The sequence below is a fragment of the Ranitomeya variabilis genome, chromosome 1, assembly GCF_051348905.1.
Source record: "Ranitomeya variabilis isolate aRanVar5 chromosome 1, aRanVar5.hap1, whole genome shotgun sequence".
Classification (NCBI taxonomy): Eukaryota; Metazoa; Chordata; class Amphibia; order Anura; family Dendrobatidae; genus Ranitomeya; species Ranitomeya variabilis.
Genome location: NC_135232.1, coordinates 523,044,853 through 523,156,127, shown reverse-complemented (window position 1 = coordinate 523,156,127; position 111,275 = coordinate 523,044,853). Strand labels below are relative to the sequence as shown.

Sequence of the window (111,275 nt, the reverse complement as noted above, 5' to 3'; positions counted from 1 at the left end):
TAGTCACCATTATAAAAGACTCCTGTCCACAGACTCAATTAGTCAGACTAACCTCTACAACATGGGCAAGACCAAAGAGCTTTATAAGGATGTCAGGGACAAGATCATAGACCTGCACAAAGCTGGAATGGGCTACAAAACCATAAGTAAGACGCTGGGTGAGAAGGAGACAACTGTTGGTGCAATAGTAAGAAAATGGAATACAAAATGACTGTCAATCGACATCGATCTGTGGTACCATGCAAAATCTCACCTTGTGGGGGATCCTTTATCAGGAGGAAGGTGAGAGATGAGCCTAAAACTAAAAGAGGGGGGGGGGGAATTGTTAATGGTCTCAAGGCAGCTGGGACCACATTACGCAGTAAAGGTTTAAAATCCTGCAGTGCCTGCAAGGTCCCCCAGCTCAAGAAGGCACATGTGCAGGCCTGTCTGAAGTTTGCCAATGAACGCCTGGATGATTCTGTGAGTGATTGGGAGAAGGTGCTGTGGTCAGATGAGACAAAAATTGAGGTCTTTGGCATTAACTCAACTCACCATGTTTGGAGGAAGAGAAATGCTGCCTATGACCCAAAGAACACTGTCCCCACTGTCAAGCATGGAGGTGGAAACATTGTGTTTTGGGGGTGTTTCTCTGCTAAGGGCACAGGACTACTTCACCATATCAATGGGAGAATGGATGGAGCCATGTTCTGTAACATCCTGAGTGACAACCTCCCTCCCTCCCTCTGCCAGGACATTAAAAATGGGTTGTGGCTGGGTCTTCCAGCAAGACAATGACCCAAAACATATAGCCAAGGCAACAAAGGAGTGGCTCAAAAAGCTCATTAAAGGTAATGGAGTGGCCTAGCCAGTCTCCAGAACTTAATCCCATAGAAAACTTAGAGGGAGTTGAAGTTCCAAGTTGCCAAGTGACAGCCTCAAAATCTGAATGATTTAGAGCTGATCTGCAAAGAGGAGTGGACCAAAATTCCTCCAAGACATGAGCAAACCTCATCATCAACTACAAAAAACATCTGACTGCTGTGTTTGCCAACAAGGGTTTGGGCAAACTTACAAAATCAGCAAGGGATAAAATACTTATTTCCCCCCCACTGTATGTCTGGCCTGTTGGGAAGGGTCGCAAGATGGAAACCTTATCTCAAAAATACACCATCCAAGCCCAGTTAAATTTTACAAGTCTGTCAAACGCTTGAGGGAAAATGTATTATGGCCTGGTGAGTTCAAGGTTGCAAGTTCTGGCAATAATACCAAAAAGTATGTTTGGCTCAAAACCAACACCATTCAGACTGACTCTTCAATCAGTCTAAGAATGCATAGAAACGTTTGAAATGTATTTGCTTTTTTTTTTATTCTCCTCTGTACCCCTCATTCCCAATTGCAGTTATGCTTAGGTGCCATACAGAATTGCCTGTTATACATATTTTTCATTATGAAATAAATGAGGAAGAAATTTTAGTTCTATGCATCTCTATTTGAAGCTGGATGTTTTTTTGCAAAATAACACCATCCCAACAGAGAAGCATAGTAGAAGCATTATGCTTTATGGTTTTTTTTTCGGCAGCTGGAACGGAGGCTTTAGTCAAAGTGAAAGGAATCGTGAACAGTTCCAAATATCAGTCAACTTTGCAACAAAACTTTCAGGTCTCTGCTAAGATGCGGAAGAAAAATTTCAGCTTTATGACAATGGACCCTAAGCATACCACTAAACCCACAAGAGAATGGCTTTGCCAGAATAAGATAAAGCCTTTGGAATGGCCCAGACCTGAATCCATTTGAATATTTGCAGGTGACGTGAAGATGACTGTACACAGGAAATGCCCCTCATAATCTTACAGATCTGGAGAGCTACTACAAGGAAGAGTATGCAAAGGTTGCCAATTCTAGATGTGACATGCTGATAGACTCACACCTAAAAAAGACTGAATACCGTCATAAATTCAAAGGGTGTGTTAGCTTAAGGGTATGCATGTTTATGCAACCAAATTATTTTAGTTTTGTCATTTTCCCTTTTCCCCCCTCAAAATTATTTCAGATTGCTTCTCTATGGATTGGTACATATTATAGGGGACATTAAACGTGGAAAAAGCTCTGAAATTATTCGTCATGTTATGATTTTATTTAGATAACGAAAACATGGCATTTACTATCCACTTCACTATAAAATAAAGTTTCATCTTTGGTTACATACCATACATACCGGTGCTTCTTACAAAATTAGAATATCATCAAAAAGTTAATTTATTTCAGCTCTTCAATACAAAAAGTTAAATTCTTTATATAGGCATTACAAACAGAGTGATCTATTTCAAGTGTTTATTTGGCCTACTGAAGTATATGTTCAGTAAATGCATAATACTTAAGGTACCTTCACACGAAACGACTTTGTAACGATATCGCTAGCGATCCGTGACGTTGCAGCGTCCTCGCTAGCGATATCGTTTAGTTTGACACGCAGCAGCGATCAGGATCCTGCTGTGATGTCGCTGAATAAAGTCCAGAACTTTATTTGGTCGTCCGATCGCTGTGTATCGTTGTGTTTGAAAGCAAAAGCAACGATACCAGCGATATTTTACACTGGTAACCAGGGTAAACATCGGGTTACCAAGCGCAGGGCCGCGCTTAGTAACCCGATGTTTACCCTGGTTACCAGCGTAAAAGTAAAAAAAACAAACAGTACATACTCACTTGCGCGTCCCCCAGCGTCTGCTTCCTGACACTTACTGAGCACCGGCCCTAAAGTGAAAGTGAAAGCACAGCGGTGACGTCACCGCTCTGCTGTTAGGGCCGGAGCTCAGTCAGTGTCAGGAAGCAGACGCTGGGGGACGCGCAGGTGAGCATGTACTGTTTGTTTTTTTTACTTTTACGCTGGTAACCAGGGTAAACATCGGGTTACTAAGCGCGGCCCTGCGCTTAGCAACCCGATGTTTACCCTGGTTACCCGGGGACCTCGGCATCGTTGGTTGCTGGAGAGTGGTCTGTGTGACAGCTCCCCAGCGATCAAACAGCGACGCTGCAGCGATCGGCATCGTTGTCGCTATCGCTGCAGCGTCGCTTCGTGTGAAGGTACCTTTAGTCGGGGCTCCTTTTGTATCAATTACTGCACCAATGCTGCGTGGCCTGGAGGCGATCAGTCTGTGGCACTGCAGAGTTGTTATGGAAGCCCAGGTTGCTTTGATAGCAGCCTTCAGCTCGTCTGCATTGTTGGGTCTGGTGTCTCATCTTCCTCTTGACAATAACCCATAAATTCTCTATGGGGTTAAGGTCAGAAGCGTTTGCTGGCCAATCAAGCACAGTGATAATGCTGTTTTTAAACCAGGTATTGGTACTTTTGGCAGTGTGGACAGGTGCCAAGTCCTGCTGGAGAAGTAAATTTCCATCTCCAGAAAGGTTGTCAGCAGAGAGAAGCATGAAGTGCTCTAATATGTCCTGGTAGACGTCTGCGCTGACTTTGGTCTTGATAAAACACAGTGGCCCTACACCAGCAGATGACATGGCTCCCCAAACTATCACAGATTGTGGAAACTTCACAGTAGACCTCCAGCAGCTTGGATTGAGGCCTCTCCACTCTTCCTCCAGACTCTGGGACCCTGGTTTCCAAATAAAATGAAAAATTTGCTTTCATCTGAAAACAACACCTTGGGCCACTGAGCAACAGTCCAGTTCTTTTTCTCCTTGGCACAGGTAAGATGTTTCTGGCGTTGTCTATTGGCCCTGATTGGCTTGACAAGGAATGCTACACTTGTAGCCCATATCCTGGATACGCCTGTGTGTGGTGGCTCTTGAAGTAACGACTCCTATTCTTACCAATCCTTTCAAGGCTGCGGTTATCCCGGTTGTTTGTACACTTTTTTTCTACCACACTTTTTCCTTCCACTCAACTTTTCATTAATGTGCTTGGATACAACACTGTGAACAGCCAGCTTATTTAGCAATGACCTTTTGTGGCTTACCCTTCTTGTGGAGTGTGTCAATGACTGCCTTCTGGATATCTGTCAAGTCCGCAGTCTTCCCCATGATTGTGGAGCCTACTGAAACAGACTAAGGGACCTTTTTGAAAGCTTAGAAAGCCTTTGCAGGTGTTTTTGTTAATTATTTTAATTTACCGAGATAATTACTTTGGGTTTTCATTGGCTGTAAGCCATAATCATCAACATTAACAGGAATAAACACTTGAATAGATTACTCTGTTTGTAATGACTATATTATATGTGAGTTTCACTTTTTGATTGAACAACTGAAATAAATTAACTTTTTTTTAATTCTAATTTTGTGAGAAGCACCTGTAGTTCTAGAATATCTAAGACACAGGTGATATATATGATTTCTGTTTACTTATTTTTCTCTTAATGTATGATAGTTTACAGCTGCTCTAAAGAGGCACATGTTTTGGAGGATCAGGCGGGACCATCTATTATATGTAGGTCTATAGGAATAAAGCGGAAAAAGAGGTTCACCGTGACAGTGCAACATGGCAGTGAGCTTTATACAGTCTGATTTGAATGCTAAACTAACAACTTCATGTTCAGTTTTTCATGGTTTTTTTTAGCCACAGCAATAGATCAATGTATAAGTTTTGGACGTGCGGTCCATGTATTTCTCCAGCTATGGTATACAGGGGAAAAATTGTGGCTGCTCAAAGATGATACAAACGTGGATAATACTCAACTAAAAAAAATACGTACTCATTCATTGACAGCAACGGCGAGAAACTAAAATCCAGAGTTCATTGAAAAGTTGCATAATTCTGATTATACAGGGATTACGTTTATTTACAGAAAAACAGTCAAACGAAGTCTTAGTAGCTTTTTATTCCAGAAAAAGTCTTCCACTGAGAGAATCTGTGCTTGTGTGTACTTAACAGGTAGACTACTGGCAGAATTGTAGTGTTCCTTTTTTATTGGAGCATGTAGTGCACAGCACATTTTTATCTGAAAGGTCTTCATATCTGCATACCATTTCCTCTAGGAAACACACAATTTCTAAGGCTTAGGCTCTATCGGAAAATCCAGAGGTGAAGTTAGAAAAGAATGTAGAAGTGGCTGAGAAAGTCCCTGTTGTGTAACAACGACAAACAAAATAGCTTCGCCAATGGAGTTCAAAAGCAGCGATCCTGGCCAACTACAGAAGTGGGGCTATTTAAAAAAGGAATAGTGGGGCTGTCTGAGTAAATGAGGCAGACATGTTAAATGTTGTAAAAGAACACAATATTAGTGATAAAGGGAAGATACCATCAGAAATCAGGTTTTTGTATTAGATGTATTTTTAAATCTTGACAAGGTTTTCTCTTTCATATTGCCATCTTTGGTACCAAAATAAATATAAATAACCCAGCAATTTTCACACTGGCCACTGGAGTTATTGAAGAATCATTGCAAGGCAGGATTGCAATGACAGGTAACCCCTCTATACACAGCCGATATCACAGGATCCACCAATCACAATAGGTGATGCTGCACCTGCCCCTGCCACCCTCCCTTCACAATAACTTGTGCACAGGGCCATTAGAAACTTCAATACAAAAGATCGGCTCGGGGTCTGTTTATGGTGGCCATGTTTCATCAAACAATAGGAAGTTAGAATTAAAAAAAACCAAAAAACAACTTAGTGGCCAATGTTAAAATTGCAACATTTCCCTTTTTATCTTAAAATACAGGTCTTGATATCTTAAAAAAAACAGTTCAAAATACAAAATACATGCAACACAAAAACCTGATTTTAACAATATGTAATTTTCTGACGATAGCTTCACTTTAAAGTGAATCTGTCACCAGATTTTAAAATACAGGCCGCATAGATTATTAACTAGGTCTCCTAGTCCTAATGAGGCTGGGGAGCTTACTTAGAAATGGCAGAATAATCTTTTTTTTTCTTTTATTTACTTATCAGACATTAAAATGATGTATTTTACGAGTCCAGCTTTAACTGAACTCATAAAACAGTCATAGTATTGGGATCTTACAGCAAAGCAGACTTTAAAAGTAAGTAAACCAGCCTCATAAGGTCTAAGAGCTCTGTAATAATGCATGCAGTTTGTCCTCTGAAAGCTGGTCACGGAAACACTTGAAAAAGAAATTGATTGTAGGTAGGAACTACTTTTTTTAGGGTTTTTTTTGACAGTTGTCAAAGCAGAATTCAATCTCAAGTTGAAAACACAAGATGCAACTTAGTAATCACAGTACTTTAGTTTTCTATATATATATATATGTAAATACACACATACATATCTCACTATTTACCCTGCTAATTACTAAATGCTGACATTCATCTCCAAACCAAACTATTTTAACTAACAAGAAGGTTGCTTGGGAAAAGGAAAAAATATTTTTTTAATTCTGTATATAGGGAGGCTGGTCTATCAGACCAATATAAGAGCTCTTCATCCAACAGCCCCCTCGGGCTGCACTATGGCACTAGAAAAATGTTGGAAACCAAAGTTAAAAAAAAAAACCCCAAAAAACTAAAGAAAACAGAATATACAAAAAAAAAAAAAGTTGCCATGTTTGCCACAATGCTAAGGGTTTGTCTTCTGTACCTAGGCCTAGATGGAGAACTTCTGGCAGCTCCTCCTCTTATATTTGGCAAGTGATTTTCTGATATCTTCTCACTGAGCCAGTCCCCAATAAAACATATCCAACACATAACAGATGAACTATTCCTTTATATTTTTCTTGGCCACGAGCTTCTAACAGTCAGATCCACCTCAGTAATCACGTTGTAGTGGCACATTTGGAAAAGACATTACAAAGTTTCCCGTCATTTGGTCCGTTCTTCATCTGCTGTTGTGGCTAAAGTTTCCTCTACAATCATGGAGCAATCTTTGATGTTGGTTGCCCTTATGAATTCCTTGGGTCATACGCTATTATCATCATCAAGGAGTGGTTCCTTGCCCTCAGGGAGATGGGCAGGAGGTAGAAGTGCATGGCTCTGAGCACCATTGCTGTGCTTTTTATGAGCCCCAGAGCGCAGTGTAAGGCTGGTGTGTTCCGGGATGAAGAGTGCCACAAGCAAGGACAACAGTACAGAGCAAGCGCCAAAAAGAAAAGGCGGACCTGGAATTATACTTCTCTGTGGTGGAGAGAAAAAGAAAACAATGTTAAATTATTTAATATACATCTCACCATACAGACTCACCCCATCATAGAGTATAACTGTGTCTCAAAAAAGTTTGCTTAATAAAAATAATTATATATATATATATGTATATATATGTGTATATATATGTATATGTATATATATATATATATATATATATATATATATATATATATATATATATATATATATATACATACATACACACACACACACACACACACACACACACACACACATATATAGATTCCAGATTCAAAGAAGCTTTATTGGCAGGACCAAATGCACATCAGTTTTGCCAAAGCAAGTGTATAAAGGCAATAGGGATAGGGACTGTGGGGATGTTGGGTAGGAGCTGTAGGGAAGGTGGATGGGGGCAGATCCAGGGTGGGGCTATAGTCCATGGCATAGGGGAGGTGGATGGGGGCAGATCCAGGGTGGGGGCTATAGTCCATGGCATAGGGAAGGTGGATGGGGGCAGATCCAGGGTGGGGGCTATAGTCCATGGCATAGGGAAGGTGGATGGGGGCAGATCCAGGGTGGGGGCTATAGTCCATGGCATAGGGAAGGTGGATGGGGGCAGATCCAGGGTGGGGGCTATAGTCCATGGCATAGGGAAGGTGGATGGGGGCAGATCCAGGGTGGGGGCTATAGTCCATGGCATCATGGCTGTCTTTCTCGCAGTCTATGACATTCGCTCACATACCGCGCTGCTATCTCCACTGCTCTCTCTTCTTCTCCCAGCAGGATGTGTGTCTTCTCTTCCTCCTTCATGGTGATGAAGTCCGGGAAGAGATGTGAGAGTCTCCTGAAGTGAGTGTCCCTCACTGCTGAGTGTGTGTGTGTGTATATATGTGTATATATGTGTATATATATATATATATATATATATATATATATATATATATATATATATATATATATATATATATACACACATACACACACACACATATATACACATACATACATACATACATACATACATACAGTGGGGCAAAAAAGTATTTAGTCAGTCAGCAATAGTGCAAGTTCCACCACTTAAAAAGATGAGAGGCGTCTGTAATTTACATCATAGGTAGACCTCAACTATGGGAGACAAACTGAGAAATAAAAATCCAGAAAATCACATTGTCTGTTTTTTTATCATTTTATTTGCATATTCTGGTGGAAAATAAGTATTTGGTCAGAAACAAAATTTCATCTCAATACTTTGTAATATATCCTTTGTTGGCAATGACAGAGGTCAAACGTTTTCTGTAAGTCTTCACAAGGTTGCCACACACTGTTGTTGGTATGTTGGCCCATTCCTCCATGCAGATCTCCTCTAGAGCAGTGATGTTTTTGGCTTTTCGCTTGGCAACACGGACTTTCAACTCCCTCCAAAGGTTTTCTATAGGGTTGAGATCTGGAGACTGGCTAGGCCACTCCAGGACCTTGAAATGCTTCTTACGAAGCCACTCCTTCGTTGCCCTGGCGGTGTGCTTTGGATCGTTGTCATGTTGAAAGACCCAGCCACGTTTCATCTTCAATGCCCTTGCTGATGGAAGGAGGTTTGCACTCAAAATCTCACGATACATGGCCCCATTCATTCTTTCATGTACCCAGATCAGTCGTCCTGGCCCCTTTGCAGAGAAACAGCCCCAAAGCATGATGTTTCCACCACCATGCTTTACAGTAGGTATGGTGTTGGATGGATGCAACTCAGTATTCTTTTTCCTCCAAACACGACAAGTTGTGTTTCTACCAAACAGTTCCAGTTTGGTTTCATCAGACCATAGGACATTCTCCCAAAACTCCTCTGGATCATCCAAATGCTCTCTAGCAAACTTCAGACGGGCCCGGACATGTACTGGCTTAAGCAGTGGGACACGTCTGGCACTGCAGGATCTGAGTCCATGGTGGCGTAGTGTGTTACTTATGGTAGGCCTTGTTACATTGGTCCCAGCTCTCTGCAGTTCATTCACTAGGTCCCCCCGCGTGGTTCTGGGATTTTTGCTCACCGTTCTTGTGATCATTCTGACCCCACGGGGTGGGATTTTGCGTGGAGCCCCAGATCGAGGGAGATTATCAGTGGTCTTGAATGTCTTCCATTTTCTAATTATTGCTCCCACTGTTGATTTCTTCACTCCAAGCTGGTTGGCTATTGCAGATTCAGTCTTCCCAGCCTGGTGCAGGGCTACAATTTTGTTTCTGGTGTCCTTTGACAGCTCTTTGGTCTTCACCATAGTGGAGTTTGGAGTCAGACTGTTTGAGGGTGTGCACAGGTGTCTTTTTATACTGATAACAAGTTTAAACAGGTGCCATTACTACAGGTAATGAGTGGAGGAAAGAGGAGACTCTTAAAGAATAAGTTACAGGTCTGTGAGAGCCAGAAATCTTGATTGTTTGTTTCTGACCAAATACTTATTTTCCACCATAATATGCAAATAAAATGATAAAAAAAACAGACAATGATTTTCTGGTTTTTTTTTTCTCAGTTTGTCTCCCATAGTTGAGGTCTACCTATGATGTAAATTACAGAGGCCCTCATCTTTTTAAGTGGTGGAACTTGCACTATTGCTGACTGACTAAACACTTTTTTGTATATGTATATATATATATATATATATATATATATATATATATATATATATATATATATATATATATACACATATACATATATATATATATATATACACATATATATATATACACACACATTATATATATATATATATATATATATATATATATATATATATATATATATATATATATATATATATATATATATATATATATATATATATATATATATATATATATAATTTTTCTCAAACACCATTACGAAGCTGCCCTCAATTGGTCTGTATTAGAAGTAAAATACCAGAAAACTTCTTAATATTCTAAACGACCAACAAATTCAATAGAAAGATGTAAATAAAGGCCCATTGGCTGAATCTAGGCTAAAACCCCCCCCCCCCCCCCCCCCTCACAACAAATACCGGATTATTAGACGCACTTTTTTTCCCCAAAAGTTTTTGGGAAAATGGGGGTGTGTCTTATAATGCGGATATAAATTATCGGCGTGCAGCTGCGGATGGCACCATGGAGGAACTTGCGGGGGGCTGTGGCCTTTCACAAAATGTCGGCAGAGCCCCCCACAGCACCGCCACTGGGGACACGGCGCAGCACCGCCACCAGGACACCCGCAGCGGCGTGCCGCACTTTGGAACACCCACTCATCCCAGTCTGCGGCATAGCTCAACTCTTGCCTCCTCTACCAGCGACCCCCTCCTCACCGCAGCCACCACCCCCGGTAAGCAATAAGACGCATGGATTATAATAAGCACCATTTTATAAAAAATAATTTTTTTCCTATTTTATTAATGAAAATTTGTAATACAACTGCTACAAGAAATCATATACGAACAAGAAATCACCTTTATAAACTAAATGATACCTCCTCAGAAAAAAGGTGACAAACAAGACATATAGAACCAATGTGGTAAAAATATGTAAATATTTATTAAATAATGTCTTAAAAATTCACATTAAAAAAGGGGAAAGACAAAAACATCAGAACAATATAAGGAAACCCCATAGTGTGATCATTGGAGAGGGCTATAGGACATAATTATAAAAGGATACATAAATAAATCCTCTAATACATAACCAACATCTATTTTACAAACATGTATTCAATATAAGTTAGAGTGTTGCAAAGAGAAAAAAAGAGGAACGAAATAACATAAGTACCCTAAAACATAGACTAGTCCATACCCAATGAAATCCTGTTAGCTCCAACGCACGTTTCGCCTGGACGTGGCTTTTTCAAGACTCCTTGAAAAAGCCACGTCCAGGCGAAACGTGCGTTGGAGCTAACAGGATTTCATTGGGTATGGACTAGTCTATGTTTTAGGGTACTTATGTTATTTCGTTCCTCTTTTTTTCTCTTTGCCACACTCTAACTTATATTGAATACATGTTTGTAAAATAGATGTTGGTTATGTATTAGAGGATTTATTTATGTATCCTTTTATAATTATGTCCTATAGCCCTCTCCAATGATCACACTATGGGGTTTCCTTATATTGTTCTGATGTTTTTGTCTTTCCCCTTTTTTAATGTGAATTTTTAAGACATTATTTAATAAATATTTACATATTTTTACCACATTGGTTCTATATGTCTTTTTTGTCACCTTTTTTCTGAGGAGGTATCAATGAAAATTTGTGGTGCATTTTATAATCCGGAGCACCTTATAATCCGAAAAATACGGTATATGGGCATGTGACTTTTTGACATGTAAATCCATAGACCCATTTATATTTTCTATCTGTTGCTGCAATCATGAGTATTTAGAGTACTCATTTAACCCCTTCTCTCCCAAGCTTGTTTTCCCCTTCATGACCAAGCCAAATTTTACAATTCCGACAAGTGTCATGTGGTAATATCTGTGGATGGCTTCAATGGATTCCACTGATTCTGGCATTGTTTTCTTGTGACTTATTGTACTTCATGACAGTGGTAAAATTTGTTCAATATGACTTGCTTTTATTTGTGAAAAAAAGAAAAAGAAAAAAAAAGGAAATTTGGCAAAAAAATTTGAAAATCTTGCAATTTTCAAACCAGAAAGTTATGTCAATAAATAAAATTTACCACATGTATACTTTACATCAGCACATTTTTTGAAACAATATATATATCTTTTTTTTTTTTTTTTTTTGGGGAAGTTAACAGGGTTAAGCTTAGAACAGCAATTTCTGATTTTTCTAACAAAATTTACAAAACCATTTTTTTTTTAGGGACCACCTCACATTTGAAGTGACTGAGGGGCCTATGTGACAAAAAAATACCCAAAATTGAAACCATTTTAAAAATTGCACCCCTCAAGGTGCTCAAAACCACATTCAAAAAGTGTATTAACCCTTCAGGTGCTTTGCAGGAATTAATAGAAATTAATTCCTGCGAAGCACCTGAAGGGTTAATACACTTTTGTGGAAGGAAAAAAATGAACATTTAACCCCTTTGAGACGAAGCCTGTTTGCACCTTCCTGACTGGGCCATTTTTACAATTCTGACCACTGTCACTTTATGCGGCAATAACTCTGGAACGCTGCAACGGATCCCGGTGATTCTGAGAAGGTTTCCGCGTGACATATTGTACTTTATGATAGCGTTAAACTTTCTTTGATATGTCCTGCGTTTCTTTGTGAAAAAAAACGGAAATTTGGCGAAAATTTTGCAATGTTCAAACTTTTAATTTTTATGACCTTAAATCAGAGTCATATCGCACAAAATACTTAATAAATAACATTTCCCACATGTCTACTTTACATCAGCACAATTTTGGAAACAATTTTTTTTGTTAGGAAGTTATAAGGGTTAAAAGTTGACCAGCGATTTCTCATTTTTACAACAAAATTTACAAAACCATTTTTTTTGGGACCACCTCACATTTGAAGTGACTTTGGGGGGGTCAATATAGCGGAAAATACCCAAGAGTGACAACATTCTAAAAACTGCACCCCTGAAGGTGCTCAAAACAACATTCAAGTTTATTAACCCTTCAGCTGCTTCACAGGAATTTTTGAAATGTGGAAGGAAAAAAATAAATATTTACATTTCTTTCACAAAAATTTTCCTTTAGGCTATGTGCACACGTTGCAGATTTCCTGCAGAACTGCAGCGGATTTTTCTGGGCAGAAAAGGTGCAGTTCCGCACCGTGATTTACAGTACAATGTAAATCAATGGTAAAAAAAAAAAAGCTGTGCAGATGGTGCAGAAAAATCAGTGCGGAATTGCTGCAGATTTAAAAGAAGTGCATGTCACTTCTTTTGTGCAGTTCTGCAGCGTTTCTGCACCCCTCCATGATAAAAATCCGCAGTGGTAAAATCTGCACAAAATCTGCAACAAAAACTGCAGAAAATCTGAACCTGCGGATTCTGTCAGGAGATGCAGATTTAGTGCAGAAAAGTCTGCACATAGCCTTTTTTAACTTTCGCAAGGGTGAAATGGACCATACATTTTGTTGTGCAATTTCTCCTGAGTACGCCGATACCTCATATGTTGGGTAAAACCACTGTTTGGGCACAAGGCAGGGCTCGGAAGGGAAGGAGCGTCATTTGACTTTTTGAATGCAAAATTTGATTAAATAATTAGCGGACGCCATGTTGCGTTTGGAGAGCCCCTGATGTGCCTAAACAGTGGAAACCCCCCACAAGTGACCCCATTTTAGAAAACAGACCCCTTGTGGAACTTCTCTAAATGTGTAATGAGCACCTTGAACCCACAGGTGCTTCACAAAAGTTTATAGCGTAGAGCCGTGGAAATAAAAAAAAAAAATCTAATTTTTCCCACAAAATTTTTTTTAGCTAAGAATTTTGTATTTTCACAAGGGCAAAAGGAGAAAATGGACCCCGAAGTTAGTTGTGCAATTCCTCCTGCGTTCATCGATACCCCTTGTGAAGCACAGTGCAAAGCTCAGAAGTGAAGTAGCGCCATATCACAGTGCAGATGCACTCCCATAATTAACCCCATTTTGGAAATTATAACCCTTTGCGAATTTATCTACAGATGTAGTGACGATTTTGACTCCATTATGTTTTCCAGAAACAAGCAGCAGTGGATGTTGCTGAGTGAACATTGCAAACTGCCATTGTAGTGACCAGTGATGAGCGAATATACTCGTTACTCGAGATTTCCCGAGCACGCTTGGGTGTCCTCCGAGTATTTATTACTGCTCGGAGATTTAGTTTTCGTCACCGCAGCTGAATGAATTACATCTATTAGCCAGCATAAGTACATGTGGGGATTCCCAAGCAACCAGGCAACCCCCACATGTACTTATGCTGGCTAACAGATGTAAATCAACTGCGGCAAGAAAAACTAAATCTCCGAGTACTAAAAAATTCTCAGAGGACACCCGAGCATGCTCGGGAAATCTCAAGTAACGAGTATATTCGCTCATCACTAGTAGTGACTAGTACATTATGCCCAGCTCATGGTTCTGGAGACACGCACCCGTAAATTAGGCAGGCTCTCATCACTACAGAAATGCCAAACATATGGGAGCTAAATGTGGTTTAGACACACTGGGGCTCAGAAGGGAGGGAGGCATTTGGATTTGGGAGCGGAGAATTTGATGAATTTCTTTTGGCAGATGAGGAGCCTTTTCGTTTTTATAGAGCCTTTGTGCTACCAGTAACATGGAAGCCCCCTATATTTCCATTAACAGATGACAGATCTGAGTGGGGACTTGCTTTTTTTGTGGATAGAGTGGAAGCTTTTATTGGGAATATTTTACATAATGTTTGGGATCACAGTTATACGGCACTCTACGCTGAGCACTTTGCGATTTCCATCTGAATCTCCGAGTGACGTTACTCAGATGAAACCCCCGATGGATACATTCACTATAGTGAGGCAGCAGAATTACTCTGGACTCCGTCTGGTCTCTGTTGCGTGGTGTCCTTTTTTTCAGAAGTGCACAAAACTGGCCGACGGCACTTTTTATGCAATTGTAAAAAGATGGACACCGCCGGATCACTGGTCGTATGGCGTCCACAGTGCCTCCATCTGCCTCATTATGGGGAATATTCTGCCAGAGGTTCTATCTGAATAACGTATTTCAGAGATTTACACAGAAACCACGATGTAAGCGCTCAGCGCAGAGCGCAGAATAAATGTGCACCGAGCTTTACTGCGATCTTTGGGAAGCAGAGTGAAAAAAATCCACAGCATGTGAAGAATTGGTTTTAGTTATTTTTTTTATGCTGTTCCTTGTGTGGTACAAGTGATTAGGCAACTTTATTCTTCGAGGCGGTGCGATTACAGCGATACCAGATTTATAGCGGGTTTTTATGTTTGGCTGCTGTCACACACTAAAAGATGCTTTTTATTGTGAAAACTAGTTTTTGCATCACCATATTTTTAGAGCTATAATTTTTTTCATATTTCGGCCAAGAGAGTCATGCGAGGGCTTGTTTTTTGCGGGACAAGCTGATGGTTTTATTGGTACCAATTTTATGCACATGACTTTTTTGATCGCTTTCTATTCCGATTTTTGGGAGACAGAATGAACAAGAACCAGCAATTCAGGAATTGCTTTTTTTTAATACCGTTCCGCATATGGTAAAATTGATAAGGCAGTTTTAGTCTTCGGGTCAGTATGAATAGAGTGATACCTCATTTATATCATTTTTTATGTTTTGGTGCTTTTACACAAAAACATTTTAAAGGAAAAAACTTATTTTTGCATCGCTTTATTCCGAGAGCTATAACTTTTTTCTTTTTCTGCACGCGTGGGGACCCCTCTATTCTTGATAACTCACTTATTAGTGGCAGCAGGAGTCGGCTGGTGGGTGCAGTAATCCCATCAGCTGACACCAGTGACTAGAGGTAAACTTTTTACCTCCAATCACAGCTGCATGCTCAAGCTTGTCTTTAGACAGCGTGGGAACAGTGGCTCTCTGACCAGCGGGGATGATTTCACCGCCGATCAGAAGCGGTGTTTGCCGCTCTGTCATGCACATGACAGCGTGGCAAACACTGGATTTTCGGAGCCCCATTTAAGTGAATGTGGTTCGGGTACTGTTCTGGTACCCAAACTTTTTGTAACTGTTCGGCCGAACCCAAACATACAGTGGCGGAAAACCACAGTTTGGACACTTGGCAGGGCTCAGAAAGGAAGGAATGATGTTTGTGAACGCAGACTTTGATGGAATGGTGTGGGGGTGTCATGTCGTGTTTGGAGAGCCTCTTGATATGCCTAAATAGTGGAAACCCCCACAAGTGACCCCATTTTGGAAACTAGACCCCTCAAAGAATTTATCTAGATGTATGGGGAGCACCTTGCTTCACAGAAGTTTATAACGTTGAGCTGTGAAAATTTAAAAAAATTTTTTTTTCCTAGAAATGTTTTAGCCCCCAATTTTTTCATTTTCACAAGGATAGCAGATCCTTGAAAGAGAAATTGGACCCCAAAAATCATTGTGTAATTTCTGCTGAGTACATGGATACTCCATATTTGGGGGAAAACTACTTTTGAGGCACAGTAGAAAGCTCAGAAATGGAAGAAGCACCATATTGGAGTTCAGATTTTGCTGGAATGGTTTGAGGGGGCCATGTCACACTGGCAGAGCTCCCAAGATGCCAGAACAGCATAAATTTCCCATGAGTGATGTCATTTCACAAACTACACCCCCTCAGTGAATTTATCTAGGAGTGCAGTGATCATACGGACACCACATGTGCCTCACAGAATTTTATACCACTGGGCAGTGAAGAAAGAAGAATTACTTTTTTACCACTAAAATGTTGTTTCAGCCTCAAATTTTTAATTTTTCTAAGGGCTAGTAGAAAAAAATGCACCTCGGTTGGTTACAAACATTTCTCCCGAGTGCGGCAATACCCTAAATGTAAATAGGGAAATAATTCTCTGGTACAGTGCAAAGCTCACAAAAGAAGGAGCGCCAGATTATAGTGCATATTTTACTATTATGGCGAGGAGCCATTTTGATTATCCAGAGCCTTTTGTACTAACTGTAACGTGGAAGCCCCCTATATTTTCGTTGACTAATGATGGACCTGAGTGGGGGCTTATTTCGTGGATTGATTTGAAGCTCTTATTGGGAACATTTTACATAACTTATGGGATCACATTTATCCTGCGCTCTTCGCGGAGAAATTACTTGGGGTTTTCCATCTGAATGTCCTAGTGATGAGATTCAGATGAAATCCCTAAGGGTATGTGCCCACGCTGCGGATTTTGCTGCGGATCTGCAGCGGATTGGCCACTGCGGGTCCGCAGCAGTTTTCCAGGGGTTTATAGTACCATGTAAACCTATGAAAAACAAAATCTGCAATGCACATGCTGCAGAAAAAAACGTGCGGAAACACTGCATTGTTTATTCCGCAGAATGTCAAATTCTTTGTGCGGATTCCGCAGCGGTTTACACCTGCTCCTCAATAGGAATCCGCAGGTGTAAACCCGCAGGTGGAGTCCGCACAAAAACTGCGAAAAAAACCGTGGTAAATCCGCGGTAATTCCGCAGTAAGGATTTCTTGCGGATTTACCAAAATCATTCTGGAAAATCAGCACACCTTTCCGCAACGTGTGCACATACCCTAAAAGATCCATTCATTATAATGAGGCAGCAGAGTTACTCTGTACTATGTCTGGCCTCTGTTCAGCGGTGTCCTTTTCAGACATGCACAAAACTGTGGCCGACTGTGCTTTATGCAATCCTAAAAAGACGGACACTGTTGGATCATAGACAGACTGCAGCCATAGTGCCTCTATCTGCCTCATTATAGAGAATCTTCTGCCGGGGGTTCCATCTAAAGCAAGTATTTCAGAGATTTTTATTTTAATTAATCTTTCAATGAATGCCAAATAACAGTTTACAGCAGAATAATTATTTTACATGTATTACAAGTATTCATTTAATAACATTCAAATAACCAAACAGTTTACCCTTCCCAACTCAGAACTAACATGCACCCTCTCCCTCAGTCTGCATTGAAATAAAACCATACCCACATGGGTATTACTCTTAGACCATTAGTCAAATACATTATCCTACTACCCAGACAGGGTTACCGGATCGGTAAATTAAATAACATCTCTAGCCAGCACCTCAGAGCTGCACACCTAATCCAGCCTCCCCATACTTTACCAAATTTGCCAACCACCCCCTCTTGATATAAACTTTTTTTTTCCCCATTAAGATAGCAGTGTTGAGAGCTTGGACCTCTTCTACACAGGGACATCTGGTTGCCAGCCAGTGTGTGGCTATACATTTTCTAGTCTGGTAGCGTATTTTAGCAATAGATAACTGTATCTGGGAAGTCCTCCCACTTTCTCCATTAAACGGGGGAACAACATGCCCCCCCGGACAGACTACAGGTATGAGGGGAAAATTATAAAAACTAATAGTTTAGCATTGGCAGGGACCCCAAGTAAAAGAGCCACCTTGACAGAATGCAGCATCAGTGCTGCACAAGGTGGCTCTTTTAGTTAAAAACGCCTGGGGGGGGGGGGGGTGACAGGTTCCTTTTAAGCCTAACACACAGGTTTTTGCACTAAGCGTGGTTTGAATATTAGACACCTCTGCTATTACTCTACCAACCCCCTCCTCCCACCACCAAAGCCCCACCAGTCTTGGGCATATCCAAAACATGTGCATCGGGTCCGCATTTTCTTCCCTGCAATGCAGAGAACAGTCATCCATCTTTAGGCTTATTCTATACAATACCTATAAATTCTACGAAATAGAAACAGTTGAGACCTTCTTTGTGTCGTGTTTATTGAAAGCAACCATGGAGATTCCAGCACCTCTTCCCATTCCTCTGTAGAAATGTTACCCACATCCTACTCCCACTTACTGCGAACCCAAGTCATTAGGTCACCCAAAATCTTTACCAACAATGAGTTGTAAACCAGACAGATTATTCCCTTTGTTGACTTTGCCTGTACTACGAAGTCTAACAGCCCATTCCTACAATCTACGCAACTCCTCTAGATTAAAGTTATTACAGACACTAGATTACTTTGAGCAGTCTGTCATCCCAGTCTTTTACATGTCCACCAAGTTTTATGGACCAGTGGTAGGACTTGTACTACGTACAAATTTGTGCGATTCCAGTATCTCCAGTAAATTCTGCACCACCTAAGTAATTTAATACTATTGATCCTGCTTCCTGGGCCTCCTCCAGTGCCCAGCCTCAGAAACTGGGAAGGTCATGAGCTCATCAAGTAGAGGTGTGTTGGCGTAACTGTGAGCTAATAAAACCCAGCTTTTGGGTTTGTGTCATTTATCCATTCTGGAAGGTACAGCTTGCTGTGGTTCGGTCAGTTTCCCTAAGAAGAACCTCTCTCCGCTCGGGGCCATTTCCGGGACACAGGTTAAGTAATTTTCTTTCGCTATCCCTTTTTATTCTATGCAATTTTATATATCGTATTGTCTTGTTTCCACTTTGTATCATCTTGTATATATGTATATATATATTTTTTTAAACTGCCTACATTTCTGAATTACATATAAAATTTAATAGCTCGGTTCCTCTTGCTCTGTAAAGAGCACACCTGAAGCCGTAAGCTACCTGTAGTTGGTGTCCAATCGGCCTGATTAACCCCTTTCCCACCTTGAACGTATCCATATGTCCCTGTGACCTGGACCTTTTGACCTGGGACGTATGAATACGTCCCGGTGATTTTGAGCACACACAAGCTGACACCCAGCACTCAGTGCCAGGAGCGGTCCCACATCGCTCCTGGCACTTGAACCCCCTAAATGCTGCAATCAAACTCAATCGCAGTATCTCAGGAGCAGGCAGACGGAAGACAGCCGCACTGTTCTTGGATCAGAGACCCCGCGACGTTATAGATTGTTGCCATGGTGACTCGATGTCGTCATGATGACATCCATGTCACCAGAGCTAGCAAAGTTGCTTGATCATGCTCAGAGCATGGTCAGAAACTCTCTCTATCAGTACAGAGCTGAAAGTTTGCATAGCATAGGGATGCTGCTGCATCCTACCCATAAATAAATATTTTTATGAAAAAAAAATATAAACAATAAGAGTACATTTGCTATTGCCTGGTCCGGAACGACCTGACCTATGAAACTGTCCCACTATTTAACCCCTTAAGTAAACACCATAAAAAAATATATAAAAAAGGCAAAAAACAATGCTTTATCATCATACCGATGAACAAAGAGTGGAATAACACACGATCAAAAAGACATCATCTTGTCCCACAAAAGACCAGCCATCATTCAGCTCCATCAGAAGAAAAATAGTTATAGCTCTCAGAATAAAGCGATGCAAAAATAATTTTTAATAATAGTTTTTATTGTGTAAAAGCGCCAAAACATAAAAAAAATGTGGTATCACTGTAATCGTACTGACCTGAAGAATAAATCTGCCTTATCAATTTTACCACACGCGGAACGACAAACATTTTGTGCACTTCTGAAACGAAGAACAACGTTGACCAGAGTAACTCTGCTACCTCATTATAGTCAATGGATCCTTCAGGGTTTTCATCTGAATCACGTCACTTGGAGATTTAGATGGAAACAGAAGTTTCTCAGCGTAGGGCTCCGGATAAATGTAATCCCAAACTTACGGGTGCATGTCTCCAGAAGCACAGGCTGGGCATAATGTACTGGTCACTACAATGGCATTTTGCAATTTTCACTTGGCAACAGTCATTGCTGTTTGTTTCTGGAAAACACCCATGGAGTCAAAATAGTCACTACACCTGTAGGTAAATTCCCAAAAGGGTATACCGTATATCAGAGGTGTCAAACTGCATTCCTCGAGGGCCGCAAACAGGTCATGTTTTCAGGATTTCCTTGTATTGCACAAGTGATAATTTAATCACCTGCACAGAATGATTCCAGCACCTTGTGCAATGAGAAGGAAATCCTGAAAACATGACCTGTTTGCGGCCCTCGAGGAATGCAGTTTGACACCTCTGCCGTATATACTCGAGTATAAGCCGAGATTTTCAGCCCACTTTTTTGGGCTGAAAGTCCCCCTCTCGGCTTATACTCGAGTCATACCCAGAGGTCGGCAGGGGAGGGGGAGCGGGGGCTGTCTAAAAATACTCACCTAGTCCAGGCGCGGTCCCTGCAGGTCCCTGGCTTCCCCGGCAGCAGCAGCTTCAGCTTCTTCCTGTACTGAGCGGTCACATGGTACCGCTCATTACAGTAAATTAATATGCATTACTGTATTGAGCGGTAACAGTGACCGCTCAGTACAGTTAGAAGCGCGGGCGTCGGGGAAGCAGGGACTGCACAGCGCCAGGACCAGGTGAGTATACGGGGAGGGGAGTGCAGCGCGATAGTCACCTTTCCTCGTTCCGGGCGCCGATCTGTCTTCAGCAGTGACGCTCAGGTCAGAGGGCGCGGTGACGTAGTTAGTGTGCGCCCTCTGCTGAACGTCGGTGCTGAACATGGAGTGGCGCCGGAACGAGGTGCGGGTGACTATTGAAAGTGCCGGGGGCCTGACCGACGGAGAGGTGAGTATGTGATTTTTTTTTTTTATCGCAGCAAATGGGGCAAATATCTGTATGGGGCATCTATGGGGCCATAATGTTTGTGCAGCACTATATGGGGCCATAATGTTTGTGCAGCACTATATGGGGCCATAACGTTTGTGCAGCACTATATGGGGGCCATAATGTTTGTGCAGCACTATATGGGGCAAGTGTCTGTATGGGGCCATAATTAACGTTTGTAGGGCACTACAGTATATGGGACAAGTGTCTGTATGGAGCATCTTATAGGGCCATAATCAAGGTTTGTGCAGCACTATATGGGGCAAATATCTTTATAGAGCATCTTATGGGGCCATAATCAGCATTTGTGCAGCATTATATTGGGCAAATGTGTCTCTGGAGCATCTTATGGGGCCTTTATTAACCTTTATGCAGGATTATATGGGGCATACTTTAATATGGAACATCTTATGGGGCCCATCATAAACTGCATGGAGCATTATATGGGGCTCCTGATTCAATATGGATATTCAAAAACACTTAACCTACTGATGTCTCAATTAATTTTACTTTTATTGGTATCCATTTTAACTTTTTTTTTTTTTTCCCAATAAATTTTATTGAGAGTTTTAAACTTTAACCGGAAGGGGAAGGCAAGGAGGGGGAGGATGGGAAGGGAAGGGATACGAAAAAGGGCAGAAAGCTCCCTAAAAATCGGGAGGATAGCGATAAATAACAAACAGACAAACATGTTTATAAAAGAGAAACAAACAAACAATTGGCAGTAAATCATCTAGATAAACAGTGAGGCAATGAATGTTGATATGACTCTGAACATTAAGGCTACGTTCACATTAGAATTGTGTGACGCAGCGTCGGGCGCCGCTGCGGCGACGCATGCGTCATGCGCCCCTATATTTAATATGGGGGCGCATGGACATGCGTTGCACTTGCGTTTTGTGACGCATGCGTCACTGCGGCACATGCATCAGGGCGCAGAGGACGCAGCAAGTTGCATTTTTTGTGCGTCCAAAATCAAGCAAAAAAAGGACGCATGCGTCACAAAACAATGCGTTTTGCATGCGTTGTGCGTTGCGTCGCCGACGCAACACACAACAACGCAAATGTGAACGTAGCCTAAGGAAAGAGTTCGTTCCAGCGAGCCCATTTCGCTTCATACCTCTGTAAGTTGTTGTTGATAATTGCAAATTTAGCTTCATAAGCTCTATGGAGTGATAAAGAATCGACTGTCTTGCAAAGAAGGCACATCCGCTGATTTCCATTTGGAGGCAATCAAGTTTTTAGTAACGAGGAAGAGATGGATAATGACCGGTCTAAGGGTAATTTGTACTCTGGTAATTTCGAGTGAAAGGAGAGCCAAATGAGGTGAGAGGTCAAAGTCTTTTCCAGTGATTTTAGATACTAATTCTTCTATTTTACTCCATAAGGGGGTAACCTTGGGACAGTCCCAAAACACATGGAGCAGATTCCCTCTTTGACCGCAATTCCTCCAGCAATTTGGGGATTGTTGGGCGCCAAAGTGAGATAACCTGGCCGGGGGTAAATACCATCTGGACAGGATTTTATAAAAAGACTCCTTCAGGGACATAGATAATGTTGCTCCATATGTGTGGGATAGAGCCTCTTCCCACTCTTCAGTCGGAAAACTAGAGTGTAAGTCTGCTTCCCATCTGGCCATATATGAGGTTTTGACTATGTCAGTGTCGTTATTGATGTGGTCATATATGTATTTATGGCTCCAAAAGATGGTATGCCCGATGTTAGAAAGAAAGTTGATTGCCGCCTCAGAGAAATACGTTTTTTTCTCTAAAAATGTTTGAATAATGTCTTTGATGATTTGCTGTTCCGTGAAAGATTGTGAGGGGATATTAAATCTGGATTTCAATAAGGAGAAGGAGAGAAATTTTTCCCAGTCATGAATGTCTCTGATGAATCTTACTCCCAAGTCGGCCCATAAGGAGCTAATGTTTTGTTTATGTAGGGATGCAAATGAATTTGAGAGAGATTGCCCAAAGAACTAAATCTTTTGATACCCCTTTTCGGTTTTAAGAGTTTATGACAAGCTGAGCAAGTTGCAGAGAAAATGGGGTTTGTCAAGGAGAAATATTTTTTTGTGTTTGTTAGTTTGTCAAGGAAAATTTCCCTTGGGGACTTGTTAAAGTTAAATGATGTCTCCAGATCCACCCATATAGGCACCTCACCCTCCGACCACCAGTGAATAGATTGCTTGATAAGGTTAGCGTAATAGTATGCCGTAACGTTTGGGATACCGAGGCCTCCTCTATCCTTGTCTTTGTATAAAATATGAGTAGGAACCCTTGCCGCCTTATCTCTCCATATAAAACGATTGCGTTGCAAAGAGTGGAGTTGAGTTGGAAGAATTGTGATGGGAAGAGATCTCAGGATGAAGGCTATCCTGGGAAGGATGAAAGTTTTGACTATAAGGACTCTACCCCACCAGGACAGCTCTTTCCCACTATAATTGTTAAATTCCAGTGTTATTTTTTCTGAGATTGTTTCCAAGTTAACAGGTACCAAGGATTCCAAATTCCTAGTGACTATAATCCCCGAGTAAGTGAAACTTTTTTACGCCCATTCCCATGATGAGAACTTTTTTACTTCATTGATTTGAGAATTATTTAAATAGAAAGGCATAATTTGGGACTTTTTTTCATTGACTTTAAAATAGGAAATTTTAGAGAAAAGGTCAAGGATCTTGTTTAACCTTGAGATGGACCTTGCCGGGTTTGATAAGGAAAGGATGACGTCATCAGCAAAAAGTACTATTTTACAGGTGAAATTTGAAAATTCAAATACCTGAGATTTCTTTGTCTTCTCTAATCTTTTGGGCCAAAGGCTCCATGGCCAGTCCAAATAGCAGGGGAGAGAGGGGGCACCCCTGCCTAGTGCCATTTGAAATATTGAATGAGGAGAATAGATGGTTATTGGCATAGATTCTTGCGGATGGGCTGGAGTACAGGGCCGATATTTTCAACAGACACCGCAAATCAAAACCGAATTTTGTTAAGACTAGTTTGAGATAATCCCAATTAAGGCGATTAAACGCCTTCTCCGCGTCAAGAGACACAAAAACTGAGGGAACCCTCCCAGAATTGATCTTTTTTATTATATTAATTAGTTTCCTCGTCCCATCAGCGGCCTGTCTGGATTTAACAAACCCTATTTGATCACGATTAATCAATCCCGGGAGAATGTCGCCAAGCCTGTTGGCCAAGATCTTTGAGTATATTTTAACGTCGGTGTTTATCAAAGATATGGGCCTGTAGTTTGCCATATGACCAAGGTCCCCCTTTGATTTGGGAATTAGCACCATCGTGGCCTCCAGCATTTCTTTAGGGAAGGCACCTTCCCCCGAAGCTACGTTAAAGACACGAGAAAGGTGAGTCGCTAATAATTCACCGAAAGTTTTGAAATAGTCATTGGTAAAGCAGTCAGGGCCTGGGGCTTTTTGTGGTTTTAAGTTTTTGATTGTGTTTAGGACCTCCTCTTGTGAAAAGGGGGCAGATAGAAGGGCTAGGTCATTTTGGTCAAGGTTGGGAAGTTTGAGGGAAGCAAAGAAGGATTCCGAAATTTTATTATCTGGAATGGCCGATGCGTCATTTTGAGCAATATTGTATAGTTTAGAGTAAAATTTACTAAATTCGTCAACTATTTTCTGAGGATGGGATAAAAAGTTGTTTCTCAAAGATAAAATCCTGTCAATTATATTGTAAACTCTCTTTCTTTTAAGTCTGCTCATCATAAAATTTACAGGTTTATTTAAATATGCATAATTTTTGAATCTTGAGGACTTAATAGCAAAATCATAATGGGATAATATTTCGGCTTTTAGTTGTTGCCTCAGGGCCATGAGTTCCGATTGTATGATGCGAGATGGAAGAGAATTTTGTTGTTGTGCTTCTTTGATTTTTATTGACTTTTGAAGGTCTTTAATCTTGGCCTCGTTTAATTTTTTTTCCCTAGAGGATATTTGGATCAACACCCCCCCTAAGGACTGCCTTATGGGCGTTCCATAATATGAAAGGGTTGATGGAATCTGAATTATTTTCTTTAAAGAAGTTTTTGATGGTGGATTTGATAGTATTTTGGTGGAATTGGTTCCTGGACCCTGTACCTGAAAGAAGCTCGCTAACAACTGGAGATTGATCCGAGACTGTCCTGGGGATGATGGAGACCGATCTAAAATTTAGAGATAGAAAAAACATCAGTCAACACCAAATCTATTCTAGAGGCCGACTGATGGATGTCGGAGAAGTGGGTATATTCGACCGAAGTCGAGTTAAGGCATCTATACACATCGAATAATTCATTAGCAGATAACCAATTGTTCAGGGTTGGGGCTTTGTGTCTGCTTTTAGCTGATTGTCCCGGATGGGCATTTGGACTAATGTTAACATCGCCCAGGATAAGCAGGACCCCTTTTTTTAACCAACGAGATTTTTTTGATCAATCTGCTCATGATCTTTATTAGGTGCATAGACATTAACAATAGTGAATTCTTGATTATTTATTTTACATAAGAGGATGTGATAATGGCCCCCTGGGTCTATTGATTCTTTCAAAAACTCAAAGAAGACCCCGCTACCGATCATAGTTAACACTCCTGCTTTTTTCTTCGAGCTTGAAGACTCAAAGATATGTGAGAATTTGTTGACGGCAAAACTGGGATGGTCGTCTTTTTTAAATTTGGTCTCTTGGAGACAAACCACTTCCAATTTAAGTTTTATCAGTTTTTTAATGGTGAACCTTTTTTGGGGGCTATTCAACCCCCTAACATTATAGGTCACGCAATTGATACTCACAGTCAGTTTTCAAACAACAACAACAAGGTACGACCGAAAAGGCTCCTGGACCCTACTAGTAATATGACTGCGTAGAATGTGGTAAGGGATGAATAGATAGGAGATAGTCTTACTTCCGTTTAGTTTATAATTGAAGTACTGCCAATATGGCTAAATAACAAAACAGATGAACAAATAAAATTCGGTATAACAATATAACAAAACAGTAAACAGTAAATACTACCAAAAGTCAAGTTCTTTGGTAGAGGTCTTCCAGGAAGACTCTTTTCCTTTCGACGGGGGAAAGTTCGTGAAAGAGCTCCATCTTGGCATCCTCCAGTAAGGATGATGGAAAATCCTGAAAGGCTAGGAAATGAATGTAAATTCAACTACACAATGTTAAAGATAATAAAGCATTATTAAAGCTGTAAAAGAGCAATTAACAATGGGACCGTTGGGAAGATTTTGAACATCAAGTTTTCTTCTGGTTGGTCGAGGAAGTGGGATGACCGAAACCAGGAGAGTCTTGCAAGGAGGTAATGAAGTTTAGGCCTTCCTTTTTTGTAAAGATGGGGACGGTTTTGCCTCTATAGAGGACAAGTAGTTTAAGGGGGAACCCCCATTTGTACGGGATTTCCCGATCTCTAAGAGCAGAAGTGACTGGTTTAAAGGTTTTTCTCCCTTCAATTGTTTCTTTTGACAAATCTGCAAACAGTTTCAAGTTTGAGAATGGTTCGGGGAATTTTTTATTTTCTTTCATATAATTCAAGATCAACTCTTTCACGTGAAAGAAATGGACACGGAGGATAGTATCTCTTGGGACCTCCTGGGGAATGCTGGATGGTTTAGGGAGCCTATGAATTCTATCAATTGTGAGGTCTAAACCACTGAGGGATGGAACCGCTTTCTTGAATAATGCTTTTGCATACTCCATTAACTTATTATTGGTGACGCTTTCAGGAATACCTCTGATTTTAAGATTATTCCTTCTATTACGATCCTCAATGTCAGCCATTTTGAGTTTCAGCTTTTGAAGTTCAAGACTAATGTCATGGTTGTCCTCAGATACACTTTTAGTGGTTTTCTCAATCCTATCCAGCCTGACCTCGTGTTGCTCCATTTTTCTGTTTATTTGTCAATGGCGTTTTGAAACAACGTGGTATGTTTTTCAAAATTGGAGTCAATGTTTTTTTTTATATCATCTTTTAAATTGGATGTCAGGCTGAGTAGGAGGGATTCCATGGTTTTTTGTATTTGCCCTAGTGATTCCGCTGGTAATTGGTTAGCGGAGGAGGGAGAGGAATCCTCAATCCTAACCCTGGATTTAGTCGGGCCCAAGTTTGGAGATGCGTCGTCATACTCCGCATCTGACGTGTCTGGAGAAGTAAAATATTTGCCACCCCCTTGGCCTGGGCCTTTTCTTTTGACTGATATAGAAAGATCCATATCCTCAGATGGAATAACTAATTTTGGGAGATCTTCATACTACAAACTTTTTCTTGGAGGGTTAGATGATACAGTTTTGGGGGGTTTTTCTTTTCCCTCCCTGTCCCGTGGGGATCTAAATCCCAATGGGCTTAATTTATTAACCTCATCTCTCTCTGGTTTATATTTAGTAAGATTGCTTTTATTAACTCTTTGAGGTAATGATGATGTTAGAGAGTTTGTTTTTTTACTTGGACCACTCATTTTCAAGACAATCAAAAGCAGTCAAGTATTTATGCAGACAAATCAAAATTAACTTCTAAATGTAAAAGGCTATGGGTAGTATAAGAATAATTCCCCCAGGTGGCCCAAACCTCAAATATGGAACTGGACTATAGAGACAGATAGTATTCTCTGAAATGACAGACACCCAAATAGAACAACTGGTCCCCAATCTTCAAATGGAGACTGGTTTTGAGAGTTAACAATAACAGCAAAACAAATGTTAGCCACTTAAAAACAAAAGAAAATAATGCGTGTACTGTTCCTTTAAGAGGAGAACCAACAGCAGACTTAAAGGGAACCTATCACCCCGTTTTTTAAAAATTAGATAAAAATAGTGTGAAATAGGGGCAGAGCTGGGCTTTACATTAGTGCTTTTTCGGTGCCTTTACACCCCCGTTAGGCTGCCGAAATACCTTTGTGAAGTGGCCGTTTTGTCCTGTCACTCAAGCCGAGATGCGAACTCTGCTTCACGAAAATGGCCGCCGCGATAGCCTTCTGCGCACGCGCGGATGCCCGCGGCCATTTTCCTGAAGCGGCGGCCAGCAGAGCGCCGCTTCTGCGCACGTGCGGCCAAAGCAAGATGGCCGCGCCCACCGACCACCAATGAAATAACGGACATCGCTGCTATTTTCACTCCCCTGTGCAGGATTCGGGACCTTGGACATGCGCACACCACTACGCCACCAACGTAATGATGAGCCTGATCTGGGGGAGAAACGGCGCTGTGACCACGCCCATCCGACCTGACCAACTTGAGTGACAGGACAAAACGGCCACTTCACAAAGGTATTTCGGCAGCCTAACGGGGGTGTAAAGGCACCAAAAAGGCACTAATGTAAAGCCCAGCTCTGCCCCTATTTCACACTATTTTTATCTAATCTTTAAAAAACGGGGTGATAGGTTCCCTTTAAGCAGTGTGTGGACTATGGGGTAAACAGACCCTATAGGGTGGTTATTTAGTATCAGAAGAATTTACACAACCAGGGGTCTTGCTTTTTATTCCAAAACCCCCCTCAAAGAAATAGGGCTGATATGACCTTCTGATTGTAATTAGTGGGTCAGAGAATAGGGGGAAATGCAGCTTATAGATTATATATAAACAACTTATGTGCGATTAATAAAGCAGCCCCCAACAGAAAAAACAGTAAGCAAAGGACACTTATTAATTTAAGAATTATCCGGAATAGCCCAGAAATCTGAGGAGCATCCGGTGCTCGAACCTATAGGGCACTTCAGAGCGACTGCCGAGGGAAGGAATCTCTTCACGTGCTTGTTAGTGAGCGCGATGCTGCAGCTGTGCGCGAAGGAGTTCCGGCGCGCGCATTGATCTATAAAAGCCGCTCGTCTGCAGCTTGCTGCCGCTTAGTCTCTCCGGTGAGTCTTCTGTTCGGTGGAGTTCCCGATGAGAGGTGCCGTTGGATTCGCGCTGGTGAGAGCTTCTTGACTCACATTTGGAAACGGTAAGGGCTGAATTAGCGTCCGGAATTGCCAAGGTGCAGCGGTGACAGCCGGCGGATGTGGAGCTTGAGCACGGCGGATTTCAGGCACGGTAACGTTTTGTGGTATGTCCGGTGAATAAGGGTATGATAATTCCTGGATCCAGTCGGTGTGGGGTACTTGTTTTCTTTTTAGGAACGCCCGAAAGCAGGGTCCAAGTCCTAAGTAAAGCAGCGCCAATGGAGACAAAGTAGTCCCTGGGCACAATAATTAACAGGCTCTGTATGTTCCTCCGATGCACCCGGGGAACCGCAGGCTTTTTAGAAGCAGGAATTTCACTGCTCACCGTGGATAACTTGATCTTTGACACGAATCCCAATCGCAGATTCGGTAGCTTAATATCTGTTAAGGCTGGTGTGTATATCCGACCAAAGCCAGAGTTCCTGCGGTGGCCTGTGAAAGTCTCAGAGAAGGCTCCAGTGGGATCAGTTTCCCTGTGGGAATATTGTCCAAAAAATGAACGGAAAAACAAAATAATGGGCTCAATAGGTGCCTAATAGGGTGCCCAACAGGATTTAGGCAAAATCCAGTGCAAAATATTTGATATGAGTAAGATTAGTGTTGGATTAGAGGATATTCCTCAGGAGCTCTTAGGATCTGCGTCCTACATGTGCCAGATCCAGGCCACGCCCCATCTATTTTTACTTTTGACATTTACCGGTAGCTGCTGCATTTCCCACCCTAGGCTTATACTCGAGTCATTACGTTTTCCCAGTTTTTTGTGGCAAAATTAGGGGGGTCGGCTTATACTCGAGTATATACGGTAATTTCCAAAATGGGGTCACTTGAGGGGGATTCGACTTTTCTAGCACTTAGGGGTTCTGTATATAGAGTCCTCAAACTATTCTAGTAAACTCTGTGCTCCAGGAGGCAAATAGCTCTCCGTCCCTCCCTCGTCTCTCCGTATGGCTAAGTAGTACTGTACAGTCACATATGGGGCATGGCCACATTCAGTAGAAACTCTGGCACAAATTTTGGTGCCATGTTTACCCACTTCTTGGGTGAAAATGTAAAATCTGGGGCCAAAACTAAATTTTGGTGGTAAAAATGTAATTATTTTTTCTTCTCTGCCCAATAGTATAAATTTCTGTGACACATCTGTGGAGTCAATATGATCACTGCACCCCTAGATGAATTCGTTGAGAGGTGTAGTTTCTAAAATGGGATCACTTATGGGGGATTCTGCTGTTCTGGCACCTCATGGGATCTCCCAGTGGGTCATGGCACCTGCAAACCATAACGGTATAACCTGGCGCTCCTTGACTTCAGAGCTTTGCACTGTGCCTGAAAAATATTTCCTGATTACATGTAGGGTATTGGCGCACTCAGGAAAAAATGGACCTCAGTTTGTTGGAAAGAAATTTCTATTAGCCCTTAGAAAAATTAAAAAAATTGGGGCTAAAATAACATTTTAGTGGTAAAAATGTAACTTATTCTTTCTTCACCGCTCAGTGGTATAAAACTCTGAGGCACATGTGGTGTCAATGTCATCACTGTACCCCTAGATTAATTCATTGGGGAGTGTGGTTTGTAAAATGAGTTCACATATATATGGGGTTTCTGTTGTTCTGGCACCTTAGTGGCTCTGCCAGTGTGACATGGCACCCTCAAACCATTCCAGCAAAATCTGAACTCCCAATATGGCGCCACTTCCCTTCTCAGCTTTGCACTCTGCCTCAAAAGTAATATTCCCCTGCATATTGGGGTATCAGCGTACTCAGGAGAAATCGCACAACAAATTATATGGTGCAATTTCTCCTGTTACCGAAGTGGAAAGATACTGAGGGCACTACAAATTGAAAAATCACTGACAATACACTTTATAAAGCACAAACAACTTGGAGAAAAAGAAGTGTGCAAAACATGGCAAGAACCATCAATATATACAAAATGAAATAAATGTATTAAGGTACAAATATACAAGAACGACAAAAAACACACAAACAAATTAAAAAGACCAGAGGCTAGAATCTGTAACAGCTGCAGAATGTTGTAAGGACGCATCCAGACTCCTCCACTGTGTGTACCGGAGGGGTGTTATAAATAGAGTACAATCAGGCTGTCCTGGGAAAATAAATGTGCAAGCTGTATAGCAGACAATATAATGCAAGATCACAAAATTCAAAAATTCAAGTATGAACAGGTACAAAATAGTCCATATTGAATAAACTCCAAAGTATTATAGGGGAACAGAGAGAAATCTTGTGGTATCCCAGAATAAAAGATATACCAAATACCATAAGGAGACAAGGAGGTCCCAGGAGAGCAAGGACCTGTTGGTAGGTGAGTCATATGAAGGCCACCCAGTGAAAGCATAATGTATGGAGGAAAGAGTCCCACGCGTATTGCCACAAAGCCTGGCTTCCTCAGGGGAAGTGTCCCCCTGAGGGGGTCTAAAATGGGGTCACCTCTGGGGGGCTTCCAACGTTTAGGCACATCAGGGGCTCTCCAAACGGGACATGGTGTCCGCTAAGATTTCCAGGAAATTTTACATTCAGAAAGTCAAATGATGCTCCTTCCCTTCCAAGCCCTGTCATGCTCCCAAACAGTAGTTTTCTCCCACATATGGGGTATCGGCATGCTCAGGAGAAATTGTACTACCAATTATATAGTGCAATTTCTCCTGTTACCCTTATAAAAATGTAAAATTTTAGGACAAAAAACATTTTTGTGGTGAAAATATGATTTTTTTTTTTTCAACGCCAAAATATTATGAACTTCCGTGAAGCACCTTAGGGTTCAATGTGCTCACCACACATCTAGAGATCTAGAGCAGTTCCCTGAGGGGTCTAGTTTCCAAAATGATGTAACTTGTGGGGGATTTTCACTGTTTAGGCACATCAGGGGTTCTTTAAACGCAATATGGCGTCCACTAATAGTTCCAGAAAATTTTGCATTCAAAAAGTCAAATGGCGCTCCTTCACTTTCCGAGCCCTGCCATGCACCCAAACAGTGGTTTTCCCCCACATACACTGTGTGCAGAATTATAAGGCAAGTTGTATTTTGATCACATGATACTTCTTATATCTGTTGTCCTACTCCAAGCTGTTCAGGTTTGACAGTCAACTACCAATTAAGTAAATCAGGTGATGTGCATCTCTGTAATGAGGAGGGGTGTTGTCTAATGACATCAACACCCTATATAATGTGTGCTTAATTATTAGGCAACTTCCTTTCCTTTGGCAAAATGTTTCAGAAGAGAGATTTGACGGGCTCTGAAAAGTCCAAAATTGTGATATGTCTTGCAGAGGGATGCAGCAGTCTTGAAATTGCCAAACGTTTAAAGTGTGATCACCAAACAATCAAGCGTTTCATGGCAATAGCCAACAGGGTCGCAAGAAGCGTGTTGGGCAAAAAAGGTGCAAAATAACTGCCCATGAATTGAGGAAAATCAAGAGTGAAGCTGCAAAGATGCCATTTGCCTCCAGTTTTGCCATATCTTAGAGCTGCAACGTTACTGGAGTAACAAAAAGCACAGGGTGTGCAATACTCAGGGGCTGTCAGGGAGAGACTAGGTGAGTGAGAGCTAATAACCCGGGCCCCTGCAGTTTCCCTCAGACTAGGGAAATCCTGACTGACCCTCTACCTGGAATTTACACTGAAGGTGTGCATGTCCAGGCCTCGAACCTCACCCTGTCTCCTGAGCTCAGCCCTAGGCTGAAACCTCAGCCCTAGGCTGAAACCTCAGCCCTAGGCTGAAACCTCAGCCCTAGGCTGAAACCTCCGCCCACCACCCAGTGAAGATGTTATTCCCCAATACCCACAGTTAGCACAGACAAGGATAAAGGAAAATATACACCACGCCGCAGTCACTCAGGAATACACTATAAATGTGCAGGGCAAAATAAATACAAATATAGGAAGGAGTAAATAAGACAGGAAAATACACCACCAACGAATCTCCAACCACCAGCTCTCCTCACCAGACCGAGATAACGCACAAGACAGAAGCTATAATCGGCGACGCCCAAAGATCAGGAGAACTATTTAAAGGCAGTGGGCATGGCCCAGCTTCCAATCCAAGGATTAGGTAAATTAACCCCAGAACAGCTAGATAAAATCTAGCAGACGCCAATGAGCAAATAGTGGTCAAAAGCGGAATTACCGCTGTCTGTCGGACGACCTGGTCTGAACAGCGTCCGACATGACAGTACCCCGCCTTCTACGAGAGACCCCAGGGCCCTCACGGCTAATAGGACCCGGCTTGTCCGGATGACGGCGGTGAAACAACCTGACCAGCCGGTCAGCATGAACGTCCGAGGCTGGTACCCAGGACCTCTCTTCAGGCCCATAACCACGCCAGTGTACTAAGTACTGTAAAGTGCGACGCACTACACGAGAGTCAACCACCTTGGAGACTTCAAACTCCAAATTACCATCCACCAAGACTGGAGGTGGCATAGGCGCCGCGTCCACAGAACCCACCACCTTCTTTAGAAGAGACCTGTGGAACACGTTCTGTATCTTATACACCGTAGGGAGCTCCAATCGGTACGCTACTGGGTTAATGACGGCGGTGACCCTAAATGGACCAATAAACCGTGGACCCAATTTAAGGGATGGTATTTTGAGTCTTGTGTTTTTTGTGGATAACCACACCCAGTCATCCACACTCAGGTCCGGACCTGGCACACGCCTACTGTCAGCCACACGTTTGTACCTAGCACCCACACTCAACAGGCGCTGTTTAACTCTCCTCCAGACTGATGACAATTGTGTTCCTAACTGGTCCTCCTCCGGAACGCCGGAAGAGCCCCTCTGACTCAAGGTACAAAATTGAGGATGTAGCCCGTAAACACAAAAAAACGGAGACTCCCCAGACGACTCCTGGCAGTGATTATTGATGGCAAACTCAGCCAAAGGAAGAAAGGTAGACCACTCCTCCTGGTTATCAGAGACAAAGCAGCGTAAGTACTGTTCCAAATTTTGGTTCATACGCTCAGTCTGACCATTTGACCGAGGATGAAACGCCGAAGAATGAGATAACTTGATTCCCAGCCGTGAGCAAAACGCTCTCCAAAATTTTGCCACAAACTGAGACCCCCTATCAGACACAATGTCAGACGGAACCCCATGAAGTCTGACCACCTCCTGCACAAATACTTGGGCCAGAGTCTTAGCGTTAGGCAACGCAGGCAAAGACACAAAGTGCGACATTTTAGAAAACCGATCAACAATCACCAAGATCACCGTGTTTCCAGCTGATGAGGGCAAATCAGTGATGAAATCCATGGAGATTTCCGTCCATGGCTTACTAGGTACCTAAAGAGGAAGTAGTGTGCCAACAGGACGGGAGCGAGGCGTCTTAGCCCTAGCGCACGTGGTACAAGCTGACACGTATGAGACCATGTCCTGTCGGATCTTGGGCCACCAAAACCGACGTGACACCAACTCCAAGGTACCTCTAATCCCTGGGTGACCAGCCAGGACAGCATCATGATGCTCCGCCAAAACCTTTAAGCGGAGATGAAGCGGTACAAAAGATTTGTTGACGGGAAGCTCAGATGGTACATCCTCCTGAGCCTCGGCAATCTCAGCCTCAACCTCGGTAGTGAGAGCCGAAACCATAACACCCTTTTGGAGGATGGGTACTGGATCTTCCCGAGGTTCTCCCCCCGGAAAACACCTGGACAGAGCATCTGCCTTAAGTGTTTTTAGACCCCAGTCTGTAAGTGACCACAAAATTGAACCGCGTGAAAAACAATGCCCAGCGAGCCTGCCTGGGGGACAGACGCTTGGCAGACTCCAAATACAGCAGATTCTTATGATCGGTAATAACCGTTACCTGATGTACCGACCCCTCCAATAAGTGTCGCCATTCCTCAAAGGCCAACTTAATTGCCAACAACTCCCTGTTGCCTATATCGTAGTTACGTTCGTCGGACGACAGTTTCTTGGAGAAACAGGCGCACGGACGTAAACCACTCAAAGATGAGCCTTGAGATAGTACCGCCCCCACACCCGCCCCCACACCTACCTCAGACGCATCGACTTCCACAACAAAGGGTTTAGATACGTCTGGCTGCACAAGAATAGGGGCTGAAACAAAACTGTTCTTAAGAAATTCAAATGCGCGCACAGCAGCCTCAGGCCAAACGGAGAAATTGGTACCCTTTTTAGTCATGTCAGTTACGGTTTAGCAATGATGGAAAAATCCTTGATAAATTTCCTATAGTAGTTACAAAACCCAAGGAACCGCTGAAGTGCTTTCAGGTTATCAGGACGTTCCCAACGCAGCACCGCCTGCACCTTAGCGGCGTCCATTTTAAAACCAGAAGCAGACACAATCTAACCCAAGAAAAGCAACTCTTGAACAGAAAATACACATTTTTCAAGTTTAGCATACAGCTTATTCTCTCTGAGAAGCTGTAACACCTGCCTGACATGATCTAAATGAGTATCACGGTCGCAAGAATATATGAGAATGTCATCTAAGTACACGATAACGAATTTCCCCAAAACATGCGAGAACACATCATTGATGAAATGTTGGAACACTGCAGGTGCGTTAGTCAACCCAAACGGCATCACCAAATTTACAAAATGACCCTCAGGGGTATTAAAAGCCATCTTCCACTCATCACCTTGACGGACTCTTATGAGGTTGTACGCCCCCCTGAGGTCAAGCTTGGTAAACCACTTAGCACCTGCCACCTGGTTGAACAAATCTGGTATCAGAGGCATAGGGTATGGATCACGAACCGTAATCTGGTTCAACTCCCTGAAATCCAAACACGGGCATAATCCGCCATCTTTCTTCTTCACGAAGAAGAACCCTGCTGCCACCGGCGAGGATGACGGCCTGATGTGCCCTTTGCTCAAGCTTTCAGCAATGTAATCTTTTAACGCTTGTCTCTCCGGACCGGAGATGTTCAACATCCTTGCTTTAGGCAATTTGGCCCCTGGATTAAACCTGATAGAACAGTCATAAGGACGATGTGACGGCAACTCTGAATAACCCTTCTCAGAGAACACATCCACAAAATCCTGAAGTGACTCCGGAACGCTTGAAGTCACTGCAGCCACACATGTGGCCAGGCAATTCTCCTGGCAGAACTCGCTCCACCGAATTATGTCCTGAGTTTTCCAGTCAATTACCGGGTTGTGCATAGACAACCAAGGAAAACCCAAAACCACCTGAGCAGTAAGATTCCTGAGCACCTTACATGTAACCCGCTCGGAATGTAGAACTCCAATGTGGAGTTTAACCTCAGCCACAAATTCAGTAATCTCCCCCTGAGAGAGAGGAGCAGCATTGATGGTGACCACGCGGATAGGATGAGACAGTTTTTCAATCCTAAAACCTGCTGTGCGCGCAAACTCCTCATCAATGAGATTTGTGGCTGAACCACTATCCACAAAAACAGTAATTGGCAGCTCACTGCCAGCAACAAAAACCTTAGCAGGGAGCATGCACTGAGAAACCACCATGGAGGATATACATAAGCTCAGACTGGTCTCCTCCACACACTCTGAGCTTAGAAGTTTTCCGCCATTGCGTTTTTCTTAGGCAGCAGAGGACAGATGTTAATAAAATGACCCGTTTTACCACAGTAAAAACAGGCTCCCTGCTTCCTGAGCTCAGGGACTGGACGCTTCACATGTGACACCCCTGCGATTTGCATAGGCTCCGTGGGCTCACCTGCAGCAACCTCACGTGAACCTAAACCCTCTCCCATAGGCGGTGTCACATGCTCCCCCTGACGCAAATGGCGATCAATGCGGACAACCAGACTCATGGCGGAATCTAGAGAAGCAGGAGTCTCGTACATCAGAAGGGCTTTTTTAACCCTTCCAGAAATCCCATGTATAAACTGACTCCGCAATGCTGGATCATTCCATTGTGTATCGATCGCCCAGCGACGAAATTCAGAACAGTAATCCTCTGCAACTCGCTCCCCCTGGCGAATAGAGCGTATCTTAGATTCTGCTAGAGCCATTTTGTCAGGTTCATCGTAGATTTTCCCAAGACAGGAAAAAAAACTCTCCACAGAGTCAACTGCAGCAGAATCAGATGGCAAAGAAAACGCCCATGCTTGGGGATCCCCACTCAACAATGACAACACCAGGCCCACACGCTGATCCTCATTACCTGAAGATATCGGGCGCATACGGAAATATAGTTTGCAAGCTTTACGAAAAGAAACAAAATTACTGCGTTCCCCAGCAAATTTTTCAGGCAAAGGAAATTTAGGCTCAGCAACTCTACCTGTCGCTCCAGCTTGCACATTAGACACTGCTAGTCCCTGTTGTTGTACTGCCCCCCTTAACTCCGTGACCTGTAGGGACAGCGCCTCCAACTGGCGGGTTATGGAAGTCATGGGATCCATGACAAAACACAAAAAAAAAAAGAAACCCCCCCTTTTTTTTTTTTGTTGGGCCGATTATAATGTCAGGGAGAGACTAGGTGAGTGAGAGCTAATAACCCGGGCCCCTGCAGTTTCCCTCAGACTAGGGAAATCCTGACTGACCCTCTACCTGGAGTTTACACTGAAGGTGTGCATGTCCAGGCCTCGAACCTCACCCTGTCTCCTGAGCTCAGCCCTAGGCTGAAACCTCCGCCCACCACCCAGTGAAGATGTTATTCCCCAATACCAACAGTTAGCACAGACAAGGATAAAGGAAAATATACACCACGCCGCAGTCACTCAGGAATACACTATAAATGTGCAGGGCAACATTAATACAAATATAGGAAGGAGTAAATAAGACAAAGGAAAATACACCACCAGCAACGAATCTCCAACCACCAGCTCTCCTCACCAGACCGAGATAACAACGCACAAGACAGAAGCTATAATCGGCGACACCCAAAGATCAGGAGAACTATTTAAAGGCAGTGGGCATGGCCCAGCTTCCAATCCAAGGATTAGGTAAATTAACCCCAGAACAGCTAGATAAAATCTAGCAGACGCCAATGAGCAAATAGTGGTCAAAAGCGGAATTACCGCTGTCTGTCGGACGACCTGGTCTGAACAGCGTCCGACATGACAGGGACATGGCCATGGTAAGGAAAGCTGAAAAACGACCACCTTCGAACAAGAAACATAAGATAAAACGTCAAGACTGGGCCAAGAAATATTTTAAGACTGACTTTTCAAAGGTTTTAAGGACTGATGAAATGATAGTGACTCTTGATGGGCTGAAGGCTGGATCAGTAAAAGGAAGAGAGCTCCACTCCGACTCAGATGCCAGCAAGGTGGACGTGGGGTACTGGTATGGGCTGGTATTATCAAAGATGAACTTGTGGGACCTTTTCGGGTTGAGGATGGAGTGAAGCTCAACTCCCAGACCTACTGCCAGTTTCTGGAAGACAACTTCATCAAGCTGTGGTACAGGAAGAGTCGGTATCGTTCAAGAAAATCATGATTTTCATGCAGAACAATGCTCCATCACATGCCTCCAACTACTCCACAGCGTGGCTGGCCAGTAAAGGTCTCAAAGAAGAAAAAATAATGACATGTGCCCCTTGTTCACCTGATCTGAACCCCATAGAGAACCTGTGGTCCCTCATAAAATTTGAGATCTACAGGGAGGGAAAACAGTACACCTCTCGGAACAGTGTCTGTGAGGCTGTGGTGGCTGGTGCACGCAATGTTGATTGTGAACAGATCAAGCAACTGACAGAATCTATGGATGGAAGGATGTTGAGTGTCATCATAAGGCCGGGGTCACACTAGACCGTAATACGGACGAGTGCTATGCGATAAAAAAATCGCATAGCACTCGGCCCAATGTTAATCTATGGTGCAGCTCCCATCATCCGATTTTTTCTCCACCGTATTCAGGATCCGAGTGAAATCTCAGCATGCTGCGATTGTCAGCGTATCTCGGCCGAGACTCGCCAATGCAAGTCTATGGGTGCGAGAAAAAATCGGATTACACACGGACCATGCGTGTGCATTGCGAGAAATACGCAGCGGTGTTAGAGAAAAGCCGGCAATTCAATTGCCGGCTTTTCATTTCTCCTTCCCAAACCCGACAGGATATGAGACATGGTTTACATACAGTAAACCATCTCATATCCCCTTTTTTTTTGCATATTCCAAACTACTAATGTTAGTAGTGTGTATGTGCAAAATGTGGGCGCTGTAGCGTGTAAAATAAAGGGTTAAATGGCGGAAAAAATTGGCGTGGGCTCCGGCGCAATTTTCTCCGCCAGAGTGGTAAAGCCAGTGACTGAGGGCAGATATTAATAGCCTAGAGAGGGTCCATGGTTATTGGCCCCCCCTGGCTACAAAGATCTGCCCCCAGCCACCCCAGAAAAGGCACATCTGGAAGATGCTCCTATTCTGGCACTTGGCCACTCTCTTCCCACTCCCGTGTAGCGGTGGGATATGGGGTAATGAAGGGTTAATGTCACCTTGCTATTGTAAGGTGACATTAAGCCAGATTAATAATGGAGAGGCGTCAATTATGACACCTATCCATTATTAATCCAATTGTATGAAAGGGTTAAAAAACACACACACACACACACACATTATTAAAAATTATTTTAATGAAATAAACACACAGGTTGTTTTAGTATTTTATTGCTTTCTCAATCCACCTGAAGACCCTCGCTTGGCAAAATAATAAACCAACAATATACATACCTTCTGATGACCTGTCAGGTCCCACAAAGTAAATCCATCTGAAGGGGTTAAATCATTTTACAGGCAGGAGCTACGCTAAAGCACTCGCTCGTGCCTGTAAACCCCGGGTACTGAAAGGAAAGCAGAGTGATCTGTACTTACATTGAGTCGCGGTGAGGCGCCCTCTGCTGGATGTCCTCATGAACTGGAGCCTTGGAAAAGTTCCCACGCTCGAGTTCATATGAGTTCATCCACCAGAGGGCGCCTCACCGCAACTCAATGTAAGTCAACTTACTGGTCAACTTTTAACCTTTATAACTTCCTAAGAAAAAAAAAATGTTTTTTCAATAACTAAGCAGATGTAAAGTAGACATGTGGGAAATGTTATTTATTAATTATTTTCTGGGACACAACTCTCTGATTTAAGGGCATAAGAATTCAAAGTTTGTAAATTGCAAAATGCTCCAAATTTTTGCAAAATTTCAAATTATTTCACAAATAATCACAAGTCATATTGAAGAAATGTTACCACTAACATGAAGTACAATATGGTAGCAGCTAGTAGTTCTTTTTATTATTGTGGAGCTCATAGTGACCGTATGGGAGAGATATATATACCTCTGAAGTGAGGTCAGCAAGGAGATCATATTGTCTAATCAAAGCAGACACCTCAGCACCACAAAAAAGAAAATGGGACTATACGTCTTGGTGCAGTGTTATTTATTTTGATCCGAAAAGGAGTCAAACCAGATTCTACTATTTGTCTGGACCACGAGTATTTCCTCGAGCACACTATGTTTAAAATGACAGTGCTGCTGGTCTTTCTCCTTCACCCTAGATCACAGTGACTGTTCTAGCATGTCTCTCACATGGGGAGTCTTGTTCTAAGCTATTTTGGCGGTGTATTCTTTTTTCCTTTTTTTTTTCCACTATACGATGCTGCGGGCTTATGATTGGTCATTGTCATAGAGGGAAAAAATTATCTCTGGTAACGCTCAGTTGGGCTTATCATACATTATAACCTAAACATAAGCTAATATCTTCAAAAAAGCAAATACAAACTACTTTTTACACCGTTCTGCAGCTACTATTCCATGATGTGGCCAGCTTACCATAACTGGTGAAAGGTCCTCTCTGAAGGGAATATGTCAGTAAGATAAACCTCCCAAACCTCATATCTGGGCAGACAGGTCTTTGACATTTAAAACCATTGAGGCTATGTGCCCACGATCAGGATATAGAAGCGTTTTGGACGCAGCATATGCTCGCTGCATCCAAAACCCTGTGTTTTAATCATGCAGGTAAATCCGCATGTATTCATTGAACCATGTGGATTTACATGTAATGAATGGCTATGGGTGAGACCGGAGAATAGAAGCACAGTGGGCATGGGTTTTATTGAAATCCCATCCACTGTGCTAGTAACCTAGAACGCAGCGTTTTGGATGCAGCTCAGGTGGGCTGTGTCCAAAACGCTGTCATTTCAGAATCGTGGGCACATAACCGATACCTTTATTTCTTCTATCTGTTGCTGCATTCCTAAGTAAAAAATATATATTTATAATACTCAATCCATGCGTTAGAAGCAGAGGTGTATATACCATACACTCACAGAGAGTTCCCCAATAGCCAGCCTAGTAATAGAAGCATCCGTAGCCTCGTCCACCACTCGTCAGTCAATTGTGTAATGGCCCTGTTGATTAAAGGTAGCAGAGCTGCGTTTCCATGACAGATTAGTGGCAGCTTTGGGATCTGTGTGATCTCTCTGATGTCATCTGATGGATCTGCATGAACCCCAGGTTACTTTTAAATAGCTAAATAGTTTTTAACAGGTGAAAGGTCGTCTTTTACCAATCTTCATTGAACCTTATTATGTGGGATCAAATTGTAGGAAATTGGTCAATGGAGTCACAATGTTCATCTTTCTGACAAATAGGCTTTGTAGGTAAGGAGCTCACCTCATCAGAAGGGTTTGCCATATTGGGCTTCAGGATCTTGTCAGAACGCTCCTCATCAGTAATTTCATTCAACTCCACGTGGAACAAGTAAAAGACAAAACCATATAAGGCAGGTCCCAGGCCATTACACAAGCCACGAATTCCAGTTACCATTCCTTGTACAACACCTACAACAGAGGCACAATACGGATTTGGCTCAAGTGTATGTAAGAATACCTACCCTTCAGAACTTGTGCTTTGCTAACGGTATTACAATATCATATACCGTATTTTTTGCACTATAAGACGCTCTTTTTCCCAAAAAAAAATGTGAGGAAAATGGGGGGTGCGTCTTATAGTTGGAATGCAGGCTTACCGGCAGTGGTGTGGCGGTGGCAGAGGTGTGGGGATGATGAGGCGCAGTGAGCAGTATGGCGTGAGCGGGGTCCCTTCCACATGTGAGGTGACGCAGTGGCCTGGTATCCAAGGTAAGTAGCAGAGCCGGGTGAATCATGGCTTTATCGGTGGTGGCAGCCATCTTCCTGAGGCCGCGTGTGCGCAGATGAAGTGCTCTGCTTCCCGGGGCTTCAGGAAAAAGGCCGCGGGAGGCTGCGCGTGCGCAGATGGAGATCTAAATCTGCGAACTCGGCATCAGGAAAAATGGTCGCCGCGATCTCCATCAGCCCACGCGCGGCCTCAGGAAGATGGCTGCCGCCACCGATAAAGCCATGATTCACCCAGCTCTGCTGCTTACCTTGGATACCAGGCTGCTGCGTCACCTCACCTTTGGAAGGGACCCTGCTCACGCCATACCGCTCACTGCGCCTCATCATCCCCGCACCTCTGCCTCCGCCACAGCACTTCTGCAACCCCCCCCATGGACACAAGGCCGTGGCGTCGCCCACCTAAACAGGAAGGGACCCTGCTCAGGTGCACGCCATATAGCCCACCGCACCTCTGCCGACACCATGCCTCCTGTGACCCTGCTCTGCCACCGCCAGCCCTCAGGTAAGAAACTGTAAATTCAGACAATAAGACAGACCCCCATCTTATAAAAAAAAAATCTTTTTTTCTGCAATTTTCACCCCAAATTTGGGGTGCGCCTTATGGTCTGGTGCGTCTTATAGTCCAAAAAATATGGGTAATTGGTTAAATAAATAAGCTCTAGCTGCATTTCTCACCTTGCTGGTCAGGATCCGCATTGCGAGACACCACTGCACTGATTGCAGGAAAGGTAATACTTGACATCGCAGCTACTGCACCAGCCGCCCACATCATCCTAGCAGAGAGAGCAAAACTTAAGTCACAGACAACCACTGGGGACCCCAGCGGAATAACACTGTGATCTGACAATTGTCAAGGGACTTTTCAGTAAGTAGGAACAAAAGCAGAAAAATCATAATCTACTGATCACGGGAAGGGAGGAAATAGGGGAATATATGTGCATATGCGTTACTGGATTTCACAATACAAACTACCTACATTACTAAATAAATCTCTCAGACCTCATAAGGATTATATATATATATATATATATATATATATATATATATATACATATACACACACACACACACACACACTTTGAAAATCCATGTAAGAATCGCTGTATAATACTTTATGAAAAGTTTAGTTCATTTTCTGTTCACCTAGACTGACTGACAGCTCATCAGTGTCCCTCCTCCCTGCCGAGATCTCACGCTCAGTATATGTTACAGCTTTCTGTCAGGTGAGAGGAGACTGGAGACACTTTGACTCATGAGCCCTCTTAGGGTACCGTCACACATTGAAATTTTCATCGCTGCGACGGCACGATTCGTGACGTCGCAGCGTCGTATAATCATCGCTCCAGCGTCGTAGACTGCGGTCACACGTTGCAATCACGGCGCTGGAGCGATGCCGAAGTCCCTGGGTAACCAGGGTAAACATCGGGTAACTAAGCGCAGGGCCGCGCTTAGTAACCCGATGTTTACCCTGGTTACCAGCGTAAACGTAAAAAAACAAACAGTACATACTCACCCGTCGGTGTCCTTCAGGTCCCTTGCCGTCTGCTTCCTGCTCTGAGTGCAGCCGTACAGTGAGAGCAGAGCGCAGCTCACTTTCCGGCCGGCACTCAGAGCAGGAAGCAGACGGCAAGGGACCTGAAGGACACCGATGGGTGAGTATGTACTGTTTGTTTTTTTACGTTTACGCTGGTAACCAGGGTAAACATCGGGTTACTAAGCGCGGCCCTGCGCTTAGTTACCCGATGTTTACCCTGGTTACAAGCGAAGACATCGCTGGATCGCTGTCACACACAACGATCCAGCGATGTCAGCGGGTGATCAAGCGACGAAAGAAAGTTCCAAACGATCTGCTACGACGTACGATTCTCAGCAGGGTGTCTGATCGCAGTAGCGTGTCAGACACAGCGATATCGTAATGATATCGCTAGAACGTCACGAATCGTAACGTCGTAGCGATGGAAATTTCAATGTGTGACGGTACCCTTTCTCATTAGTTGAGAGATAAAATGCTTATCTTAAAATCCAAATAGCCTCTTTAGAGAGGAAGAGGACTTGAACTCTATATAGCGCCACCTATGGGAAGCAGCGATCCTACAATTCACTATAAACCCTTTAATGAGACTTGCAATATGACTCAAGATAAAAGCCAAATCAGAATCTCAATTTGCAGACACGGTGTTTCGGGCTATTGGCCCTCATCAGTGCAAAGTATGAGAACATCTTAATATCAGGACTAAACAGTCACGAACATGTATTTTCAAATACAACAGTCTTATCAGGTCTAAAGGATCTAATAATATATGTATTTTGTTTTGTGAAATCTGGTGACAGATCCTTTCAGCACATCACATTACAAATACCTATTCCATGTATGCTTGCTCTGCATGCTTTCTCAGCAAAGTGTATGGCCAGTGTGATTGGATAAAGTGTCTGCACAGAACCAGGTAGTGAAGAAAGTAGGAATAAAATGCAGAGTAGGAAAGCGGTAAATCCATAGAGCACAGGAGGGTTGGGTTTCAAGTAAGTTTTAATTTAATGTGCATCTTCGTTTATACAAAAAAAATATATAATAGGACAAGATTGTGCATTGTAATTGCTTCTATGTTAATTACTGTTAATATCAATTTTGCTCTGAATAGTAAATTGGACCAACCATGGTCCGTGTTGTCTTCTAGGTTTCAGTCTCTAAATTGGGAACAAGTGCTATAAAGTTATACTCTACAGCACTAGATTCCTCTCTGGAGACTAGAAAATAGCAAGAATTACGGCCACTCCGTGCTTGTACTAAGCCAAATAAGCTATACACAGAAGGACCACAATTATGATCTGATTAATATTTGATTAGATCAAAACTCTCTCTCTTACCACTGCTGAGAACCAAAGCCATACCAGGCCAGCTGCAGTATCTGGAAGCCAAGACCCAGCAGTATAGTGTTCTTATTGCCAATTGATCTCATAAGCACTCCTAAAACTACAGTCTGCAGAAAAAACAACAAAGGTACCGTAAGTAACGTTAGATGGCACATGACAAAAATACTTGTACATTCTAAAAGCGATTGGAAATAATGACAAAAAAAATAAAACATGAATATCAATGTCACTCACCTGAGCCAAGATTGACAAAATTCCAACAACACCAATAAAAGTAGCCACAGTTTCTGATGTGAATCCGATCACCTATACAGTTGAGAAGAATTACTGTTCTGTTCCTGACATGCGACTACTAAAACAATGAAATCCTATGACACACATGCAGAAAAGATCACTAAACATATAGTAGATACCATAAGCGTTATATATGGTCATGCATCAAAATCAAACATAACAGCCTACAAACATACATCACTAATACTATTGAAAACAAATAGTAACCCTTATTTAATTACAAAAACAGGATCTAGGGAATGAGGAGGAAATATATCCACACTACATTTAAAAACAAATACATCAATAGTGAGAGGTATAATGCTTATCCATGAATATTCAGTATATCCTGTATACAAATCTGTCCAGTTATGGATAAAGTGCATATATCCGGAAAAAAACAAAACTAAAATGCTGCCATAGAATCAGCTGGAAATATTTTTTGGAGCACTATGCACTTTATTTAGAAGACATATATGTGTCCTAAAAAAAATATTTACCTACACGCCAGATATTTTACACTGGGGTTAGTCCACCACACAAATCGCATATTAGTGCGGTCAAACTTGTGCCATTTCAGGCATCAATGTACATTTTGTTGCAGTGTCGTAGGCAAGTTATTGACACCAGTTTGCCGGAAAAAAAAAATAGTTACCTACAGGCCAGATATTTTACACTTGGGGGGGTTTGTCCACCACACGGATCACATATTAGTGCGGTCAGTGAATATATAAGTATTGGAGCAGCACATTAGGGTAAATAATGTACTGTGATCATATCATTAACAGCAACAAGTATATGCAGCAGTATACATGAGACACTGTATGAAACAGAATACAGACCTCACACCAGGAGCACGTTCCCGATGCATATTACGCCTGTGGCTTTAACAAGGGAAGTCACCATTAAAGCCACAGACGAAACGTGCATCGGGAACGTGCTCCTGGTGTGAGGTCTGTATTCTGTTTCTTACAGTGTCTCATGTATACTGCTGCATATACTTGTTGCTGTTAATGATATGATCACAGTACATTATTTACCCTAATGTGCTGCTCCAATACTTATGTATTCACGGTTTACCTTTCAGTGATGTTTATTAGGACACATATAGGATCCAGAAATATCTTAATTTTTTTCTTCAGGATACATATGCACTTTATCCATAACTAGACAGATTTGTGTACATGATATACTGAATATTCATGGCTAAGTATTATACCTCTCACTATTGATGTATTAGTTTTTAAATTTAGTGTGGATATATTTCCTCCTCATTCCCTATATTATGTTTTTATATATACTTAAATAAGGATTAATATTTATATTTTCAGTGGTCTTGGTAAATTTTCTCTTTGTAGGCTGTTATTTTACAGACAGAAAAGATGAAATGTACACAACCCACGCCTGAAAATGCATTGTTACAGGAGTTATAATTTTTCTAGGACCAAAATAAAATGCCATTTTATCAGGTATTACTCTTACCTGCCGGAGGTAAAGAAAAAAACTCGAGTACTGTCCAGCTTCGGGCAGGTAAGATAAAAAAACAGTTATACAGATAAGGAGGACGGTAGAATCCTGGCCAACTTTCCGTAAGGACTGTAAAATAGGGGGACAAAAACAAAACAAAACAATTATACACAATGCTTATAATGCATAATATAATTTTACAAATTAAGGGATTGCAATATCACCATCTAGATTATTGGTCATCCCTAATTACCTGCTCTATTTACACATCTACAGAATATTAGACCACTTGTGAGCTACTCAAAAAAAATAAAAAATATGTTCCTGTGCTGACATCTTATAAATTAAATGTGCCCCTGCTGTGTCGTGTGTAATGGCTGTGTCTGACCGTACAGGAACATGGTCTGATCATACCACATATCTTATACATGTGCCCCTGCTGTGTCCTGTGTAATGGCTGTGTCTGACCGTACAGGAACATGGTCTGATCATACCACATATCTTATACTTGTGCCCCTGCTGTGTCCTGTGTAATGGCTGTGTCTGACCGTACAGGAACATGGTCTGATCATACCACATATCTTATACATGTGCCCCTGATGTGTCCTGTGTAATGGCTGAGTCTGACCGTGCGGGAACATGGTCTGATCATACCACATATCTTATACATGTGCCCCTGCTGTGTCCTGTGTAATGGCTGTGTCTGACCGTACAGGAACATGGTCTGATCATACCACATATCTTATACATGTGCCCCTGCTGTGTGCTGTGTAATGGCTGTGTCTGACCGTGCAGGAACATGATCTGATCATACCACATATCTAATACATGTGCCCCTGCTGTGTCCTGTGTAATGGCTGTGTCTGACCGTACAGGAACATGGTCTGATCATACCACATATCTTATACATGTGCCCCTGCTGTGTCCTGTGTAATGGCTGTGTCTGACCGTACAGGAACATGGTCTGATCATACCACATATCTTATACATGTGCCCCTGCTGTGTGCTGTGTAATGGCTGTGTCTGACCGTGCAGGAACATGGTCTGATCATACCACATATCTTATACATGTGCCCCTGCTATGTGCTGTGTAATGGCTGTGTCTGACCGTGCAGGAACATGGTCTGATCATACCACATATCTTATACATGTGCCCCTGCTGTGTACTGTGTAATGGCTGTGTCTGACCGTGCAGGAACATGGTCTGATCATACCACATATCTTATACATGTGCCCCTGCTGTGTACTGTGTAATGGCTGTGTCTGACCATGTAGGAACATGGTCTGATCATACCACATATCTTATACATGTGCCCCTGCAGTGTGCTGTGTAATGGCTGTGTCTGCAGGAACATGGTCTAATCATACCACATATCTTATACATGTGCCCCTGCTGTGTCCTGTGTAATGGCTCTGTCTGACCGTGCAGGAACATGGTCTGATCATACCACATATCTTATATATGTGCCCCTGCTGTGTGCTGTGTAATGGCTGTGTCTGACCATGCAGGAACATGGTCTGGTCATACCAAATATCTTATACATGTGCCCCTGCTGTGTCCTGTGTAATGGCTGTGTCTGCAGGAACATGGTCTGATCATACCACATATCTTATACATGTGCCCCTGCTGTGTCCTGTGTAATGGCTCTGTCTGACCATGCAGGAACATGGTCTGTTCATACCACATATCTTATACATGTGCCCCTGCTGTGTCCTGTGTAATGGCTGTGTCTGCAGGAACATGGTCTGATCATACCACATATCTTATACATGTGCCCCTGCTGTGTCCTGTGTAATGGCTGTGTCTGCAGGAACGTGGTCTGATCATACCACATATCTTATACATGTGCCCCTGCTGTGTCCTGTGTAATGGCTGTGTCTGCAGGAACATGGTCTGATCATACCACATATCTTATACATGTGCCCCTGCTATGTGCTGTGTAATGGCTGTGTCTGACCGTGCAGGAACATGGTCTGATCATACCACATATCTTATACATGTGCCCCTGCTGTGTCCTGTGTAATGGCTGTGTCTGCAGGAACATGGTCTGATCATACCACATATCTTATACATGTGCCCCTGCTGTGTCCTGTGTAATGGCTCTGTCTGACCGTGCAGGAACATGGTCTGATCATACCACATATCTTATACATGTGCCCCTGCTGTGTACTGTGTAATGGCTGTGTCTGACCGTGCAGGAACATGGTCTGATCATACCACATATCTTATACATGTGCCCCTGCTGTGTAATGGCTGTGTCTGACCGTACAGGAACATGATCTGATCATACCACATATCTTATACATGTGCCCCTGCTGTGTGCTGTGTAATGGCTGTTTCTGACCGTACAGGAACATGGTCTGATCATACCACATATCTTATACATGTGCCCCTGCTGTGTCCTGTGTAATGGTTGTGTCTGACCGTGCGGGAACATGGTCTGATCATACCACATATCTTATACATGTGCCCCTGCAGTGTGCTGTGTAATGGCTGTGTCTGACCGTGCAGGAACATGGTCTGATCATACCACATATCTTGTACATGTGCCCCTGCTGTGTCCTGTGTAATGGCTGTGTCTGACCGTGTAGGAACATGATCTGATCATACCACATATCTTATACATGTGCCCCTGCTGTGTAATGGCTGTGTCTGACCATGCAGGAACATGGTCTGATCATACCACATATCTTATATATGTGCCCCTGCTGTGTACTGTGTAATGGCTGTGTCTGACCGTGCAGAAACATGGTCTGATCATACCACATATCTTATACATGTGCCCCTGCTGTGTGCTGTGTAATAGCTGTGTCTGACCGTACAGGAACATGATCTGATCATACCACATATCTTATATATGTGCCCCTGCTGTGTACTGTGTAATGGCTGTGTCTGACAGTGCGGGAACATGGTCTGATCATACCACATATCTCATACATGTGCCCCTGCTGTGTACTGTGTAATGGCTGTGTCTGACAGTGCGGGAACATGGTCTGATCATACCACATATCTCATACATGTGCCCCTGCTGTGTGCTGTGTAATGGCTGTGTCTGCAGGAACATGGTCTAATCATACCACATATCTTATACATGTGCCCCTGCTGTGTGCTGTGTAATGGCTGTGTCTGACCATGCAGGAACATGGTCTGGTCATACCACATATCTTATACATGTGCCCCTGCTGTGTCCTGTGTAATGGCTCTGTCTGACCGTGCAGGAACATGGTCTGATCATACCACATATCTTATACATGTGCCCCTGCTGTGTCCTGTGTAATGGCTCTGTCTGACCGTGCAGGAACATGGTCTGATCATACCACATATCTTATACATGTGCCCCTGCTGTGTCCTGTGTAATGGCTCTGTCTGACCGTGCAGGAACATGGTCTGATCATACCACATATCTTATACATGTGCCCCTGCTGTGTGCTGTGTAATGGCTGTGTCTGACCGTGCGGGAACATGGTCTGATCATACCACATATCTTATACATGTGCCCCTGCTGTGTCCTGTGTAATGGCTGTGTCTGCAGGAACATGGTCTGATCATACCACATATCTTATACATGTGCCCCTGCTGTGTCCTGTGTAATGGCTGTGTCTGACCGTGCAGGAACATGGTCTGATCATACCACATATCTTATACATGTGCCCCTGCTATGTGCTGTGTAATGGCTGTGTCTGACCGTGCAGGAACATGGTCTGATCATACCACATATCTTATACATGTGCCCCTGCTGTGTGCTGTGTAATGGCTGTGTCTGACTGTGCAGAAACATGGTCTGATCATACCACATATCCTTTACATGTGCCCCTGCTGTGTGCTGTGTAATAGCTGTGTCTGACCGTACAGGAACATGGTCTGATCATACCACATATCTTATACATGTGCCCCTGCAGTGTGCTGTGTAATGGCTGTGTCTGACCGTGCAGGAACATGGTCTGATCATACCACATATCTTGTACATGTGCCCCTGCTGTGTCCTGTGTAATGGCTGTGTCTGACCGTGTAGGAACATGATCTGATCATACCACATATCTTATACATGTGCCCCTGCTGTGTAATGGCTGTGTCTGACCATGCAGGAACATGGTCTGATCATACCACATATCTTATATATGTGCCCCTGCTGTGTGCTGTGTAATGGCTGTGTCTGACCGTACAGGAACATGGTCTGATCATACCACATATCTTATACATGTGCCCCTGATGTGTCCTGTGTAATGGCTGTGTCTGACCGTACAGGAACATGGTCTGATCATACCACATATCTTATATATGTGCCCCTGCTGTGTACTGTGTAATGGCTGTGTCTGACCGTGCAGAAACATGGTCTGATCATACCACATATCTTATACATGTGCCCCTGCTGTGTACTGTGTAATGGCTGTGTCTGACCGTGCAGGAACATGGTCTGATCATACCACATATCTTATACATGTGCCCCTGCTGTGTACTGTGTAATGGCTGTGTCTGACCGTGCAGGAACATGGTCTGATCATACCACATATCTTATACATGTGCCCGTGCTGTGTAATGGCTGTGTCTGACCGTGCGGGAACATGGTCTGATCATACCACATATCTTATACATGCGCCCCTGCTGTGTACTGTGTAATGGCTGCGTCTGACAGTGCAGAAACATGGTCTGATCATACCACATCTCCGGGGCAGGGGAGAAAGCAAAAGAGAAAGACAGGACAGCATGAAATCACAGCCGATTCTTTCTGTGAGGTAAAACTTGTTTACAAACAGGCAAGGAAATGTTTTACCTCACAGAAAGAATCAGCTGTGATTTCATGCTGTCCTGTCTGTATACTCTTTTGCTTTCTCTCCTGCACAGGAGATGTGGAATGATCAGATCATGTCCCTGCACGGTCGGACACAGCCATTACACAGGACACATTCATAAGATCTCAGCAAAAGCCGCGAAGTGGTTATCGTTTGCTTCCTCCAGCATAATCCGCAGACTGTCAAGCTTGAGCAGAGCAGGATGTCAGGTGATCAGCTGGCTCCAATAGGAAACTGGTTGTGCATGGTGACACATTCCTTTCCTAAAACTTTTCCAAGTTTCACACAATTATAGATACAGTTTTCGGAACTGAACACAAAGGGTCAATTTAAGGAATACATTTATGTTACCTTTCTGTTGTTGTCTTTTCAGCATGAACTGAATGACACAGTGTTGTGACTTTAAAAGCTGGCATGATCACGTGATCTCTCAGTTTAAAGTAGAGTCACTGGCAGCGGGTTGGAAGAGGACGCCGGAGACCCACCTGTCTCACTAGTCTCCCGTGCAGCTCCATCTCCATTGGCATTGTAAGGACAGGCCGTAAATGTGAAAGTCCCAGACAACCCATTTAAATTCCCGTCCGTGGAGATATTGTTGCCAATATTACAGTGTACAGTCCAGAAATTTCAGAGAAGTATGTTCATCCTCTTCTATTCCCAACATCCAGCATCCTAATCAAAATTTCCCTTCTAACAGCAACAGTCAGGCACAATTCAAGTCAAGTCCTTAGTTTACACCATTAACGTCCAAGCCGTTTGCAACAGAATTGTAGGAAGTGTAACCCACTTCGCACATCCTCTTTTGGATATATCTTTTTATCTGGGGTCATCCTGAGTTTTCCCAATATACATCATCTGAGATGTCAATTCACTCAACAGTCTATTGTTAAACAAGTAGAAGCCTGCTTATTATATTACATGATATTCTCCCCTGCCATAAACACCACCGACGCCAGAAATAAGCCATGTTTTGTATAGGTTCATATTTGACCTTCTGGAATGCTGTGCAATTCAACAGAAAACATGGCTGAATCCCACAGCAGATAGCTCTGTACCAGGGGTGGATTAAGAGCAGCCAGGGCCCCAGGCAGTGTAGAAGGCGTGCCCCCCCAAGGTACCCGATGTATCACATGACATGTCACATGACTCCCTGATAGGTCATGTGAGTTACACACAGGTGCTCTGGTGAACATCCGTACACTGAAAACGACGGCACTATAAATAACATAGCGCTGTACAAAATAGAGCAGGGGTGGGAGATTAATTTTCCCAAGGAGCCACATGAGAAACTGCGACTATTGTGGAGGCCGAACCAAAAGGCTGAAATTATTTCTGCTCAATGTTAATACAATACAATTAATAACTTTTTATATGACTTTATATTGAGCAGTGAAGTATGCTGACATCCCTTATATACAATATGAGCCCCCACACAGCCCCCTCTATCAACAGCCAAAGAAAACAATCTATGGGACCCTTATACATGTAAACCATAACAAAGAAAACCTTGAAAACCATCTCTTTTAGTTAGTTTAACCCCTTTATGACCTTGGATGTATATAGGTCGCCTCCCCCTGTTTGATGTGGGCTCCGGCAATGAGCCAGCAACTTGTCCAGCACGTCAGCTGATTTCATTAGCTGACATGTTACCTTAACAGCCGCTGGTGGAATCATGATCTACCTGCAGCTGTTAACATGTTAAATGTCACTGTCATTTGCTGACAGCGGCATATAACATGATAGTGCCGGAAGCACGTCACAAACCCCACCCATCGGCGCCCTTGTCATATGACCGCGGGTCGCCATGACAACCCAGGGTCTGCATAAGACCCCATGTGGATGTCATTGCTGATAGCATCCAGCATTCATAGCAGATGAGCATGTTAGCTACACATAGCAGGGCTGATCGGATGACTGCAACTTATAGTCTACCATGGAGACTACTGAAGCTAGTAAAAAGTAAAAGGTTTTTAAAAAAGAAAAAAAAAAAAAAAAAAATAGTAAAAAAAAAAATCACCCCCCCCATTAAAAAACAAACAAAAAACAACATACACATTTGGTATCGCAGCGTCAGAAATGCCCAATCAATATACAAAAAGAATTAATCCAAATCAGTAAAAAATCAAAACGCCAGAGTTAAGTTTTTTTGGTTATTGCAACATTGCATTCAAAAAATGATTGTATCTACACTAAAATGGTATCAATATAAGGCTATGTGCACACATTGCAGATTAGCCTGCGGATTTTTCTGCACTAAATCTGCAGCTCTTGGCAGAAAACGCAAATGCGTTTTTGATGAGTTTTTTGCGCAGTTTTGATGTAGTTTTGTATGCGTTTTTGAAAGCTAAATAAAGATGTATTATTGAACAAAAAAAAAAAAAAAAAGATTTGTGATGTCATGTCTTGTCCAACCTCCTCTTTCACATTTGTCCAATCCACACTCCATTACACACAGGACAGACAGACAGACAGACAGACAGACAGACAGATGTAGATAGATATATGGATAGTTAGGCCATGTTCACACTTTGCGGTTTTTACCGCGGAACCGCCGAGATTTTGATGCTGCGGGTCCGCAGCCGTTTCCATAGCGTTTCCATTTACATGTAAACCCTATGGAAACCGCAAACCGCTGTGCACATGCTGCGGGAAAAACCGCGCAGAAACACAGCGGTTTAAAACCCGCAGCATGTCACTTCTTTGTGCAGAATCGCTGCGATTCTGCACCCATAGGAATGCATTGAACCGCTTACTTCCCGCATGGGGCTGTGCCCACGTTGCGGGAAGTAGGCGGATAATGTGCGGGTGGGACCCGGGGTGGAGGAGAGGAGACTCTCCTCCAGGCCCTGGGAACCATATTTGGGGTAAAAAAAAAAGAATAAAAATAAAAAATCATGTTATACTCACCTCTCAGCGCTGCACGCGGCCGGCCGGTCAGAGTTGCTGTGCGAACAGGACCTGCGGTGATGTCGCGGTCACATGACCGTGACGTCGCGGTCACATGACCGTGACGTCACGAAGGGTCCTTCTCGCACATCATCTTTGGAACCGGACCGCCGCGTTCAGCGCCGAGGAGATCCGGACATCAGAGGGCGAGTATAACCAATTTTTATTATTTTTAACATTACTATTGATGCTGCATATTGCTGCATATGCAGCATCAATAGTATAGGCGGAAACCCGCAGCGGAAACCGCGGAACAAACCGCGATAAATCTGCAGGGATAACCGCAGCGGTTTTGCCCTGCAGATTTATCAAATCCGCTGCGGGAGAACCCGCAGAGGTCACCCGCAAAGTGTGAACATGGCCTTAGGCTACTTTCACACACATTAGGTTTTTGCCGTCAGGCATAATCTGGCGAGTTTTGAAAAAAAACTGATCCATTTTTTTTTCGACGGATCAGTTTTTTGTCTCATAGAGTTGTATTAGTGCCGGATTGCGCCTGATGGCCACACGTTTCATCCGTTTTTTGCCGGATCCGTCAAAAGAAACGGTTTCCGGCGGACGGAGAAAACGTGCAGAGGAAAGTATTTTCTGTCTGGCGAAAAAACGCCCAGCATTGGATCCGGCGAAAAACATATGAAACTGAGATGTGAAATTATGAATCCAGCCTCCGAATCCGGTTTTTCATGCATTTTTCCATTGAAATCAAGCACATCTACCGTTCTCTCTCTCGCTCTAAAAAAACTAAAGTATCAGTTGCATCAGTTTTTAACTATTTGCAACGGATCCGTTTTTTCAAAAATTCACTTGATCCTTCCTGACGGAAACAAACTGATGTGTGAAAGTATTCTAACTATCCATATATCTATCTACATCTATCCATCAGGCAGGATCCGGCAAATTTTTGAAAAAACAGATCCGTTGCAAATAGTGAAAAACTGATGCAACTGATCCGGTTTTTTTTTTTGAGAGAACGGAAGACGTGCATGATTTCAATGGAAAAAATGCATGAAAAACCGAATTCGGAGGCCGGATTCATCATGTCACATCTCAGTTTCATACTTTTTTTTCGAAGAATCCGTTGCTGGGCATCTTTTCGCCGGACAGAAAAAAACGTTTTTCTGTACGTTTTCTCCGTCCGCCAGAAACAGCTGTTCTGGCGGATCCGGCAAAAATCGGATAAAACGTGTGGCCATCAGGCAAAATCCGCCGCTACAACTCAAGGAGAAAAAAACGGATCCGGCGGAAAAAAACCCCACAGCTCCGTTTTTTCAAAACTCGCCAGATTGTGCCTGACGGCAAAAGTAGCCAGATAGATATATCTATAGATACATAGATGTTTCTATCCATATATCTATCTATAAATATATCTATAGATCGATATAGCCATGGTTCGATCTATAGATATATCTATACATATATCCATAGATATCCATATATGGATATATAGATTTATCTATGGATATATCTAAAGATATATCTATAGATATATCCATAGATATATCCATAGATATATAATAGCAAGGCCTACACTGTGTGCAGAATTATTAGGCAAGTTGTATTTTAGAGGATTATTTTTATGATTGATCAACAACTATGTTCTCAATCAACCCAAAAGACTCAAATATCAAAGCTTAATATTTTTGGAAGTTGGAGTGGGGTTCTTTTTAGATTTGGCTATCTTAGGAGGATATCTGTTTGTGCAGGTAACTATTAGTGTGCAGAATTATTAGGCAACTTAATAAAAACCAAATATATTCCCATCTCACTTGTTTATTTTCACCAGGTAAACCAATATCACTGCACAAAATTTAGAAATAAACATTTCTGACATGCAAAAACAAAACCCCAAAAAATTAGTGACCAATATAGCCACCATTCTTTATGATGACACTCAACAGCCTTCCATCCATAGATTCTGTCAGTTGCTTGATCTGTTTACGATCAACATCGCGTGCAGCAGCCACCACAGCTTCCCAGACACTGTTCCGAGAGGTGTACTGTTTTCCCTCCCTGTAGATCTCACATTTTATGAGGGACCACAGGTTCTCTATGGGGTTCAGATCAGGTGAACAAGGGGGCCATGTCATTATTTTTTCTTCTTTGAGACCTTTACTGGCCAGCCACGCTATGGAGTAGTTGGAGGCATGTGATGGAGCATTGTCCTGCATGAAAATCATGTTTTTCTTGAACGATACCGACTTCTTCCTGTACCACTGCTTGAAGAAGTTGTCTTCCAGAAACTGGCAGTAGGTCTGGGAGTTGAGCTTCACTCCATCCTCAACCCGAAAAGGTCCCACAAGTTCATCTTTGATGATACCAGCCCATACCAGTACCCCACCTCCACCTTGCTGGCATCTGATTCGGAGTGCAGCTCTCTGCCCTTTACTGATCCAGCCTCTGGCCCATCCATCTGGCCCATCAAGAGTCACTCTCATTTCATCAGTCCATAAAACCTTTGAAAAGTCGGACTTAAAATATTTCTTGGCCCAGTCTTGATGTTTTATCTTATGTATCTTGTTCAAAGGTGGTCATTTTTCAGCCTTCCTTACCTTGGCCATGTCCCTGAGTAGCGCACACCTTGTGCTTTTTGTTACTCCAGTAACGTTGCAGCTCTGAAATATGGCAAAACTGGTGGCAAATGGCATCTTGGCAGCTTCACGCTTGATTTTCCTCAATTCGCGGGCAGTTATTTTGTGCCTTTTTTGCCCAACACGCTCCTTGCGACCCTGTTGGCTATTTGCCATGAAACGCTTGATTGTTCGGTGATCACACTTCAAAAGTTTGCCAATTTCAAGACTGCTGCATTCCTCTTCAAGATATCTCACAATTTTGGACTTTTCAGAGACCATCAAATCTCTCTTCTGACCCATTTTGCCAAAGGAAAGGAAGTTGCCTAATAATTAAGCACACGTTATATAGGGTGTTGATGTCATTAGACAAAACCGCTCCTCATGACAGATGCACATCACCTGGTTTACTTAATTGGTAGTTCGGTCTCAAGCCTGAACAGCTTGGAGTAGGACAACATGTATGAAAAGTATTACGTGATCAAAATACAAACTTGCCTAATAATTCTGCACAGAGTTTGTGTTTCTTACTGAACGTTTAATTAAAAAAAAAGAAAAAAATGGGGTGGGCTCCCGCGCAATTTTCTGCACCAGAGGGGGAAAGCCGATGGCCGGGGGCCAATATTTGTAGCCTGGGAAGGGGGTAATACCCATGGCCCCCTCCCAGGCTATGAATATCAGCCCTATACTCGAACTCACAGAAAGAATATGGGTCCTATGTAATCGTGAATAATGCCAAAATAGCTTCATATATTTACCCATGAGGTGACTGGATAGTAAGTGTATACTCCCGATACACATTCAAACATACGAAAAAATGGAGTTCCATACACGAGAAAACATTAAAGTTTAAAAATAGTACATTTTATTGTAAATTATATTAACACAATTAAATCACAATTTTGTGATTTAATTGTGCTAATATTATTTACAATAAAATGTACAATTTTTAAACTTTAATGTTTTCTCGTGTATGGAACTCCATCTTTTCATATGTTTGTATGAATATCAGCCCGCAGCTACAAATACCAGCCCCCAGCCACCCCAGGAATGGCGCATCTGTAAGATGCGCCAAATCCGGCACTTAGCCCCTCTCTTCCCACTCCCGAGTGGCGGTGGGATATGGGGTAATAAGGGGTTAATTTGACCTTGCTATTGTAAGGTGACATTAAGCCGGGTTAATAATGGAGAGGCGTCAATAAGACGCCAATCCATTATTAATCCCACAGTAGTGAAAGAGTTAAAAAAATAAAATAAAGACTAAGCCAGAAAAAAGTATTTTAATATTCTTAATTTAACCATACTCGATCGCCTGTAAAAAATTAAAAATAATAAACCGTATACTCCCTGTCCAACGCAGTCCAATTAATAACGAGTGTCCCACGACGATCTCCTCTATAGAACAGTGACATCGGGTGATGTCACTGCTCTATAGGACCTCCAGTGACACACTGACAGGAGACAATGGCTCCTGCAGTGCATCACTGAAGAGGTTACTGTAGTTCACTGGTCTCACATTATGGCATTGCTGCGTGGGAACTTACTCACACAGCAGTGCCACAAGTGAGACTAGGGACTATTTTTTACAGTGGCGGAGGAATACAGTGCGGAAGGATACCTTCCGTCATTGTATTCCTAGAGCCCCTGGAGAGTGGTCGCATCAACTGATGCTGCTGCTCTCCACGGGAGATCGTCGTGGGACACTCGTTTTAATTGGATTTCTGCGGATCAGGGAGTATAGTGTTTGTTTATTATTTTAATATTTTTTACAGGTGACACTGGCTTCGGGGATCAAAGTGACAATTGATGGTGAGTATGTACTCTATGTTGCATGCATGCACTATGTTGCATGCATGCAGTATGTTGTATGTATGTAGTATGATGTATGTATGTAGTATGATGTATGTATGTAGTATGATGTATGTATGTAGTATGTAATATGTTGTATGTATGTTTGTGTTTTTTTTTTATACATTCAACACATTAGCCGGATGATGGGACTTCTACTGTCCCATCATTGGCTAATGTGTCAATCACTGTCACTGTAGCAGGCATAGCCCGATGGGACTTGTAGTCCCATTGGATGATGCCTGCACACACACACAGTGCCACACACCCGGACAGGCCACAGCCCCCCCCCCCCCCGGACAGGCCGCAGACCACCCGGACAGGCCGCAGACCACCCGGATAGAGAGCTCGCAGACCCCGCCCACACACATGCAGTCACCGCCCACACTCCGCGCACACTCTTCCCCCTCCCGATCTGCAGCGTTTCCTCCTCAGCTAAACCGCAGATCTTTTTTACATCTGCGGTTTTGCTGTGGAAGTGTCCGACTCAATGCAAGTCAATGGGTGCAGAAACGCTGCAGTTCCGCACAAAGAATTGACATGCTGCGGATAAAACAACGCTGCGTTTCCGCGCATTTTTCCCCGCAGCATGTGCACAGCGGATTTGGTTTTCCATAGATTTACATGGTACTGTAGACCGCACGGAAAACTGCTGCAGATCCACAGCGTCAAAAATGCCGCGGATCAGCGGTAAAAACTGCAACGTGTGAACATGGCCTGAATGTCAGCTCGACACGCAAAAAATAAGCCCTCACCCAGCTGAAGATCACGGAAAATGGAGATGCTATGGGTCTCGGAAAATAGCAACTTTTTTTTTTTTTTTTTTTTTTTTATATAAGACTTTATTCTGTCTCCCATGACAGCACCACGAGAGAATTACAGGGAAGTAATAACTGCCTTAGGGAGGGACCACAGCATGCAGCACCCTTATACCGAAGGTGAGATCTGGGTACTCCATATCCAACCTATAAGGATTATAAAAGGTGGAAGGAGAAGACCATGTATCTGCCTTACATATCTGGTCGATGGAGACATCCAACCTCTCCGCACTTGAGGTTGCCATGGCTCAAGTAGAATGCGCCCTTAGCCCCTCCGGTGCTGGCCTGCCACTCTATGAATATGCTAAGGAAATAGCCTCCCTAACCCACCTAGCTAAAGTACTTTTTGACACCCTAAAACCCTTCTTGGTGTCCTGGAAGGATACAAACAAGGCATTATCCTTCTTCCAAGGATTAGTGACTGATACTCTAGCAGGCACCTCCTAACGTCTTAAGTGTGGAGCTTCCTTTCTTTCTGGTTAGTAGGATTGGGGATGAAAGAAGGGAGAACTATCTCCAGCGTCCTGTGGAATCTGCAGGCTAGCTTGGGCGGCAAGTAAGCTGGATCTGGCCTAAGCATCACCCTGTCATCCAGGAACTGTGTTTATGAAGGGAGTCTAGAAAGAGCCTGGATATCACTCACCCTCCGCGCCGATGTTAAGGCTACCTTGAGGGAGATCACTTTCACTGAGGCGGTGATAATGGGCTCAAAGGGGCGCTCAGTCATGGCTGTGAGAACCAAGCTAAAGTCCCACGACATAATCCTTTATTTATGAATGGGCCTAGATTTGCTCGACGCTTTAATAAATCTGGCCACCCAGTAATTACTCGTGATGTCACAGCTAAATAAGGCCTCCAGGGCTGACACTTGCACCTTAGGCCAGTCTCACACGTCCAGATAATTCCGGTACCGGAAAAATCGGTACCGGAGTTATCCGTGTCCGTGTGCTCACGTGGCACATCAGTGTGGCACACGTGCGGCAGCCGTGTGCCGACTGGGTACCACACGGAACGTGCACGAGACAGCGCTAGAGATAAGCGCTGTCCCCTGCATCTGGTGCTGAAGCCGGAATTCATTCCTTCCCCCCAGCAGCGTTCGCTGGAGAGAAGGAATGAAAAATCATTGGTTTTTTAATTTTTTGTGTGTTTAAAATAAAGATCCCGGTCACCGCACGCCTCCCACCCTTTGTGCCCCCGCCCGCTGGAAATCAAATACTCACCCAGCTCCCTCGATGCTTCCTCTCAGCGCCGCAGCTTCTTCCTGTATGAGCGGTCACGTGGTACCGCTCATTACAGTGTTGAATATGCGGCTCCACCCCTATGGGAGGTGGAGCCGCATATTCATTTTAGTGTGTGACAGCTGCCAATCATAAAAATCCACTAAAAAGCCCGCTATAAAAGTAAATCAAACCCCCCTTCATCACCCCCTTAGTTAGGGAAAAATAATAAAATTAAAAAAATGTAATTTATTTCCATTTTCCCATTAGGGTTAGGGTTGGGGCTAACGTTAGGGTTGGGGCTAAAGTTAGGGTTTGGATTAGGGGTGTGTCAGGGTTAGGGGTGTGGTTAGGGTTATGGTTGGGATTAGGGGTGTGTTGGAGTTAGGGGTGTGGTTAGGGCTGGGATTAGGGGTGTGTTGGGGTTAGGGGTATGGTTGGGATTAGGGTTAGGGGCGTGTTCGGGTTAGGGGTGTGTTCGGGGTGTGGTTAGGGTTATGGTTGGGATTAGGGTTAGGGTTTCAGTTAGAATTGGGGGGTTTCCACTGTTTAGGCACATCAGGGGCTCTCCAAATGCGACATGGCGTCCGATCTCAATTCCAGACAACTTTGCATTGAAAAGTAAAATGGCTCTCCTTCACTTCCTAGCTCTGCCATGCGCCCAAACAGTGGTTTACCCCCACATATGGGGTATCAGCATACTCCGGACAAATTGCACAACAACTTTTGGGGTCCAATTTCTCCTGTTACCCTTGGTAAAATAAAACATATAGGAGCTGAAGTAAATTTTTTGTGAAGAAAAAAGTTAAAATGTTATTTTTTTGTTAAACATTCCAAAAATTCCGGTGAAACACCTGAAGGGTTAATAAACTTCTTGACTGTGGTTGTGAGCACCTTGAGGGATGCAGTTTTTAGAATTGTGTCACACTTGGGAATTTTCTATCATATAGACCCCTCAAAGTGACTTCAAATGTGAAGTGGTCCAAAAAAAAAATAATGGTGTTGTAAAAATGAGAAATTGCTGGTCAACTTTTAACCCTTATAACTCCCTAACAAAAAAAAAAAATTGGTTCCAAAATTGTGTTGATGTAAAGTGGGAAATGTTACTTATTAAGTATTTTGTGTGATATATCTCTGTTTTAAGGGCATAAAATTTCTAAGTTGTAAAATTGCGAAATTTTCAAAATTTCCGAATTTCCGCTTTTTTCACCAATAAACAAAGGCAATATCAAATAAATTTTACCACTATCATGAAGTACAATATGTCACGAGAAAACAATTTCAGAATCATCAGGATCCGTTGAAGCGTTCCAGAGTTATAACCTCATAAAGGGACAGTGGTCAGAATTGTAAAAATTGGCCCGGTCCATAACGTGCAAACCACCCTTGGAGGTAAAGGGGTTAATAACATTAGGTCGTCATATTGAATATGTCATCATTAGTGTTAAGCAAAGTGCTCACTACTCGAGTTTGCAATGGGATACTTCAGTATGCGCAGAGTTTAGCGGGTGCTCAAGTGACCCAGATGCAAAAGTGGGAAGCAAGAACTTGTGCTCAACAATAGTCGTCATATTTTTTTTTTTACTTTTGAAAAACCCTAACCCCAATGCTAACCCTAGCCCAGCTCCAACAAACCACAGAACCCCAAACATTATTCCAACCATAGCTAACCCTAACAAACCCTCGTCTAAAGGTACCGTCACATTAAGCGACGCTGCAGCGATATCGACAACGATGCCGACCGCTGCAGCGTCGCTGTGTGGTCGCTGGAGAGCTGTCACACAGACAGCTCTCCAGCGACCAACGATGCCGAAGTCCCCGGGTAACCATGGTAAACATCGGGTTACTAAGCGCAGGGCCGTGCTTAGTAACCCGATGTTTACCCTGGTTACCATTGTAAATGTAAAAAAAAAAAAACAGTACATACTCACCTTCTGATGTCCGTCAGGTCCCTGTCCGTCTGCTTCCCGTACTGACTGTGAGTGCCGGCCGGCCGTAAAGTAAAAGCAGAGCACAGCGGTGACGTCACCGCTGTGCTGTGCTTTACGGCCGTCCCGGCGTCTCTCTGCACTGACTGATCAGGCAGAGGGTGGCGCGCACACTATATGCGTCATCGCGCCCTCTGACCTGAACAGTCAGAACAAGAGGACGCGAAGACAGAGCGGCGCCCGGCGTGTGGATCTTGGACAGGTGAATATAAAATACTCACCTAGTCCCGGCGATCCTGGCGCTCCCCCTGCCTGTCACACTGTCTTCGGGTGCCGCAGCTCTTCCTCTGTCAGCGGTCACCGGCACCGCTGATTAGAGAAATGAATATGCGGCTCCACCCCTATGGGAGTGGAGTCCATAATCATTTCTCTAATGAGCGGTCCCACGTGACCGCTGAACAGGGGAAGAGCTGCGGCACCCGAAGACAGTGTGACAGGCAGGGGGAGCGTCAGGATCGCCGGGACTAGGTGAGTATGCGACACGCTCTCTCCCCCTCACCCGCCGAACCCACCGCCGACCGTGACTCGAGTATAAGCCGAGAGGGGCACTTTCAGCCCAAAAATTTGGGCTGAAAATCTCGGCTTATACTCGAGTATATACGGTATATACCATGTTCACTAAATGCTAAAACTGACCTGCCATTATGATTCTCTAGTCTAGGTTGTTACGAGTTTGCAGATACCAAACATGTATAGGTTCTTTTTTTTATTTAAGTGGTGAAAAAAAATCCATACCTTCTCAAATTTACAAAAAAAAAAAAAAATCAATCGTCATTTTCCGAGACCCGTAGCATCTCCATTTTTTGTGATTTGGGGCTGCGTGAGGGCTTATTTTTTGCGTGCCGAGCTGACGTTTTTATTGATACAATCTTTTGATCACCTATATTTCATTTTTATGCAATGTTGTGGAGATCAAAAAAACCTGATCTGGAAGTTTTGATTTTTTTTTCGTTACACCGTTTACCGATTGGATTAATTATTTTTATATATTGATCGGATGATTCTGAATATGGCAATACCAAATATGTATCATTTTTTTTTAAATTTTATTTTGATTGGGGCAAATGGGGGGGGGTAGTTGATTTAGAATTTTACATATACTTTTTTTTTAACTTAACATTTAATTATATAGACATTACATTATTATTATTAATAATAATATCAGAAATGCTCATTTGCTATGAGTGCCGGCCGCTGGGCAGAACTCGTAGCTATTCGGCTACGACAACCACAGGGGTCTCCTGCAAACTCTGAGTTGTCATGCCAACCCATCGGCGACCTGCAGTCATGTGGCATAGGCGCTGATGGGCAGGGAAAGTGACGTGCTTCTGATGCGTTCATGTTAAATGCCGGTCAGAGATTGACAGCGGCATTTAACATGTTAACAGCCATGGGTGGATTGCTATTCCACCCGCGGCTGTTAGGGTCACGTCACCTAATGCAATCAGCTGACATGTGCCGGAAACATTGCGAGCTAATCGCCGGAGCCCACAGCAAACAGGAGGAGGCGACCTTAGACATATAGGTACGTCTAAGGTTGGAAAAAAGTTAAAAAGCAAACAGAAAAACAAACCATGAAGCTGAATCTTCACTAGTGATCATGGAGTTATTACTCATCAGACCCACCACCCAATGACATGTGTGGTCTGGTCGATACGAACATCTCTGGGTCTAAGAAAAGCTCCACCCTTCTTTAGGGCTGCTTATTAAGAAACACCCTACATTTCTGGTTTTACTTGTACAGGCAGTAATACATATTTTTACTGGTTTTACACAGACATAAGCGATTATCTAAGAAATCATGAATTTAGAGGCGATTCTCACAAAATTAGAATATCAAAAAGTTTAATTTATTTCAGTTTTTAAATATAAACAGTGAAACTCATGATATAGAGTCATTACAAACAGAGTGATCTATTTCAAGTGTTAATTTCTGTTAATGATCATGGCTTACAGCCAATGAAAACCCAAAAGTCATTATCTCAGTAAATTAGAATACTTTATAACACCAGCTTGATAAATGACTTTAAAATCTAAATATGTTGGCCTACTGAAATGTATGTTCAGTAAATGCACTCAATACTTGGTCGGGGCTCCTTTTGCATCAATTACTGCATCAATGCAGCGTGACATGGAGGCGATCAGCCTGTGGCACTGCTGAGATGTTATGGAAGCCCAGGTTGCTTTGACAGCAGCCTTCAGCTTGTCTGCATTGTGGGGTTTGGTGTCTCGTCTTCCTTTGACAATACCCCATATATTCTCTAAGGGGTTAAGGTCGGGTGATTTTGCTGACCAATCAAGCACATTGATACTATTGTTTTTAAACCAGGTATTGGTACTTTTGGCAGTGTGGACAGGTGCCAAGTCCTGCTGGAGAATTAAATTTCCATCTTCAAAAAGCTTGCTGGCAGAGGGAAGCATAAGGTGCTCTAAAAATTTCCTGGTAAATGGCTGCACTGACTTTGGTCTTGATGAAACACAGTGGACCTACACCAGCAGATGACATGGCTCCCCAAACTATCACTGATTGTGGAAACTTCACACTAGATCTCAAGCAGCTTGGATTGTGTGCCTCTCCACTCTTCCTCCAGACTCTGGGACCTTGATTTCCAAATAAAATGCAAAATTTACTTTAATCTGAAAACAACACCTTGGACCACTGAGCAACAGTCCAGTTCTTTTTCTCCTTGGCCCAGGTAAGACGCTTCTGGCATTGTCTATTGGTCATGAGTGGCCTGACACAAGGAATGCGACACTTGTAGCCCATGTCTTGGATACGTCTGAGTGTGGTGGCTCTTGAAGCAATGACTCCAGCAGCAGTCCACTCCTTGTGAATCTCCCTCAAATTTTTGAATGGCCTTTTTTTAACAATCCTTTCAAGGCTGTGGTTATCCCGGTTGCTTGTGCACCTTTTTCTACTACACTTTTTCCTTCCACCCAATTTTCCATTAATATGATTAGGTACAGCACTCTGTGAACAGCCAGCTTCTTTAGCAATGACCTTTTGTGGCTTACCCTCTTTGTGGAATGTCAGTGACTGCCTTCTGGACATCTGTCAAGTCAGCAGTCTTCCCCATGATTGTGGAGCCTACTGAAACAGACTAAGGGACCTTTTTAAAACCTCTTAATGACGGCCAATACGTCTATTTACTCAAACTTAGATATATGAGAATAGCATCCCCATATAGGTGACAACCCAGCAGCTGTCGGCTGTACACTATAGCTGACAACTTGCTGCATCAGCAACGAGCAGTGTTGGCACCGTCCTTATCTGTTTAACCCCTTAGATGCTGCTGTCAATAGTGACTACATCACATAAATGGTTAACAGAGTGTGATAGTGTGGGGGCTTCCTATTTAACCCCATCGGCACCCAGATATCATGATTGTGTAGTCCTGGTGTTTGCCATGGCAATTCATGGCCAAATAGCGGCCTGTTCAGAAGTTAGCAACATTTAGGTGGTAAAAATACACTTTCATTCCTGTCATGTCACTTTGCATTAATTCATGAAAAGCACCTGAAGGGTTAAAAACTACCTCACAGCAGTTTTCAATATGTCAAGGGGTCAAGGGGTGATGTTTTTAAAATGGTATCACTTAAGGTGTTTTCCAATATATAGGACCCCCAAAGTCACTTCAAACCTGGATAGGTCCCTAAAAAAAAATATATTTTATAAGTTTCCTTGGAAAAAGGAAAAATAGCTGCTATATTTTTAAACCTCCTAAAATGCTAACAAAATAAAACAACATTTCACAAATGGTGCTAATGTAAAGCTGACGTGGGAAATGTTATTAATGTTTTGCTGTGGTATGACTATCTGGATAAAAGGGATAATCATTCAAAGTTTGAAAATTGTCATTTTATTTTTTTTATAGTTTCTCAAATTTCTGATATTTGTTATAAATAAACACAAACCATATCAACCTAAATCTACCATTATCATAAAGTATAATGTGTGATGAAAAAAACAAATCTCAAAATCACAGGGATATGTTGAAGCATTCCAGAGTCATTACCACAAAGTGACACTGGTCAGATTTCAAAAATTTGGCCTGGTCACTAAGGGGTTAAACGCTTAGGAAGCCTTTGCAGGTGTTTTTGTTAATTATTCTAATTTACTGAGGTAATGACTTTTGGGTTTTCATTGACTGTAAGCCATAATCATCAACATTAACAGAAATAAACACTTGAAATAAATCACTGTAATGACTATATAATATATGAGTTTCACTTTTATGTATTGAAGAACTGAAATAAATTACCTTTTTGATGATATGCTAAGTTTGTGAGAAGCACCTGTACATCTGCTGCCAAACAGCATCCAAGATACATAATATGTATGTATGGTCTTACAATAATTTCATTCTTACTGCAAATGGGTCAGCTTGCTCCCAAGATATTGGGGCTCCCCAGGACACAGGCCTCATTTCTTCCGGTAATGATTCGGGAACAGCAAGTAAGATGAAACCAATGTCCAAGAGGGCCACACCAGATGCCAGAACCACTACCAGTGTGTCACTGTAAGCACGAGACAAATAGGCACCTATTGCAGGACTGGTTACCAGGCTGGCAGCGAAGGTGGCAGACACCTAAAACAGAAGAGAAAATGAGGATTGCCATATCAAACTGTGCATGAAAGATGAAATAATAATGAATATAAGGAAGCACAATGTCATTGATCCGGACTAGTAGAGCTTAAATCACATTTATAAAGTCACGAGATACTGTTCACAGCTTCATTTCTGTCCCACTTGGTTTACTGAAAGAAGACAAACAGTGGGTGAACTGAGCGCACCTGTTCCCATTATAAATAACAGGAATTAAGAGGGTACAAACACTCCAAGGTGAACACGGGGTGGATGATTTACCCAAACTGGTAGTGGTCCAACTCGGGAAAAGCAAGCACTGCCACAACACGCCAGGGCTCTAAAGGAGTTTTCGCACAAAGTTGATTTTAATCAATTGAACTTGGAATAATAATAATTTCAATAATTGGATGTGATTAAATAAAATGTTCCTGTGCCGAGATAATCTTATAAATGTGCCCTTGCTGTGTATGGTGTAAACCAGTTTTCCTTACAATTCTGACAAAATTGTATGAAATGTCACAAAATTGTCTCAATTTCACATCAGTCTAAGGTTGCAATCACATTGCGTTCAGGCACCCATTCAGTGGTCCATCAGGGCTTACATCTGAAACCCCCCGAAAAACGGGATTTGGACATATGCGCAGACAGGGCCATAGACGAGGGTGTGGGTTCGGATATTTGCCCCGACAAGTCCACTGAACAGGTGCCTAACTGCATTGTGAAAGCACCCTAAGCCAGTACCGCCACGTTTTTGAAAAGTGGGCAAAACATCCAGGGACGATAATTAAGACCGAGCATGTCAGTCAAATCACAATTTACACCATGTAAATAATGGTAGAAGTGTACTCTCCCTGGCTGGACACATTTCTCACAGTGGCGCAAGGTAGCAACAAAATACAATTAATTCATTAAGAGGTGCACGTCTTCATGAACTTGGCACATCTTACACCCACTCTTCATTAAGACTGGCGTGTAAAACCATGCCTACGATTATTTAATTGTAGATTTTTTATTCTGTATATGAATATGGAGGCTGTGGTCTTGTCCGAGCTGCTGCTCACAACAGACACATGGACATAGATGGTAATTGATGGGAGATGTTCATTGACTGTGCATGTGAATAGTGGAGGCAAGTGCTGCTATATATCAGAATTCATCATGCACGCTGTTGGAGTGGGAAGGCAAGTAGTGGACATCAGCCATTATCGATAGTGGATAACCACAGGAGTAGATAATGAAAGAAAGAAAAGTATTAAGGGAGAACTTCAAAGTTGGCTCTAACAACTGGATATCCAAATCTAGACTTAATGGGGTAATACAAGCTTAGGACAAAAGTCCGCAGTGACTCTGACTTGACGGTGTAAGGTGCACATGCGGTCATGCTTCCTCGGTATTTGCTGGGGTGATTTGCATACCTGCGGTCTCGTGTTGACTAGACATATCTGACTTCTCTCCACTATCTTCCATGGAAAGAAGCCGAGCGTCTCTAGTGGGCACATGACTGCAAGTATGACAGTGCTCACCACACACTCATGATCCAGCAGTCTGCAATCCCATAGACTGACTTCAGACTTTGGTCCCAAGTCCATTACAGGAACCTGATGGGCGAGACATGCTTCCTGAACCACGAGCAGCATAAATCAAACACTGACTGTGTTATTGCAGCTGTACGTTGTCCTCTCAAACTGCAATATTTCAGAGAAAAGACATTAAAAAGCTGGGGGGAACTTTGCGTGTTAGATAACTAGTCCAAGGCAGACCACCAACGGCTTCTCACCACCCCACTTACCTAGGCTGACAGGTGTCTGCCTATACACACATGGGCAGAAACAAGTCCGTCTAAGAAATTATGGCAGAAAAAAGCTGCTGGGGACCTGCCTCTGAACAATACCTGAGACGCATAGTTCCGGGCCAGATTTTCATAGTATGTTTTCTCTGAATGAAGCGCTGCAGCATTTCAGAGTGGTAAAGCATACACGGCTGCAACAGCGCAGCAAGTATCTGATCCAGGCAGCAGGAATTTCATGACAGTTTCTCTCTAATGCTGTCCTACATAAAGAAAGAAGGCTTCAGAAGTGGAGAAATGCAAGACATGAAGCACTCACCAAACCGTATGCTGTGCTTCGTTCATGCTCTTGAGTAATATCTGCCACATAAGCAAAAATCACAGAAAAAGTAACAGCAAAGACGCCCGACATAGAAATCACTGCAAAATACCACCTGTGGGAAACCAAAGAAAATAACATAAGACTTGCCACTCCACATCAGGAAGAGATTCATTATTAGTGACTAAAGCGTTTTTACCATATACATTCCCACACATCACACAGCAGAATTTAAAAGCATTAATGAAACTTCCTGTGTACAATAGCATTCATACAGAAATGCCAGTATAATATAAATAAATTGTATTATATACACACACACAGTGGGTAAGGAAAGTAATCAGACCCCTTTACATTTTTCCCCTCTTTGTTTCATTGCCACCATACAAAATACAAGATACACTGTCTGCATGGCATCCCAAAGCATTTAATGGGAATCTGTCAGCAGAATTTCATCCCCAAAAGACAAGTCCAGCAATACCTTTATATGGCCGGTCTGTCCCTCCATTACTGAGAAATCAGTGTTTGACTTGATATGCAAATTAATCTGAAGCCTCTGTCACTCCAGCTCTATTCCCATGCTGTGCGGTGTGACTTGAGGCAAAGTAGACGTCAGCCAAGCAGGAGGGGGAGGGGTTGGGTGGCGAATAGAGCTGGAGTGACAAAGGCTTCAGATCTGCAGCCTCATTTACACATCAATTCAAAGGCTGATTTCGCAGTAATGGAGGGACAGAGCGGCCATGTAAAGGTATTGCTGGACTTGTCTTTCAAAGAGCTACATGTGCATATACATAGTTTGTGATGTAAAATAATCCTACTAACAAACTCTCTTTAACAGAATTGTGTTCATTCTTAAAGGGATTTTCCTCTGCCTCCCAGTTTCCTGGTTGCCAGTGTGGTGCACTCCTCATATTGACAGTTAGGACCAGCTACATGGTGGCAACGCTGGTATGAATGGAGTGCAAATACAAGGAGAAAGCAGAGACCGCTTTCCAGCATATGAGAAGCTCAGGGGGAGCATGGCTGGTTGGACCATGCCACAGTCAGCTGCAGAGGGGAGCAACAAGGCATTAACGTATAGAGTCTGCAAGCTTTCAGCACTTCATGTTTTTGCAACCAGTTTGCAATTTTACCTACAGTATTTAAGAACTTGAGACATCCCTTATTGTGTAAAATACACCAACATTTTATTATAGCCAGAAATGTATGAAATACACCCTATGGCACACAAAAAGTTTACTATCTACTGTAGCTTCTACTTATCCATACCATGGACTTATCTTCAGCAGAGGTATAGGGGCACATGTAAAGAAAACCGTGAGAAGAAGGAAAGACTTTCTGCCCCAAACGTCAGACAAGGCTCCAATGAGAGGGGCACTCAAGAAGGAGAGAAGACCCTAGAAAACAAGTTATTATTAGCGTTGTTACACCTATATCTCAAGTAGTTCAATACATGGAAGTCAATGATATGGAATAGCCTCAGCCATGTTTTTCACCTTAACTCCATGTATCAGGCCATTCATTAAGAAGGTGTGCTGAGGAAAGGTCTGGTGCAGAACCTGGCAAGACAACAACAATTAATCTTCAGTATGTCTTACCAGAGCAATCCGAACATTTATTCAAATTCTACAAATGTCTTACCGTTAACATGGGCGTTGTAAGCAATCCCCAGGCGAAAAACTCCAAAAATATAACCACCACCGCATGGTAGACACTGGGCTCTCCAACTCCTTGTCGCTGTCAAGATAAACCATTCAATCAGTACTTTTCCTAGGGCTACACAGAAGATACTGAAGCACCTCAGCCCGCGATGCTATCTATATCATGTGCACCATAAACCGAAAAGGCTACAGACAATTTATCATAGAGAGCTAATGGCTTCTTCAGTTGTATTGTACTACAGGACAGGATCATATGGAGAAGATTTATTTATTGGGGGGCGGAGCTAGGATATTATGTAAAGGGCTATTACCATCTTCATAGGGGAATATTGCCAGATCGTTCTTGTAAAAATAAGCACTTTTGCAGGCACTACGCATATTCTGCAATATAGTAGCTGTGGTCGGTTTCCAAGGCAATGAGTTGTAAACAACGGCTGAAAATTTCAATAAACAGTAAATTCCAAAATTGCATGTACTTACAAGTACTACCCATATATGAAGGTGGGAATAACCTTAATGTTTGTGCATTTTCTAAGGCTACGTTCACATTTGCGTTGTGCGCCGCAGCGTCGGCGCCGCAGCGCACAACGCAAAGAAAAACGCGGCAAAACGCACGCTAAAACGCTGCGTTTTGCGCCGCATGCGTCCTTTTTGACCGAAAGTTGGACGCAAAAAAAATGCAACTTGAAGCGTTTCTTGCGTCCAACGCTTGCGGCCATGCGGCGCAAAACGCAGCACAACGCATGTCCATGCGCCCCCATGTTAAATATAGGGGCGCATGACGCATGCGGCGCCGCTGCGGCGCCCGACGCTGCGGCGCTGACCGCAAATGTGAACGTAGCCTTATGTGGTATTGCTGTGGAGAAGCTGTATTTTGGAGGTTTTGTTAATCGTCCTTTTCTAAAAGCCATAACTTTATCATTACAGTGATCTAGCTGGTGTACTGAGCTGCTGTAGACCACCACGTCTGTATAAACAGATCCATAATACACCTGAGTGCACGAGCCCAGAAGCACCCATTTAGGACCTGTCAGATCCCACACCAGACCTTGCTTTACTAGCTGTCTCTCTAGGCTTTTATATTATAGATCCATAAGTAACACAAAAAGCTGCAGGGGGCAACATCATTTTACATTGATAACTGGGCACCGCTACTGTTTAAATACCGATTTACCACAAGTGACCTTGTCAGCAACTATTTGTTCTGGCCGAAGTTCCCTAATTATGTTATTTCTGTGGCCACTACAGAGTGTCAGATAAAGAAATGGCACACTAGGCACGGGTGGGGGTAGGGCACACACAGTAACCTGCTGCGGAGTTAATATTACAGTGGCAGTGTGTTAGGTGGCACAGATCTACACTTTAATGCCCCATGATTCCCCAGTGTACCACACCATTTTATACCAGCTTGTCCACAGCTCGTAATACCCACTGGACTGGTTTCTAGGCATCACAGCAAAAGGAAAGTATGACAGCCTAAATATTTTGGGCCAAACTCATCAGAGATCTTACACTAGCATTCTGGAGTAGGAAGTCTTGGAAATTCACATAACTTTGGTGTAACTTGAGGCTGTGCTAACATTTTCAGATGTTTGGAGTTCACAACAGAGTGGGCAGAGTTGGGGCAGGACAGGGAGATTGTGTCCGCCCCTCGTGAAATCCATGACAAGTGGCAGCGTTCTCCAGGCCAAAATCTTACTTCAGCAGGGACTAGAATAGGATTAGTGCGAGGCACCCAGAGGAGAACGCCACTCGTCCAACGCTCCAAACACACGCAGAGGTGACAAAGAAAGCTAAAGGGGCTTTCCACCCCATTCTTTTATTTTGGGTATGGAAATCCATCTGCCGGATATTCACACAAGGGTCTCCTGATGAACCAATACCCGGTGGGTGAACGCGTTGCGATATGATTGGAAGACGGACGTGGATGGATAACCATATTGGCAACATCATGTACTATATGTGTGTTCACCAAAGCACACATAATATATCGGATCTGTTGGTCTGAACACATACATACGAGCATAAAAATATTTCTTACGTTACATATATACTGTACATGTTTTTCCTATCCCACAAGCTCAGTGTGGCAAAGTAATATATGATTTTTTTGCCCCCTTGTAGTGGATGTTTCAGATATCTTCCTGTAATCTACATCTAATCAATTACGATAGTAAATCATGAACGTTTCCTATAGGGATAAATACCATCCAGGGACAGATGACGTGTGAGTAGGGGCGTCACTGGCCTGCTGGATTAGGGTGCCAACCCCTGCGGACAGAAGTGAGAATCTAGCCTAAGCAGTCGTGTTGGTACACGTGAATAACACCATTTCCAGCACATTTTCACCAGTTTTCCCTTCTGCATGCGCTCTGTAACTGACAGTTGTTGCTCTACTAATGAATGAAGACTAGCTGCTAGGCCTCCTGTATACAGAGACATGAGGGATCCCTGCTCTCCTGTCTCTATATAGCAATTGGTCAGAAGGGAAGCAAAGACCACAATATACAGCTGTGCTAAGCAGTGTAGCTGTGAAACCAGCACTGGGGTGAACTAAAACACTTGATACAAAGCACTGGGACAATCTGACTCCCCCCCCCCATTAGTTTCATTAGGCTGCTGTAGAGTCTGATCCATTAGGCTGGTTTCACACTTGCGTTTTTGTCTGCAGCGTTTTTTCCCCCTATATTTAACATTGAAAACGCATGCGTTTTTTTTGTACGCGTTTGGTCGCGTTTTCAAACGCATGCGTTTTTTTTCTGCATGCGTTCTTTTTCAAAAATGCAACCTGTAGTATTTTTTTGCGCGTTTTTTTCGCGGCAAAAAAATGCATTGCTGTCTATGTAAACGCATGCGTTTTTAAGCACATGCGTTTGTTTGCGTTAAAAACGCATGCGTTTTTATAGAAAAAACCCAGAAAACAGACTGAAAAGCCACCCACCACCATCAAGGTGATAAAGGGATCCAAACCCTAACCCTAAGGGTATGTTTCCACGGTCAGGAAACGCTGCTTTTTTGACGCTGCGCAGAGCTGCAGCGTCAAACAAGCAGCGTCCAGATGTTCCAGCATAGTGGAGGGGATTTTATGAAATCCCGTCTCCACTATGCGTGGAAACCCGCACGCGGCGGCCCTGCGACTACGGACATGCTGCGCGTCTTTTCAGATCGCAGCATGTCCGTTCACCTTGCGGGGACGCAAGGCATATCACAGGGCGCTATGGGAGAGAGCGATCATCCCGGATGTGAAGAGTTAACACATCCGGCATGATCGCGTCCCAGAAAGGGGGCGGGGCTTAGCACCGAGCGGCTTCGCCGCTGCGGCGATACCGCCGGCCATCCTGACAGTGGAAACATACCCTAACTCTACCCCTAACCTCACCCCTAACCGTTTAATGAACATTTTCTGACAGTCATAGTGCCACGTATTTCAGTGCCACGTATTTCAGTGCCACGTATCACGTATTCAGTGCCACGTATTTCAGTGCCACGTACCACGTATTCAGTGCCACGTACCACGTATTCAGTGCCACGTACCACGTATTTCAGTGCCACGTATTTCAGTGCCACGTATTTCAGTGCCACGTATTTCAGTGCCACGTACCACGTATTCAGTGCCACGTACCACGTATTCAGTGCCACGTATTTCAGTGCCACGTACCACGTATTCAGTACCACGTATTTCAGTGCCACGTATTTCAGTGCCACGTATCACGTATTTCAGTGCCACGTACCACGTATTCAGTGCCACGTACCACGTATTCAGTGCCACGTACCACGTATTCAGTGCCACGTACCACGTATTTCAGTGCCACGTACCACGTATTTCAGTGCCACGTATTTCAGTGCCACGTATCACGTATTTCAGTGCCACGTATTTCAGTGCCACGTATTTCAGTGCCACGTATTTCAGTGCCACGTATTTCAGTGCCACGTATTTCAGTGCCACGTATTTCAGTGCCACGTATTTCAGTGCCACGTATTTCAGTTACGTTTAGGGGTTAGGGGTAGGGTTAGGGTGACCAGGACATTCTTCTAATAAAAAGCTACCCCTAACCCTAACCCTAGCTAATTCTACTATTAGTGGATTTTCTAGTTGATTTTTTCATGGGGGAAAAAAAAAAAACCGCATGCGTCTAAAAAACGCGGCGTTTTGCCGCGATTACATGCGTTTTTTCACCACATGCGTTTTTTCAAAAACGCATGCAGATCAAAACGCAAGTGTGAAACCAGCCTAAGTAAGCACTGAGCCTATCATCTTTTCAAGTTAATGGTGTTTTATTTTTATTTATTTATTTTTTTAACACCAACTGTATAAACATGACGGCTGTTCAAACCTTAGGCTATGTGCACACGTAAGAAATGTGGTGCAGAATTTTCTGCACTAAATCTGCATCTCCTGGCAGAATCCGCAGGTGCGTTGTTTATGCGTTTTTTGTGCAGATTTTATTTCTATAATGGAGGGGTGCAGAAACGCTGCAGAACTGCACAAAAGAAGTGACATGCATTTCTTTGAAATCTGCAGCGTTTCTGCGCAGATTTTTCTGCACCATGTGCACAGCTTCTTTTTTTTTTCACATTGATTTACATTGTACTGTAAATCACAGTGCAGTTCTGCAGCAGAAAAATCTGCTGCAGATCTGCACCAATTCTGCACTAAATCTGCATCGTGTGCACATACCCTAATAAAGGAGAACAAATATGTATTTGCTGAAATGCATTGCTATGATCTTCCTTGTATATTTCCTGGAGTAAACAAGAAGCTTTGACTGCAATGCTGCCATCTTAGAAAAGAGATTGCCCTCACTTGGCACCATGCTGCCTATTACCAATACAGGCGGGTATAGACTGCCCTCACTGGGCACCATGCTGCCTTTTACCTATACGGGAGGGTATACACTGTGTTCCAAATTATTATGCAAATAATATTTCCTCATATTTTCTCTAAATTACCTATCTGAATTGCAGTCATTGTTATTTTCCAGTCATCTACTATCTACTATAGAATTGTCTAAGGGTCACTTCCGTCTGTCTGTCTGTCCTTCTGTCTGTCACGGATATTCATTGGTCGCGGCCTCTGTCTGTCATGGAATCTAAGTCGCTGATTGGTCGTGGCAAAACGCCCACAACCATAATCCGGAAAAATGATAATTACTTACGGGTAATTTGATTTTCCAGATCCATGACAGCACCGGTACATGAGAGATGGTCCCGCCCCCAAGAACAGGAAACCTGCATAGGAGATAAAAGATGGGGGCGGCACCTCTCTCCTCAGTTTGTTTACAGAGAATGTAAGGTAACCGCTATGTTAGTTTTAGGCATATATACATTATTTTAAACTCTAAGACTATTTATCTATTGTTTGTGTTAAGTGGTTATTACCCCATCTTTTGTTTGTGTTTTGTTTTTGTTTTTTTGTTTTTTTTAAGAGATTTTTTTTTTCCGTGAATCACACACAATCACCAAGATAGGGCGGGAACTAGAGCGGTGCTGTCATGGATCTGGAAAATCAAATTACCCGTAAGTAATTATCATTTTTTCCCTTCCCCATGACAGCACCGGTACATGAGAGGAAGAAATAGAAACAACCTCTAGGGTGGGACAACGGCAGATAGTACTTTTCTACCAAAGGCAAGATCTGATAGCCCCAGATTTAATCTATAATGGCGGAAGAAAGTAGAGGGTGAAGACCATACTGCTGCATTACAGATTTGCTCTATCGATGCATTTGCCCTCTCCGCCCAACATGTGGAAATAGCCCTCGTAGAGTGGGCCGTAACACCAGGTGGAGGGACCTGCCCCGAAGAGGAATAGGAAAGTGATATAGCCATACGGAGCCATCGTGCAATGGTTGATTTTGTGGCCTTTTTTCCCCTGTTTGCCCCCTGAAAGGAGACAAAAAGGGCTGAAGACTGTCGCCATGGTTTTGTCACTTCTATATATTGAAGAAGGCAACGTCTGACGTCCAAGCAATGGAAGGTTTCTTCTCCCTGGGATTTTGGATTGGCACAAAATGAGGGCAAGACTATCTCCTGATCCCTGTGGAATTTTAAGTTGACCTTAGGTAAGAAGGCCGGATCAGATTTTATAATTACCCTGTCCTCTAGGAATGTAGTGTAAGGAGGGACTATAGATATAGCCTGAAGCTCACTAATGCGTCTGGCTGAGGTAAGGGCAATGAGGAGAACCGTTTTTAAAGTCAGCGCTTTTTCCGATATGGAGGAAAGAGGCTCAAAGGGAGAGGAGGTCAAGGCATTTAAAACTAAATTTAAATCCCAGGGAGCGACCTTTGGACGAGGTTTGAATGGTCTGGCTGTAAAGGAGGCCCGAATGAACCTACGTACACCCAGGGGTGATCAGCCAATTTTTGGTCAAACAAAGCGCTAAGCGCCGAGACTTGCACTTTTAGAGTGCTGGTAGATAATCCCCTCTCCAGCCCCTTTTGGAGCAATTCTAGGATTTCTGATATAGGGACTTTCTGAACGGTATGTTATCCCTCGGCCTGAGAATTCTAAAAATTTTCCCCATACCTTTTGGTATTTATCAGCTGTGACTTTCTTTCTACTGGACAGTAGAGTAGTAACTAACGGATCCGAGAACCCCTTTGCTAGCAGAAGTCCCCTCTCAAGTTCCAAGCAGTGAGGTGTAGGCTGTGAACCTGAGGATGTGTCACTGGACCCTGGTGCAGAAGGTTTGGAACCTCTGGAAGTATCCACGGGTCCGAGATGGACATACGTCTGAGCCAAGTGAACCAAGCTCTCTTTGGTCAGAAGGGTGCGATTAAGATTATGCGTGATTTCTCTTCTCAGATCTTTTTCAGGACTGTAGGGATTAATGGGATTGGGGGAAACGCATAGGCTAGTTGGAATCTCCATTGGTGCAGTAACGCATCTACTCCTTCCGGGTTCTCTTTTGGGTTTAGAGAGTAGAATCTTTCTACTTTTCGATTCTGCCTTGTGGAAAAAAGATCCACTTGAGGAAGCCCCCAGATGGCACAGATTTCTCCAAATATTTTTTGATTTAGTGACCACTCGCCTTGGTGCAGGACGTGACGACTCAGAAAATCTGCGACAAAGTTGTCCGACCCCTTTAAGTGCGTACTTGTAAGAGATAAAAGGTAGTTTTCAGCCCAAAGAAATAGTCTTCCTGCTTCTTCCATTAGGGGACTTGATCTGGTTCCTCCCTGTCGATTTATATACAATACCGTTTGTGCTGTTGTCGGACAATACTACCAGATGTTTTCCTTTGAGATCCTCTTCTGTTTGAAGATTCGCATGCCTTACTGCTGTTAATTCTTTCAGGTTTGAGGAGGCTAATTGCATCTGTGGATCCCAAAGACCCTGTAGGATCCGACCTGATAGGTGTGCTCCCCAACCTAACAGGCTCGCATCCGTGGTCAGTACTACCGGATTCTGGATTGACCATGGGACTCCTTTTAGATTTCCGGAATCTAGCCACCAGCTTAGAGAGTCCCGAACATGTTGTGACAATACGATCTTTCGATTGAGGTTGTAAGGCATTTTTGTTTGTTCTGACAGGATCTGCCACTGTAGGTCCCTCGAATGAAGTTGTGCCCATTGGAATGCCGGAATTTTTGCAGTTAGCATACCTAGGAGGGACATGGCTTCCCTCATCGAGACATATTGGGCCGCCTGTATTTGTCTTACTCGTTGTTTTATGGCCTCGACTTTTCTGTCTGGAAGGATACAGACTTGTCTGATTGAATTTAATTGAATCCCCAGGAACTCCTGTATCTGGACCGGAATCAATCTTGATTTTTTTAAGTTTATTATCCACCCTAGTTTGGTTAGCAGCTCTCGTACTGTCGTAACTGCTTTTATACAATCTTCTTGATTGTCGGCTATAAGGAGGAAATCGTCTAAATAGGGCACTAGTAGAATGTTTTCTCTCCTTACGAAGGATGCTACTTCCGAAATTATTTTTGTAAAGATACGAGGAGCCACCAATACCCCAAAGGGGAGACATTGGTATTGTAGATGGGTGTAGACCTGCCCCAGCTGCACAACCAACCTCAGGAATTGTTGATGCTCTCTGCTGATTGGCACATGATAATAGGCATCGGTAAGGTCTATCACTGCCATGTAACATCCTGGATACAGCAGTTTTACCGCCGTTCTTAGAGTCTCCATTTTGAATTTTTCCACTCGGATGAATTTGTTTAATTCTTTTAAGTTGAAAATTGTTCTTAATGACCCATCCGGTTTTGTAGTGAGGAAAAGGGTGCTGTAAAATCCGCTCCCTATTTCCTGTGGAGGTACTCTTACCAGGACTTTTTTGTCTAAAAGAAGACGAACTTCTTTTTCGAGAACTAACTGGTTCTTTTTGGCCACCCGAGTAACTTTTATTCGGTGAGGAGGCAGGGAGATGAAGTTTAATCGTAGGCTGTCTGATAACAAGTTGATTATCCATTGAGACGGCTGTAAGGTTACCCACTGATGGACAAAAAACCGTAACCTTCCTCCCACCTGGAATATGGCGTCATTGTTTGGGATCTGGTTTTGGAGGTTTATTGAAAAGAAAACCTCTTTCTTTTTTCACCCCAGGGTTTCCCCCGTGTGGTTCTATCCGTTGGGTGGCCCCGGCCTCTACCCGATCCTCGAAAGGACCGACGATTGTCATACCAACGTCGTTTAAAGAAGGGAGGTGGAGGAAAGTGTTTCTTCTTGTCCGCCGCTTTTTCTAAAATTTCATCTAAAGCCCTGCCGAATAAATATTGCCCCTCACAGGGTACAGCACAGAGCTTCACTTTTGATTGAAAATCAGCATTCCAGTTTTTTAACCATAACGCTCTTCTTCCTGAATTAGAGAGGGCACTAGCCCGGGCAGCAAACCGTACCGAATCAATGGCAGCGTCCGCCAGGAATCCCGCTGCATTTTGAAGTGGAGGGATGACTTCTAGAAGTCTGTCTCTTGGACACTTGTTTTTTATTTGGTCGCTTAGTTCCTCTAGCCATTTAACCATGGCACGGGCAGTGCAGGTAGCCGCTACTCCAGGCTTGAACACCCAAGTTGAGGCTTCCCAGGCTGATTTTAGAAAGGCATCCGCCTTTTTATCTAGGGGGTCTTTTAGGGCCCCCATATCCTCGAAGGGAAGTGCTATGCCCCTGGAGGTACTTGCGATAGCCGCGTCCAACCTAGGCGCTTTTTCCCATTTCTCGCAAATTTCCTCATCAAAGGGATATTTACGTTTTAAGGCCTGGGGCACTGAAATCCTTTTATTCGGTTTTTTCCATTCTTTTTTGATAAGATTTAATATGTTATCGTGAAAAGGGAAAACTTTCCGTTTTTTATCTTCTAAATTACTGAACATGGAGTCCTGAATCGTTTGTTTTTCTTTTGGCCCATGTCCTCTGATAACATATATGGCCGGCCACACTCTTCATCTGAAGAGTCCAGGTCCGAAACCTCCTCGGGCGGAAGTTCCCCCTCGGATTCTACATCAGATATTTGGGCAGGCGTAGAGGGCGGGTTTACGGAGCTCTGCAATCCATGATGTTTTAACTGCTCCTTTACAGTGCTGTGCACTTCGTTTCTCACAATATCCTTTATATTCTGAAGCAATGATGATGACTCTTCAGATACAGTTTTTTCTATGCATGAGCGGCACATACGCTTCTCATATGCTTTGGGAAGGCTTCTATCACAGAGTGCACACACTTTATGCTTTTGTTTAGAGGTAACTTTCTTTCCCTGCATATATATACAGAAAACACAGAGTTACTAACATGTTTTTTGCCTTACAAAGGCACTCACCCACCGGACCCTTAGTACCACGACAGGCTGTGGGTTCTCTGCTGGGATCGCTGATTCCATCGGATCTGCCATCTTGCAGGAGACCGTTACCGGTGTCTGCTTGCCGCCTTGTAGTTTAAATATGGCCAGGAAGCGGTGTGTGCGCCCCTGAACTTACTCCCCCCCCGGGGAGTGTCAGCACACCGCTCCTTCAGCTTACAGCGTCACTTCCGGTTCCCACCCGGAAGTTCCTCCATTCACTCGGCGCCAGCGTCGTGATGGACACGCTTTCACCTTCTCCCCCAGCCCAGCCTCCGGCCAGAAGCGGACACCGGGGAGTCCGCAGTGGGGAGGACGCACATGCAGCCAGGTATGGAGGCGACGCGCGCACGCCGCCGCCGCTGCTCCCACCGCGGACCTCGGTCAGAGACCGGCCTTAGCAAGGGAGACCTCTCCCCATGCAGCACCGCAGGTTCCCCGCAAGAACAGGAAACCAAACTGAGGAGAGAGGTGCCGCCCCCATCTTTTATCTCCTATGCAGGTTTCCTGTTCTTGGGGGCGGGACCATCTCTCATGTACCGGTGCTGTCATGGGGAAGGGAAAAAAAAATGGCCGCTCCTTACTCCCCGCACTCAGTACCCGGCGTCCGCATACACCCTTCCGGTCACCGCTCACACAGGGTTAATGCCGGCGGTAAAGGACCGCGTTATGCCGCGGGTAACGCACTCTGTTACCGCCGCTATTAACCCTGTGTGACCAAGTTTTTACTATTGACGCAGCCTATGCAGCGTCAATAGTAAAAACATCTAATGTTAAAAATAATAAAAAATCATTAGATACTCACCTTCCGCCGCCTTTCCCGCTCCTCGCGATGCTCCGGCCGGTCCATGCAAGCGGCACGTTCCGGTGGCAAGGATGGTCTGGGAGAAGGACCTGCCATGACGTCACGGTCCTGTGACCGCGACGTCATCACAAGTCCTGCGCGCCAAGGACCTGCCGTGATGTCACGGTCATGTGACCGCGACACGGTCATGTGACCTTGACGTCATCACAGGTCCTGCGCGAAAAGGACCTGCCATGACGTCACGGTCACGTGACGTCATCACACCCTGGGACAGGAAGCGGCCACCTGCACCCCACACAGGCGACAGAACTACAACGCGCCTGCGGAAGGTGAGTATATGTTTATTTTTTTAACCTGTGACATACGTGGCTGGGCAATATACTACGTGGCTGGGCAATATACTACGTGGCTGGGCAATATACTACGTGGCTGGGCAATATACTACGTGGCTGGGCAATATACTACGTGGCTGGGCAATATACTACGTGGCTGGGCAATATACTACGTGGCTGGGCAATATACTACGTGGACATACATATTCTAGAATACCTGATGCGTTAGAATCGGGCCACCATCTAGTTCTAGTATAATTGCAATGTTTTGGAACAAACTGCCTATAAAAACAGTATCTTTTTTTAAAAAAAATAAACACTCAAAATGCATGTTCCAAATTATTATGCACAGCAGAGTTTTCAACCTTTTTTTTTTAATTTTGAACAAAAAAAGGGTCAACTGTGAAGTTATAAGCATTATCAGCTTATTACAAAATGAAATCAAACAGTTTTCAAGTAAAAACTTTATTCTAGGTGATGTTACATTTGCACATAGGACCCCTTGTTCGAAAGAAGCTTCTGAACTCTCTCGTCCATTGAATTTGTCAGTTTTTGGATGGTTTCTGCTTCAATTGTTTTGCATGTGGACAGAATACCCTCCCAGAGCTGTTGCTTAGATGTGAACTGCCTCCCGCCATCATAGACACTCCTTTTGATGATGCTCCAGAGGTTCTCAATGGGGTTGAGGTCAGGGGAAGATGGTGGCCACACCATAAGCTTGTCCTCTTTTATGCCCATAGCAGCCAGAGATGCAGATGTGTATTTTGCAGCATGAGATGGTGCATTATCATGCATGAAAATGATCTTGCTGCGGAAAGCACGGTTCTTCCTCTTGAACCATGGCAGGAGGTGTTGTTTTAGAAACTCCACATAGATTATGGAGTTCATCTTTACCCCTTCAGAGATCATAAAGGGGCCGACAATCTCTCTCCCCATGATTCCAGCCCAAAACATTACTCCACCTCCTCCTTGTTGGTGCCTTAGCCGTGTTTTCATGGGGTGTCCATCCTCCACTCCATCCATCTGGACCATCGAGCGTTGCACGGCACTCATCGGTGAACAAAACAGTTTGGAAGTCAGTCTTCATGTATCGTTTGGCCCACTGGAGCCGTTTCTGCTTGTGTGCAGTGGATAGAGGTGGTAGACAGGATGGCTTACGCACAGCTGCAAACCTCTGAAGGACCCTGCATCTTGTTGTTCTGGGGACGTTGGAGGCACCAGCAGCTTCAAAAACTTGTCTGCTGCTATGACAAGGCATTTTTGCAGCTGCTCTTTTAACCTTACGCAATTGCCTGTTGGAAAGAGTCCTCAATTTTTCCTTATCAGCACGCACACGTGTGTGCTGGGAATCAGCTACATACTTCTTGATTGTGCGATGATCACTATGAAGTGTCTTGGCAATGGTGATTGTAGTTATGCCTTGACCTAAATACTCCACAATTTGTTGCTTCTCAGCAGCCAACACATCCTTTTTCTTTCCCATTTTGGCAAAAAATGTAGGCTGCTTGATAATGTGGAACAGCCTTCTTAAGTAGTCTTGCCTTTATTTGGACACACCTGCCGAACTAATGTGCACAGGTATCTGCAATTGCTTTCAGCGATATAAAGAGCCCTGACACACATCACCATCAATGAGTTTAAATGACAAACAAAAAAATTCTAACCTTATCACGCCTAAACTCTATGTGCATAATAATTTGGAACACAGTGTTGACTGCCCTCACTGGGCACCATGCTGCCTATTACCAATACAGGCGGGTATAGACTGCTCTCACTGGGCACCATGCTGCCTATTACCAATACAGGCGGGTATAGACTGCCCTCACTGGGCACCATGCTGCCTATTACCAATACAGGCGGGTATAGACTGCCCTCACTGGGCACCATGCTGCCTATTACCAATACAGGCGGGTATAGACTGCCCTCACTGAGCACCATGCTGCCTATTACCAATACAGCAGGGTATAGACTGCCCTCACTGGGCACCATGCTCCCTATTACCAATACAGGAGGGTATAGACTGCTCTCACTGGGCACCATGCTCCCTATTACCAATACAGCAGGGTATAGACTGCCCTCACTGGGCACCATGCTCCCTATTACCAATACAGCAGGGTATAGACTGCCCTCACTGGGCACCATGCTCCCTATTACCAATACAGCAGGGTATAGACTGCCCTCACTGGGCACCATGCTCCCTATTACCAATACAGCAGGGTATAGACTGCCCTCACTGGGCACCATGCTCCCTATTACCAATACAGCAGGGTATAGACTGCCCTCACTGGGCACCATGCTCCCTATTACCAATACAGCAGGGTATAGACTGCCCTCACTGGGCACCATGCTCCCTATTACCAATACAGCAGGGTATAGACTGCCCTCACTGGGCACCATGCTCCCTATTACCAATACAGCAGGGTATAGACTGCCCTCACTGGGCACCATGCTCCCTATTACCAATACAGCAGGGTATAGACTGCCCTCACTGGGCACCATGCTCCCTATTACCAATACAGCAGGGTATAGACTGCCCTCACTGGGCACCATGCTCCCTATTACCAATACAGCAGGGTATAGACTGCCCTCACTGGGCACCATGCTCCCTATTACCAATACAGGAGGGTATAGACTGCCCTCACTGGGCACCATGCTGCCTATTACCAATACAGGAGGGTATAGACTGCCCTCACTGGGCACCATGCTGCCTATTACCAATAAGGAGGGTATAGACTGCCCTCACTGGGCACCATGCTGCCTATTACCAATACAGCAGGTTATAGACTGCCCTCACTGGGCACCATGCTCCCTATTACCAATACAGGCGGGTATAGACTGCCCTCACTGGGCACCATGCTCCCTATTACCTATACAGGAGGGTATAGACTGCCCTCACTGGGCATCATGCTGCCTATTACCAATACAGCAGGGTATAGACTGCCCTCACTGGGCACCATGCTCCCTATTACCAATACAGCAGGGTATAGACTGCCCTCACTGGGCACCATGCTCCCTATTACCAATACAGCAGGGTATAGACTGCCCTCACTGGGCACCATGCTCCCTATTACCAATACAGCAGGGTATAGACTGCCCTCACTGGGCACCATGCTCCCTATTACCAATACAGCAGGGTATAGACTGCCCTCACTGGGCACCATGCTCCCTATTACCAATACAGCAGGGTATAGACTGCCCTCACTGGGCACCATGCTCCCTATTACCAATACAGCAGGGTATAGACTGCCCTCACTGGGCACCATGCTCCCTATTACCAATACAGCAGGGTATAGACTGCTCTCACTGGGCACCATGCTCCCTATTACCTATATAGGAGGGTATAGATTGCCCTCACTGGGCACCATGCTGCCTATTACCAATACAGGAGGGTATAGACTGCCCTCACTATTACCTACACAGGAGGGTATAGACTGCCCTCACTGGGCACCATGCTCCCTATTACCAATACAGCAGGGTATAGACTGCTCTCACTGGGCACCATGCTCCCTATTACCTATATAGGAGGGTATAGATTGACCTCACTGGGCACCATGCTGCCTATTACCAATACAGGAGGGTATAGACTGCCCTCACTATTACCTGTACAGGAGGGTATAGACTGCCCTCACTGGGCACCATGCTCCCTATTACCAATACAGCAGGGTATAGACTGCTCTCACTGGGCACCATGCTCCCTATTACCTATACAGGAGGGTATAGACTGCCTTCACTGGGCACCATGCTCCCTATTACCAATACAGCAGGGTATAGACGGCCCTCACTGGGCACCATGCTCCCTATTACCAATACAGCAGGGTATAGACTGCCCTCACTGGGCACCATGCTCCCTATTACCAATACAGCAGGGTATAGACTGCCCTCACTGGGCACCATGCTCCCTATTACCAATACAGCAGGGTATAGACTGCTCTCACTGGGCACCATGCTCCCTATTACCAATACAGCAGGGTATAGACTGCCCTCACTGGGCACCATGCTCCCTATTACCAATACAGCAGGGTATAGACTGCCCTCACTGGGCACCATACTCCCCATTACCAATACAGCAGGGTATAGACTGCCCTCACTGGGCACCATGCTCCCTATTACCAATACAGCAGGGTATAGACTGCCCTCACTGGGCACCATGCTCCCCATTACCAATACAGCAGGGTATAGACTGCCCTCACTGGGCACCATGCTCCCTATTACCAATACAGCAGGGTATAGACTGCTCTCACTGGGCACCATGCTCCCTATTACCTATACAGGAGGGTATAGACTGCCCTCACTGGGCACCATGCTCCCTATTACCAATACAGCAGGGTATAGACTGCCCTCACTGGGCACCATGCTCCCTATTACCAATACAGCAGGGTATAGACTGCTCTCACTGGGCACCATGCTCCCTATTACCAATACAGCAGGGTATAGACTGCCCTCACTGGGCACCATGCTCCCTATTACCAATACAGCAGGGTATAGACTGCTCTCACTGGGCACCATGCTCCCTATTACCTATATAGGAGGGTATAGATTGCCCTCACTGGGCACCATGCTGCCTATTACCAATACAGGAGGGTATAGACTGCCCTCACTATTACCTATACAGGAGGGTATAGACTGCCCTCACTGGGCACCATGCTCCCTATTACCAATACAGCAGGGTATAGACTGCTCTCACTGGGCACCATGCTCCCTATTACCTATACAGGAGGGTATAGACTGCCTTCACTGGGCACCATGCTCCCTATTACCAATACAGCAGGGTATAGACTGCCCTCACTGGGCACCATGCTCCCTATTACCAATACAGCAGGGTATAGACTGCCCTCACTGGGCACCATGCTCCCTATTACCAATACAGCAGGGTATAGACTGCCCTCACTGGGCACCATGCTCCCTATTACCAATACAGCAGGGTATAGACTGCTCTCACTGGACACCATGCTCCCTATTACCAATACAGCAGGGTATAGACTGCCCTCACTGGGCACCATGCTCCCTATTACCAATACAGCAGGGTATAGACTGCCCTCACTGGGCACCATGCTCCCTATTACTAATACAGCAGGGTATAGACTGCCCTCACTGGGCACCATGCTCCCTATTACCAATACAGCAGGGTATAGACTGCTCTCACTGGGCACCATGCTCCCTATTACCTATACAGGAGGGTATAGACTGCCCTCACTGGGCACCATGCTCCCCATTACCAATACAGCAGGGTATAGACTGCTCTCACTGGGCACCATGCTCCCTACTACCAATACAGGAGGGTATAGACTGCCCTCACTGGGCACCATGCTCCCTATTACCAATACAGGCGGGTATAGACTGCCCTCACTGGGCACCATGCTCCCTATTACCTATACAGGAGGGTATAGACTGCCCTCACTGGGCATCATGCTGCCTATTACCAATACAGCAGGGTATAGACTGCCCTCACTGGGCACCATGCTCCCCATTACCAATACAGCAGGGTATAGACTGCCCTCACTGGGCACCATGCTCCCCATTACCAATACAGCAGGGTATAGACTGCCCTCACTGGGCACCATGCTCCCTATTACCAATACAGCAGGGTATAGACTGCCCTCACTGGGCACCATGCTCCCTATTACCAATACAGCAGGGTATAGACTGCCCTCACTGGGCACCATGCTCCCTATTACCAATACAGCAGGGTATAGACTGCCCTCACTGGGCACCATGCTGCCTATTACCAATACAGCAGGGTATAGACTGCCCTCACTGGGCACCATGCTCCCTATTACCAATACAGCAGGGTATAGACTGGCCTCACTGGGCACCATGCTCCCTATTACCAATACAGCAGGGTATAGACTGCCCTCACTGGGCACCATGCTCCCTATTACTAATACAGCAGGGTATAGACTGCTCTCACTGGGCACCATGCTCCCTATTACCAATACAGCAGGGTATAGACTGCTCTCACTGGGCACCATGCTCCCTATTACCAATACAGCAGGGTATAGACTGCCCTCACTGGGCACCATGCTGCCTATTACCAATACAGCAGGGTATAGACTGCCCTCACTGGGCACCATGCTGCCTATTACCAATACAGCAGGGTATAGACTGCCCTCACTGGGCACCATGCTCCCTATTACCAATACAGCAGGTTATAGACTGCCCTCACTGGGCACCATGCTCCCTATTACCAATACAGGCGGGTATAGACTGCCCTCACTGGGCACCATGCTCCCTATTACCTATACAGGAGGGTATAGACTGCCCTCACTGGGCATCATGCTGCCTATTACCAATACAGCAGGGTATAGACTGCCCTCACTGGGCACCATGCTCCCTATTACCAATACAGCAGGGTATAGACTGCCCTCACTGGGCACCATGCTCCCTATTACCAATACAGCAGGGTATAGACTGCCCTCACTGGGCACCATGCTCCCTATTACCAATACAGCAGGGTATAGACTGCTCTCACTGGGCACCATGCTGCCTATTACCAATACAGGAGGGTATAGACTGCCCTCACTGGGCACCATGCTCCCTATTACCAATACAGCAGGGTATAGACTGCCCTCACTGGGCACCATGCTCCCTATTACCAATACAGCAGGGTATAGACTGCCCTCACTGGGCACCATGCTGCCTATTACCAATACAGCAGGGTATAGACTGCCCTCACTGGGCACCATGCTGCCTATTACCAATACAGGCGGGTATAGACTGCCCTCACTGGGCACCATGCTCCCTATTACCAATACAGCAGGGTATAGACTGCCCTCACTGGGCACCATGCTCCCTATTACCAATACAGCAGGGTAAAGACTGCCCTCACTGGGCACCATGCTCCCTATTACCAATACAGCAGGGTATAGACTGCCCTCACTGGGTATCATGCTGCCTATTACCAATACAGGAGGGTATAGACTGCCCTCACTGGGCACCATGCTCCCTATTACCAATACAGCAGGGTATAGACTGCCCTCACTGGGCACCATGCTCCCTATTACCAATACAGGCGGGTATAGACTGCTCTCACTGGGCACCATGCTCCCTATTACCAATACAGCAGGGTATAGACTGCTCTCACTGGGCACCATGCTCCCTATTACCAATACAGGCGGGTATAGACTGCCCTCACTGGGCACCATGCTCCCTATTACCAATACAGGCGGGTATAGACTGCTCTCACTGGGCACCATGCTCCCTATTACCAGTACAGCAGGGTATAGACTGCCCTCACTGGGCACCATGCTCCCTATTACCAATACAGCAGGGTATAGACTGCCCTCACTGGGCACCATGCTCCCTATTACCAATACAGCAGGGTATAGACTGCCCTCACTGGGCACCATGCTCCCTATTACCAATACAGGAGGGTATAGACTGCCCTCACTGGGCACCATGCTCCCTATTACCAATACAGCAGGGTATAGACTGCCCTCACTGGGCACCATGCTCCCTATTACCAATACAGGCGGGTATAGACTGCTCTCACTGGGCACCATGCTCCCTATTACCAATACAGCAGGGTATAGACTGCTCTCACTGGGCACCATGCTCCCTATTACCAATACAGGCGGGTATAGACTGCCCTCACTGGGCACCATGCTCCCTATTACCAATACAGGCGGGTATAGACTGCTCTCACTGGGCACCATGCTCCCTATTACCAGTACAGCAGGGTATAGACTGCCCTCACTGGGCACCATGCTCCCTATTACCAATACAGCAGGGTATAGACTGCCCTCACTGGGCACCATGCTGCCTATTACCAGTATGGACCCGCTATCAGCACCAGTGACTGCCTGCAGCGCTGCCATGACACTGAGCGGCACTCACAGCCTTACATGCTACAAGCACAGCACTGCCATCAGGTGCCATGATGGCGTCACGTCAGTCAGCTGCTGCCATATGTTGCACACAGGAGCGGCCGCACGCTGCAGTCACACACTCGCTGCCTCACCGGTGCAGCCATACGGGAGCCTGTCAGCTCTCACTCACCGTCCCTCCATCCTTAATGATGATTTTCTTAGCCAGCAATATGCTGCGATTCAGCCTCTTCTTCTTTTTCTTTTCTCCGGTCATGGTGAGCTCAGGCCCGTCATCCCGACAACGGGAAAGGTTCCGGTACCAGGCCCTCACAGCTCACCTTACCGTACTACCATGGAAACGGAGGCTCCCTCCGCATCATTCTAGCCACAGTATTCGCTTCCGGCCTCCGCCGTTAACTCCACCCTTCTCTCCCTGACGGACCAATGACAGGCTGCTGTCAGCTGGGAGAGCATTCTTATTGGCTGCTGCGCGCGTCCTTTACATTCCACGTACGTGTTGTTTGGCGAAATCCCATGACGCCAAATGTTTAGGATTGGAGAGCGTCCCGCACATAGCGCGGGGCGGGCGGAGGCTGTCGGTACCGTACTGCCTTATGCTATGGTGTCACTACAGCAGCCGGTGCGCCCCGCTTCCCTCACACACCCTCTGTGCATGTTAGTGGATGGATTGTCTCTATTTGTGAAGCGCCGTTGGTTTCCTGGTGCGGCACATTTGAGAAGGGCACATACTGGAGCTTATCACACAATCAGACTATCATGAGTTAATTTACTTCAGGTCTTCAACACAAAAAGTGAAACTCATATAGAGTCATGACAGAGTGATCTATCCCAAGTGTTTATTTCTGTTAATGTTGATGCAGGGGCGGACAGTGACAGCTCGGGGCCCCTGTGCAAGAAATGTGTCTGGGCCCCCTCCTTTGTGGAGACAAAGAGATATATACACTGCCCAAAAAAATAAAGGGAACACTGAAATCCCACATCCTAGATATCACTGAATGAAATACTCCAGTTGTAAATCTTTATTCATTGCATAGTGGAATGTGTTGAGAACAAAAAAACCTAAACTGATCAACGTAAATCACAACTAATATCCCACAGAGGTCTGGAGTTGGAGTGATGCTCAAAATCAAAGTGGAAAATGAAGTTACAGGCTGATCCAACTTCAGTGGAAATGCCTCAAGACAAGGAAATGATGCTCAGTAGTGTGTGTGGCCTCCACGTGCGTGAATGACCTCCCTACAACCCCTGGGCATGCTCCTGATGAGGCGGCGGATGGTCTCCTGAGGGATCTCCTCCCAGGCCTGGATTAAAGCATCCGCCAACTCCTGGACAGTCTGTGGTGCAATGTGACGTTGGTGGATGTTGCGAGACATGATGTCCCAGATGTGTTCAATCGGATTCAGGTCTGGGGAACGGGGGGCAGTGGCGTATCCAGTGGGTGGCAGCCAGGGCATGTGCCCCGGGCGCAGCCGACAGGGGGGCGCCAGCGGGCCGCCTGATGATGCGGCGGTCCAAGGAGGCTCCTCGTCCTGTACTGAGCGGTCACATGGTACCGCTCATTACAGTAATGAATATGCGGCTCCACCTCCCATAGGGGTGGAGCCGCATATTCATTACTGTAATGAGCGGTAACGGTGACCGCTCAGTACAGGAAGAAGCTGCCGGGGAAGCATGGACTGCACTGTGCCAGGAGCAAGTGAGTATAACGGGGAGGGGAGCGCTGCGCGATATTCACCCGCTCCCCGTTCCGGCGCTGCTCCGTCTTCAGCAGTGACGCTGAGGTCAGAGGGCGCGGTGACGTCGTTAGTGCGCACCCTCTGCCTGAACGTCAGTGCTGAAGATGGAGCGGCGGCTGGAACGAGGAGCAGGTGAATATTGAAAGTGCCGGGGGCCTGAGCGACGGAGAGGTGAGTATGTGATTTTTTTTTTTTTATCGCAGCAACAGCAAATGGGGCAAGTGTCTTTATGGGGCATCTTATGGGGCCATAACATTTGTGCAGCACTATAATGGGGCACGTGTCTGTATAGAGCATCTTATGGGGCCATAACATTCGCGCAGCACTATAATGGGGCATGTGTCTGTATAGAGCATCTTATGGGGCCATAACGTTTGCTCTATATGGGGCAAATATATTTATGGAGCATCTTATTGGGCCATAATCAACATTTCTGCAGCACTATATGGGGAAAATGTCTCTATGGAGCATCTTATGGGGCCATAATTGCAGCGCCCCAGAGTCCTGGTCGTTGCAGTACTGTGGCTCCGCCACTATGGGGAGCTACGGTGCGTCTGATGGCACTGAAGGAGTTCATCTGATCAGGTATCACAGACACCAAGATATTTCACAGCTGGGCCTCCGGGGGGAGCTAAGGGTTCTATTCACTAGGCCACTCCCGACCATAGTGGGTAAACTGGGGGTCAGGCAGGAAGTTAGATCAGAAAGCTGACTGGGTTGGAACCAGGCAACACCTTGTGGCAGAGGGTGTTGTGGGGGGAAGATACAGTAGGGTCTCTGTCAGGGGTGGGATCCTGACAGGCTTGGCAAAAAGAACGAACGTAACGGGACCGTGCCTGTTCCGGGTAGCGGCGGTACCCAAGAAAGGACTAGAAGAGAGATAGATTGTGCTGAGTGAGAAACGAGATCACGCAAAGGAGAAACACCAGTAGGAGTCGTGCTGTAAGACCGGAGCAACATCCTACTGAGGCGCACTACCTGTGGCCGGAACGCCGAGGGAGTAGAATAACATTCAGCTTCAAGCAATACTCCAAACAGCGGCAGGACAGTCAGTTTAAGGCGGGCTGTCTAACACATATCACCTATGCAGTCTTGGGGGGCAACTTGTGGAGAGGGGCGACTCTAGGGTCCCGGAAGAGCTCCGAGCCTACCCGTCAAACGGGTGCCGTCCCAACCAGAACATCAGGGAGGGACGGAGGATTAGAAGAACATCATTTAATCGAGTTGTGAGGGAACTTAAGAAACAGACACAACAGTTGTGGGGACTTTCCGTAAGCACAGCAGGGAAGGACCACAACACATAGCGCTAGAAGGAAGGCACCGATTTCCACCTGTGAGGAGAACTCTGGAGGTGCCATCGGACCGGCCGGACTTGCGCAGCCTGGTGAACCGTATTCTGGACTGTGGACTCAGAGATCTTCAGTAAAGAGGTAAAGAGACTGCAACCTGGTGTCCTCGTTATTTACTGCACCGCACCACCACTACCGACATCCGACACCTATCATTCACTGTGCGCCCCACGGCAGGGTCACGGACCGGGGCCTAGCCGCCGTGACAACCCCAGAGCAGAGACTCAGAGGCCCGGTACCGGGTACCCCTCGGCCCTGCGGCGGTGGGGGTGCTACAACTTGGCGTCACGAACAGGATCTACTTAAGCCTGAAGAATCAGGTCATGTGTGCCTTGGAACTGAGATTTACTGTGCTAGGACTGTATTATGTTGCAAAGACTGTGCTATGATATTCCCCGCCAAAACCGTCGCCATTATAATAATATGTGGCGCGCAGGAAACATGGGGCGTGTCATCGTGGGCGTAGCTTGGAAGAGCGGCGCGAAGATGGAACCCACCCCTCACAGATACTACTATGTTCAGAAAATCTGCCCATCAAGAAGAAGGGCCCGCCTCCTAGTGTGGGATGGTGGAGGAGAGAAAGGCCGTCCTCCGGACGGGGAGGAGCCAGAGCCTCTGGATGCCACGAGGCAGAATCCGATTGGCAGCATGGAGCGCGGAAGTCATCCCGGAGAGGGAGAGAAGACTCGTACTAGGCTCCGCCAATGGGAGCCGACGGAGTTCGTACCAGGCTGCGCTAGTCGGGAGATCCTCGGGGCAGAGGTGGAGGAGCTGTGCCGGCAGTTCCGGAGTCTCTGCCAGCGGGCAACCGTCCCTGGTGAGGAGCCGCACCTGCACCAGGCATCGATCCCACCGCAGACTACAGAGGAGACCGGCACCGGAGATGCGGCGGAAGCAGGTAACGGCGCCGACCCGGGCGTGGCGATTGAAGAGCCCCTGCTGGTGGATGTAGACTCGCCCCCACCACGACCACCCGGACGAGTGTGTAGCCGCATCGAGTGCGAGAGGCCCTGGGAAACCCTGCAGACGGCCGATAGGCCCCTGCGACCCATCAAGCAGTCCCCGCCCCTCCAGGGAGAATGGGTCACCTTCAAGTGGACCCGCGCGGCCACCACCAACCTGATGGGGTTTCCGGGGGATGCCCAGGAGGAAGGGGAAAGTATCGAGGTCATTCGCCAGAGGGAATACCGCCAGCAGCTGCGCCAGCAAGAAGAGGAGTGGGCCCGCAAGAAAGAACTCCGGCGTCAGGCTGAGCGGGAGAAAGACCTCCTAATTAAAGCCCAGGTCAGGCAGGCCGCTGAGGAGAACTGGGGCCCGCAGCGCCACGGCATGATCAGCACCTTCCGGCTGCAGGGAGGTTGGGGCTTCATTAAAGAGCCCGGTCTTGCTTTGGAAGTATTTGTCAACCGGCGGGATGTAGAGGCGCACCTCATTGAGGGACACCCAGGCCGGGACCTCTACCCAGGAGACCGAGTTCGGTACACTCGCCACTGGGGAGATAAGGGGTGGTATGCCCTGCATGTGCGCAAATACAAGCCAGAAGTGACAGTACCATCCTCCGACGATTCACCGAGGCCAGCGGTAATTCCCCCAATCTCCTTGTGTGCTAAATGCTTACGGACCATCACCCCAAGGAGAACCGTGAGTACCCAGACCCCAATCCGGGGTGCAGACGCCCTTTATGTGGTGGCCGGAGGAGGGCGGTGCTCACGGAAGCCACCCCCAGACTTGAAAGAATAAACCTCGATACCATGAGTATGTAAATAGTTCTTGACTGTTGGTTTGTTGATTCCTGATTTTTGCTGCTACAACCCGTTCAGGGTTAACTCTTAAGGGGATCCTTCTGTGGACCTGGGATCCCTATTGTTTTGCTTTTGTTGATTTTTCTAAGTTTTGATACAAGTTTCTAGTTGAAAAGAACTGCTGAAATCATGAACAGTGCATGATCCGAACTTCTTGTACATAGTTTGCACCTTATTAAAGGCGCTCCCTACTGGTTTTACTTAAAGAAGGACTCTTTGTGAAGATACCACACTGGAACCTTTGCTGAGTATGGACTGGTAGCTTGAGAAGGCGTGCTACCTCATAGAGACTTGGTCCCCTCTTAAAGGGGATGTTCATTTGTTGCGCTTAAACCGTGATATTGCTTTAAGATTGGAAGCAATAATGTCTTGACCAAAGAAAGTGATGATAATGTTTACATGAGAAAGTTATATGTATTTAATTAGTTAATTGTAAAGAAATACTGATGATGTTCTCTGAGAAGAAAAAGGTGAAAGATAGAAGAAGGATGCAGTGGGCCCGTAGGGATAGACGTGGTGTCCAGCATGCATGATAGAGAGAAAGATAATGAGAAAGCTTAATGTTCAATAGGAAATGTTTTGATAATGTTGATAGAAAGTTAGGATAGAAGGTAAACCCTGAGTCCTCATAGGAGTCATGCAGAGATGGCTCAGTGCTCTTAAACTGAAAGTAATGTTATGTTCTATACTGTGTATAGTAGTTGAAAAGGCAGTAGGCCCTGGCTGAACGGGGCGGTCCTGTAACCGAAAGGAGAGGCAGAAGGTCTGGTGCCGATAGGACAGGCGGTCCTGCAGATTTAAAGAAGGAGAATGAAAAAGTTTAATTACCTTATAATGTGATTATAGGAAGGTCTTTAGTGGATTTAGAGTGTATGTCCTTAAAGGCAATGTTAAATTATTGTTCAACAATTTTGCACTTAGTAGAATACCCGGTTGGGTAAGAAGAGTTATTTATAGCATGTTGCTATGATATTTAACCATGTTTGTAACGTTCAAGTGTCCTCACCTCCCATAAAGGGAAGCCTGTTCAAGTATACTTATTGTTATTGCACTCAACCAAACTGTATGTCTTTTTGCTAACTTGTATTGTTGTTTTCTTCCCAGTCTCGGAGTACTGTGTTTAACCAGGGGGGAGTGCAGCGCCCCAGAGTCCTGGTCGTTGCAGTACTGTGGCTCCGCCACTATGGGGAGCTACGGTGCGTCTGATGGCACTGAAGGAGTTCATCTGATCAGGTATCACAGACACCAAGATATTTCACAGCTGGGCCTCCGGGGGGAGCTAAGGGTGCTATTCATTAGGCCACTCCCGACCATAGTGGGTAAACTGGGGGTCAGGCAGGAAGTTAGATCAGAAAGCTGACTGGGTTGGAACCAGGCAACACCTTGTGGCAGAGGGTGTTGTGGGGGGAAGATACAGTAGGGTCTCTGTCAGGGGTGGGATCCTGACAGAGGCTTGGCAAAAAGAACGAACGTAACGAGACCGTGCCTGCTCCGGGTAGCGGCGGTACCCAAGAAAGGACTAGAAGAGAGATAGATTGTGCTGAGTGAGAAACGAGATCACGCAAAGGAGAAACACCAGTAGGAGTCGTGCTGTAAGACCGGAGCAACATCCTACTGAGGCGCACTACCGGTGGCCGGAATGCCGAGGGAGTAGAATAACATTCAGCTTCAAGCAATACTCCAAACAGCGGCAGGACAGTCAGTTTAAGGCGGACTGTCTAACACATATCACCTATGCAGTCTTGGGGGGCAACTTGTGGAGAGGGGCGACTCTAGGGTCCCGGAAGAGCTCCGAGCCTACCCGTCAAACGGGTGCCGTCCCAACCAGAACATCAGGGAGGGACGGAGGATTAGAAGAACATCATTTAATCGAGTTGTGAGGGAACTTAAGAAACAGACACAACAGTTGTGGGGACTTTCCGTAAGCACAGCAGGGAAGGACCACAACACATAGCGCTAGAAGGAAGGCACCGATTTCCACCTGTGAGGAGAACTCTGGAGGTGCCATCGGACCGGCCGGACTTGCGCAGCCTGGTGAACCGTATTCTGGACTGTGGACTCAGAGATCTTCAGTAAAGAGGTAAAGAGACTGCAACCTGGTGTCCTCGTTATTTACTGCACCGCACCACCACTACCGACATCCGACACCTATCATTCACTGTGCGCCCCACGGCAGGGTCACGGACCGGGGCCTAGCCGCCGTGACAACCCCAGAGCAGAGACTCAGAGGCCCGGTACCGGGTACCCCTCGGCCCTGCGGCGGTGGGGGTGCTACAACTTGGCGTCACGAACAGGATCTACTTAAACCTGAAGAATCAGGTCATGTGTGCCTTGGAACTGAGATTTACTGTGCTAGGACTGTATTATGTTGCAAAGACTGTGCTATGATATTCCCCGCCAAAACCGTCGCCATTATAATAATATGTGGCGCGCAGGAAACATGGGGCGTGTCATCGTGGGCGTAGCTTGGAAGAGCGGCGCGAAGATGGAACCCACCCCTCACAGATACTACTATGTTCAGAAAATCTGCCCATCAAGAAGAAGGGCCCGCCTCCTAGTGTGGGATGGTGGAGGAGAGAAAGGCCGTCCTCCGGACGGGGAGGAGCCAGAGCCTCTGGATGCCACGAGGCAGAATCCGATTGGCAGCATGGAGCGCGGAAGTCATCCCGGAGAGGGAGAGAAGACTCGTACTAGGCTCCGCCAATGGGAGCCGACGGAGTTCGTACCAGGCTGCGCTAGTCGGGAGATCCTCGGGGCAGAGGTGGAGGAGCTGTGCCGGCAGTTCCGGAGTCTCTGCCAGCGGGCAACCGTCCCTGGTGAGGAGCCGCACCTGCACCAGGCATCGATCCCACCGCAGACTACAGAGGAGACCGGCACCGGAGATGCGGCGGAAGCAGGTAACGGCGCCGACCCGGGCGTGGCGATTGAAGAGCCCCTGCTGGTGGATGTAGACTCGCCCCCACCACGACCACCCGGACGAGTGTGTAGCCGCATCGAGTGCGAGAGGCCCTGGGAAACCCTGCAGACGGCCGATAGGCCCCTGCGACCCATCAAGCAGTCCCCGCCCCTCCAGGGAGAATGGGTCACCTTCAAGTGGACCCGCGCGGCCACCACCAACCTGATGGGGTTTCCGGGGGATGCCCAGGAGGAAGGGGAAAGTATCGAGGTCATTCGCCAGAGGGAATACCGCCAGCAGCTGCGCCAGCAAGAAGAGGAGTGGGCCCGCAAGAAAGAACTCCGGCGTCAGGCTGAGCGGGAGAAAGACCTCCTAATTAAAGCCCAGGTCAGGCAGGCCGCTGAGGAGAACTGGGGCCCGCAGCGCCACGGCATGATCAGCACCTTCCGGCTGCAGGGAGGTTGGGGCTTCATTAAAGAGCCCGGTCTTGCTTTGGAAGTATTTGTCAACCGGCGGGATGTAGAGGCGCACCTCATTGAGGGACACCCAGGCCGGGACCTCTACCCAGGAGACCGAGTTCGGTACACTCGCCACTGGGGAGATAAGGGGTGGTATGCCCTGCATGTGCGCAAATACAAGCCAGAAGTGACAGTACCATCCTCCGACGATTCACCGAGGCCAGCGGTAATTCCCCCAATCTCCTTGTGTGCTAAATGCTTACGGACCATCACCCCAAGGAGAACCGTGAGTACCCAGACCCCAATCCGGGGTGCAGACGCCCTTTATGTGGTGGCCGGAGGAGGGCGGTGCTCACGGAAGCCACCCCCAGACTTGAAAGAATAAACCTCGATACCATGAGTATGTAAATAGTTCTTGACTGTTGGTTTGTTGATTCCTGATTTTTGCTGCTACAACCCGTTCAGGGTTAACTCTTAAGGGGATCCTTCTGTGGACCTGGGATCCCTATTGTTTTGCTTTTGTTGATTTTTCTAAGTTTTGATACAAGTTTCTAGTTGAAAAGAACTGCTGAAATCATGAACAGTGCATGATCCGAACTTCTTGTACATAGTTTGCACCTTATTAAAGGCGCTCCCTACTGGTTTTACTTAAAGAAGGACTCTTTGTGAAGATACCACACTGGAACCTTTGCTGAGTATGGACTGGTAGCTTGAGAAGGCGTGCTACCTCATAGAGACTTGGTCCCCTCTTAAAGGGGATGTTCATTTGTTGCGCTTAAACCGTGATATTGCTTTAAGATTGGAAGCAATAATGTCTTGACCAAAGAAAGTGATGATAATGTTTACATGAGAAAGTTATATGTATTTAATTAGTTAATTGTAAAGAAATACTGATGATGTTCTCTGAGAAGAAAAAGGTGAAAGATAGAAGAAGGATGCAGTGGGCCCGTAGGGATAGACGTGGTGTCCAGCATGCATGATAGAGAGAAAGATAATGAGAAAGCTTAATGTTCAATAGGAAATGTTTTGATAATGTTGATAGAAAGTTAGGATAGAAGGTAAACCCTGAGTCCTCATAGGAGTCATGCAGAGATGGCTCAGTGCTCTTAAACTGAAAGTAATGTTATGTTCTATACTGTGTATAGTAGTTGAAAAGGCAGTAGGCCCTGGCTGAACGGGGCGGTCCTGTAACCGAAAGGAGAGGCAGAAGGTCTGGTGCCGATAGGACAGGCGGTCCTGCAGATTTAAAGAAGGAGAATGAAAAAGTTTAATTACCTTATAATGTGATTATAGGAAGGTCTTTAGTGGATTTAGAGTGTATGTCCTTAAAGGCAATGTTAAATTATTGTTCAACAATTTTGCACTTAGTAGAATACCCGGTTGGGTAAGAAGAGTTATTTATAGCATGTTGCTATGATATTTAACCATGTTTGTAACGTTCAAGTGTCCTCACCTCCCATAAAGGGAAGCCTGTTCAAGTATACTTATTGTTATTGCACTCAACCAAACTGTATGTCTTTTTGCTAACTTGTATTGTTGTTTTCTTCCCAGTCTCGGAGTACTGTGTTTAACCAGGGGGGAGTGCAGCGCCCCAGAGTCCTGGTCGTTGCAGTACTGTGGCTCCGCCACTATGGGGAGCTACGGTGCGTCTGATGGCACTGAAGGAGTTCATCTGATCAGGTATCACAGACACCAAGATATTTCACAGCTGGGCCTCCGGGGGGAGCTAAGGGTGCTATTCATTAGGCCACTCCCAACCATAGTGGGTAAACTGGGGGTCAGGCAGGAAGTTAGATCAGAAAGCTGACTGGGTTGGAACCAGGCAACACCTTGTGGCAGAGGGTGTTGTGGGGGGAAGATACAGTAGGGTCTCTGTCAGGGGTGGGATCCTGACAGAGGCTTGGCAAAAAGAACGAACGTAACGAGACCGTGCCTGCTCCGGGTAGCGGCGGTACCCAAGAAAGGACTAGAAGAGAGATAGATTGTGCTGAGTGAGAAACGAGATCACGCAAAGGAGAAACACCAGTAGGAGTCGTGCTGTAAGACCGGAGCAACATCCTACTGAGGCGCACTACCGGTGGCCGGAATGCCGAGGGAGTAGAATAACATTCAGCTTCAAGCAATACTCCAAACAGCGGCAGGACAGTCAGTTTAAGGCGGACTGTCTAACACATATCACCTATGCAGTCTTGGGGGGCAACTTGTGGAGAGGGGCGACTCTAGGGTCCCGGAAGAGCTCCGAGCCTACCCGTCAAACGGGTGCCGTCCCAACCAGAACATCAGGGAGGGACGGAGGATTAGAAGAACATCATTTAATCGAGTTGTGAGGGAACTTAAGAAACAGACACAACAGTTGTGGGGACTTTCCGTAAGCACAGCAGGGAAGGACCACAACACATAGCGCTAGAAGGAAGGCACCGATTTCCACCTGTGAGGAGAACTCTGGAGGTGCCATCGGACCGGCCGGACTTGCGCAGCCTGGTGAACCGTATTCTGGACTGTGGACTCAGAGATCTTCAGTAAAGAGGTAAAGAGACTGCAACCTGGTGTCCTCGTTATTTACTGCACCGCACCACCACTACCGACATCCGACACCTATCATTCACTGTGCGCCCCACGGCAGGGTCACGGACCGGGGCCTAGCCGCCGTGACAACCCCAGAGCAGAGACTCAGAGGCCCGGTACCGGGTACCCCTCGGCCCTGCGGCGGTGGGGGTGCTACAACTTGGCGTCACGAACAGGATCTACTTAAGCCTGAAGAATCAGGTCATGTGTGCCTTGGAACTGAGATTTACTGTGCTAGGACTGTATTATGTTGCAAAGACTGTGCTATGATATTCCCCGCCAAAACCGTCGCCATTATAATAATATGTGGCGCGCAGGAAACATGGGGCGTGTCATCGTGGGCGTAGCTTGGAAGAGCGGCGCGAAGATGGAACCCACCCCTCACAGATACTACTATGTTCAGAAAATCTGCCCATCAAGAAGAAGGGCCCGCCTCCTAGTGTGGGATGGTGGAGGAGAGAAAGGCCGTCCTCCGGACGGGGAGGAGCCAGAGCCTCTGGATGCCACGAGGCAGAATCCGATTGGCAGCATGGAGCGCGGAAGTCATCCCGGAGAGGGAGAGAAGACTCGTACTAGGCTCCGCCAATGGGAGCCGACGGAGTTCGTACCAGGCTGCGCTAGTCGGGAGATCCTCGGGGCAGAGGTGGAGGAGCTGTGCCGGCAGTTCCGGAGTCTCTGCCAGCGGGCAACCGTCCCTGGTGAGGAGCCGCACCTGCACCAGGCATCGATCCCACCGCAGACTACAGAGGAGACCGGCACCGGAGATGCGGCGGAAGCAGGTAACGGCGCCGACCCGGGCGTGGCGATTGAAGAGCCCCTGCTGGTGGATGTAGACTCGCCCCCACCACGACCACCCGGACGAGTGTGTAGCCGCATCGAGTGCGAGAGGCCCTGGGAAACCCTGCAGACGGCCGATAGGCCCCTGCGACCCATCAAGCAGTCCCCGCCCCTCCAGGGAGAATGGGTCACCTTCAAGTGGACCCGCGCGGCCACCACCAACCTGATGGGGTTTCCGGGGGATGCCCAGGAGGAAGGGGAAAGTATCGAGGTCATTCGCCAGAGGGAATACCGCCAGCAGCTGCGCCAGCAAGAAGAGGAGTGGGCCCGCAAGAAAGAACTCCGGCGTCAGGCTGAGCGGGAGAAAGACCTCCTAATTAAAGCCCAGGTCAGGCAGGCCGCTGAGGAGAACTGGGGCCCGCAGCGCCACGGCATGATCAGCACCTTCCGGCTGCAGGGAGGTTGGGGCTTCATTAAAGAGCCCGGTCTTGCTTTGGAAGTATTTGTCAACCGGCGGGATGTAGAGGCGCACCTCATTGAGGGACACCCAGGCCGGGACCTCTACCCAGGAGACCGAGTTCGGTACACTCGCCACTGGGGAGATAAGGGGTGGTATGCCCTGCATGTGCGCAAATACAAGCCAGAAGTGACAGTACCATCCTCCGACGATTCACCGAGGCCAGCGGTAATTCCCCCAATCTCCTTGTGTGCTAAATGCTTACGGACCATCACCCCAAGGAGAACCGTGAGTACCCAGACCCCAATCCGGGGTGCAGACGCCCTTTATGTGGTGGCCGGAGGAGGGCGGTGCTCACGGAAGCCACCCCCAGACTTGAAAGAATAAACCTCGATACCATGAGTATGTAAATAGTTCTTGACTGTTGGTTTGTTGATTCCTGATTTTTGCTGCTACAACCCGTTCAGGGTTAACTCTTAAGGGGATCCTTCTGTGGACCTGGGATCCCTATTGTTTTGCTTTTGTTGATTTTTCTAAGTTTTGATACAAGTTTCTAGTTGAAAAGAACTGCTGAAATCATGAACAGTGCATGATCCGAACTTCTTGTACATAGTTTGCACCTTATTAAAGGCGCTCCCTACTGGTTTTACTTAAAGAAGGACTCTTTGTGAAGATACCACACTGGAACCTTTGCTGAGTATGGACTGGTAGCTTGAGAAGGCGTGCTACCTCATAGAGACTTGGTCCCCTCTTAAAGGGGATGTTCATTTGTTGCGCTTAAACCGTGATATTGCTTTAAGATTGGAAGCAATAATGTCTTGACCAAAGAAAGTGATGATAATGTTTACATGAGAAAGTTATATGTATTTAATTAGTTAATTGTAAAGAAATACTGATGATGTTCTCTGAGAAGAAAAAGGTGAAAGATAGAAGAAGGATGCAGTGGGCCCGTAGGGATAGACGTGGTGTCCAGCATGCATGATAGAGAGAAAGATAATGAGAAAGCTTAATGTTCAATAGGAAATGTTTTGATAATGTTGATAGAAAGTTAGGATAGAAGGTAAACCCTGAGTCCTCATAGGAGTCATGCAGAGATGGCTCAGTGCTCTTAAACTGAAAGTAATGTTATGTTCTATACTGTGTATAGTAGTTGAAAAGGCAGTAGGCCCTGGCTGAACGGGGCGGTCCTGTAACCGAAAGGAGAGGCAGAAGGTCTGGTGCCGATAGGACAGGCGGTCCTGCAGATTTAAAGAAGGAGAATGAAAAAGTTTAATTACCTTATAATGTGATTATAGGAAGGTCTTTAGTGGATTTAGAGTGTATGTCCTTAAAGGCAATGTTAAATTATTGTTCAACAATTTTGCACTTAGTAGAATACCCGGTTGGGTAAGAAGAGTTATTTATAGCATGTTGCTATGATATTTAACCATGTTTGTAACGTTCAAGTGTCCTCACCTCCCATAAAGGGAAGCCTGTTCAAGTATACTTATTGTTATTGCACTCAACCAAACTGTATGTCTTTTTGCTAACTTGTATTGTTGTTTTCTTCCCAGTCTCGGAGTACTGTGTTTAACCAGGGGGGAGTGCAGCGCCCCAGAGTCCTGGTCGTTGCAGTACTGTGGCTCCGCCACTATGGGGAGCTACGGTGCGTCTGATGGCACTGAAGGAGTTCATCTGATCAGGTATCACAGACACCAAGATATTTCACAGCTGGGCCTCCGGGGGGAGCTAAGGGTGCTATTCATTAGGCCACTCCCGACCATAGTGGGTAAACTGGGGGTCAGGCAGGAAGTTAGATCAGAAAGCTGACTGGGTTGGAACCAGGCAACACCTTGTGGCAGAGGGTGTTGTGGGGGGAAGATACAGTAGGGTCTCTGTCAGGGGTGGGATCCTGACAGAGGCTTGGCAAAAAGAACGAACGTAACGGGACCGTGCCTGCTCCGGGTAGCGGCGGTACCCAAGAAAGGACTAGAAGAGAGATAGATTGTGCTGAGTGAGAAACGAGATCACGCAAAGGAGAAACACCAGTAGGAGTCGTGCTGTAAGACCGGAGCAACATCCTACTGAGGCGCACTACCGGTGGCCGGAATGCCGAGGGAGTAGAATAACATTCAGCTTCAAGCAATACTCCAAACAGCGGCAGGACAGTCAGTTTAAGGCGGACTGTCTAACACATATCACCTATGCAGTCTTGGGGGGCAACTTGTGGAGAGGGGCGACTCTAGGGTCCCGGAAGAGCTCCGAGCCTACCCGTCAAACGGGTGCCGTCCCAACCAGAACATCAGGGAGGGACGGAGGATTAGAAGAACATCATTTAATCGAGTTGTGAGGGAACTTAAGAAACAGACACAACAGTTGTGGGGACTTTCCGTAAGCACAGCAGGGAAGGACCACAACACATAGCGCTAGAAGGAAGGCACCGATTTCCACCTGTGAGGAGAACTCTGGAGGTGCCATCGGACCGGCCGGACTTGCGCAGCCTGGTGAACCGTATTCTGGACTGTGGACTCAGAGATCTTCAGTAAAGAGGTAAAGAGACTGCAACCTGGTGTCCTCGTTATTTACTGCACCGCACCACCACTACCGACATCCGACACCTATCATTCACTGTGCGCCCCACGGCAGGGTCACGGACCGGGGCCTAGCCGCCGTGACAACCCCAGAGCAGAGACTCAGAGGCCCGGTACCGGGTACCCCTCGGCCCTGCGGCGGTGGGGGTGCTACAATAATCAACGTTTCTGCAGCACTCTATTGGGCAAATGTGTCTATGGAGCATCTTATGGGGCTATTATTAACCTTTATGCAGGATTATATGGGGAGGGGGGCAGTCCATAGCTTCAATGCCTTCATCTTGCAGGAACTGCTGACACACTCCAGCCACATGAGGTCTGGCATTGTCCTGCATTAGGAGGAACCCAGGGCCAACCGCACTAGCATATGGTCTCACAAGGGGTCTGAGGATCTCATCTCTGTACCTAATGGCAGTCAGGCTACCTCTGACGAGCACATGGAGGGCTGTGCGGCCCTCCAAAGAAATGCCACCCCACACCATTACTGACCCACTGCCAAACCAGTCATGCGGAAGGATGTTGCAGGCAGCAGATCACTCTCCATGGCGTCTCCAGACTGTCACGTCTGTCACATGTGCTCAGTGTGAACCTGCTTTCATCTGTGAAGAGCACAGGGCGCCAGTGGTGAATTTGTCAATCCTGGTGTTCTGTGGCAAAAGCCAAGTATCCTGAACGGTGTTGGGCTGTGAGCACAACCCCCATCTGTGGACGTCAGGCACTCGGACCATCCTTATGGAGTCGGTTTCTAACCATTTATGCAGACACATGCACATTTGTGGCCTGCTGGAGGTCATTTTGCCGGACTCTGGCAGTGCTCCTCCTGTTCTTCCTTGCACAAAGGCTGAGGTAGCGGTCCTGCTGCTAGGTTGTTGCCCTCCTACGGCCACCTCCAAGTCTCCTGGTGTACTGGCCTGTCTCCTGGTAGCGCCTCCAGCCACTACACTGACAGATACAGCAAACCTTCTTGCCACAGCTCACATTGATGTGCCATCCTGGATGAGCTGCACTACCTGAACCCCATCTGTGGGTTGTAGAGTCCATCTCATGCTACCACAAGTGTGAAAGCACAACCAACATTAAAAAGAGACCAAAACATCAGCCAGAAAGCATTGGTACTGAAATGTGGTCTGTGGTCCCCACCTGCAGAACCACTCCTTTATTGAGTGTGTCTTGATAATTGCCAATAATTTCCATCTGTTGTCTTTTCCATTTGCCCAGCAGCATGTGAAATTGATTGTCAAGCAGTGCTGCTTCCTAAGTGGACAGTTTGATTTTGCAGAAGTTTGAGTTACTTGGAGTTATATTCTGTTGTTTAAGTGTTCCCTTTATTTTTTTGAGCAGTATATATGTATATATATATATATATATATATATATATATACACAGTACAGACCAAAAGTTTGGACACACCTTCTCATTTAAAGATTTTTCTGTATTTTCATGACTATGAAAATTGTGCATTCACACTGAAGGCATCAAAACTATGAATTAACACATGTGGAATTATATACTTAACAAAAAAGTGTCAAACAAAATATGTCTTCTATTCTAAGTTCTTCAAAGTAGCCACCTTTTCTTTTGATGACTGCTTTGAACACTCTTGGCATTCTCTTGATGAGCTTCAAGAGGTAGTCACCGGGAATGGTTTTCACTTTATAGGTGTGCCCTGTCAGGTTTAATAAGTGAGATTTCTTGCCTTATAAATGGGGTTGGGACCATCAGTTGTGTTGTGTAGAAGTCTGGTGGATACACAGCTGATAGTCCTACTGAATAGAATGAATTTCTATTATGGCAAAAAAAAAAAAAGCAGCTAAGTAAAGAAAAACGAGTGGTCATCATTACTTTAAGAAATGAAGGTCAGTCAGTCCAAAAAATTGGACAAACTTTGAAAGTGTCCCCAAGTGCAGTGGCAAAAACCATCAAGTGCTACAAAGAAACTGGCTCACATGAGGACAGCCCCAGGAAAGGAAGACCAAGAGTCACCTCTGCTTCTGAGGATAATTTTATCTAAGTCACCAGCCTCAGAAATCTCAGGCTAACAGCAGCTCAGATTAGAGACCAGGTCAATGCCACGCAGAGTTCTAGCAGCAGACACATCTCTACAACAACTGTTAAGAGGAGACTTTGTGCAGCAGGCCTTCATGGTAAAATAGCTGCTAGGAAACCACTGCTAAGGACAGGCAACAAGCAGAAGAGATTTGTTTGGGCTAAAGAACACAAGGAATGGACATTACACCAGTGGAAATCTGTGCTTTGGTCTGATGACTCCAAATTTGAGATCTTTGGTTCCAACCACCGTGTCTTTGTGTTACGCAGAAAAGGTGAACGGATGGACTCTACATGCCTGGTTCCCACTGTGAAGCATGGAGGAGGAGGTGTGATGGTGTGGGGGTGCTTTGCTGGTGACACTCTTGGGGATTTATTCAAAATTAAAGGCATACTGAACCAGCATGGCTACCACAGCATCTTGCAGCGGCATGCTATTCCATCCGGTTTGCGTTTAGTTAGACCATCATTTATTTTTCAACAGGACAATGACCCCAAACACACCTCCCGGCTTTGTTAGGGCTATTTGACCAAGAAGAAGAGTGATGGGGTGCTACGCCAGATGACCTGGCCTCCACAGTCACCAGACCTGAACCTAATCAAGATGGTTTGGGGTGAGCTGGACCGCAGAGTGAAGGCAAAAGGGCCAACAAGTGCTAAGCATCTCTGGGAACTCCTTCAAGATTGTTGGAAGACCATTTCCGGTGACTACCTCTTGAAGCTCATCAAGAGAATGCCAAGAGTGTGCAAAGCAGTAATCAAAGCAAAAGGTGGCTACTTTGAAGAACCTAGAATATAAGACATATTTTCAGTTGTTTCACAGTTTTTTTTTGTTAAGTATGTAATTCCACATGTCTTAATTCATAGCTTTGATGCCTTCAGTGTGAGTTTACATAGTCATGAAAATACAGAAAAATCTGTAAATGAGAAGGTGTGCAAACTTTTGGCCTGTACTGTATATATATATATATATATATATATAAAATATATATATATATATATATATACTGTATATATGTATATGTATATAACCACACACACATACATGTATATACTGTATATTACATAGTCTCGTATATAGCCATCCCTTATTACACAGTGCCCTCTCTTGTTATGTACAGTACCGTCCCTTACATATCGGATTATATAGAGCTCTGTCTTTATTGCATACCGTCCTATCTTGTTAGATGAATAATGCAATGACGGGTGATGGAGCATTGGAAAGCTTCTTTCCTAATGGAGGAGATGATGGACTGGTAGTCTGGTCATCGGCTCCTCCATCAGTAGTCATTTTATATCTATAAAGAGAGAGGACTATAATAAAAGAGGGTGCTGTGAATAACAAAATTAAGAAGAATACACTATGTAAGAGTACTGTACATAACAGCAGAGGAAACTATAATAATAATAATAATAATAATTTTATTTATATAGCGCCAACATATTCCGCAGCGCTTTACAAATTATAGAGGGGACTTGTACAGACAATAGACATTACAGCATAACAGAAATCACAGTTCAAAATAGATACCAGGAGGAATGAGGGCCCTGCTCGCAAGCTTACAAACTATGAGGAAAAGGGGAGACACGAGAGGTGGATGGTAACAATTGCTTTAGTTATTTGGACCAGCCATAGTGTAAGGCTCGGGTGTTCATGTAAAGCTGCATGAACCAGTTAAAGGGAACCTGTCACCCCGTTTTTTCCGTATGAGATAAAAATACTGTTAAATAGGGCCTGAGCTGTGCATTACAATAGTGTATTTTGTGGACCCCGATTCCCCACCTATGCTGCCGAAATACGTTACCAAAGTAGCCGTTTTCACCTGTCAATCAGGCTGGTCTGGTCAGATGGGCGTAGTGTCTTCCCCCAGATCTTGCTTAGTTTTCCGTTGGTGGCATAGTGGTGTGCGCATGCCCAAGTCCAGAATCCACTGCACAGGGGAGGGAAAAGAGCGCGATCTGCGCTATTCCCCTGGTGATCGGTGGGGGCAGCGAACTCTGCTTCAGGAAAATGGCCGCCGCGATCTCCATCTGCGCACGCGCGACATCCCGCGGCCATTTTCCTGAAGCCCCGGGCAGCAGAGCGCTCGATCTGCACACGCGCTGCCACAGGCAGATGGCCGCCCCCACCGATCACCAGGGAAATAGCGCAGATCGCGCTCTTTTCCCTCCCCTGTGCAGTGGATTCTGGACTTGGGCATGCGCACACCACTACGCCACTGAGACCAGAGAGGAGATGTAGGGTGGTGCTGAGCCATGGAGTGCTTTGTGGATGAGGGTAGTAGTTTTGTACTGGATTTTGGAGTGGATGGGTAGCCAGTGTAATGACTGGCACAAGGTAGAGGCATCGGTGTAACGGTTGGTGAGGAATATGAGGAATATGATCCTGGCTGCAACATTCAGGACAGATTGGAGTGGGGAGAGTTTGGTAAGAGGGAGGCCGATTAGTAGAGAGTTACAATAGTCCAGACGGGAATGAATAAGTGAAACAGTAAGAGTTTTTGCAGAGTCGAAAGTAAGAAAAGTGCGAATTCTAGAAATGTTTTTGAGATGCAGATAAGAAGAGCGAGCCAGTGATTGGATGTGGGGGGTGAATGAAAGCTCGGAATCAAGGTTGACCCCAAGGCAGCGGGCATGTTGCTTTGGAGTAATGGTGGAACCGCACACGGAGATGGCAATGTCAGGCAAAGGTAGGTTAGTAGAGGGAGAGAACACGAGGAGTTCAGTTTTTGACAGGTTCAGTTACAGATAGAGGGAGGACATGATGTTAGAGACAGCGGTAAGACAGTCACTGGTGTTTTCTAAAAAGGTCGGCGTGATAACAGGAGAAGAGGTGTATAATTGGGTGTCGTCAGCATAGAGATGGTACTGGAAACCAAATCTACTGATTGTTTGTCCAATAGGGGCAGTATACAAAGAGAAGAGGAGGGGGCCTAGGACTGATCCTTGAGGAACCCCAACAGTAAGGGGAAGGTGAGAGGAGGAGGATCCAGCAAAACATACAGTGAAGGATCGGTCAGAGAGATAGGAGGAGAACCAGGAGAGAACGGTGTCCTTGAGGATGATGGAGCAGAGCATATTGAGGAGGAGCTGATGATCCACAGTATCGAATGCTGCGGAGAGATCCAAGAGAATTAGCATGGAGTAGTGACCATTAGATTTAGCTGATAGTAGGTCACTAGAGACTTTAGTGAGGGCAGTTTCAGTAGAGTGTAAAGAGCGGAAGCCAGATTGAAGAGGGTCGAGAAGAGAGTTATCTGAGAGATAGCGGGTAAGACGGGAGTGGACCAGGCGTTCGAGGAGTTTAGAGATGAAGGGAAGATTAGAGACAGGTCTATAATTAGCGGCACAGTTTTGGTCGAGGGATGGTTTTTTAAGTAATGGATGTGTGATGGCATGCTTAAATGAGGAGGGAAAAATACCGGAAATGAGAAAAAGGTTGAATATTTTTGTTAGGTGAAAGGTGACAGCCGGGGAAAGGGACTGGAGGAGATGTGACGGAATGGGATCACTGGTGCAAGTGGTCGGGTGAGAAGATGCAAGGAGCCCGACTACTTCTTCTTCTGTAACTGGCTCAAAGTCAGAGAGTGAACTAGATGCAGTGGGGGAGGGAGGGCAGTGCATGGTATGAAGAGATTGGGAGATGACTTCGAATGTGGTCAATTTTTTCTTTGAAGCAATTGGCCAGATCATCAGCGCGGAGATCCGTGGTTGGGGCCTGCTCTCTTGGGTTGAGTAGGGACTGGAAAGTGTCAATGAGACGTTTAGGGTTATTTGACAGTGAGGTGATCAGGGTGTTGAAATAGGTTTGTTTGGAGAGGTGAAGGGCAGAGTTGCATGTTTTTAGCATGAACTTATAATGGATGAAATCTTCGGGTAGATTAGATTTTCTCCACAGACGTTCGGCGCACCTGGAGCACCGCTGCAGGAAACGTGTTTGCAGCGTGTGCCACGGTTGTCGCCGTCTGTGCTGAGTTGTTCTATGTATAGGAGGTGCAGCTTCATCCAGGGCACTTTGCAGGGTTTAATTGTAATGCTTCAGAGCAGAATCAGGACATGAGATGGAGGAGATTGGGGCCAATGAGGACTGCAAGTTTTTCATAAGTTTCTGGGTGTTAATGGCCTGTATGTTTCTATAAGTGTGGAAAGTGGGCGTGACCTGAGTGGGATGGCAGTTCTTGATAGAGAATGAAAGAAGGTTGTGGTCAGAGAGCGGGAGAGGGGAGTTTGTGAAATCGTCCACTGAGCAAAGCCAGGAGAAGACCAAGTCAAGGGAGTTTCCATCTTCATGTGTTGGAGAGTTAGTATGCTGCGAGAGGCCGAAAGAGGAGGTTAAAGATAAAAGGTGAGAAGCAGATGGGGAGAGGGGAGAAGCAATGGGGATGTTGAAATCACCCATGATAAGGGTGGGGGTGTCACAGGAGAGAAAGTGTGGAAGCCAGGTGGCAAAGTAATCCAGGAACTGATGAGAGGGGCCAGGAGGACGATACACCACCGCCACTCGCATGGAGAAGAGGACGTAGAGTCTGACAGCATGGACCTCAAAGGAAGGGAATACAAGTGAGGGTACTTGGGGGATAATTT

The 111,275-nt window shown here is 45.2% G+C and overlaps 1 protein-coding gene across 5 annotated transcripts; it reads right to left on the bottom strand.

The window, feature by feature from the left end:
- Positions 1-4,790: 4,790 nt before the first annotated feature.
- Positions 4,791-90,446, bottom strand: LOC143766357 (hippocampus abundant transcript 1 protein-like). 5 transcript variants are annotated; one of them, XM_077254010.1, is made up of 13 exons: positions 90,205-90,426; positions 71,264-71,359; positions 71,119-71,181; positions 70,892-71,019; positions 69,623-69,737; positions 67,299-67,517; positions 46,769-46,882; positions 45,248-45,319; positions 45,008-45,120; positions 42,818-42,915; positions 41,658-41,824; positions 26,160-26,281; positions 4,791-7,065 (listed from the first exon to the last, which is right to left on the bottom strand). In XM_077254010.1, coding segments are annotated over exons 1-13 (1,392 nt in total). In that variant the 5' UTR covers positions 90,289-90,426; the 3' UTR covers positions 4,791-7,064. The 5 variants fall into 5 exon arrangements, with proteins under 5 accessions (XP_077110125.1, XP_077110106.1, XP_077110115.1 ...); XM_077253991.1 differs by lacking the exon at positions 26,160-26,281 and having other exon boundaries at positions 90,205-90,435; XM_077254000.1 differs by lacking the exons at positions 26,160-26,281; positions 90,205-90,426 and adding an exon at positions 73,491-73,629.
- Positions 90,447-111,275: the final 20,829 nt, after the last annotated feature.

Bases quoted from the DNA above. Each gene is read 5' to 3' on its own strand.
- LOC143766357 (XM_077253991.1), bottom strand. From the start codon at position 90,288: ATGACCGGAGAAAAGAAAAAGAAGAAGAGGCTGAATCGCAGCATATTG. The intron at 67,518-69,622 runs GTGAGTGCTTCA...CTTCTGTTTTAG, and splicing joins GAAGCACAGCATACGGTTTG to GTGTCTGCCACCTTCGCTGC. The intron at 42,916-45,007 runs GTAAGAGAGAGA...TCTCTCTGCTAG, and splicing joins GGCTTTGGTTCTCAGCAGTG to GATGATGTGGGCGGCTGGTG.